This window comes from Zingiber officinale, chromosome 7B, assembly GCF_018446385.1.
Source record: "Zingiber officinale cultivar Zhangliang chromosome 7B, Zo_v1.1, whole genome shotgun sequence".
NCBI classification, from domain to species: Eukaryota; Viridiplantae; Streptophyta; class Magnoliopsida; order Zingiberales; family Zingiberaceae; genus Zingiber; species Zingiber officinale.
Window position 1 is genome coordinate 18083189 of NC_055999.1, and position 144179 is coordinate 18227367.

General features: G+C 37.0%; 5 protein-coding genes across 6 annotated transcripts; 3 read left to right on the top strand and 2 right to left on the bottom strand.

The window, feature by feature from the left end:
* Positions 1–9989: 9989 nt before the first annotated feature.
* Positions 9990–12952, top strand: LOC122005454 (probable sugar phosphate/phosphate translocator At3g11320). The gene is made up of 4 exons (XM_042560487.1): positions 9990–10671; positions 11208–11311; positions 11394–11622; positions 12526–12952. The coding sequence occupies exons 1-4, from the start codon at positions 10198–10200 to the stop codon at positions 12676–12678; spliced, it is 960 nt and encodes a 319-aa protein (XP_042416421.1). The 5' UTR covers positions 9990–10197; the 3' UTR covers positions 12679–12952.
* A 466-nt stretch (positions 12953–13418) lies between these two features.
* On the bottom strand, positions 13419–15824 carry LOC122005452 (DNA topoisomerase 6 subunit A-like). The gene is made up of 2 exons (XM_042560486.1): positions 14404–15824; positions 13419–13619 (listed from the first exon to the last, which is right to left on the bottom strand). The coding sequence occupies exon 1, from the start codon at positions 15725–15727 to the stop codon at positions 14417–14419; it is 1311 nt and encodes a 436-aa protein (XP_042416420.1). The 5' UTR covers positions 15728–15824; the 3' UTR covers positions 13419–13619; positions 14404–14416.
* Positions 15825–17207: 1383 nt separating this feature from the next.
* On the bottom strand, positions 17208–42369 carry LOC122005451 (TBC1 domain family member 8B-like). Its single transcript, XM_042560485.1, has 18 exons — positions 42120–42369; positions 41480–41549; positions 40832–41386; positions 40558–40746; positions 40349–40462; positions 39732–39790; positions 39577–39643; positions 39398–39449; positions 39231–39323; positions 38757–38840; positions 38248–38642; positions 37769–37830; positions 36737–36806; positions 19920–20000; positions 19742–19843; positions 18181–18314; positions 17876–17933; positions 17208–17530 (listed from the first exon to the last, which is right to left on the bottom strand). Exons 1-18 carry the CDS (start codon positions 42164–42166, stop codon positions 17423–17425), a joined length of 2340 nt encoding a protein of 779 aa, XP_042416419.1. The 5' UTR covers positions 42167–42369; the 3' UTR covers positions 17208–17422.
* Positions 42370–47272: 4903 nt separating this feature from the next.
* LOC122005455 (pentatricopeptide repeat-containing protein At2g37310-like) lies at positions 47273–49343 on the top strand. The gene has a single exon (XM_042560488.1). The coding sequence runs from the start codon at positions 47317–47319 to the stop codon at positions 49252–49254; it is 1938 nt and encodes a 645-aa protein (XP_042416422.1). The 5' UTR covers positions 47273–47316; the 3' UTR covers positions 49255–49343.
* Positions 49344–49539: 196 nt separating this feature from the next.
* On the top strand, positions 49540–72802 carry LOC122005456 (UDP-galactose/UDP-glucose transporter 5B-like). Of its 2 annotated transcripts, XM_042560489.1 has the most exons (11): positions 49540–50206; positions 67187–67300; positions 67375–67467; positions 67575–67640; positions 68653–68751; positions 69616–69695; positions 70893–71005; positions 71984–72072; positions 72209–72295; positions 72370–72438; positions 72516–72796. In XM_042560489.1, exons 1-11 carry the CDS (start codon positions 50099–50101, stop codon positions 72606–72608), a joined length of 1011 nt encoding a protein of 336 aa, XP_042416423.1. In that variant the 5' UTR covers positions 49540–50098; the 3' UTR covers positions 72609–72796. The 2 variants fall into 2 exon arrangements, with proteins under 2 accessions (XP_042416423.1, XP_042416424.1); XM_042560490.1 differs by lacking the exon at positions 68653–68751 and having other exon boundaries at positions 72516–72802.
* Positions 72803–144179: the final 71377 nt, after the last annotated feature.

Genomic DNA, 144179 nt, shown 5'->3' on the forward strand with positions numbered 1-144179 from the left:
GGGCATTGGTAAGATATTCTACCTTTTCCCTTAATTTCCTATTTTCCTCTTCTAAACATGAATCATATGAACTTGTAGAAGAAGCATGCATATCATTGTCCTTAGAACACATGGATTCTAATTTTTCATGAAGCATGCAAATATTATTTTTCAAAGACTTATTTTTTCTTTTAGCCTTAAACAAATCATCATTTGTGCAAATCATCATTTCAAAGACTTATTTTTTCTTTCAAATATCTGAAGTTTGATCTCCCCCTTCACTTGAGCTCCCTTCTTCATCTTCACTTGAGCTCCTTCCTTCTTCTCTTTCGAATGAGGTGGAGGCAATGTCATCAACTCCCATTTATACAAAATGGGATACATGGTGCTCTTCTTCCTCCGATGATGATGGATCATCTCATGTTCCTTTTAAGTTTTTGACTTTCTTCCCTTTTTCTTTTGACTTCTTCTCTTCCTTCTTCTTTTCTTCTTTCTTCTTCAAGAGAGGACAATCGTCTCTTATGTGTCCTTCTCCTTGACAATTATAGTAAATGATCTTCCTTGTCCTACTTTTGCTTCTTGAGCTTTTCCTAGCACGAGATTTGTTAGAAGAAAAAGATTTAAATGTTTTTCTCATCTTCCTTACCATATACGCCTCTTGATCGCTATCCATTGAGATGCTTGATTCTTCGGAGTCGGAGGATGGTGGGGATGAAGACTTCTTTTTCTTACCCTTTCCCTTGTTTGCCACAAGGGCTACTCCTCTTGATCTATGGGCTTCTCCATCTAACCCTTCAACTCTAGTTTCGTGGAGCTCCATTGTTGAGAAGAACTCGTCTAGAGAGAATTTCTCTAGATCCTTTGAAATGTAGAACGAGTCTACAATTGAGCTCCATGTTGAGTTTCTTGGGAAAGCATTGATGGCTTTCATTATGATATCTCGGTTTGTAAGTGTTTCTCCTACATTTGTTAGTCCATTTAAAATTTTCTTAATTCTAGAATGGAAAATTGATACATTTTCTCCTTTTTCAAGCTTGATATTGGTGAATTGAGTTCGAAGGAGATCTCTTCTTGCTAATTTTGCTTCCGATGTTCCTTTATGAAGCTCAACTAGCTTTTCCCACAAGTCTTTGGCGCTTGGGTAGTTTCCAATCCTAGTTACCTCTTGTTGGGGAAGAACACTTAGGAGGTGATGCATTGCTCTTGAGTTTGTTACATGCTCTTCCTTTTGATTCTTGCTCCACCTTACTTTCTCAATTAACTTATTGTCTTGGTCCCTAGGCATCTCAAAATCATTTTCTATAATTAACATTATATCAAAATCGATTTCGAAGAATACCTCCATCTTCTTCTTCCACCAAGAGAAGTCTCCTTCGAATTTGGGTGGATGGATGCTTGAGCCGGTCATTTTATGATGTTGCTCTTCTTGGTGATTAGTCTGATCAAGAGCGTCCTTGCTCTGATACCACTTGTAAGTGATCGGTGGTCGGCTAGAAGGGGGTTTGGATAGCTAGGTCACCCCCAAATCAATTTCTTCTTTACAAGGTTAGTGCACAAGCGGAATATACTAAAACTAAAACAATAAAAGCAAAGCAAGAATACAAACGCTAACACAATTCCTTTACGTGGTTCGGAGATTGCTTGCTCCTACTCCACGGTATGTCCTTGAGGTGGATGAACCCTTGATCTTTCGGTGGATCAATCCCCGACAATCTCCGGCTAGAGCTTACTCCTTCTCGATGGAGTACAACCTCTCACAAATCACTCTTCTTCTTTTACAAGATGGAGATTAAGAATAGGAAGAAGAGTGTGGCTTGGAAGCTTTGGGCAATGACTTAGGAGTTATTCAACAAGTATGAGTGACCTCCTTCACGCCCCAAAGCTTCTTATAAATAAGAAGAGAGAGTTGATCATCATATCAACTCATCTCGGCACCAGTCGACTAGCAAAACCATCAGTCGACTGGTGCTACCGTTGGAGGTAGCCAATGGCTACTTCGCAGCACCAAAGTTTGCCAACAGTCATATACCAATCGATTGGTTGCTGCTGGCTGAGCGAACAGAATGTTCTGTTCATTGCCAGTCGACTGCACCTGGTTACATACTCACACTCTTCCTTTCCGGAGTCGCCCTTGAAGTTCTCTTCCTCGGCCTTCCTCCCTCAGATGCACCCGAGCCTGTGGCTCCTCTCCGTGCCATCCTTCACATTGCCTTGAAGTCCGCTTCCCTCGGCTCCACTCCGTTGCTCCTCATCCAGTGGTCCCTTGGATGTCTTCCACACCATCATTCACCGACTCAAGGATCCGAGCCCTAGGATGTGCTTCCCATGCTTAGCTGCACCAAGCTCCTCATGTGTGTTTCACCAAGTTCTGTAAGACTCAAACACACATATCAAACACATATGAAAGCTTAACTTAAACTCTTTGACACACACATCAAAATCATGATCATACCGATCAAACCTAGGTTGATTGCATCAACAAACCTATCTAGGCTTCCTGTTAGTTATCAAGTACTCCAGACCTAACTAGACTTCAGCCTTGTATTAGGTCTCATTAAGTCTTTTAGTTCTGCATACTTGATAAATAAATTAGAACACATAACATCTAACTTTAACTTTTGTCATTCATCAAAAACTAAGTTTGATTATTAATGCTAAGTACACCAAAAAAACAAGCAGAATTTCATAATCGACATCACTGGGAGTCAAGAAGGGTGTTTTGTAGATTTTAGAATCGCTACTAAAACATCAAACAAGCAAGAAACAACTCAGTAGAAGAAACAAGCAAGAAATCAGAAAAAAGAAGAATTTTACAATTGACATCAGTAGCAATCAAGAAGGGTGTTTCGCAAATTTCAAAATTGCTACTAAAACATCAAACAAGCAAGAAACAACTCACCGGATCAAGGGATGCAATCTTGGTTGGAGAAGTAAACTATGGCTCCCGGGGGGAGATGGAGGCACCGGGAGAGCGAGCAAGGGAGGGAGGTTGCGCCTACACGGCGTCAGAGACAAGGCCAAGGAAATAACTAGGGCTCCCAGTGGACGAATCGACCAGCTTCCTCTCGGAGGATCTTATCACCCGATCAGCCCTCCTTTAGTGCCACTTGGTTAGCTCTAAATAGGAATGCCATGACAGAGGGAAACAGAGAGATGGGAAGACAGAAGAGAAGAAGTGCATGTAAGATTGAGACGAACGAGAGAGGAGGGGTGAATATTGTTTTTTTTTTTTACTTCTCTTTTTCGATTTTAAAAAACACTTCAGAAACTTGAGTACACAGCGAAAAAACTAAGTCAGAATGACACGGCGGAAATTAAAAGACTCATTTGTTTTTTACTTGATTCGTAGTCCAATGATTACTACTTCAAGGCCCACGATTATTTGAATCGTGTCGATTGGGCAATCTACTAAAATCTCTTCCAGAAAATTTTTAGATAGAGATCTCGAATACACAAATGAAGAAAGTGTAACAATCTACACTTTATTTATGTAGTAATAAGTAAAACACAACATTTAAATTTTTTTACTAACATTTGTAGTAGTTGACGATCATAGCTCGAGGTTGGTGTCATAGATTTGTAGCACACAGAATCAACTTGGAAACTTGTAAAGAAGTGATATTGAAAGTGTTGGATCGAGTGGACCGGCTAGAGAGGGAGAATAGATGACCTACAATTAAAATTACAATTTCTCTTGCTTCTATCTTAGCAAAGACACATTAATTAATTGATTAAAAATAACATAAAAGAAATAAGAGGTCAGGAATTACTTGGTTACAACCTGGTGATTGTTAATCTAATATAGTAGAAAGCTCACTAAAAAGAACTTCTTCAATCAAGATTGGAGGTGGAGTAGCCCCTTACATCAGTTGAACATACAAGAAATGAATATAGAAGTTTAAGAACATGTGTGTTTTTTACAACTAACTTTAGGGTTCTATTTGTAGCTCAACGGTTAAAGTGACCATTTTGATAATGTGGCAGTTCAGAGCACCTCGAATAGTTGGAGCACTACAAAAAAAACACCCATATAGGGGCGGTTTTTTTTTTTACTTTTAAGAATGGCTTTCAACCACTCTTACACTTTTACCAACGATTTGAAAACCGCTCCTCTTGTCGCCGTCCCTATATCCTATCGAAGCGGTTTTCATAACCGTTGGTAAAAATTAAAAACCCGCTCCTATTATACTTTATAAATACGGTTTGAAACCGATCTTACATGTTATACATATAACAACGATTTCAAACCACTTCTATAGCTATATATTTAAGAGCGGTTCAAACCACTCTAAAACTCTTTAAGTGTTAGAATGGTTTTAAACTGCTCTTATACACCATGGATATAGGAGCGACTTCAAAATGCCTAAATGTTATAATTATAGGAGCACTAATCCTACAAGTAGACTCGTCGACCTCGGGCTCTTAACTAAGTCAATGGGTCAAGTGTCCGTTGACCCTATTTTTATTTTTATTTTCTTTTAAAGTTGGAAAAGAAATTAATTGTTACTGGGATTCAAACCTAGGTCTCCTAAATTAGAACCTAATCTTCTAACCAACTAGACTACAACTATTAATATTTTTATGTGTAGTTAATTATTTAATAACTAGTCAATAGTTTCTTTTGTTATATTGTTATTCTTACTAATTAGGAGAAGATTAAGAGACATATTTATTCATTTATTTATTAATTTATAATCACTTAGTTAATTATTAAATAATTAATTAATAATTTTATTTTACTATATATTTATTCTTAATAAGTCCAACAATGTCGGGTTTAGTAAACGATTTTGATTACCTATGGGAATATGAGACTAAGATGATATATGGAAAGGACTTTGGTTCTAGTTGATGCTGAAAAGTGGAAAGGAAAAATTTTAGATTAGCTTTACTTGCTATTAGAGGCTAATAAAAGTAAAAATTTAAGAGAAAAAATTAATGGTTCTAGATAAATAATAATAATATTTAATATCATAAATAATCTAATACTATTTTTTAATTTTAAAATAAATAATTTTTAATAAATGTCATTATAAAATATTTATAAAAAAATATCAAATTTATATTCTAGTAATGCGAATTGGAGGATGGATAGAATCGAATAAAGAAAGAGAAAAGTTTTTCAGAGTGAGATTTAGAATTTTGGAGTTGAATAGAGGAAGAAGAAAAGTTTTTGGCGTGTGATTTAGGTTCGGAGTTGAATAGAAAAAGAGGAAAGATTTTTGACATGAGATTTATAATTTCAGAGATAGATAGAGGAAGATGAAGGTGTGGAGGTTGCGTGCGATGCCGGGAATGAAAGTTATGTGTTTAGGGTAAAAATATTAAGGAAAAAAATTTAAGGAAAATACATATAAGAAAAGAAAGGAAATTTGTATATATAAAATTAAGAATTTTCTTTTAACAAAAATAAAAACAAGAAAAGAATGAAAATCGATATCAATAAAATGAAGATTTTATAAATTATTTAAAGAATAATTTGTTTGACTAATAAATATTTATATTAAATAAATAAATTTAAATTTGAGATATACAAAATAAAATTACATTAAGTAAATTGTACACTTTAATTGTTAATTTTTTTTTAAAAAAAATATTGATCAATTTTAACTTTGAAAAGAGTGGTTTACAGAATGGTTGCTAAAAGTGTACTATTTGTTAACTGTTATTAGAGATTAGAACAATAGAAATAGTTAGTAGCAACGTTTAACATAGAACCACTGCTAAATGTACCCAATATCAGTAGTTTCAAGATTGTTTTTAATAGTTGAATCATTAAGAGTGGTTTCAACAGTGATTTATTCAAATCGGTGTTAGAACTATTCAACAAGAGCGGTTGCAAAACCATTCTAAAAAGGTAAGGCATTAGAAACAATTTAGTTCAAACTGTTTCTATTGTTCGATTTTCAAGAGCGGTGTTAAAATCACTCCTAATAAACCGCTCCTATATGGGTATTTTTTTGTAGTGGAGGTATCTCCAAGTGGATAAAATTTTATCTATGTAATGTTTATATATTTGATCTGGCAGCATCGGAGGCATCTCGGTTCACTGAAGGCACCTCAATTGTTCCTTACGTGGATTCTCACTTCTTATCTGTGTTGCAACGATTTTGAGCATCAGAGGCTCCTCCAGTTGATCTAAGATGCTTCAGCTACTATTCATCGGAGGCGCCTCCAATCAACTAAGGCACCTTAGGTCACTTCCACAACAACTGCTTTGTTGGGCATCCGAGGCGCCTTGGGTCTTCAGATCTTCATGGTCAACTTTTGAGTTGACCATCTTCTGACTCTGCTCGATTGGGTGATGCTTTGATCTTCTAAAGTTGAGATAACCCAAACCCAACTCTGATATTCTCCTTGAACAAGCTTCCTTCCTAGTTTCTCATCCCTTGAAACGCTCCGTGCATGTCCTTCTCGCTCCACCGGTGTACTCTTTCATAGCTCCTCCTCCCTCAGATGCACTGAGCCCATCGACTCCCTGTCTATGTCATCATTCTTGCCCATCACATTTTCCACTTAACTTTTTTTCTTCCTAAGTTTCTGCATACTTAGACACTAGGCATCAAATACACACATGACTTGGCTTAACTTAACTCAATTGATCACATCAAAATTAACCTGATGTAATTAAAAAAAGAGGTGGACGAATGGTTCTTTTATACTGTATTGGGGGCACCTCCAATGAACCAGGGTGCCTCCAATGGTGTTGATCCATTTGGAAACTTTGCTGTTTATCCACTTGAGGGTGTCTTTAATCATCTAAGGGTACCTCCAGTCCTATCTGAGATGCCTCTAATCAACCCAAGGTGCCTCTAATGACTGAAACTTCATCTACGCAAAAGCGCCTCCATCCATCCGACGCTTCCAATCAGTCGAGGCGCCTCAAACACTGTTCATCCAAGTTTCATCATTTGTTTGCTCCAAGTTCCTGTAAAACGTGTTAGTCCAAAAATAACAAAGATATCTATAAAATAGAGTTAGCATATATAATTAAATTATGAATTAGATCATGTCTAACACAACCAGGATCTAGTCTTGGTTTCAACTTAGATTTCCAAAATGAATCTAAGTTAGGCCAACACCTACAGTCTCATTAGGACTCGTTTTTACTGGATCTCTTTCCTCTAGTTATTTACTTGACCTTACCTGCCAAATATCTGATCCTCCAAACCTATTTAAAATTTCTCTGGTCCTGCTTAGTGTCTGATTAACCTAATTAATTAAGATTTTTCTGCAACATCAAGTTAGCACAATAGATATAAAATATCAAAGTAAAGCAATGTTAGCAGTATTCAAAATTTGCTAGTGTAGTCGACTGCACGGTCGCACATGCTTAGAGTTGACTCAACCAAGACTTCTCATTACCCAGGGTTACTTCCCTTAAGGGTTTTTCATTGTCTAACTTCATTCACTAGGACTTTCCACTGTCTAATTTCACTCATTAGGACTTTTACTACCCAACTTTACTCACTAGGGCTTAGCTTCACTCACTAGAATTTTTATCGCTTAACTTCACTCGCCATGACTTTTACCATATAGTTTCACTCACTAGGGCCTAGTTTCACTCACTAATACTTTCACCGTTTGACTTATTTACCAGAACTTTCAGCACCTACCTTCACTTACTAAGACCTAGCTTCACTCACTAGGACTTTCACCGCCTAGCTTCACTCATCAGGATTTTCACCACCTGACTTCACTCACTAGAATCTAGCTTCACTCATTAGGACTTTCATCGCCTGACTTCACTTACCAGGACTTTCATCATCTATCTTCACTCATTAAGGATTAACTTTTTTCACTAAGATTTTTCATTGTTAGTCATCCGATCAACCTTTAACTTAAGTAAACTTCTCTCTTGCTAGTCATCTGGTCATCCTGTGACCTGACTAGACTTTTCTTTGGTTGTGTCAACATTGACCAAACTCCATTAAATATATTGACAAATAAATATCAAAACACCAGAGGTCGATTGTACCAACAATGCAAAGCAACGATCGATGAGCATGAGGAAGAGAGGAGAAATCGCATGAAAAAGAGAGAAGTTGCAATTTAGGAAAAAAGAAGAGCCGCGTGAGAGAGAACTACGTGAGGAGAGAATTAAGATTTCTAATACTCTTGATAGTTTTATTCGGTTCGACAGAAAAAGATTAGTTTATCCGATTTAATTTAATTTTTATTTTTAAAATTGAAACTAAATTGATTAAACTGACATAATCGATATTTAAAAAAAAACTAAATTTTCAAATAAACAGAATCAAAATTTTAGATTCCATTCGTTTGATCGATTAAGTTGGTTTAACTAAAATTTTACTCGTCCATGGCAGCAAGCGTGGCGTTGCGTTGCGTTGCGTTGCATGTAGAAGGCCCAAGGTGGGAGAGGGGTTGGTAGCAGAGGGAGGAAGAAGAGTCGAAGCTGTAATTTCAATGTCACTTGAGCCAATTACATGACTACTTCACTGTTCGATCTATTTTATTTTTTTGATATATCAATTCTAATTTTTAATTTTTAATTAATCGGACTCATTCAATAGGAAGTGCGATTTCTTAACGGTTACCGTGGAAACGTAACATGTGCAATAATATTAAAATTATAACAGTTACGATTTTCTAACTGGTATAAGATAGACTTGTTCACTTAATATTTATATGGTAATAATATGGAATCATAGTTACTATAATATAGATTTATCATATTAAACAATATTTATATTGTAACCATAATTATCACAACACAGATTTACGATGTTCACGTAATTATCAACTAGTGAAATTGACCTGCTAAAAAAAAATCAAAATCGATAGAACAATACGTACATTTGAGGATAGCTGTGTATTTGTATAAGGGAGTTGAAGGGATAAAATGTTTTTTCGATTAGTATTGTCAAATAGATCTATTCATGGTAAGACAGACCAACTTATTAAAGACCTTTCATATGGTGGGAAGGGATGGATTGGCCTGCAATTCTGACGAGCTGAGAAATTTTCAATCTAATTTAATGTAGGTTAGACAGGACATCCCATGAGTCTGTAAAAAAAAAATAAAAAAATATATTAAATATAAAAAAATAAAATTTTAAGTTCCAATTATGAATTAGGCAAATCAAGCCCACATATGTATTGAATTTTTTATTTTAATTTTAAATTAAAAAAAAATCTCAATCCATACGTCAATCCAAATATGGCATGGGTCAATCTATCTAAAAAAAAATATTAATAAATTTAGTTAATCTCATTGATTATTTCTGGATGATCAATCTGGTCCCACAGAAACTTTCTACCAGCCATCTGGATAAATCAAGAAACACGCACGACGGTTAACCCAAAATCCTAGTATCCTTTAGTTAGGTTCCTCATTTGAAGAAATTTTTTTTACAAATATATTATAATTAAAGATTAAATTGTAAATATCTAAATGACAATTTAGATATCTTATGATGATACCAAAATCCTTTTGGATTGATAAAATTAAAATTCAATCGGTTTAAATAATTATTGGAGGGGTCAATCCGGATCCAAGACGGTTCTAACTTTCATTAAAAAAAAAAGTAAAATGATTATGAAATCTCTTTTATTTTTTCCCCGAAGATAAAAGAGTATTTATGATATCAAATTATATTATATTTTAATAATTTTAAAATGTTTTTTTAATGAAACGGATAATGAGAGGTTTCTACCGTTATAAAATCACTCAGGCGCGTTAGGTAGGCAGTCAGTGAGTCGTCGGTGTGCATAAAGTCCACCATCCAACAGACTTCTTCCTAATTCGCCTCCGAATTTGTCACTTATAATTTAGTCCTCATAAAAAATAATTTTGCATTTTCCAAATCATAAATGGTCCTGATTGTTATCTACAAATTGAGTTGGTAATTAAAATTACAGATTATAATTTATAAATTTCATCTCGATTATTTCTTCAGGTTAAAGGTTTAGAATGTAAAATTGGTGCAAAGGCGTCCTTTTGCCTTTTGGCCCTTCTCCCTCTCCAATAAAATAGCGAGCTGCAAGCTTTCAGCCTTCCCCTCCTCTCTAACATCCGTTTTATCTTCTCCCGTCCCAGATCCGATCGAATCGCCGGATTTTCTCGCTCCGAGGACCGATCTCGATCACCGGGATAGGGCGAAGAGCGCTCCGATCCGAGAACTTCGGAGCCTGCTCCCTCCATCGATCCGCGCATCCCCTCGTAGATCCGGAGGCGGCGAAGAGGATCCGGAGGCGATGAGCGGGAAGGCGGCGGCAGCGATGTCGCCGGCGCAGTCGAATGGGCAGTTATTCACCATCGGGCTTGTCACCGCGTGGTACTCCTCCAACATCGGGGTGCTCCTCCTCAACAAGTACCTGCTCAGCAACTACGGGTTTAAGTACCCGATCTTCCTCACCATGTGTCACATGACGGCCTGCTCCCTCTTTAGCTACGTCGCCATCGCCTGGCTCAAGATCGTGCCGATGCAGTTCATCCGGTCGCGCGTCCAGTTCATGAAGATCGCTGCCCTCAGCCTCGTCTTCTGCGGTTCGGTGGTTAGCGGGAACGTGTCGCTCCGGTACCTACCCGTTTCGTTCAACCAGGCGGTCGGGGCTACCACGCCCTTCTTCACCGCCGTCTTCGCGTACCTTATGACTCTCCGGCAGGAATCGTGGGTCACCTACATTACCCTCATTCCCGTCGTCACCGGTGTCATTATAGCTAGTGGGGTGAGTACTTTGCATATGCCCATTGATATATGTGATTCATCAGATAGATACCCACAGTTCTCAGGAATGTTTGATTCATGTGTATTTTAGATAACTTGTTTGTTTGCAGATCATCTCCTCTGTCAGAGTCATTTAGTTTCAATTTCGAATGGCCAATAGGTACTAGATGAGCTTATGGTTCATGGTTTATCGTTTCTTTGCCTCCTAGTTCATATTCTCGTCTTTTAGGTCCCTTGACTTGGCTTCCTATGTTAAATAGTTGTTACAATGATGTCAATTGACTATTTCTTATATGGTTGACTAGTAGGCTTGTGGATTGGTAGAATAGTTTGTTCTGCCTGCTATTTTGTAGTTACACGACCATGTTTTATTTGGTTGCCTACATTTGGATGTTCAACGTTGATTGTCTGATTGAAAGGTGCTTTGTTATGCCATGCTTCATTCTAGGTTGTAATAGTGCTTGTGTTGTAGAGCAAAAGTTTCTTAAACATTCGACTAGACCTCAATGCTGACACTATGATGGTTAACCTTTGTAGGGGGAGCCAAGCTTTCATTTGTTTGGTTTCATTATGTGTATTGGTGCTACTGCTGCTAGGGCACTTAAGTCAGTGTTGCAGGGAATTTTGATGTCCTCTGAAGGGTGAGCTATCAATTCCCTTGAAAATTCAAAAATTCAAAAAAAAAAAAGACAGATTTTCTTAACCACTTCTTTTCTTGTACAGGGAAAAGTTGAACTCTATGAATCTCCTTCTATATATGGCTCCAATCGCAGTTGTTTTTTTACTTCCTGCAACAATTATAATGGAGGAAAATGTGGTTGGTACCACAATAGCACTTGCTAGACAAGATTTCAAGATTATATGGTATCTCCTGTTCAACTCTTCTTTGGCCTACTTTGTGAACTTGACCAATTTCCTGGTCACCAAACATACGAGCCCTTTGACCCTTCAGGTACACCTTGTTCAATGTTTTGTTCATGAATATTAAATTATGAACTCATTTTCAGAAATTCCATTCCTGGAACTGAATAGATATTATAGTTTAGAAGAATTAGATTGATTAGAGTCGAATGTGTAAGGGTTTAAGAATGGAGGGAAGTCAAAGAAAATTATTTTTTGTTAATGTAATTATAATTTACTTTTTTTGAATGTCGCTATTGACATTATCATGCATAAGTTAGAGAAAGGATCCATGAAACAGACTCAGAACAGTTGGGAGAAACATGAACATATATATAAACCACCAAAAATATTGAAACTGACAACTGTTATCAATCTTTTCTATCATATCTCTAGTGCTTCTTAATTAGGGAGTTTTTTCTGTTATTGTTTACAAAATTACGTTAGAATAATGCCAATATAAGTAATCAAAGTAAATTAACTCAATACACCTACCAATTGGATCAGTCAAAAGGAGTTAGTCTCACAATTTTGTATTGGGTTACCAATTGAAGCAAGTAATCTTAATGGCTAAGTTGTTCGAAATCTAAATTGATCATTTTGTCAGTAGTAGTTCTAGCATTTGGAGACAAGGAGCCAAACCTGCAAACCGATGAATTGATTAATCATCTAAAATCTTGAAACACAGCTGAGAGAGGAGACAAGAAGATTTGAGGTGGTACATGATCCCTTAATATTCTTCATCAAGCCTTAAAGTCACAAAACCCAAAGTATTTCAGGCAATCAGAGTGACTATATTGTGTTTGCTTGTTTACTACATTTAATTCTATTACAACCAACACAATATATTAAATAACTGTATTACTCTAATTAAGCTGAAAAGTTTTGATCACAATATGATTCTAACAGGTAACTGAGTTGCATACTAATCTTGTTTTTTTTTCTTTCCATAAAGGTTCTCGGAAATGCAAAAGGAGCTGTGGCTGTGGTCATCTCAATCTTAATATTCAGGAACCCAGTCTCCGTTACAGGAATGGCTGGTTACACACTGACCATTATTGGTGTAATTCTCTACAGTGAGTCAAAGAAGCGTAACAAGGGAAGTTAATCCTAGCAGCTATTAGCCCAGTCCTCACCGGTACTTGTGACCCCATAACATATTGGATCACAAGGAATGAATTGAAGTCTCTTTTGTACCATTTATAAGCCAAATAGTGTGCTCAGAGGAAGATAATTTGTTTGTTAGATGCGTTGTTTACATCAAGTTGGTAAGCATTCTGGGCCTTCATCATCTTGTTATACACACAATTATACATTCTAAATTTTTTGTAAGAGTATTGTTCTATCTATAAATTTCGCCGCAATCATATTATTGATCTAAACTACAATTTGTTCTCGGTTGATCATATTATATTCCTGATGTGTGAGGTACCCAATTGTAGCCAATGATTTTTTTTTTGCATCCTGACGGCTTAAGTATCCGCTAAGATCCGACCCAGATTTTGCTCTTAATTTAACCTATATGTTGATTCATATCATTCACGTGTATGTTGATTCATTTCATTGTGTTTTTATATTCTAGTTACATGTATATCTCATCCTTTACATAGAGGATTTCTTTATAGGATCAAATGTAACCAGTACAGTCAGCTCTTACAATATAGTTGCAAGTGACTTGAAGATTTATTCGGTAGATATCATTTCATTAATAAGGAAAAACAAATAAAGCCAATCAATCATTCAGCAATTCAGGAGAAACTACTGTATGGCAATCCAAGAGAATGCTTCTGCTAATCCTTCAACTTACTACTATCATTCTATTTTAAACATTGCAATCCAAGAAATTCGTAACTTAGAAACCAATCGACGATCTTGTTATTGTTGCTTAAACCATGATAATGTTAGTTACAACACAATGTTTTTGGTTTACAATGGAATTCAATCTCATCGCAACCACTACCACTTCCATCAATTGAACTCATACCATCACATAGGTTGTGTGGGCAATTCGGACTAGGCTAAGAGGATTGATCTTCCAGATGTCTCAGCCTGTGACCCAAAAGCATTGCACAAGAAAGAGATTACCGGAAAGGGCTAGAGAAGTTAGTGTAGCTTAATAACAGTTTTGAGACAATCCACATGGAAAAGTTAACTTCGTTATCTATGAATTACATTGCATTCATGAATTAGCGAATTGAAACCATACATTGGGCAAGATATTAAACACTGATCTATTTGTTAGAGACAATATCCCAGCTGACTATTTCCTTATAATCTAAGTTATTGCAATCATGGATAAGAGAATTAACATCCTAAAATTGACAGGTTATTATACGGTGTTTTGTTAGATTGAGGCGTTATCATTCAGCTTACAACTATCGGGCAATTTAGAATAACCATACTAATAGAGTTTGCAATACAAAGTTCGAGTAAAAGTAAAGACACCTAAAGGGAGAGAATAGAAGAACCTGTCAATAAAAATAGTGGGAAGAATGGTGCAGCTAGATCAGATTCAAAAACCAGAACCTAGGCATTGTTTGTTTCAAAAACATGGAAACAAGATATGGTCAGTCAAAAAAGTGAAAATGAGACTAAAACTATAACCGTTGCTCGTATTACTCCTAGAAGTACTGATAATAACCAAAGCTAGAATCACTTAATGCAAGCGATAACTACTTATCCTTATGTTGCTACTGCAACTAAATCAGTTTGTAGCATTAACAACTCAAAAATCTCATTGAAAAGCAATCTGATTGTCAACAAAAAAGGGCAGAAGCAGCATTGCAAATGAAGAAGCTATATAGAACCATGCACTGAAAGATAGAGTCTTTACCAGAGAAACGACTTCACAGCCAATCCCTCTGCTGCAATTTCAGAGGTAAATACACCTCAGAGAGATACTGGAATCCAAATGAACTTAGTGCTTGTATCTCAGCCTTTTGCCTTGTCTTGACCATCATCTCGAGCTCCTTGACCCACCCTTCATTCTTCTTAACGAAGTCCTCCTCCAACAAGTCTTTCCCAGCCTTCACGTCTTGATCTGTCATGGGGAGCCGACATTGCTCCGGCACCTTGTATTTATCCAGATCGCTGGGCCGAACCCCCAGCCATTTGATATCAGGAGTCGTCAAGTTCGAGCTGTCGTAAGACATATTCTTTGACCCACACATGTACACTGAGAGGATCTTGAGGCCGTAGGGATCACTGTCGACGAGTGCCAGAACCGGGAGCTTCAGTTCAGTCTTCATCCGCTTGAGGAAGAGCCTGGTAGCAACATCCGGCTGGCCTTTGGCGGTGACGATAATGCAGGGGAACCTGTTGTAGAAACGATCCTCCGCGAGCCTCATAAATGCGGCGTCTTTCTCTACGAGAAGAATGAACAGGGCGTCGCTTTCGAGGTTGCCGACCCGGTCAATGTTTGGGGGAATGGCCTTGCCGCCGATGCCCATCTTAGTGCAGTCAATTCGGTCACCGTCGTCAGTGAAGACGAGGCGACCAACGACGACACCCTTCTCGGAGGCAACGACGTGGAGGGAGGATCGGGTGCATCCGAGCATGCAAGAGACGTCATCAAGGACGGCATCGGAGTGGGACTGGTCCTGGAAGAGCTTCACGTCGGTGTAGAAGAGGTCGCGCTTAGTGATGTGGATGTCTCGGCGAAGGACGGCGTAGACGAGGGAAAGCACGCGGGCTGTAATGGTGGCCTTGCGGACGGTGGAGAGACTAGCGAATGGGCGTGAGGATGATTTGTCGCGGAGCACGATGCGGTCGATCTCGGGGACGTAAAGCTGGTTGGAGGCAGCGCGGGAGGGCACGTCGAAGGAGAAGCCGCTCCCAGCAAGGATGGATCGGGCCACCGCGAGGACGGTGCGCTCGATGGCGACCTGCACGGAGGCAACGTCGCGATCGGAGACCTCGCGGCAGGCGGAAGAGAGGTTGAGGTCGGAAAGGGAGACGGCCTTGGAGGAGGAGGCTTCAGATCGGGAAGCTTCGTACATCTCGCGAATGGAGGCGAGGATTTCGGCGTCGGACTTGAGATGCTTCCGCAGCCCTTGGGCGTGGGAGTCCTGCCTCCGGGGTTTCTTCAAGGTGGAACCGCCCGAAATAGAGGCCACCGGTGCGGCCGCCTCAGAGCGGCGCCGCTTCCTCTCAGACATCGAGCAGTTCGGCGGTGCCCTGGAGGAAGACAAGATGGACAGTCCAGTGTTTACCAACTTCTAGGGCTTCTCTCTTTTTTTTCCCCCAATTAAAAAGGCCTTTGCTAAATTTAGTAAATTAACTAATTAAATCTGAATTTTAAATTTATTTTTTAAAATGATAATAGTAATATTAATACTAAGAGGCTATTTTAAAAAAATAAAAATAAAATAAAATATAGAGTAAAATAAATTTTCTCTAAATAGTTATAGATGCGTCCTCAAATTGAAGCTTGCAACAAGCTGTTGCATTTGCTCCAAATGTTTGTTATCGAGAATCGAGATCCCTTCCATATTGGCTTCTCCTATTTCCCTTCTTCCTCCACCGCTTCCCTTCTCTCCCTTGCTCCATCGCCGGAAAGAGCAGGAGCAGGGTTCCGAGGACTCCATCTCTGGTCACCGCCATCACCATGGCTACTGTGTGATAATACTCGTATCTCCACCAGAGTGATGGGTACACATGGGAACTGTGCACCAGAATACGCTAAGACTAGACAGGTAACACTAAAATCAGATGTGTACAGCTTTTGAATAGTTGTTTAGAACTTATCTCCGGAAGAAGAGCTATCGACAATTCAAGAAGTGCAGGCGAGCACAATCTAGTTTCGTGGGTGAGTTTGCATTTGTTTGTCTCGTTAAATACTTTGGTAGTCATCTCGTTTCTATTTCATTCTAAGTATGCTGTTAGTTAATATTTGAGATATGGTTTGATCTTTACTACAAAGGAAGAGCTTCTTCATGCTCGTTAGGAAATGAAACCTTTCCAAAAAGTCATTGATTCATCGATATCATTAATCATGCTTTATTTGGTTGCAGGCGCTGCCAGTGTTCGAAGACAGGAAGAATTTCTCTCAAATGGGATCCAATGCTTAAGGGTCAGTGTCCAATCCGGAATTTATACCAGACAATTGCCATTTCTTCAAGATGCGTGCAGGAGAAGCCCAGCATGAGGACTTGGAATGCCGATGTCGTATCAGCTCTTAGTTGCCTTTTCACAAACACAATCCTAAGAGGCTAAGACCCAAGCAGTGACACCGAAAGAATATCAATCTGAGAGGGTTCGATTAGGGCCCTTTGATTATCATTATTATTTTTCTATAAAATGTTTTGCAGACAAGAAGGGCAGCTATTTCAGTCCTCAGGTAGTATGGTTTATGTATTTAAACACAGAGTAGTGGCATGGTTGGTATTGTTTTAAGATTGTATTGGAGCACAAGAAGCAACTGTTTGGATTTGTTCTAATAAGCAAAATTCGAGTGCATTGCCTGACTGTTGTGCGCCCTCCATTACAGTTAAGCCTCAACAACAGCGTTGGCATTTTGAATTTTGATGATTAAAATGAAGGAGAAAAAAACTAGATTAAAAAAAAAGGAAAATATTGAAATTGAAAGGCATTTTTTTTTTAAAAAAAAAGCATTAACATTGCAGGGACAGAATGAAATTATGAAAACATTGACGATTAATGGAGAGAAAAAAAAATGACCTCTTCATAGACTGTCGATGACAACGTACAACCGCATTCATCTTGATTTGATTACAATAATGGTAACCACCCAGAGTTTTCTGTGCAGAGAACGTCCGTATGATTACCAAGTAAAGGGTATGCAAAGTAGTGAACGAGAAGCAGAGAAGTCGTACAAATTAATCCAACGTCTGCTATTCATCTGATGGCTGAAGACCACCGGTATCACCCTGAGATGTGGGGCTCTGCTGCTGTACGACGTCTGAAGGGCTTTTACCTTCATTGGCGTCTTCTGGTTTGCCCTTGAGCATAAAAATAAAGGATATTAAGCAACAAAAAATTCGTTACTGGGTGATATAGTGTAAACAAAATCCATGAATTCAATAAAAAAAAATTGAGCTAGATACGGCGTGATGATGATACAGAAGCAACAATGATTTTGTCTGTGTTGTTTCTAACCACCTAATGTATTAAATTTGCAAATGTTTCGAGTATGATTTTGTTGATGGGAAAGAGGACTTTAATAAAATTCATTGGGGACAGGCTAATGACTCAAAAAGCAAAGGTGGAGAAAGAAATCACTATTGTCATGAATAATTCTTCTAAGAGAAATTTCGACTTGGAAATTATAAGTTACCAAATCCTACCTTTTTCTTGTCAAGCCAGCCAAGTCCAAATGGTCTAGAGAGCAAGCCTGCTTTCCTGCTAGGCATATTATAATTTATAAGGCATAAATTGATTGATCAAACATGAAGAATATTAATTTAAACAGATGCAACCATAAAAGCTAAAGCTGCATCGAAAAAGAACTACAAGTAGAAAGGGGTCCCAACCAAACAATAAACAGGAAGGATCAAAGTTGAAGATGGAAAAGAGAGGATAGGCTGAATAAGTTATGACCAGATAGTAAAATATAAGAAAACAACAGGATTGCAAGGTTGTATTAAGGTACCTTGGCGAAGGCAAGGGTTCTTGAGATTTAGCATGGCCTGACTGATATTGTATCGTTGCCTCCAACATTGACTCTGCCATCACAGCCCTTTTTTCCATATTTGCAAGTGCAACCATAATCTCTTCATGCTTTTCCTGTGTGTAAACAAAAGAAGCAAGTAGCCGATATGAAAAAAGACAATACTGATAAAACAGAGTTTCATTTGCAGAAAAAAGTCAATTACTGAGATTTCAAATGAAGTCCAAACCCAAACTAGTATTCTAGTGCAGTTTGTAGAAGTTTGACAGGTAAAATGCAAAAGGACGCTTTTCTTTGAAACAAATATATAGCCAAATGAAAAATTCTTGATCGAAATAATTTGATAAGATTTTCACTACATGATTTTTCATGAACCAGATAAGTCCATTCACAGCAACTTAATCATTAAAGTGTTTCTAAACAAAAAAATTAATGACAACTTATATGAAGTTGTCCATCATCCATCAGCTTGGCTTTATTTGTTCCATTCACAAGATTTTAATTCCTTAGTATTTGATTGTTGTCTATGACACCCGTTTGAGGATTTCCATGATTACAAGATTGATTTATCTTGATTGAAGCTCAAACCTGCATATTACATATCACTTCAAGTATCAATGTCTACATAGATAAGGATGTTAAAGAAAATTGATTAAGCACAAATAGCTAAACAACCTAAAAATTTGAGGTCGATTCCTCAGTTGTATTTAATTTTAAATGGTTGGTCTTGATATGACTATTTTCATCAAAAAGGCATCAAGACGAGAAACACATGAACTCTTATTCTTTGAGGCAGGGGTAGCACAGTTAAAAACTCTTCAAACCAAACTGAAATCCTTGGAATCTAGTTTTTAAGTTTGAAAACTATCAAGATCCAAACAAACCAAAATTTTAAATTTGATTTGGCATAAGGCCAATCTACTGATGATTCTATAATTTTCTATTCCTATTCTCTATTTCATATATGTTAAAAAAAAGCATGTTCCCATCTATGGCTTTGATGAATATCTGACTACAAGGCATTGCTACAACTACAATAGCAATCAGAGCTATATTTGTCTTGACTAACATGTTACGGTACCTATAAAACGTATTCTTAGGACTATTTTGTGTGTATCCAGTTTGAGTTAAAGTTGATTAGAGTCAGTAAAATAAAATCAAACTGAAACGTTTTCGTTTTCAGATCAAGAAATCAATATTTCAGTTGATTGATTTGGTTTGTATGATTTTTTTATTTTAGTTAAGAATGCGCACCCTTACTCTAAGGCATGCATATTAAGAGAGTCAGGTAATTGTATAGAAAATGACACTTCATAGTTAAATTTAGAGAGAACAAAAACGTGTTTCATCAACAAAGTTCAGCTGCAAAGATTTTTCACCCACAGTATGATTGGCAAATAAAATCAATATTTTATGGTGAAATTATGCTAGAAGGGAAAAAATGAGCAAACTTTCAAATTCCATGAACGAGGGGAAAAGAAATAAACAGAAACAAAATCTACAATCCATTTGAGTGCAACTGAAAACTCAGGAATATTAGAACCTGAAGCATGTGTGCTGTATATTTCTGAGAAGCAGCATCCTGCTCAGCTAACATGCGAGCATCTTCTGTCACTTTTTGTTCCTGCTCCAGCCTCATTAATACCTTTGGAAGTGTCACAATTCTTAAAATAAGAATAACATTATGATATTGTCTATACATAAAGGGAAAACAATTATACCTGAAGCATGGCATTTTCTCCTTCTTGTTTCTCCACCAGAGCTTGCTGCAATGTCAACAATTCCTGTTCCAGCTGCTCAACCTAAAAAAGGAATATCCCTTTCCTGGTTTAGCACAAAGGATATATAAGCAGGACAACTAATCATCTAGTTATATTCCCAATTATTAAGCTAATGAGTTTGCACAAAGCCACATCATTGGTAATACACAAGTTATTCATATCATTTTTAATTTATCAATTGGAGTGTCTCTGGTCTCTCATTATCCTCACCTTTTCCAAGGAAACTATTGTGACTATGAATGTGTTCCTACTATCTGGATTTTCTCAAATCTTATCACCTATCGGGTTCCAAATTCAAATCTACATCTAGCTATTCATGACTAGTATTATAGTAACATTCCAAAAATTCATCAGAATTAGTGACAGACTCTACTAGGCAATTTCCTATATCTATTTTCTCTCAATTTGATCCATAAAGCATGAGAAGTTGCCCTTCAGTCTTTTTTTTGTGTGTCTGTCCCCTGGGTTTCAAAAATAGGGTGGGATATTTTTTTTTGAAGTATGCTATATTTTTAATCCTAGTGTAAGAGCAGCTCACACCATTGGGACTTTTCTCAGCCATTGGATCAGCATGTCCACCAGGAAAACTGCACAAGGTGATCTAATATAATGCATTCTTGGTCGTTCAGTTTCACACTTGCAGTCCACTCCTGATTATTTTCCATCATTAGAAATGCCTTGTCCTGGAGCAGATGAACTGACAGTGGTAGCACCAATCCTGCCGTCATGCGGTGGCTTGGATCTGATGAACTGACAGTGGTATTGCCAATCCTTCAGTCATGCAGTAGCCTGGAGCTGATGAACTGACAGTGTACTGCTAATCCTTCAATCATGCAGACCTGGTATACAATATTATCCATGACATGTAGCTAGCTTCTAATCCTTCAATCATGAAGACCTGGTACACAATATTATCCATGACATGTTGCTAGCTTCTAATCCTTCAAGTATGCAGACCAAGTTACTATAAGAGTAAGTTATTTATTACCAAGTTTGTCATTTTAGGAATAGGTTATTGTTATTAAGTTTTTTAGTGAAAAGATCATGGTTAGGGCTTATGAAAGATGCTCCAATTTTTTTTTAGTTTAATAGTGTACTGATATCCTCGATCAATCTTATCTCTAAATAATTAGATCCAAGATGTCAAAACTCGTGAAAAACTGAATACAACTTAACTATTCCTGCACCCTTTTCTTTTCATATTGTTGAAGTCACATTTTCTTGAATCCAATCTTAGTTCCATTTATATTTAAAAATATTTAGATTTTCAGAAGTTCTGGGGATATATAATCAGTAGAACATTAAGAAATCAGAACGAGATATGATTTTGAAATAGAATCTTTTGTAAATCAGAACAATTAAAAATAATAGCAATTTGTTAAAAACAAATCTATTCCTTAATTCAGAATGAAAAAAATTGCAATAAGATTATCAAAACCTATGCCCAGGAATTGGTATTGGTTTAGAACAAGAACTTCAAAGGTGTGATTAGTCACTGGTGATGCATCATTCTGAATTGTTCCAGAATAGTGAATAGTTTGGAAAAGAGAGAACTTGCATTGATATATTGAACAAAACCAACAAAAAGATATGAAATCTAAACAACGGCACTTTCACCATTTAAAACAATGCTAACAGCCTATGATCCATTTCTATGGAAAGCCCCCAGGATAATTGGCATGTAGAAGTGGACAGGTTCATCAAAATTGCTACTCATCCTATGGTGAGTACCGAGTTTGATTGTCAAACTTTAATCAGTACAAAGTTTGTTACAAACATACACTTTCGTTTTTACAATAACTGTGACACTTTCAGTCCACCCCTGTCGTTATCCAAACTCTGGATAAAACCTTAACAACATATGATATTCACTTAATTCTTGGACTCAACATTCTTGTCCAACCTGACCGTGCCCTTCTTCTAACCAAGGATTATGCCCTTTTTCTTTCCACTCCTATTGTATCCCCTATTGTCTCCGACTATTCGGCGTTGGTACAAAAGTATGGCGTTGCCCCTCAAAACATTCCTGCTCCATCAATACTATCTCCCTCTAAAGTAGTACCGCCCAAGGAGTATCCCTCTAATGCAAGAAGCAAACTGGCATTGTAAAGACCAAACTATTTGTAGAAGCTCTTACCTAATATACAGACAACTCATTTCCAATGACTTAGCTTTTCAAGAACTTCAGGAAAATAGCCGTTTTGATGACTTAATGGACAAATTACATGACAGAGATATCTTTAGATCTCTAGAACTACCAAAGGATTTTTTAGCACCAACAACATTACTCCAACTTATCTCAACGCAAATAAATTTAGACGATATAGTTCTAAACTAGAAAAGCTAAAAATTATATGAGACAACCCCACCAAATATTGGGGTAGAGATAAGAGACACGGTCACTTATCAATAATAAACCCAGACTTACCCATAAAAGCACAAGACTTGCAATAGACAAACTAGGAGACATAAGAATGTAAAACTCACATTCAACAACTCCTAAAGTTATTCAACGCTCTACCTCCAGACATAAGAGTCCAACTTTCATAGTAAACGAGGGAGCTAAACAAAAGAGAGAGCAATCCCGAATGATATTCAATTATAAGAGAATGAAAATTATCACAAAGATGGATATAAAATTTCAAACAAAGATCAGTTATTGAATAAAATACAAGACTCAAAGTGATTCCAAGTTCGACATGAAATCTGGATTCTGGCAAGTCAAAATGCATCCAAACTATGTAGAAGTAGAATGGACTACTTTCTCTTGTCTCGAAGGATATTTTGAATGACTAGTAATGTCGTTTGGTTTAAAAGTAGCACCACAAATCTTCTAAAGAAAAATAGATAATATATTTAAAAATGTAGCCAGCTGTACATGCGTATATATAGATGATGTATTAGTATTCTCTAAACTAGAAGAAGAACATTATGCGCATCTGCATCTTATCTTTAACTTATTTGAAACCCACGGATTAATTATCTCCCGAAGCAAAATGAAACTGGTTGTAGAGCATATAGAATTCCTAGGAGTAGAAATCGGACAAGGGAAAATATCTTTACAACCACATATTACTATCGAAATACTAAATTTTCCTGATAAGAAGGAGGATACGAAAATCCTTAGATCTTTTCTAAGTCTTTTAAATTATGCTAGACATTATCTAAAGGATAAGGAAAAATCAAGGGACCTTTGTATAATAAAACATCACAAAGAGGACAAAAATATTGTAACCAACAAGATTTAGATCTAGTCAGACAAATAAAAGACATGGTAAGAAAACTACCTGAATTAACACTACCACTTGATTCAGATTATATGATTATCAAACAGATGGCTATGAAACAAGATGGGAAGGAGTCCTTTACAAAATCCAATACATATGATCCTAAAAATATAAAAACACTATGCAGATATACTTTAGGCCAATAGAAAGGAAAAAGTCCGCTATCTTCTTTGGACTATGAAATTTTAGTTGTAATTTACTATCTTGATGCTTTCAGGCTCTTTATTTGTAGCAAACAAGAGATCACAGAACAGATTGTGAAAGTATAGTAAAATATAGCCAACAAACAAAAATGATTAAAATTTACAAATGTCATTATTAACAAAGGTTTAACCATCCAATGAGAACACATTAAGGGAAGTAACAATTCCTTAGCAGATACATTATCTCAATTATTATCATAAACTTTGAGATACTTCTTGCAGACATGCATAAACAAAAGAAAGTCAACACTTTTACAATGAACACCATGCGATTCAGAAATCAAAAACTTCAACAATTTACTCGTTATGAAGAACAAGTTTATTTTACAGAGAAAAATTAGATTACATACAAACATGTCTTCTTGACAACATCTGGAACATTCCAACAATTCCTAGAGGTACTAAATACAAGATAGTCATTTATTTATGGCTAATTACTTCCGGACAATAATACTAAAATCAGCCGGAAAGAAGTTCTCATGTTATGTAGTTTACTCTGGTTTTCAAGTAGGAGTATACTATAACGGGGAAGAAGTTACCATAGCTATTCTGGTTGTGCAAATCCTTCATTCTGAGGCTTCTCTTCATTGGAAGATGCTTTTGCTTCAGCCAAATCAGTTATTGGGCATAATTTCTTTATTAGTAACCCTACTAAAAACGGGAGGAAAAATACCTATGGAAACAGAACAACCAGAGAAGGCCCAAGAAACAGCTAAAAAGACATGCATAGGCTATTACAACTTCTCCAAACAATACTGAACCTCGGGTATATAGGCCCAAATATTTAACGTTGGGACAATTAAGAACCAACGCTGCAGCCACATCCACACAAAAGCAATTTTGTTGGGCCCTCCCAACATTATACCAGATGATATTTCTATATATATGAGACGCCTGCAGAAGACTCTACTTTTCAAAACTTTATTGACTTATGCGAAGCTTTAAAGATTTTACACCAACAGAAAGTCTCGAAAGGGATGACAATCATTTATGAAAGAGAAAGTAGCCCTAAGCTTAAATGCCACAAACGCAACAAAACTTGTAAAACTTCAAAAAAATATGAGTGTCAATACAGCCTCTTATACGCCTTAAGAAAAGTACATATAAACATGGACGCATATAAACCACCAATAATTAAAGGAAGAGCAATTGCTCCATTCCTCTTAATGGACTATGGCTTGCTCTACAAACAATGGGTACATGATCCCTCTAAGATTTTCCAAAGAAACTTGGACAAATCATCTCTTTAGCTCTCGAAGAAGAAGATACATTTGTCATCTGTACTTTAGAAAGTTCACCTCCAAAATGAGTCGGCTTAAAAATAGAGTCTGCTAGGCACCTCATTAAAATTGACATTGACGAACTCAACGGTCGACAACTGGAGTTTGATGACTATACTTCTGATTTTGACATAGAAGCTTTCCCCTCTTTATCAGATCAAGTAAATCATTGGAGAGTTTCAGTTCAAGGAGCTAAGTGGTCATGGGATAAACTAGAAGACCTAAATGAGTACCTCTTAGCTTGAGAAACATACACAGAGAAAATATACTGGCCTAAAGACATAGGTACCAGATTCTTTCCTTTCTCTTTTACAACTCAACATTCAACCTTACTATAGCACTACCAAGGGAAGGCTGACAGATGGGCTACTAAACGACTAGCAAGTTCTGTTCCATCCTCTATAGAATATCGAGCATCCTTAGTCAGGTCGGAACAACATACAACCCCGGAATAATATGCAACTCAAGATACATCTACGGCTATACATGATGCCCAAAGTTCAGCATAAAGATCTTTAGCGCAATTCCAGCACGCCCAAGGAACGAATTCTACTCCATCATTGGATTTTGTCAGCGAGCAAAACCTAGCCAACATGATGGAATTATAGGGACCCACTCTTTGTCCTTTTCCACTACCTTTACAGCTCCACTACTCTAGTGGAATCGTCCTTCTCATCCTCAAAGAATCTTTTCCTCCTTTACCTAGGCCACGCTATGCACTCATGGGAGGAATCTGTTCCTTCTCCACTAAGGAACCTCTCCCTCTTCTATAAAAACACTCTCCAATCCTTGCCCAACAACCCTTTAGTTTTTCAATCCAATCTGTAAGTTTGTTTGTATTGTATTTGTCGATAGTTTCTATGTTTATATTGTCTATGTATGTTTATGAATATCGTTGCTATAAACTTTTTTTTAAAAAAAAGAGTGGCATAGCATATTTCTTCCGTTCCATTATTTTTCCTTCCTCAATCCTTATCTAAGTACCCTAGTGTGAACAATAACTATATGAGAATTTTTGCGTAAAACCTGCGCAGACTATCTAAGGTCATAGGGTCAGTCCCTCACACACCAACAGAGAAGTCAGCGTTGCAAGTATATTTTTCTTTACAAGTGAGGCTCTATTCAGTTCACAATTACTGTTTAATTCACTGTCCATAATCAGTCTTTAATTTACTGTTCATAATTACTGTTTAATTTACTATTCATAATTAGTATTCACAATTTTAATTACTATTCACAAATACTATTCATAATTTTACTCACTTGTAGAGAAAAATATACATGCAATCCCGACTTCTCTGTTAGTGTGTGAGGGACTAACCTAGATAGTCTGCACAGATTTTATGCAAGAATTCTCATACAATTACGATTCGCGCTAAGGTTAGATAAGGACTGAGAAAGGAAAAATAATGGAACGGAAGAAATATGCATATGCCACTCTTTTTTTGTAATGCTCATAGCAACGATATTTACAAACATACACAAACAATATAAACATAGAAACTACCAAAAAACCAAAGACGAACAAGACTGACAGAAATAGACAAAATTGCTTACATGCATGAACGAGAGGAAAGAGTACTTATGTTTTTTTTTTTTTTTTGTGGGGGGGGGGCTGCTGAGCAAGGGTTGGAGAGGGTTATAAGAAGACGAGGATGTTCCTTAGTGGAGAAGGAACAAATTCCTCCCGTGAGTGCAGAGCGTGGCCTGGGTAAAGGAGGAAAAGGTTCTTTGAGGATGAGAAGGAATAGCGGTAAAGTAGAGAAGGACGATTCCACTAAGAGTAGTGGAGTTGTAAAGGTAGTGGAAAAGGACAAAGAGTGGGTCCCTATAATTCCATCATGTTGGCTGGGTTTTGCTTGCTGACAAAAACCAATGATAGAGTAAAATTCGTTCCTTGGGCGGGTCCTGGAACTGGGCTGAACTTTGAGCTTCATGTCTGTATCTTGAGCTACATATGGTTCTTGGGTTGTATGTTGTTGCGACCTGACTAAGGATGCTCGATATGCTCTAGAGGATAGAGCAGAACTTGCCAGTCGTTTAGTGACCCATCTGTAAGCCTTCCCTTGGTAGTGTTGTAGTAAGGTTAAATGTCATGTTGTAAAAGAGAAAGGAAAGAATCTAGTACCCATGCCAGTATATTTTCTCTGTGTACGTTTCTCCGGCTAGGAGGTACTCATTTGGATCTTCTAGTTTATCCCATGACCACTTAGCTCCTTGAACCGAAGCTCTCAAATGTTTTAGTTGATCTGATAAAGACGAGAAAGCTTCTCATTCTATGTCAAAATCAGAAGCATAGTCATCAAACTCCGGTTATCAGCTATTGAGTTTGTCAATGTCAATTTTAATGAGGTGCCAAGCAAGCTCTATTTTTAAGCCGACCCATTCTGGAGGTGAACTTTCTAAAGTACAGATGACAAATGTCTCTTCTTCGTCTAGAGCTAAAGAGATGATTTGTCCAAATTTCTTTGGAAAGTCTTGGGGGAAGTCTGGATCATGTACCCATAGTTTGTAGAGCAAGTCATAGTCCATTAAGAGGAACTAAATAATTACTCTTCCTTTAATTATTGGTGGTTCATGTGTCCATGTTCACATGTACTTTTTTTAAAGCGTATAAGAGGTTGCATTGACACCCATATGTTTCTAAAGTTTCACAAGTTTTGTTGCGTTTGTGGCATTTAAGCTTAGGGTTGCTTTCTTCTTCATAAATGATTGTCATCCCTTTTGGGATCTTTTGTTGGTGTAAAATCTTTAAAGCTTCACATAATTCAACAAAGTTTTGAAAATTAAAGACTTCTGTTAGGCGTCTCATATATATAGAAATATCATCTAGAATAGTGTTGGGAAGGCCCAACAAAATTGCTTCGCCTTTGTGTGGATGTGGCTGCAGCGTTGGTTCTTAATTGCCCCAACGTTAAATAATTCATTTTCCAATCAGTAGAAGCCTGAAATGAAAGATTTGCACAACCTTGAATAGCTATAGTAACTTCTTCCCAGTCATAGTATACTCCTACTTGAGAATCAAAGTAAACTACATAACAGGAGAACTTCTTTCCAGCTGATTTTAGTATTGTTGTCTAAAAGTAATTAGCCATAGCATTTATTATGACTATCTTGTATTTAGTACCTCTAAAAATTATTGGAATGTTTCAGATGTTGTCAAGAAGGCATGACTGTATGTGATCTAATTTTTCTCTTGCTGTAAAATGAAATTCTTCTTCATAACGAGTAAATTGTTGAAGTTCTTGATTTTCGAATTGCATGGTGTTCATTGTAAAAGTGTTAACTTTCTTTTGTTTATCCATGTCTACAAGAAGTATCTCAAAGTTTATTATAATAATCGAGATAATGTATCTGCTAAGGAATTGTTACTTCCCTTAATGTGTTCCCATTGGATGGTTAAACCTTTATTAATAATGGTATCTGCAAATTCTAATCATCTTTTTGTACTAAGACCTTTTGTTTGTTGGCTATATTTTACTATAGATTCACAATCTGTTTTGTGATCTCTTCTTTGCTGCAAATAAAGAGTTTGAAAGTATCAAAACAGTAAATTACAGTTAAAATTTCATAGTCCAAAGAAGTTAGGCGACCTTTTTCTTTGTATTGGCCTGAAGTATACCTGCACAGTACTTCTATATTTTTAGGATCATATTTATTAGATTTTCTGTAGAGGACTCCTTCCCATCCTGTTTTACAATCATCTGTTTCAATAATCAGATAATCTAAATCAAGAGGTAGTGTTAATTCAGGTAGTTTTCTTACCATTTCTTTTATTTATCTGACCATATCTAAATCTTGTTAGTTACAATATTTTTATCCTATTTGTGATGTTTTATTATACAAAAGTCCAATAATTTTTCCTATATCCTTTAGATATAGTCTAGCATAATTTAAAAGATCTAAGAATTTTCGTATCCTCCATCTTATCATGAAAGTTTAGTATTTAGGTAGTAATATGTGGTTGTAAAGACATTTTCCTTTGTCTGTTTCTGCTCCTAGGAATTCTATACGCTTTACAGCCAGTTTCATTTTGCTTCGGGAAATAATTAATTCGTGGGTTTCAAATAAGTTAAAGATAAGATGCAGATGCGCATAATGTTCTTTTGTTTTGGAGAATACTATACATCATCTATATATATGCATGTACAGCGGGCTACATTTTTAAATATTTTATCCATTTTTCTTTAGAAGATTTGTGGTGCTACTTTTAAACCAAACAACATTACTAGCCATTCAAAATATCCTTCGAGACAAGAGAAAGTAGTCCATTCTACAGAGTCTGATGCATTTTGATTTGCCAGAATCCAAATTTCATGTCGAACTTGGAATCACTTTGAGTCTTGTATTTTATTCAATAACTGATCTTTGTTTGAAATTTTATATTCATCTTCTTGATAATTCATTAAGTCTCTTATAATTGAATATCATTCCGGATTACCCTCTCTTTTGTTTAGCTCCCTTGTTTACTATGAAAGCTGGACTCCTATGTTTGGAGGTAGAGCATTGAATAGCTCTATGTTTTAGGAGTTGTTGAATGTGAGTTTTACATTCTTCTGTTTCCCAGTTTGTCTATTGCAAGTCTTGTCCTTTTATGGGTAAGTCTGGATTTATTATTGATAAGTGACAGTATATCTTATCTCTACCCCAATATTTGGTGGGGTTGTTTCATAGAATTTCTAGTTTTTCTAGTTTAGAAACTATATCGTCTAAATTTATTTACGTTGAGATAAGCTGGAGTAATGTTGTCGGTGCTAAAAAAATCCTTTGGTAGTTCTAGAGAACTAAAGAGATCTTTGTTATGTAATTCATCCATTAAGTCATCAAAAAGGCTATTTTCCTAAAGTTCTTGAAAATCTAAGTCATTGTCTGTATATTAGGCAAGAGCCTCTACAAATAGTTTGGTCTTTATAATGACAGTTTGCTTCCTGGGTTAAAGGGGGACTATGTACCTTAGGCGGTACTACTTTAGATGGAGGTAGTACTAATAGAGCCAGAATATTTTGAGGGACAACGTCATGCTTTTGTACCAACGCCGAATAGTCGGATACAATAGGAGTAGAAAGAAAAAGGGTATAATCCTTGGTGAGAAGAAGGGCACGGTCAGGTTGGACAAGAATGTTGAGTCCAAGAATTAAGTGGATATTGGAGTGTTGTAAAGGTTTTATCTAAAGTTTGGATAACGACAAGGGTGGACTGAAAGTGTCACAATTATTGTAAAAATGAAGGTGTATGTTTGTAACAAACACTGTATTGGTTAAAGTTTGACCATCAAACTGGATACTCACCATAGGATGAGTAATAGTTTTGATGAATGCAAGAAGTAAGATTGCTAAAAGGGTCTTCTCATCTATTGTGGAGTTAGTAGCTCCACTATCCAAAAAGACATGGAGAGTAAATTCATGTCCATGGATATTGGCAAGGCATCAGACATGAATGTCCATGGTACAACCAGTATTACAAACACTAGGTGTTTTAATAAAAATCATGCCTAAGTCCTGTTGAGGTTCAGAGATGACTATCTCTTTTCCTTTATCAGCAGGCCTAAGTGTTTGGGCCATTAGTCTAAGTAATTTTATTTCATCCTCTAAGTTGTTGAGTTTCTAAAACTACAAGTCTTTTTTCAAGAAATAAGTTTCTTGAGGTCCTGGGGTTATAGGCATTGATATGGAAATACCGTATCCAGACAAAGTGTGCAACATTGTTGTCTGCACACGGTACACCTTCCTCGTTTGTCGATAGAAGGATAGTAACCACAGATAAAACAAGGAACATTAGTAGTTCATGATTTTAAGGTCCATTGGTGTGGACATTCGGAGTATGTATCCATGGTATGTGATAATACCTGTCGGACTATTATGTCAACTGGTTGATAGATATCTTCTCATTGTTCCTCTAAGTCATTTAACTAGTCTTGTAATATATATGTAGGGAAACCATATTTGTCAATTTGTATTGGAGGTGGTAGAAAAGAATTGATTAGTGTATAATCTGAGGAAGAAGAGACTGCTTCCAGATCGCGGATACTATTGAGTATATTGAGGATGTGTCTGAGACATCTAATTCGATTTCAACTAAATCCAAGTTTGTGCAATTTATTAGCTGGGGTTCTAAAGGTTTTTCTTTGTAAGACAAGTCGAAGAAAAATGTCCTAGCTCGTGATAGGTGAAATATGTAATAAATATGTAATAGTATTTGCATACGTTTTAAGTTTATATTTCCTTACATGTTTATCTTTATTTAATTTAGGCTTCTGTTCCTTACTTTTTCGAATAAAATATGTTTTCTTTGATTTTTCCTGATGTCGTGGCTATATAATAGGTCTAGGAGGTGGTCGTCCTCTTCTTTTGTATTGTTTATGTTAATAGGCTCCATATTGTTGTGGAGTATAAATCTGACTACAAAAATCGTAGTGTTGGTTTTTAAGTTGTTTTTGTATTTGTATGTACATTTTTTTAGTACTATTATAATGTGTTGTATTCTTATCCCTATGTTGTCATATTATGGGAGGACTTTCATATCTGCCCATGCTTTATGGATTTCTTTGCCTAAGTCACCTGGTAATTGACTAAATAATCTTTCCCCTAATTCAAGGTTGCAATAATTTCCAAACATTGTTGGCTAAAAAGTCATTACAAAACGACTTGATCCAATTCCAACTAAAGAGTTGTAATTGTTCTAAGTTTCGCATTACCTCTCGTTGTCTTATGTCTAAGCATGTGTTAGCATCTTTGGCCGTTAATTGGAGTGTACAGTATAACAAAAATTTACGATATTATTTCCTTGGGTTGCTATTCTAGCAATGTCGGAAACTTTGTTTATATGATTCTCATACTACTCTAGCTACACCCCCCAAGTAATTTTCTCCTATACACATCATAGCTTCGCCAGATTCAATGTCAAGTTCATGTTTGGCTTAGTAGTCCCTTTGGACTAAAACAATCCATTATTCTAAATATGTCATGCATTTGGGGATCATCACATTCTGCTATATTTAAGAGTACAGAGTTTTTTCCAAAATAAGTAATTTTTTGTGGCTGTCTTTTTCCTATTGTTCTAAGTAATGGATTGTTATTGGTGTATGGAGCAATTCCTGTTCTAGGGGATGTCCTTGGGCATAGTATCTTGTTCATATAGAACTTTTAGGATAATGTGTGGTTATTAGAGGTACGTTTAAGGATATATTTCCGGATGGTCTAGATATTCCTGTTGATTCTGCTAGGTTCATAAGATTTACTTGTGGGAATTGTTTCCTAGCAATGATGTTTTGATCATCATCAAAATAGAGTTCCCAGTCCTGTTCTAGTCTGTGTAATTGTTTTTTATTTTGTTCAAATTTCAACGGTTCTATATTTGTATAGGATGCTATTTCTACTGGGCTATACATATATTCGTCTAAGTCATCATAAAAGCCTGGGAATTCTTGGTCCTGGTTTTCTTCAGGTAGGCCTTCAATGTTCATTAAGTTAAAGTCTTCTTCCTCTTCTTCTTTTTCATTCTGAGAAGTAGAGGGTTGATAGTCATTAATTCTGACTATCATTTTCCCATGTCTATTTTTGTACATAATCGATTCTTTTGGTCTTAATATTTGTTGTTGTGTGTTGAGGTCTAAATTTAAACTCCAATCTAGTCCTGCTAGGGTTTGAGAAGAAAAATCCTTTAGTTCCAAAAAGGATATACCTTTTGATGTTAACGTTTTAATGACCAAGTTTATTTGGACTTTATAACTATTATTAATTTATGTTATTGTTTTTCCCCAAAAGAGTATATCAGTCAAGATGTTATCTTTTAGAAAAATTCCATAACATTTGGCTTGGACATTTATTTTAATATGTTTAATAAAATCTTCAATAGTTATATTAAAATTTGGATAAAAGTATGTAATTCCAAGGTTATTATTCATGTCTACTTTTAGAAGTCCAATGATTGCTTGCTCTATTTCTGAGAAACGAGAATCGTAGAGGACTAGGAACACTTTAGCTCCTATTCTTTTTCTTGTTAGTCCTCTAAGTTCTATTACTAGTAGTCCTAGGTGGATATAGTTATGTTGTCTTTGTGAGAGTGCTCTTGCAGATTTGACTGTCATGAGGGCTAAGTATTCTTCTCTTCCATCTAGTAAGTGTAGTGGTTGTGTTCTATGATGCCTATAAAGTGCTGTTGAAAAGTTTAGTAATCGTTGATTATAAATGTATCTTGAATTTAATGTTGTTAATTGTCTGTCTGAGAAAGTAACCATATTACTTTCGACATATATTAAGTCTTCTAGTTGATATGTATTTGTTGAAGTACTATTTCTTCCATGTGTTATGATAGTATCTAACCAGAAAGTAGTATTTGTTTCAGTTTGTCCTCTTATTGTTTGTGGGAGGCCTAAAAAAGGTTCAGTTCTGGTTCTTGTTTGACTCATTATATGTTAAAAATTTATTTTTTTTTTGGTTGCTTTCTAGGGATTATAGCTCCCGTAGAGAGTTTACTTAAATCTTTTGATATAGTATTAATACTTTAGTATAAATCTGTAGTCTTAGGTGTGTTTTTTATTTGAGCTTCTAGTTGTAGTAGTTTGTTATCTATTATTGTAAGTCTATAATGGAGAGATGTGAGTAAGGCTAATATGGTGTTATTTTGTTGGATGAGAACTTGATCTCCTGTTCCTACAACTTCAAGTTTACAGTAGCCTATTTCTGTTGGTTTAGCAAATTGTTTGGAAAAGTCTAAAGCTTTTTCATAGTAATTATTTTCAAAGTGTAATTTGTTCATTTATATTTAATTTCCTCAAAGGTTTGTTGTCAATTATCGAGTCCATATATGAAAAAAAGTAACTCTTTAAGTTGTACTAGTGTGTCTCTTGGTTCCAAACGATTCAGTTAAGTGTGCCTTAAATGTTTTTTTAAGTAAGGAGTCTTGAGATTCTTTTAAAAAATCTAAATTTTGTCTAGTACTGTTTATCTATTGATTTTGTTATTTTACTTGTTCAGTTATTATTTCAAGGTGTAACTATTGTTGTCTTAGTTGCTCTTGAAGTTTTAAGAGAAAATTTTTAATAATGTCAAATTAAAGATAAAAATTGTCTACTAGAGGATATTTTTGTATGAGTTGGAGTCTGTTAGACATAAAAAGTCCTTACAAATCTTTTAGAATCTGATACCAAAATTGTGAATAGTAATTATCAACTGTAATTAAAATCGTGAAAAGTAATTGTGAAATTAAACGGTAAACATAGGCGACTGAGTGCACGGGGCGCTCGGAAGTGATCACGCATGGGGCCTCGCTCAAGATATCAAAATCGTATTTTATATATATATATATATATATCGCATTACTACAATAACATGAAGCAATATTAAAATTATTCATACACAAAGAAAACAAAGAAACAGCAGTGATAACAATGACAGGAGTTCGCCATCATCCTCATTTAAGGTGGACTGACAACAATGACAAAAGTTAACCATCATCTTCAGTATCATCAAATCATCCCAACTATTTGGGAGCGAATGAGGAGATTTTAATTAAAATTTAAGTTTGTTTATCTCTATATGTTTTATTTTTAAAAAAGATATTTTTATATTTTTTTTAATTTTTAAAATATTTATATTAAATTTTTTTTTAGTTAATATATTTTATATTTAAAAAATATCAAAACCATATCAGCACGGTACGATATAATACCGAAATTGTATTGTTTTGGTCATAGACCGAAACTCCGATACGACTCGTGATTTTAAACCATGATCATTTTCAATAACTCACATCTATCTTAACATTCTCACTGTAAAATGAACTTCGTGCAAAAGATTTTTCCTAAGAGCCTAATACTCTGATGCATATAAAGAATGCCAGATCATAACAATCTTTAAAATTATCCTTCTTTTAGCTTAAGAGGATCACAAGAATCTTTCAAGAATCAAGGACCTCCTCTATATTTCAACCATAGTTTATAAAATCATGATTCTACGCAGGATTAATTTGGAGTCAGGATCAGATCGAATCGGTCAGAATCGGATCGTAGAATCGTACGATCCTACCAAAAATCTTTGAAATTTTATGGTACATGATTAATATTTAGAAAAAAAATTTAAAAAGGTCATTTACATATAAATAGATTAATAATTTTGCATATACATACAAGTGTTGACACTCAACATCACATTTAACATTATTACATATATAAATCTAAATTAATTAATAATTTAACTATCATTCTAGTATAGTAACACGCAATAATATTTATGTTTTTCATATCACAAAATTAAGAGTATAAAATTTCTATTAACAGACAAACAATAATCGCATTAACCTCAATAATATTCCCTTAGTTCACAAGATAACTTGGTTTTATCTTGGTTTAATGTCAACAAAGTAGCTGACATAGTGGAAATTGTTGAAACATTTGTTTCGAACACGAACGTCGGAAACAATCTTTTAAAGACTTGTTGATTCTGTAAAATACTAAATAATAGACACCCAAAAACTCATCGTTTTAGAGAAAAGAAATGACGAAATATTGTTAATTAAAAACTAACTCAAAAACAACTAAATAGATATTTAAATAGTCTCAAAACACTAATCCTAACTCTATGAAAGATGAAAAGGACAGCCCGGTGCACAAAGCTCTCGTCATGCGGGGTCCCGAGGAAGAATCCATTGTACGTAGTCTTACCCTATTTTTTGCAAAAGGCTCTACGAAAGATGAAAATAACCTAAATTATAAAATGGTACAAAAGATAATAAAAATAAAATAAAAATCTTCTAAGCCTCCGAAAAGACTTTAAACGAAGTTTTTTGAGTTTAAAACTAAGAAGTTAGGGGTTTTACTCGATAATCAATTGTAGATCTCTAAACATGTTTCAATTTGATATATTATAAGTTCCGTGGTTTAACCTGAATCAAAAGTTATAATCTCTCAAAACTTCTACCGATCCTACTCCAATCCTATTCTGATCCTGATCCAATCCTATTGATCCTTCTACGATCCTGCTGTGATTACACTACAAAAAATGATTCTACACGATCCGGGATTGATTCGGTGTTTTGGATTGTAGGATCTAGGATCGCGATTTTGCAAACCATGATTTCAACCACCCTTTTTTTTTTATTATATTAATTATATTACCATCAATATCCCTGTATTATTCTGTAATACATCTAAGATAACTAAAACTCTTCAAGGAAATTCCTGTCCATTTATTTTAACTATTTCATCAATTCTTTTCTAGTTACCAAAACTAAAATTTCAAAAGTTGAAAAAGGAAATTTGACCTAGAAGTTAAGAGCATTCTCTAATAATAATAAAAATTCTTAGAAAAACGGCATACTTCAGTGAATGTCAAGCTTTTCAATTTTTGTGCTATATTCAGTCAAGAATGTCTGGATCAAGATTCTACCAAGAAATGATGAAGGAACATCAGGCATCAGTTTGTTTTCTGAGTTTCCAACAAAATTTTTAGTCTACTTCAGATCTAGTTTTTATGCTAATTGAGATCTGGATCATCTGGACCAAATCAAGCCCTATAATCATAAATCTCAAGATACATATACAAATGTTAATAATGATGGTAGTATTCTAGAACAAGCAACTATAGAAACTAAAGAATCCAAACCTGATCAAAACTAACAGATTATCTATGCGCGCATCATGATTCAAAGGCTGATAGAGTATATTTCAATTTTTCAACAACCTGTATTTCGTGCTTTCATTTGGTCCCTAGTACATTTTGTTTTATGTTAAGACAATAAATCAAATTGTATGTAACTTATTTTCAACTCAAAAAAGGTGGCTATAAATTTGTATTTAAAGATTGCAAGTATCTTTGGAGTAACTATGCCAAAGTACATTCATTTTTTAATTCCAATATCTTCAAAAGGTTTGTGTTACTAAATGCTATACTAGAAGGTTATCAGCAAAGGGATAAACCAGGAATTAAATGGCAGACATAAACCATTAACATACCTAGGCAACTGAACTTATCAAATATCCTTTAAATTACCTGGGCGCTTAAAAGACGTCTATTGTCCTGTTTGACCATCTCCATCAATGCTGTCTCCAACTCCTCAGCTCTAACAAAATAGATCAGAAAAAATACAAAAAAGTCAGAGTTACTAATGAAAACTTATTCAACTTTTCCTCAGCCACAAGAGACACATTAGCATACATAAATAGGAGAACGTTAGTAGAAATTTCAATCTTGAAAATCTACAAAGGAAAAGAGACAACTTATCAGTCCAGAATTCCGTAAACGTGTTACAAAGCTAGTCATGTTAAAGTGTTAGTGGCAACAAATAGTCGTCGTCATTAAGTTGTGCTTGTCCCAACTATTTTGAGTCAACTTTATAGATATTCTACTCCCATTAAGCCCTATACAATGTTATATCATCAATAATCAGTTAAAATGATTGTTATTCCATTCCCTGGAGTTTCCTTGAAGGGGAACCTTGGCGCAGCTATGTGATTTGGTGGTCACGGCTTTGAGTCATGGAAAAAACTCTTGCAATAAAGAGTAAAGCTAAGTACAATAGATCTAATATAGTCGGACCCTTCCCTGGACCCCACATGGGCGGAAGCTTCGTGTACTGAGCTACTCTTTTTTTAACTAGAATTCCGTTGGTCTCCTACCCCTTACACCTTCCATTATAATATCTGCTAGACTAATTTTTCGTTATGCGTTGCTTCCTAACATCTAAATACTCTGATCCAAGAATATTGTTGGCAATACAATGGTCATTTCCTTTATTGCATCTCTTGTTAATATTTTGCTTTGATCCAAAAGAGGTTAACAAAGCTGAATAACTAAAACAAAGCATGAATTAAATAATTTGCAGCACCCTTGCCCTCTCTCCTGACAACAAAGACAAGTGCATGCAACAAATGAATTTTAAGGAATGGTACACAAACAAAGCCACACAATCATGTGATTCTAATGGATGTAAACAGATAGAAGAAATGCAAATGTGCACTAACACAAAGATGAATCAAGAGGTAACTTGCAAACTGGAGAGCAGGGTGAAGTATGTACACACACCTAAGAGCAGCTGATCTTTTCTCAACCAGCAATCTGCATAACTCAACCTTCAACCATTTCACCTATACAAGAGATTCTTCTCGTATTAATACTACAATAAAACTAAGAAATATAACAAATATAAGAAAGACAATAGTTGTTCCTATATGATCAGAGTTACAACTGTGCAATCAACTTGGTACTTATTTTATGACTTCATCTCCAGTGAACTAGCCTTGGATAGGAGTCATCATTTAGGATGGGTGGATGCCTTTGTCCTTTGTCAATTGTTCGTTGGAACTCTATGTTCTCTAGCTCCTCATAAATGATTGTCAAAATAATTATTTAACATTCTTTTAGAAATAATAAAAAATTCCTGCATTACTTTTTTACTGGAGCATTTAAATATTCTGTGGTGCCAGAATTGGCTGGTTAAATAGAGTAAGCGCTTGAACGCTAAGCAAAAGATTAAACATAGGTTGGTTAGGCAGAAAGATTACCTGTTCTTTGAGATCAGGCACAGAATCTGACTCGCCATCAACTGCTAAGCTACTTTTGTATCCCTCACTTGACTCATTGATTTGAAGTTCACCTGATCCAACCTTGGAGTCAGTTTCTGCATGTAATGACTCTGGACCACGCTTAAAACTATACAATTTAGATGCAAGGCCCTGAGAGTTCTTCCAAACACGAAGGCCTCTGGATCTTTCCTCCATGACAGCTAAGACTTCAGGTCTATGTTTTTTCCTCAAGTCTTCCAATTTCATCTCACTGACAGCTTGGAAACCCATGCAAGCTGTCAAGACAAGTTGGCTGCTGTCAAAGGTAGAACCAGCAAGGGATTGCAACAAAGTAACTGCATCTCCAGCATCTCTTGTCATGACCAGTGCAGGACCTAGACATCATTGCGTGGGGGGCATCTTAAGAGACTCAAGCATTGCACAAGCATAACTTGATTGAGATAAATAGATTATTAAAGAACACAAACCAAATGTCATTTACCCAGTACCATATAACTCCATCAATGCAAGAGCTGAGTGGAATAGCATAACGCGATTTCCATAAAAAAGAAGCACGTCCCAAATACGCAGCACTGAGACGGACAAAAACAAAGAATAAAGAGACGACATTTGCATCTTTTACGGATATGATTAATCAGAAATTGGCAAGTGTAAACCAATGAACAGGAATTGTGGTGATTTATGACAAAATTTTGAGATAGAGCTGAGGTACAAGGAAAGATACGAGTATATGACTAAATATTATCGGATGTGCAATAGATGAGGAGATGCCAAAATATCTATCTTAGAGTCCATGTAAGAATACGAGAATCTAGCACCTCAATAAGGAGGTTCTATAAATAATAAAGAAAAGTAAAAAACAAACAGTATGATTGTACGAACAAGATGAAGTTTCAAGAAAAATAAACTAAAATTGAGTGGCAATTATCTTTAATCGAATGTAGTGAATCTAAAGAACTAACCAGTTTCCCAAGGAAGCATATTTACAAAAATTGAAAGGAACCAAGGTCCAGTAACCCATGCAATCTGAACGCCCAGGTAGTCCAGGTGATTTACTGCCAACAGGAATGTATTATATCCGGTAAGTCATCAGATAACGCAATAGAATATCTGCACAGAAGAAACAGACCCAATTTTGGAAACCTTTCCCGAACCAGATCCTCAAGAACTAGTTGATCCACCTGATGGAGATTAACAAATCAAAAAGTTAACATGTGTGCTGGTCATCACCAACTATTCTTTAGAAACATCCATCAGTGAATGAAATGAAGATGATACTGAAAGTGGTGATTGAACATGGATCAAAACCTGAGATTCAATCATTTCCTCAGAATAGTAACCATCAAAGTAGTCATCAATAATACCAACCAAAGTCCTACAAAATACCAATAATTTACATGACTAAATAAAATGCAGTAATTCGAGAATTTTGGTAAAGCAATTATAATTCTTGTTCAACCTACCAAAATGCATTCTCTTCAGGCATCAGCAGTAGCAACAAGCCTGCAAAGAAGTTCATGGCCTGGAGGCATGAAATCCCAGAGGTAAGAAGCAAAATTTGATTAAATATTGATCCTTGGTTCATAATCAGAGAACAATGCCTACAATTTCAAAGCAGAATAGAAGTTCTACAAATAGATACAGGAACACCCACACCAAAGTATTCAACAAAACATATGTTCCACCCCAAATAATTTTTATTTCTGTGTGGATGTTTCTAGTTATTGAATTCACTTTACTGAGGCATGAAAACCTTAGTTTAAATCATAAATCACCAATTATAGACATGGATATTAGTAATTAAACTCACAAACTTGGCCCCGGTATTCACTGTTTAGACAGTACATTTTCAGAAATTTCTGTGACATTCTACAGAGTTTTTTTTAAAAAAAATACATATCATAAGCATGTGCTGTGCACTAGTGAAACATCTCTTAATATCCATAAATATTGTGGAAAATTTAGCAAATTTATAAATATACTACTAGTTTAATATATAGAAGAAAACCTTCAAAGTGACAATAATAAACCAGAAAATCTAAGATGTGCATGAATTTGCTAGTAAAAAGTGCATTGCTACCTGGCAATATCCAACTGATGGATTATGTCGCGCGTAAGCTGTTAGTAGGCGTCTCAAAGCATTCCTCCCATCTTCATCTAAAGCAGGGTGCCCAGGAAATGTTCGTGGCAAATCCTACCAATAAAACAAAAGTGAAGAAAATTCCTACAATAACAAAACTCATTTGATGGTGTGGGAATTTGAATTTAAGGTCTCATTCGCATAACAACCTTCTCAATCTGTCCCTTCCACTTCTCAGGGATGCATCGTCGAGTTGCTTTTGACAACTCAGAGTCATTTGAGTTGGAGGATTCATGATCACTTGCATTTCCATTCTCTGTGTCTGCTTCTGTAGATAGTAAGCCATCATAATATCCTGAGACCCTACGGGCTCGCACACCCACAAAGGCTTGCCACAACTGCAACCAAAACACATACAGAGGGAAAACATTGTCAATTTTAATATGACAAAGCATTCATTACTTAATATAATCTTGAATGCACCTCCCCTCTTAGAGCCATTGGCAAACCCCCACGAACCAAGCTTTGCAACTCTTCTTTCCAAGGGAAGGAAGGAGCATCGTCGGTAGGCAAATCAGCACCCCCTGATGCTTCTTGAACTAATTCTGGTCTGTCAACATCATAAAATTCTTCCTCAGATTCTTCTTCAGATGCACCTCTAGCTGACCTGGGCACACCTTTGTTCTGCTCATTCAAAGCCGGAAAGGTTCCATTGCTTCCGGTAACTTCTCCATCACTATAAGGTCTTCTTCTTTTCTTCACTCGATAGCTCATCGTCTCTTCAATAGCACTTAATGATGGCCTTATCTGACTCCATATTTGGATTTTGTGAGCCCTCGCTTCGCTGGTATTCTTAGAAGCTACCTCTTCCAACGCTTCGTGGTTACCAGTTCCATTCTGATTGCCCTCTGCGCCTGCAACATTATTTGCTCCTCCAAGACTCTCATCTACTGAAGAATCTTTAGTTACCCCCTCTTTTGATTCACAGATTCTGTCCAAGAAATCCTTCCACCGATTGGATCTCTCTTCTTCCTCCTCCTGAAATGGAAATGGCAGCATCTGATCAGTAACAAAAACTTCTAATAATAAGCAGGCAAGGATGCAAAAGGTAGGATAAATTCAACGTATTGCCTTGTAGATCTTTGCATACTCGTGATATCTCTGTAAGTGTTGGGGCCTCACCGTAAATCCATAGGCATCCCTGCTCGCATTTTTGCATCAGCAATTCAAAATACACTAAAAACAACACGAGATAAACTGAACGTTTCATGATTCAGGGAATAATAAACCAAATCATTTCTTCAGAGTTCAGAGTAAAACATCTATTGTCGAAAAAAGAGGATCTCTGTTTTACCTAGAATCTACATCCATATGGATAGTAGAAGTGATCAGTAGGTAGAAACTGCGAAACCGATACGACTGTCCATGGAACTAATTGTGGACAACTGTCGGGGTTAAAACCCTAGAAATCCGGTGGGATCGGAATCCCTACCTACTACGGAATGAAGAAAAACTCGATCCTAATGCATCCGAGGAGGAATTCCAGCACACAGACTCCCAAATGGCCGATGTAAAAGACACGCAAGAAAGCAGCTACATTGGCCAAATCAAATCTGCGTGGACGAGGAAAAACGAAATCTAGCGTAGATGATAAGGAGAAGAAGGTCAAAACTCAAAATCAGTTTCTTCCGAGGAAATGAGAGAGGATTGAAAAGGCGAGCAACGCGGAGGTTTCGAAACGCGTGGTGACATCGACGCGGGGAGGGCTGACCTTTTGAGCTCAACGGTCGGGATGCGCGGCCGGCCCCTGCTCTTCATCTCCGCTTTACGCCGCTGCCGCGTCCGCCACTAGCGCCGCCCTTCTCGCGAAGGATGTGGACGGATTCCAGTTGAGTGCGCAGGAAGCGGAGGCGTGGTGGTGGATCTCGCTGCTGTAACGGCACGGCTGCGAGTGCTACATTACATGTCTCCTCTTATAAAGCTTTTTCCCATCTGCATAAATGATTCTATGTCATTAATGTGTCTACGAAAGAGATGTAAAAACAAAAAAGGAAAAACTATAAACCTTAAAAAAACAATAAAACAAAATATTATTTTAATATTTTAAAGATAAAATATTTTTTTATAATAGCCATAAAAGAGATGAAAATCATCCAAAAAATATTCTTATTGTACCGATTGCAATCATAATTATTAAATTGAGTTAATTCTTTTAGTTCAATTTAGTGAAAATTACTCACATAAAATACTTTGTTACATAAAAAATATCCATTGACAGCTTAATCAAAATATTTTCACTTTGATTAAAAATGCTTAAATCTAATTAAAATCTCTTGAACTTATCAAAAATAATATAACATAATTGTAATTACGCCAGAGTTGCATACCACTATAATTATAATGAAATTTTTATGGTTTATCAACAAGACATGCTATTTTATTATTTATCAAATGATGCACGTCTTTTTACATATTTTCCCATTCTACTTTTCTAATTTTTTTTATGTCATTTATCTCTCTCTTTTTTCCTCCTATAAGGAATAATTTTGACTATTATTCCTTATTATATTTTAACATTTATGAGAATCCGAAATAAATAATTGATAGCATATTTGAACTACTTGTAATTTCAAAAATCTACAGGAACTGAAATGAGTGCAATCGAAACTCTCGAGATTCATCAATGGATTTTGACCTGGGCCTGATATGATTCGATATCAGATCCAACGTTGAGAATTTTGACGATTTTTTCTTATTACATTTTAATACTTTTGAGAAGTTGAAATAAACAATGGATAACATATTTGAACTCCTTAGAACCCAGAAACTCATAAAAACTTAAAATTGATGTAATTGAAGCTCTCTAAATCCATCAGTGAGTTCGACCGAAATTCATTGATGGACTTAGAGAGCTCTGATTGCACCATTTCAGTTCCTATAGATTTCTAGGACTGTAAGAAGTTTAAATATGATATCTATTGTTTATTTTGATTTCTCAGAGTTATTAAAATATTTTTAGAAGAATCGTGCAAAGAAGAGGAAAGAAAAGAGGAGAACATTGCATGCATAGGAGAAAAAATAAGAGAAAGAAACTACATAGAAAATAAAAAGAAAACTAATCAAGAGAGTAGAATGAGAAAAATACTATAAAACGATGTATCCTTTGATGAATAACAAAATAACATGTATCTTTTGGTAAATTCAAAAATCGGGATATTTTGGTAAATTATCATAAAATGTATATTATATTAAAATATTTTTTTTTGTCAACTTATTAACATTATTCAAAATTAATTAAAATCACTTTAACACTTTGATAGATTGATAGATTGAAACAATTAAGGCTAACTTTAAATGATTCTAATAAAAAATTAAATAATAATAAAAGTAAGATAAAAAATTGGTAGAATGAAAAAAACAAAGTATTATTTTAATATTTAAAAAAATAGTTTTTTACCAAAATGATATAAAAGACATTCTTTTGTTTTTCTTTTTTTTTTTGGCAAAAATTAAAATGACGCACAAGGTAAATAAGACTAATTTTTAATTAAAGTCAAATGTATGTACGCTGCATTTAAAATAAACTATCTGAAATATTTTTAAACTGGATTTTAAGATTTAGATTATAGTAATTATTACAACAAATAGCAGGTGATTGATAATTTCTGTAATAATATCATTATCTTCAGTCTTTTTGCACAAATAAAAATCATCATTTTGATTGTTGTCAATATATAAATAAGTTGAATAAAAGCCACAACTTTTTTTTGTTTTTTATTACCATATATACGAAAATATATGATAAGGACTTACCCTGCACGCACACCTAATTTTTCTATTTGAAAACTTTTATCAATTAGTAATTCTAACTAATTATAAAAAAAATCATAAATATAAGTAGGGATAATAATTTCATCCGAATTCGATGAATAATAAAAAAGAATATGAAAAGAATTTTTATATCCGATTATAATAAATGAATATTCGAATATGAGTATAAAGGGTAATATAATACAATTCTACCCATACCCTACCTGATACCCCATATGTATATATACATTTTTTATTGAAAAATAAATTTTAACTCACTTTCCGTCTTAGAAAAAAAACTTAGGGGGCGTTTGGTTTACGGGAATAGGAGTGGGGAATGAGAATGAGAATCATTGATTGCCATTGTTAGGGGGCGTTTGGTTTAAGGAAATAGGAGTGGAAAATGGGAATGAGAATCATTGATTGCCATTGTTAATGTTTGGATTATAGGAATAGGAATAGGAATAAGTGAATGAATCTTTGAAATTGGGTAATAACTCATTCCCATGTACCTCCCTTTCAATGAGTCATTACCCTATTTTCATCAATCAAAATATTCTCTTATTCCAAAAATACCCTTGACCTAAAACTAAAATTTTCTCCCTTAATATCAAATATCAAAATTTATTTATTTATTTATTTTTTCTTCATATCACTTATCTCTATTTGTTCTCTCTCATCATATTTTTTCTCTCATCATTTTATCACACACTTTCTCTCTCCTAACACACTCTCTTTCCTCTTTTTTCTCATTACACTTTCTCTCTCATCATACTTTCTCTCTCCTTAATCTCTTCCATCACACTCTCTTCCTTCTTTTTTTCATCATACTTTATCTCTCATCATATTTTATCTCTCCTCTATCTCTTCCATCACACTCTCTTTAATCTTTTTTTCTCATCACACTTTCTCTCTCCTCAATTTCTCTTGTCACACCCCCTCCTTTTTTTTCCTCAACACACATTCTCTCTCATCATACTTTCTCTCTCATCATCTCTCCCATCACACTCACTGTTCTCTTTTTTCTCATCACACTTTCTCTCTCTCATCATACTTTCTCTCTCCTCAATCTCTCTCATCACACACTCTCTCTCCCCTAATTTGTTCTCATTACATTTTCTATCTCTTCATCCTCTCCCATCATAATTTATCTGACATCATATTTTATCTCTCATCATGTTCTCTTCTATCACACTCTCTTTTCTCATTTTCTCTCATCACACTTTCTCTCTCTTCATTCTTTCTCATCACCTTTTCTCTCTCATCATACTTTCTCTCTCATCATTCTCTTTCATCATATTTTTCTCTCACATTCATCTTTCTCTCACATCTACTTTTTTTCTCTTATTTTTCTTTAAGGGTAAAAAAGGAAATATTAATTTATTCCGATAGAAAGTATGCAACTAACTCATTCCCATGTAAAAAAGGAAATATTAATTTGTCCCTATATTAATTTAAGCATTGCTTTTAAGAGTGATATCCATGCTCATACCCATTCTCATTCCACAATACAATGATTCTCATACTCATACCAAACGCCCCCTTAATGTTTGGATTATAGGAATAAGAATAGGAATAAAGGAATGAATCCTTGAAATTGGGTAATAACTCATTCCCATGTACCTCCCCTTCAATGAGTCATTATCCTATTTTCATCAATCAAAATATTCTCTTATTTCAAAAATACCCTTGACCTAAACTAAAATTTTCTCCCTTAATATCAAATATCAAAATTTATTTATTTATTTTTTCTTTATGTCACTTCTTTCTCCTTGTTGTCTCTCATCATTTTATCACACACTTCCTCTCTCCTACCACACTATCTTTCCTCGTTTTTCTCATTACACTTTCTCTCTCATCGTACCTTCTCTCTCCTCAATCTCTTCCATCACACTTTCTTCCTTTTTTTCATCATGCTTTCTCTCTCATCATGCTTTCTCTCTCCTCAATCTCTCCCATCACACTCTCTTTTCTTTTTTTTTTCCCATCACACTTTCTCTCTCCTCAATTTCTCTTGTCACACTCCCTTTTTTTTCCTCAACACACTTTCTATCTCATCATCTCTCCCATCACACTCACTATTCTCTTTTTTATCATCACACATTCTCTTTCATCATACTTTCTCTCTCCTCAATCTCTCTCATCACACACTCTCTCTCCCCTCATTTTTTCTCATTACATTTTCTATCTCTTCATCCTCTCCCATCATAATTTCTCTCACATCATATTTTATCTCTCATCATGTTCTCTTCTATCACACTCTCTTTTCTCATTTTCTCTCATCACACTTTCTCTCTCTCCATTCTTTCTCATCACATTTTCTCTCTCATCATTTTCTTTAATTATATTTTTCTCTCACATTCATCTTTCTCACATTTAATTTTTTTCTCTTATTTTCCTTTAAGGGTAAAAAAGGAAATATTGATTTATTCCGATAGAAAATATGCAACTAACAAACATTACTTTTAAGAGTGATATCCATGCTCATACTCATTTCTATTCCACAATATAATGATTCCCATTCGATTTCCATTCCGATTCCTATTTCCATGCTCATATCAAACGCCCCCCTTAATTTATATATTGAAATATTTTTTTAAAAAATAAAAATGATAAAGAGTAATAGGATGATAGATAGGATATAAATATCTGAAACTCCGACTTTATAGAGATGAGTATGAAAATTAAATACCTAATAAGTATGAGGATAAATATGAGTATAAATATAATAAATGATGATGAATACGAACCTAAATCTTATTCATTACCCTCCCTATATATAGGTTATTATTTTTTTTTTAAAATACTAATACATGACGAAATCCGCGGCGTAATGTCTGCAGAAGAGTAAAATTCATTATATATATATCTGCTCGTGACTCTTGAATGGCATGCGGAAGGGGCAAGACTGGCTTCCATTCATCATGTCGTTCATTTTGTCATTGTTTTTAATTATTAATTACGAGGCAGATCCATGATTAAAGCTCATGGTTTTGGAACCATTCTTTAATCCGTTTCGGTCTTTTGCGGATTTCACTCGTGTTAGTCATGACCCGTCTCCTAGTCTCGAATTGCCACAATGCGAACAACCTGCTTAGCTTGGCCAAGTTCGATCCGATAAGTCCTTCAAAGCCCTAACGGATCAGATCGTGCAATGGATGAGGTCGGCAATTACAACCCACCGCGTTGTCGCCTTGGCGGCGGCGCCGGACCTCCGCGCGTTTGGCCTCCTCCTCCAGCGCTGGGCCGACGGCGGCTGCCTCCGCGAGGGCCAGAAGCTTCACGCTCGCCTCGTCGCCCTCGCCGTCGTTCCGTCCAACTTCCTGGCCTCCAAGCTCATCTCCCTCTATTCCCGCTGCTGCCGCCTCCAGGACGCCCGGCGCCTGTTCGACGATATCCCTCACCGAAATATCTTCTCCTGGAACGCTATGCTCCTTGCCTATGCTCTCCATGACCACGCCTCTCTGGCGGTGTGCCTCTGCTCCTCCCTCCCCGCTTCCATCCCTCCAAACGCATTCACCCTTTCCGCTCTCCTCAAATCTCTCACCTCCCTCCCGGCCTCCTCCCATCACAGGTCCATACACGCGCTCGGCCTCCGGCGAGACCTTGCCAGCGACATCTTCGTGTCCAACGGACTCATCACCTCTTACGCGCACGCGGATGATTTAGTCTCCGCTCGAAGGCTGTTCGACGAAATGCTCGTGAGGGACATCGTTTCCTGGAACGCGATGCTCTCTGGCTACTCGCAAAGCGGCCACTACGAGGAATGCTTGCAATTGTATCGGGAGATGGAAGCAGGGCCCGACGGCGTCCTTCCTAACGCCGTCACCGTGCTGAGCGTGTTGCAGGCTTGCTCTCGGCTCGAGAACCTAGCATTCGGCTTGGAAGTTCATCGCTTTGCTGTGGAGCATGATGTCAAGATGGACCGCGCCGGCTGGAATTCGATCATCGGTTTCTATGCTAAGTGTGGGTGCTTGGATTATGCCCGCCAAGTGTTCGATGGAATGAGCGACAGAGATGGTGTCACTTACAGCACGTTGATCACTGGGTACATGAGCTACGGGCTCGTCGCTCCGGCTATTGATCTCTTCCAGAAAGCGGATTCTCCAGTCCTCAGTACGTGGAACGCTATGATCGCTGGTCTAGCGCAGAATGACAGCCATGGCCAAGTTCTGGACTTTCTGCGTCGGATGCAAGCCTCTGGTTTCCGTCCCAATGCAGTAACCCTTTCTTCTGTTTTCCTAACACTTGCATTCTATTCGAACTTGCTCGGAGCTAAACAAGTCCATGGTTTCGCAATCAGAAGTGACTACGAGCAGAACATCTACATAACGACTGCTCTCATCGACACCTATGCTAAAGCTGGCTCATTGGAAGCTGCTCGGCGAGTGTTCGATGCAACGACAAGTAGAAGTCTCATCATTTGGACTGCAATCATATCAGCTTACGCTGCTCACGGTGACGTAGAAGCTGCCCTTCAGTTGTTCAATGAAATGCTCGAAGCAGGAATCAAGCCCGACCACGTGACCTTCACGGCGGTGCTGTCTGCCTGTGCTCATGCCGGGGCACTAGATGAAGCTCGCAGGATCTTTGACGCCATGCCTCCCGCCTTTGGCGTTCCACCGAAGATGGAGCACTATGCATGCATGGTCGGAGTCCTTAGCCGCGGTGGAATGATTAGAGAGGCTGCTCAGTTCATCGAAAAGATGCCATTTGAGCCAAACTGCAAGGTGTGGGGTGCGCTGCTCAATGGAGCAACGGTTTATGGCGATGTTGCACTTGGGCAGCTTGCCTTTGAACATCTGCTGGAGATTGAGCCTGAGTGCACAGGGAACTACATTCTCATGGCGAATTTGTACTCCAAGGCTGGGAGATGGGAAGAAGCAAAGATGGTGAGGGGGCGGATGAAGGAGATAGGATTGGAACACGTTCCAGGTTGCAGTTGGATTGAGACCTGCGATGGTCCGCAGTCATTTGTAGCTGGCAATACTTCGAACACGAGATCTGCAGAAATATGTGCAATATTACAAGGATTGCTGGGATTGATGAGGGAGGAAGGTTATTCTTCCTTTGAAGAGTTAGAGGAGGATTACTAGTACATTATATATTTATATTGGTTCCAATATTGTTTTGAGGATAAATCCATGTGATAATCAATTAATTTATTGATCAGTTTTGGCCTTTAGGAATTATTATTATCAGTTTATTTTTTTTTTCAAAATTTTTATTTCGACATTCAAATCTTTATTTTCCAGGTTAGTGGAACATCTTTTCTAATCCTACCTGGATACTATAATCTATTAATTTTAATGTGATGTCTGATGGGCCGGCCCGGTTGCAGGCCACAGCCGAGCCCAAGATGAGCCTCGCTCGAGCACGGTCGAGATGCACATGACTCGGTCCGGTGACGAGGGAACAACCAAACGCAAAACCCCAACGGCCTCCTCGATCGCCGCGGCGCCGTGCTCGCTCCTCCGGTTGAGTCGTCGCCTTCTTTTTCTTCTCTCTCTTGATCTCCCTTCTGTCATTCCACGCCGCCTCAAAGCTGCCACTGCCCTCAGGCATCTCAAATCGTCGCTGCCACCAGCCGTCGTCCTCAGCCAATAGCTAAGATCGGGACCTCTCCTTCGCGTTTATCACCGATCGCCGCGGCTACCTCCAATCGTTACCCGAGGCAGCATCCGCTTCCTGTGCCAACCTAAGTAGCGGCTCTCCGAGCTACGCGTATCGCGATACCGGATTCCGTCGAACCTTACCTGCGGCATTGCACCACCCACCCGACTTCTCAGCATCCTTCTTCTCGAACCGAACCAAATCCACTTAGTTCAAAATAGGGAAAACTATAGCCTCCGACGGGAATTTAGACCTTTCCTCCACGGTCGCTGAACCGGAGCGCATCGCTGCCCTTGGAGCCGATCCTTCACTTGTGAACATCACACAATGTCGGAACTTGTTGGCGCTGGACAGATGAAGGACAAGAGAGCATTCAAGTGCGCCATCGCGGTTGTTGGGATCATGAGCACCCTACTTATCTATGGGATTCTGCAGGTACATCAAGTAGTGATACTCTTTATGCACTTACGCGATCTTTTATTTATTTATTTATTTATTGGTAATTTTGGTTCTGTTGACGGAACGATGATCATTTGTCCTGTTATTCTTTAAAAATAATGAGCGATCGTGTGACATGTCCCCATAAACTTCACATCATATGTTGGACCATTTCTTTCTGTTGGTCTGTAATTCTTCTACACAAGAGATGGTGTGACAGGTCCCCATAAACAATTTACCAAAGGGCGTTGCTTGGATATTATATTTATCAAAAGACGCATCGTAGGTTGGTATTTACCAAAGGGCGCAGTTTAACAAATTCAATTCCCAAATTACCCTTGTGGCTACCTGGCAACCACGTTTTTCAATCATCATTTTCCAAGCATCCAAGGCACAAATCAAATTGAAAAATAATTTGTGGTTCGGATGCACGTCATCTCACTGTGCGTGGTGTTATAAACACGAAAGAATATGAACCCTGCGCTTGCCATTACTGCTCGTGCTGGTTGGCGGGATTGCAATAGACTAGTTAGGTTTTCGTGATATTGGCGTAAGAGTTTCAAGAGGAGACCAAAGGACAACTGCAGTTAAAAACGTCAGTCGAGAAGGACAAACTTCTTGCAAGAGGAAAATTAGTAGAAGAATACATTTAAAGATTTAGATATGTATGTATAGATTTATTACTGTAAATTAGGGTAGTGATGGTAAATAAAAATTACAGTATTGTAGCAAAGGGTGGTGGAAAAAAATGGTTGTTATGGTTTATTTTGGTTGTGTGGGGAATAAATACTCAACAACACCTGCAATATGATGTAATAGAATACTTAATCGATTTAAGTCTTGTTAGTTTCTGCGGTTGATAGTTAAGTTTGGCTAACCATTTTTTATTTAGGGTTTAGGGTTTAGTCAGTGGTGGTCCTAGTTTACAAAAAGTGTCTACTTCAATAGGGACCTGATATCATCGATATCAGGCCCAACGTGATCTTTGGTTAAAAGTTGGATTTTACATCATATAAATCTTTTCCTCGCTCAACCCTTCCTAGTGGTTTCAATTAAGCAAAATTACAAATTAACGACATCACTTGATTATGTAGTTGCAAATTTACTAAATTAGTTTGGAATTTATTTATCAGGGACGATCATATAACTGAAGAACTTCTCTCTAAGATATGGAATACACTTGATACAAATTCTAGCATTGGACATGGAGCTAATGTAGGAGAAGTATCCAGAACAAATATTCCATTATCTTCGCAGTATAGTTGTGTGCCTAACACAAATAGAAATAGAAGCAGTAATTTAACATTTGATCTAAATGAAAAAGCTAGTATTCAAGAAGATGAACTTCTGAATCCTTGTACAACACTTGATGTTTACTTTGAGCCTACTTGGAGGGAGGAGGAAGGGTATTATAACCGAATTGGAGAGGAATTGCAATGTAATACAGATGCACAAGAATTCTTAGCTGATGATATACAGATTGAACAATATGAAATATCTCCGGAGCAGTACAGTGACTTAGAGGAGGAGTTCCCAATAGCTGATGATCCATATATTCTAAATTCTCGATTGCTCCAAAAGCCAGTGGAAGAGGCAACAGATGAGCATGAATTTTTTGTTGGACAGATTTTTCCGTCTCGACAAGAGTTCAAGAATGCACTTGTGAAACATGCCATGGTTAAACATATGAGATATAACCCAGTCAACACTCGGAAAAATAAAGTAAAAGTCGTCTGCTTCAATCAACCGTGTAAATGGAGAGTAGTTGCCCGGGGGATGTAGAGTTCATTGTTACGAAATATATAAAGGAATACCAATGTGGCACCATTAGGGAAAGTGCTGATCATCAAACATGCTCTTCATCCTTTGTAGCTTCTTTTGTTGAAGAGCAATTTCTTGCTAATGAACAATACAAGCCAAGTATGATTATAGCAGATATAAAAGCTAGGTTTGGAATGACCATATCATACAGAAAAGCATACATAGCTCGAGAGAAAGCGATGAAGAAAGTTGTTGGAGATTATGACCAAGCATATAGAGATCTTCCACTATATCTGCGTGAGTTAAGAGTCAGAGATCCTGAAACCTATGTGGCACTACACAGGAATGAGGATAATCAGTTCCAACGCTGTTTTTGGGGTTTTGGAGCTTGTAGAAGAGTATTCAGGTCTTATCTTCGCAAATTGATTGGAATTGATGCCACACACCTAAGAGGCAAATATCCGGGTGTGTTGTTGATTGCTACATCAATTGATGCTAATGACAATGTCCTCCCAGTAGCCTTTGAAATCGCTGAAGTTGAATGTGGGTCTGCATGGGAGTGATTTTTGGATCATACGAAGAGATTCTTTGATGTTGATCCAGAGTCAATGACTATAGTATCAGATAGACATCGCGACACTATAGTTAGGAAAGTCTATCCTACCGCCCATCATGCTTTTTGTTGCCACCACATGTCTTGCAATATGGTAACAAATATGATCTCATAATGCAGTCCATGCTTGAAAAACATCCAGATGCTCATAAGTGGCTTCAGAACATTGACCCTAAAAGATGGGCTAATGCACACTTTAGTGGCAGAAGGTACATAATGCTAACAACCAATTGTGTAGAGAGTTTAAATGCTTTGTTCAAGGAGACACGTGAACTTCCCATAAATAAGTTAATTGATAATACCAGAAGAAAGGTTGCTCAATGGTTCTTTAACCGTAGGGAGGAAGTGTCGAAATGGTATGTTGCGTTGACACCTCATGCTACCAAAGAAATGGAATCAAGGAGGGAGAAAGCTAGACGATATAAAGTCCACCCCTACTCTCAATCTGAAATGGAAGTAGAGACATGGGGCGCTTCATACATTGTTGATTTGGAGAGAAAATATTGTAACTGCGGGGAGTTTCAAATTTCAGGATTGCCTTGCTCACATGCAATTACCGTCATCATTCACCGGAACATGGATACACTCCCATATTGTGAACATTATTTTCATTCACAGAATTGGAATGCGATATACATGGATCGTATTTACCCCTGTCGAAGTAAGGAATTTTGGCCTAGGGGAGTAAACAACATTATAGTTCTATGTCCCCGTAACCTTGTGCAGCCGGGTAGGCGAAAGAAGACAAGGATCGAGTCGAAACATAATAGGAAGGTAAAAGTCAAACGCAGCAGGTGCAAACAACTGGCCATAATCGGAGGACCTGTAGAATGCCGCCAACCCTTGGTTCTTGAAATAATTGTAAATTGGAGGAGTTGATCTATATGTTTTGTATGCAGTACATACATAGAATTGTAAGAAAAACAGTTTTGGAAAGTTATGTTTCTGTTATATCGTTTTATGTAGTATTTATTTTATGATACAGTGGTATTGTAGGGATGAGAAGTGTCAACCATCACTTGCAAGGCATAATTAATACTTCACACCATATAGGTTTAGTATATCTTTGCATTTCAATTCAACAGGAAGGGGTTTGAAATTTCAAAGTAATGTAAATATGTTTTGAAATATAAATGAGTTTAAACTCAGACAAAGGGATTGTAGTCATCCTTGAAAAATGAGATTGGAGTCATTGAAAAAGAAAACAGGTCACTGTTCCGTGCCAACTGGCACGGAGCAATAACTTCTAATCTAGGGAGTATAAATAAGTTTTGACACCATTTATACCATCTCCCCACTCAGACCATCACAGGGAACGTGATTTCAGGTAAATCCAAGTAGGGGAGGGCCATCAGTGGATTTTTGGTCAAAATCCACTGATGGACCTAGACACCTCTGATTTGACCCATTTCAGTTCGAGTGGGATTATGTAATTGCAAGTACTCCAACGGTGCTAGCAAATCATGGTTTAAAGGTATATATGTGTGGTAGCAAGTGTTGAAAATAAAAAAAAAAAATTCAGCCACCGTTGGGCCTGATATGAGAGCATATCAGACCCAACGTGGGCCTGATAAGAGAGCATATCAGGCCCAACGTGGGTCTGTTATGATATCGTTTCTTAAAACTTGATTCTATCTCCCCCTTGTATAAACTCAACACGTGCTACCATGCTCCTTATAAAAAAAATAAATAAAATAAAATTAGAAGGTGCTACCATAGGATTTAAGGCTACAGCATCGCCATCAGTGAGTTTTGTGCCAACTGACACGGAGCCATAACTTAGTTTCCAGGGTGTAAAATTCGTTTTGACACCATATATACCATCTCCCCACCCAGACCTTCACAGGGAACTTTATTCCAGGTAAATCCAAGTAGGGGAGGGCCATCAGTGGGTTTTGGTCAAAACCCACTGATGGACTTAGACACCTCTGATTTGACCCATTTCAGTTCAAGTGGGATTATGGAATTGCAAGGACTCCACCGGTGCTAGCAAATCATGGTTTAAAGCTATATATGTGTGGTAGCAAGTGTTGAAAAAAAAAAAATTCAGCCACCGTTGGGCCTGATATGAGAGCATATCAGGCCCACCGCCTGATATGAGCGCATAACAGCCCAACGCGGGTATGGTAATATATCGTTTCTTAAAACTTGATTCTATCTCCCCCTTCTATAAACTCAACACGTGCTACCATGCCCCTTATAAAAAAATAAAATAAAATAAAATTAGAAGGTGCTACCATAGGGTTTAAGTCTACAGCATGGCCATCAGTGGGTTCTGTGCCAACTGGCACGGAGCCATAACTTAGTTTCCAGGGTGTATAAATTCGTTTTGACACCATATATACCATCTTCCCACCCAGACCTTCACAGGAACTTGATTTCAGGTAAATCCAAGTAGGGGAGGGCCATCAGTGGGTTTTGGTCAAAATCCATTGATGGACTTAGACACCTCTGATTTTACCCATTTCAATTCGAGTGGGATTCTGGAATTACAAGGGCTCCAACGGTGCTAGCAAATCATGGTTTAATGCTATATATGTGTGGTAGCAAGTGTTGAAAAAAAAAAATTTAGCCACCGTTGGGCCTGATATGAGAGCATATCAGACTCACCGTGGGCCTGATATGATAGCATATCAGGCCCAACGTGGGCCTGATATAAGCGCATATCAGGCCTAACGTGAGCCTGGTAATATATCGTTTCTTAAAACTTGATTTTATCTTCCCCTTCTATAAACTAAACACGTGCTACCATGCCCCTTATAAAAAAATAAAATAAAATAAAATTAGAAGATGCTACCATAGGGTTTAAGTCTACAGCATGACCATCAGTGGTTTCTGTGCCAACTGGCACGGAGCCATAACTTAGTTTCCAGGGTGTATAAATTCGTTTTGACACCATATATACCATCTCCCCACCCATACTTTCACAGGGAACTTGATTTTAGGTAAATCCAAGTAGGGGAGGACCATCAGTGGGTTTTGGTCAAAACCCATTATGGACCTAGACACCTCTGATTTGACCCATTTCATTCGAGTGAGATTCTGGAATTACAAGGACTCCAACGGTGCTAGCAAATCATGGTTTAAAGCTATATATGTGTGGTAGCAAGTGTTGAAAAAAAAAAAAATTCAGCCACCGTTCGGCCTGATATGAGAGCATATCAGGCCCAACGTGAGCCTGGTAATATATCGTTTCTTAAAACTTGATTCTATCTCCCCCTTCTATAAACTAAACACGTGCTACCATGCCCCTTATAAAAAAATAAAATAAAATAAAATTAGAAGGTTCTACCATAGGGTTTAAGTCTACAGCATGACCATCAGTGGGTTCTGTGCCAACTAGCACGGAGCCATAACTTAGTTTTCAGGGTGTATAAATTCGTTTTGACACCATATATACCATCTCCCACCTAACCTTCACAGGAAACTTGATTTCAGGTAAATCCAAGTAGGGGAGGGCCATCGGGTTTTGGTCAAAACCCACTGATGGACCTAGACACCTCTGATTTGACCCATTTCAGTTCGAGTGGGATTCTGGAATTGCAAGGACTCCAATGGTGCTAGCAAATCATGGTTTAAAGCTCCATATGTGTGGTGGAAAGTGTTGAAAAAAAATTAAATCAACCACAATCAGTAAAATCAAATATGTGAGAGCATATCAGGCCCAACGTGGGTCTGGTATGGTTTCGTATCTCGTATCAAAAAACTTGATTCTATCTCCCCTTTATCAAAAAATAAAATAAAATAAAATAAGTTGATTCACCATAATTTTAATTTACACAATCAGTAAATCATTACAAGAATAGTCTATTACAATTTTTAAGTATCTACAGTTTAAAGTTTTTGTCAGACATGATTTTATGTCTAAGTCTAAATCTATAAGTTCTCATATCAGCTTGTATAAAGTGTGCAGATCTCTGAAACATCAAACTCTCTGCATAGCGCATCATAAAAAAAGCACAATCCAACCTACAAAACAAAAGCACAATCCATCATAAAATAAGCACAATCCAACCTACAAAACAAAAGCACAATCCATCATAAAATAAGCACAATCCAAATATGATGGAACAGACACAAATACTTATGATTTGCTTTGTATGGGGCCATTAACTTGAATCGTTTTATACTCTCTCCCGGAGAAAGGTGCTAATCCTTTATGCCATATGTGATAATATGACCAGTTTAACTCCTTAATAAACAACTCCTACAAATAACAAACAATAGTAATTAATACATAACCAATGATTATTGGATATAAGAAATTTGATACTTACAGTTTGATCAAAAACAGCAGTGTAATTTTCTGTGGTGCCAAGAGAGTTATAATGAATTATTTGACCTTCCTCCAGGTCCATCACCATTAGATGCCAATGATCATCTTGGTTATTTAGAGGACAGAAAATATATCTAATGGCCTTGTCCTCATCAGTTTTTGCACTCTGTTTCAATGCATCCACGTGCATCATTCCAAACAAGTCCTATGCAAACAAGATAGCTAATGAGTTGACTGCATCCAATATATATTATAAACAATTTACAATGAAATAAGGAACATACTCGAAATCCAACCCCACAAAATATGGATGGGTGGTACGATGAGTTAGAGTTTTTGGCTTCATTAGCAATAATAGTCCAATAAACATTTATGCAATCCCTATTGGTGTATTGCGTCCAATCAAATATTGTCATAAAAGATTGCATATCTAAAGAGAAAGTATCATTCCTCCATATTGGATGCACCGTCACCCTACACACAAGGATACAGACAATGGAATTAACCAAATAAATTAAAAGTATAATAAATATTATTAAACTCCAATAATAATCCTTTGTTGACATGTGATTTAAGTATTTATGCGGCCAAATACGTTACCTTAACTGACTGAGCTTCAATAATGCATCGGCTATCACACCATCTGTATTATTCTTAAAAAATGTCTTCGTTTGCTGAGAGAATTAAAATACTACTATGTCATTAAGGATTATAAAATAACGACTTACCTACTCTCGATCGTACCTTCAATATTTTGGTCCTGACCTTGTTAAGTTCATCACAATTTTTTTCTATTTGTGATGAACTTGTATCTTCTGTCTTTGATGGTGCAGGAACATCTGGTTCGACAGCCTGAACAATCTGTTTGCCTTTTTTTTTTTGTACATTCGGATATCAAACTTCTCTGAGTTCTCTTTCTTTTGGGGCCTACACAAAAATTAGTTGGTAGTGTAGGCAGATTAGGGTCTATGCCTTCTGATGCTCTTGTCTCCCTGATGCCTTGCTTTGTATAATTTCTTAGAGCTCTTTAATCTTATTTTCGGCATTGGCGATGATTTTGTCTTTTACATTTAAAATTCTGTTATTCACGTCAGCATTGATAGTCTCAGTCTTGGTGACACTCGTATCCCGTTCCTTACGCAATTTACTTATTTGTAGATCCTTTTCTTTAAGCATAGAATCCATCTCAGCAATCATAATATCCTTTGCTGTTAAGAGACTATCCTTTTCTTCTATGACCGCTGTTAGGTTTTTATTAGCTTTCTCCAAACTTTTAGTAGCTTTATGTAATGCTTGCTTTAAACTTTCAATTTTTTCTCCCTTTTCCTTGCACTGACTACAATCTACCGTATCGTCACACTGCAGTAGACCTTCTTCGGGTTGCTGTAAAGATCCTTGGTCAACCAACTCAAGAGGCTCAGTTGGTTGAGCCCAGTTTGGTAGTAAATCCAACTCTGATTCTGCCGGAATTAAATCTACTAAAATTTTATCTGCAGTTACACGGTCTATTATTTTTTTGACTGTGTCAACATGATAGTTAGGCCACCTCCACCGTAGTATTCTAGGCAATTTTTCAGGATGGTCTGGATCAATAATGCTGATGTGCTCACACACTCATACCTTTATAAAAATAATTCATATTCATTACAAATATCGTGATATATATATAATCGGACTTACAACCAAAATATTTGGAAATCCCTTGAGCAAGGGGGCCTTGGGCGTTGCATCAGTAACATGTGGTTTTGGTCTTAATGTAAGCTCCAAGCCAATGGCGTCTAATTGAGGAGCCATGAAACTGTATATTACATTGCACCAGTTAAACCTAGCTAAGTTGCCAAAATCATCTACATAGTCAATTAGGGAGAGCACAGGTATTCTGAGAACACTGCTACTACCACAAAACAGAACAGTTGCAAAAAAATATAGGATATACAGCTGATAGTAGAGCTTGTCATTTGATCTCGACTTCCTAATCAGTTTCTCCAAATGTTTGGCAGAACAATCGGAATCTTGGAAAAACTCCTTGTACAGTGCGCTGGAAGCCTCATTTAAATCGAGACGAACTATCTCTCTCCATTGTCGGGAAGGCCAAGAATCAGTCCCACGTCTACCTTTGTAAATTTGAGTATCTTCCAATGGAAGATAAAGTTTTTTTCCTCCTGATCCCAATTATCAAACATATTTTGGACCTGAGCTCTTACAAAAGAACTATTAGGGAGATCGAGGATCCACGAAAAAGGTTTGCCTCGAATCTTCTGTTCTTGTTCTACAGTCGGTTGAACAGAAGAAATAAATTTTCTGAAGTGACAAATGGTACTCTTCCAGTTCATTCTTTTAGTTCTTCCTCTGTTGACATAACTTGGATAACTTGGTCGATAAGCACTCACACTGGTCAACGCCTCTTTTGTAGCCATTGTGAACCTAGCTACCGTATAACCACATCCAGAAAAACAACTCTTAGATTCCGTAATAACAAATATGCTCTTATTCTACCATGCCCCACTAAGTGAGCAACGGAGCTACGTACGAAACCGATTCTAGAACGCCGATGATGGTAGAGTCACGACTCGACCGGAGCTACGTAGAATGCCTTCGAGAAGAAGATGACGACCGAAGCAGGAGAGTGTGCGCTTTTGCAGATTGAAACTTGGGCCTGATATCCCATTATTTTATTTAAGTATTTATTCGACTCGGTTTATTTTTATGATTAATTATTATTATTTTCTAATAATACTCTTTAATATCAGGCCCCACGTTGGGCCTGATATGCTCTCATATCAGGCCCACGTTGGGCCTGATACGCTCTCATATCAGGCCTAACGGTGGATGATTTTATTTTTTTTTCAACACTTTCTACCACACCTTTGGAGCTTTAAACCATGATTTCCTAGCACCGTTAGAGTCCTTGCAATTCTAGAATCCCACTCGAACTAAAATGAGTCAAATCAGAGGTGTCTAGGTCCATCAGTGGGTTTTGACCAAAACCTACTGATGACCCTCCCCTACTTGGATTTACCTAAAATCAAGTTCCCTATGAAGATCTAGGTGGGGAGATGGTATATATGGTGTCAAAACGAATTTATACACCCTAGAAACTATGTTATGGCTCCGTGCCAGTTGGCACAGAACCCACTGATGGCGATGCTGTAGCCTTAAACCCTATGGTAGCACCTTCTAATTTTATTTTATTTTATTTTTTTTATAAGGAGCATGGTAGCACGTGTTGAGTTTATAGAAGAGGGAGATAGAATCAAGTTTTAAGAAACGATACCATACTAGACCCATGTTGGGCCTGATATGCTCTCATATCAGGTCCACGTTGGGTCTGATATGCTCTCATATCAGGCCAACGGTGGTTGAATTTTTTTTTCTCAACACTTGCTACCACACATATATAGCTTTAAACCATGATTTGCTGGCACCGTTGGAGTCCTTGCAATTCTAGAATCCCACTCGAACTGAAATGGGTCAAATCAGAGGTGTCTAGGTCCATCAGTGGATTTTGACCAAAACCCACTGATGACCCTCCCCTACTTGGATTTACCTGAAATCAAGTTCCCTGTGAAGGTCTGGGTGGGGAGATGATATAGTTGGCACAGAACCCACTGATGGCCATGCTGTAGACTTAAACCCTATGGTAGCACCTTCTAATTTTATTTCATTTTATTTTATTTTTATATGGGGCATGGTAACACGTGTTTAGTTTATAGAAGGGGGAGATAGAATCAAGTTTTAAGAAACGATATATTACCAGGCCCACATTGGGCCTGATATGCGCTCATATCAGGCTCACGTTGGGCCGGATATGCTCTCATATCAGGCTCACAGTGGGCCTGATATGCTCTCATATCAGGACCAACGGTGGCTGATTTTTTTTTTTTCAACACTTACTTCCACACATATATAGCTTTAAACCATGATTTGCTAGCACCGTTGGAGTCTGGAAACTAAGTTATGGCTTTGTGCCAGTTGGCACAGAACCCACTGATGGCCATGTTGTAGCCTTAAACCCTATGGTAGCACCTTTTAATTTTATTTTTTTTATAAGGGGCATGGTAGCACGTGTTGAATTTATAGAAGGGGGAGATAGAATCAAGTTTTAAGAAACGATACCATACCAGGCCTACGTTGGGCCTGATATGCGCTCATATCAGGCCCACGGTGGGCTTGATATGCTCTCATATTAGGCCCAACGGTGGCTGAATTTTTTTTTTTCAACACTTGGTACCACACATATATAACTTTAAACCATGATTTGCTAGCAACGGTGGAGTCCTTGCAATTCCATAATCCCACTCAAACTGAAATGAGTCAAATTAGAGGTGTCTAGGTCCATCAGTGGGTTTTGACCAAAATCCACTGATTCTGGGTGGGGAGATGGTATATATAGTGTCAAAATGAATTTATACACCCTAGAAATTAAGTTATGGCTCCGTGCCAGTTGGCACAGAACCCACTGATGGCCATGCTGTAGCCTTAAACCCTATGGTAGCACCTTCTAATTTTATTTTATTTTATTTTTTTTATAAGGAGCATGGTAGCACGTGTTGAGTTTATAGAAGGGGGAGATAGAATCAAGTTTTAAGAAACGATACCATACCAGACCCACGTTAGGCTTGATATGCTCTCATATCAGGACCAACGGTGGCTGATTTTTTTTTTTCAACACTTGGTTCCACACATATATAGCTTTAAACCATGATTTGCTAGCACCGTTGGAGTCCTTGTAATTTCAGAATCCTACTCGAACTGAAATGGGTCAAATCAGAGGTATCTAGGTCCATCTGTAGGTTTTGACCAAAACCCACTGATGACCCTCCCTTACTTGGATTTACCTGAAATAAAGTTCCCTGTGAAGGTCTGGGTGGGGAGATGGTATATATGGTGTCAAAACGAATTTATACACCCTGGAAACTAAGTTACGGCTTCGTGCCAGTTGACACAGAACCCACTGATGGCCATGCTGTAGACTTAAACCCTATGGTAGCACCTTCTAATTTTATTTTTTTTTATTTTTTTTATAATGAGCATGGTAGCACGTGTTGAGTTTATAGAAGGGGGAGATAGAATTAAGTTTTAAGAAACGATACCATACCAGACCCACGTTGGGCCTGATACGCTCTCATATTAGGCCCAACGGTGGCTGAATTTTTTTTTTCAACACTTGCTACCACATATATATAGCTTTAAATCATGATTTGCTAGCACCGTTGGAGTCCTTGCAATTCCAGAATCCCACTAGAACTGAAATGAGTCAAATCATCAGTGGGTTTTGGCTAAAACCCACTGATGACCCTCCTTTACTTGGATTTACCTGAAATAAAGTTCCCTGTGAAGGTCTGGGTGGGGAGATGGTATATATGGTGTCAAAACGGATTTATACACCCTGAAAACTAGGTTATGGCTCCGTGCTAGTTGGCACAAAACTCGCCATGCTGTAGACTTAAACCCACTGATATGCGCTCATAGTAGACTATCCTTTTTTTTAGCTAGCATTACAACAAACAATCCTTTTGACTATGTTTTAGGTAATTTTTAGTTTGAAAAAAATAGCAGACTTTGAAATCCATGACAAAAGAGAGATGCTCAATTAAAATGCAAAGTTACACACGTTGGGTCTGATATTGTACCATATCATGCCCAACGGCCTGATATGGTATCATATCGGGCCCAATGGGAGGCTGGATTTTTTCTCCACGTGCTATCACCCATAGAGTGCTTTGTGTATTGGATAACACCGTTGGAGTCCTTGCAATACCCTAATCACACGAGACTTGAACTGGGTCGAATCACAGGTATCTAGGTCCATCAGCGGGTTTTCGCCAAAACCCATTGATAGACCTACCCTACTTGGATTTACTTGGTCTCACCAACCCTATGAAGGTTTGAGAGAGGGGGAAGGTATATATGGTCTCAAAACATAGTTATAAACCCTAGGTAAGAAGTTCTTTGTCCGTGCCATTTGGAACACAACATGTGTTTCTTGCAGTTTCAGGAATAAGAACCAATTTTTTTTCCTCGTAACTTAGTTACTTTGGTGTTCCATAATTACATGCCTAATTCAAATTTCAAAGCCTACCTTGTGCTCTTGAAACCGAGTGTTGGTCTCAGCCTATTTGATTTTCTAAACAATCCCAACCGTTACCAATTTTTTAGTTTTGAGAAGATAGAAATGATGTGCAGTATAACTTATATACATTATCTCTATTTTCACTGATAAGCACTAGCATCGCAATTTGGATTTCACTGATAAGCACCAGCATCGCAATTTGGATATTGTGACTAATCAGTATGCAATATTATTAATATTCCAGTGACAGTTTATACTCTTCTTATATAATACATACCACTGTATTAAACAACAAAGACTACATACAAAGATATAAAACTACCTACACTACGTAAGTTTATTTACATTCTCTACAAATTTTTGCCTTACAAGACTATGGATATTTAATTCAATGTTTTAAAAAACTTATCCCTCAAAATTGATACCATTACATCAATTCTAATCTTTTTCATGTCTCCTTGTTTGAAGTCCATCTTCATATCGTATAGGAGACATCGAATGTATTGCATCATAAAGAAGCCACAGTCAACGTTGTAAATAACAACACCATTTTAATGGTCAATATTTTTTATCAATATGTTCTATTCACACTCTGTGCTCGAATTACCTGACTTGTTGTTGTGGACATTCTATTGTGCGAGAGACCCATTTATCGAACGGATAATGCCTTTCAAATTTTGGATCAATAGCAGCAACGCGCTCACGACTATAGAGTTTAAAATCTGATACCTATAAGATTGAAAAGGAAATTTATCAACTATCATTTATATTAGAATACAAACATACACATGAATATTGGATGCTCACCGCTGCTTCAAATTTATATTGGTATTTACTTCCACTTGCTAGAGAATTGTACTGATTGAACGTCATTGATTTGGTGTCCACCATCAGCAAGTGGAAGTGTGCATTATCACTGCACAAAGTTATAAAAATATACTTAACCTCTTCATCTCCTCTATCTGTCTTTATCAGGTGTTGGAAGCCAAACTTACTTGACGATTTCATTAATGACTACAAATATGCAAAGTCATACATACATAACTAAATAATAAAATGAATTCTAATTTGTACTATTCTCAAATAAATTACTTACTGTGAATAATGTTGAGCAATATATAGACTTGTTGTATGCCCTTCTAGACGAAAATGCCCCCCTAAATAGAATTTTACAATACGTGTCGATTACGTCCCCTCTTGTCAACAACTCTCCATTCACACCAGATAACAGAGAATACACATCTAAATAAAAGGATGGTTCCTCCCAAACTAAATCATTTGTAAACCTACAAAGTAAACAAATCAATGATTATTTTTACAAATTTAAATATGAGAACCATAGATCAACTATGTAATTAGAGAAGCATATAATTGTCTTGACTGATCAACTATGTATTTCACATACTTTAGTTTCTCCAACGCTTTTAACAAGTACGCCACCTCTTCGTCTTATTTTTTTTCTTGGAAGTCTTAAATTGCTTCTTCACATACTATGCGCATAAACATAAAAGGCATTTAGATAATCTATTAAATCAAACAAATTACAATGAAATTTGCAGATATCGTCTTACAGCAATGACTTGTTTCCTCATTTTGTCATATTTGCCAAACATATCTGCATCCTTCTCTGCCTCTTCATCAGATTTGTCTTCCATCAATTCTACAATATCTCTTTCTTCTTCCATTTCATCCACAACAAATTTTCCTTTCCCCTTCCCAACAACATCAGGTTCTTTTTCAACTTTTTTTCCATCTCCTGGACTTGAAACTTTCTCCGCATGCTCACTTATATGTATATTTCTACGTTGCCTCTTAGGTAAAGTTTTGAGCCACAATGGACTATCAATTGGAGTATCCCTGTAATCATAGCGACTTCTGTCACGTCCTCTCCTACTACAGGCTCGCTATATTGAGATTCCAGGCCTTTATTTTCAACTATTTTAAGTAATTCTTTCACCGTCTCCTTCAATTGCATGTTCTCCATTGCTAGCTATTTAATTCTATTTGCTTGAATAATGCAATTACAACACTCGTTAATTTGGCTTCCTCCTTCAGTGACTTCAATTTGTGATGTCTCCATTGCATGTGGACTGTCATCAAAGCCAACAAGGTTCTCAAACAATGAATTAGGTCAATCAAAACCTGTAACAATATTAAAACACATGTTAAAATAAGAATTTTTAACCCAACTATAGTCGAAGTATTCAAAATTTACCTCTTCAGAGGAGACTTGATCAAACAATTCCCTCACCTTACTAATATGTGAAGGAATATTCCTCCACTTATTTATTCTTGCTCCTTTTATTTTGTATGGTTTTTGGATTGGAACATGCTCCAAAAACCATGCCTGATTCACCATCACAAGGGTTACCTATTCATAAATGTCCGCAAAATATTAATAAATTTCACATAAATTATAAACTTACTACCAAAAGACCAGCAAATCCCTTTAGGTAAGGGAGGTTGGTGTTAGATTGTTTTGTCCCAGTTGATGAAAATATGTCCCCAATCTTAGGTAATTGTGGAGCCATAAATTCAGGATGGCTTCAACCCAGTTGAATCTAGCAAGATTCTCAAAATCATCTACTATATCTATAAGACATAAAGGGACCTTATATGTACTAGAAGAAAATAAGACACAAACAAATATATACAAAATATATAATTTGCAAAATAATAAAACATCATCTTCTCCTTCAAAACGATTGCCATAAAATTTAAGCAACTCCTCAATTCTTGATCTAGTAGCTTCTTTTTTGTTTGAGAAGTATGTTAGAAAGAGGTCACCGGATGCTTTAGTTGAATTCATCGGAATTGAAGCTCCTCGGTATGCAATACCAAGCAGCAATGAAACATCTCTTCTTGTGAAGCCAACCGGAACACCTGACCAAGTTAAATGATTATTAGACTTCTACCAACAAATATAAAAGTATCAGGCCCAACGTGGGCTTGATACGCTGCTATATGAAGCACACGTTGGGCTTGATATAGCATCATATCAGACCCACGTTGGGCTTGATATGACATCATATCAGGCCCACTATGGCCCAGATGTGATATCGTATCAGACCCACGTTTAGCCAAAGATTTAATTTTACCATACAACTACTTTGTGATTAAAATACGAAATTATATATTGTACCTGAGAATCTAAAGGTTTGACTACTTGAATCCCAATTTATATTGACCAAAATCCCACGGATATGCTGCATATCTTGTATGTCCAAAAAAATACTAAAGGGTGACTGTTTGATCAACGCTATGTCTCGGTCATGTAAAATAACAGACCCTTGATGCGTTCCTTTCTTCGTGGATGCTTCAAAAAAACTTTTAAAGTAACCTAGGACACTTTTCCAATGCAGTTTCTGTCCAACATCAACTGAGTCATACATTTTTATAAAAATTAAAAACATTTTAATCATACTAGTTAAGCTTCTCAAAATCACAGAGTTTGTAAAATGATACCTTTACAGTTAATTGATGTTGAGAGGATGATGATACACCCGATCGACTTCTTTAGGTCATTATGAGACGAGATGATTGACGTAAACCCTAGAACCCTTCACTAGCGTCTCGCGATCAGTCCTGGTTTTTGGCACCGAAATGCTTGATGCCGCTTGAGAAACACTCGAGGTTACTAAACTAGGGTTTCACAAGAGGGAAGATTTCTTCACAGAATTGGATCTGCACTCGCATGTTACGAAGGAGGGAGGTAGACAAATGATGGAAGTTATTTTTTTAAAATCAAAGTTATTCAAAAAGTTGTTCGGATGCCTCGGTACTTGACTACTGAATATAGGAGATTGGCGGGAGGGTTATATTGGGTATTACACATGACTTACCTGCGCCTTTTGGTATATACAAAATGGTGATGCGCCTTTTGATAAATACATTATACCACGTACGCCTTTTGGTAAATTGCCGATCTTATTGTGCAATGGGTAGTGCATAGAATCAGATGAATTCAAAATTCCACTTTTCATCTTTTTAATGATTCAATTGATTGAGTTTACTTTGCAATCTGCCATTAGTTTGCTAGTTTTTACATTCTGACTATCTTTGTTTTACTTCATGGCCAAATGATAAGTTATCTACTCAATTCAATTGAAACAACAGAGAGATATTCACTATGTAATCTTAATTCTCATTAATAGATCTGCACGGTTTATCCCATCGAAGCAATATTCTGTGGTGCCTTGGAGAATCTTGAATTTCTTCTTCGTAGTTTGCTCACCAGATTTGTTTTACTTTCAGGAGAAGATAATGAGAGTTCCATATGGGGTCAACAAAGAATATTTTAGATATTCGCTGTTTCTCGTCTTCTGCAATCGCATTATGACATCTGCAGTATCTGCAGGAGTTTTGTTGGTGAGTTTTAGAGGTCTCTAGTTCATATGTATGTGCCCTTAGTTATTTACAATTCCGTGCATGTTGTTCAATAGGCAAGTAAAAAGTCACTGGATCCTGTGGCACCCATGTACAAATACTGTGCTATATCAATATCTAACATACTAACCACAACGTGCCAATATGAGGTAAATGACATTTATTCAGTGACTATGATTTTTTTTTTTTTACTTAATAAGAAACCCTTTTGGCAACCTCTCTCTGTCTTTAGTAAAATTGGTCTTGGTTGTTTCAGGCACTGAAATATGTTAGTTTTCCAGTTCAGACCCTTGCAAAATGCGCAAAAATGATACCTGTCATGGTAAATCTCCATCAAGATGTGATTTAATTATGTTTTTATTCTGCTTCATCTTAAAGCATACCTTGCTTCCTGCCCAGGGTTTGACCTAGTTTGAGTATTTTTTAAAACCATTCACCTTTTCCGTCTGTTTCATTCTTTGTTGGCTTTTGGATTGTTTCAGCTGTCAGCACAAAAGTGATGTGTGTTGACCAATCTAGAGGATTTAGGATATTTAACATAAATTTGTATTTTGTTTTCATTGACATGAAAACATTGTTCCATTTATCTTGGTTAGTTCACCAGTAATTGCACAATGTTTCTTATTTTTCCAATTTGATTGCTTAAAGTATTTGTCAATGCTGTTTAAATATTTGGGTTCATATTCTGAGATTCATTTACTTAGTTTGAGCAGGGATCTTTATCTTTTTCTCCTTTTGATGGAAAGTTTCTTATTATGTCCATGGAACAGTCCTGATGGCAAATGTTTCTATAAATTTAACTTGGAAATGATGGCCTCTTTCTTTACACACAGATATGGAAGGTTTTATTTGATGGGCCATCCGTTAGAAGGAAATATTTGTTAATTGACACTTTTTTGACTTAATGATGTTCTATCATATGTCATTGTCGTTATATAGTCTCTGCATTAATCTTCTATGGTTCATGTACTGGACAAAGGAATTTCCTTGGATAAGCCCTAAGGAATTTATCACATAGTTATGAAATATGAAAAAAGTTAATCAAGGGGAAGTGCTTGCAGACATTGGAATAGTCTTAATTCTCTACTCTCTTACTGCCTTTTGTGATCAAATGAAGCTTAAATTGCCCCAATTTGTTGAGTTCAAGTACTTGACAGTGTCCAGATATCCTGACTAGTGTCATAATGCTTTGTAATCATGATTGAGTTCCATATCTGCCCTTAAATTTTAATTCAGTAATATTTTAAGGTAAGTGTTATCACACAATGCTATATTATCTTAGGCAGTTCTTTTTTTGTCTTTAAACCTATGGTCCTTTATTTCTTGTCCATCAGGTTTGGGGGACACTAATAATGCAGAAGAAATATAATGGGAATGATTATCTATTTGCACTGTTTGTGACAATTGGATGTGCTGTGTTTATTCTGTATCCAGTAAGCATAAATCTGGCATTTTCAAGCTTTTCTTGGCTTTGATGGATAGATGTGGTCATCTCTTTGATAGTTGTTTCTTAGATGTCTTCTCTTGCTGTTAATTTTTATCTACATATTTGTTAAATAGCTTCCAAAATTCTTTGTAGTTGATCAGACAGATATGCCAAAGCAAAGTCAAGTAGTGGTAATTATTTTGAGATTCTATAGCATCTTGTTTGCATAACCAATAACCAGTTCAGAAATTTCTTATGGTGTTCCATGATTATTGGAAATTTTATCCTATGCTATTGCTTTATCTTTTCTGTTTTGTATGTTGTAGCAAGCATCATTAGTTTTATAGTGGTTCACCTAAGGCCAACTTGAGCATGCGCAGCATGTTGAGCTCCTCTCACTTGATTATGATTTATCAGTGGTTCAGTGGACTGAAGCAGGCTTATCTTCTCCTAAAATATATTTAAGCCAAAAAATGTCTGCATGAATTCAACCAACTAATTTTTTTTTTCCCGTCTGGAGTACTTTTCATATTCTTTTGCTTTGGGATTATATCATATGCAGTGTTAAAAGTCCTCTAATTCTGTGCTAGCTTGCTACCTATGCAATCCTGTCATGTATATTTCCATCTTGTTCTTATGAATATGCTAATGTGCATCTTGGAATGCCACTGCATAAATAGTTCAGATTTGTGTTTAAATATGTGGCCAATATCATTTTCATTTGTAGATGCAAGGCGCAGATGCCTGGAGTTGATGCATGTTAAATAAGGAAATAGGCTCTTTGTAAACAATCATATTTTTACTGGAGAGATTTGCTCTTGTTTGATGATTATGACCTCCAAATAACTGTGACGTTGCTTCTCCATTGTAGGCATCAGCTGATATTACCCCATATAATACAGGAAGAGAAAGCACCATATGGGGAATCAGTTTAATGCTTGGTTATCTTGGGTACAACCCTACTAATTGCTAGTTTTATCATATTGGAACTTATAATACAATGAGTTTGATTTGTTTGCGTTCTGGTTGTAAATTTGGGGGGAAATTTGCATTATTTATTGCATGATATAATACCATTACATGGTATATATATGACTCAGTCATAGATCCTACTGTGAAACAACTTATGTGTCACTGTAAGCCCATATGATTTGTGATACCTAATACTCTTTAACATTGGTTTTGATATGTCAAGAATCAGCAAAACTGAATGGATATTTTTAATCTCTGAAAACTTTTAACAATTCATTGGTACCTCCTTGCAACACTGTTTGTAGGGTTCATATATCTCCTGATCATGGTGCATTGTGTATATGTTTGTTTGTTGACCCCACAGGTCATCCGAGTTGGTATGTGGTGGGATGCTTGCCACATGAGGTCGCGGGGTCGAAACTCAGGGTAGTCGGGGCGTAAATTCCCGGTCCCTGTGCAACTCACCCCACCTGCCACATGCTCTCTCAGGATGCTGTGATTTACCTCCCTCGTGATGGCCTTGGGTCGGGTGCGGCGGGGGCGCTGGGGGCGAGCGATTTCGCTTTTTGCCACATTGTGTATATGTTTGTTTAATTTAAATACTCTGATTAAGTTATTTATTGTGAGGAAATTACTATAAATAAAATTAGTGATGTTTGTCTATTCTCCCTCCAGTTCTCTTTAGTGATCTTTGTTTGAGTGCATCATGTTTCGTTTTCCTTTCCTTGTTGTTAGGAAGTCTATGATTTGAGTGCTCAAAGATAGTGATAGACTAGTTTCTGATAATCCTAGAGATTCAGGACAGTTTGCTTTTATCTGAAAATTAGTTACTTGTCCAAGCTCTTAAAACTCTTAGCTGCATCTCCTCCATTTCTACATGTTCTCTTCATTTAACTCTCTTTAAGTATTTGATAAGTTGGATACTTGTATTATAGTATGACGGGTATCTCATTTGGAATTTAATAAACTATTATACGCATTCACTTAAGATCAATTTGTGGGATTGTCTCCGACTGATGGTTTTTTTAATCTAACAAATGTACTATATTATGAAATACTATATTGATAAATACTTGTAGTTCATACAGATACATGGCCGGTTTGTTTGGCAGTATTTTGTGATTATAGGTAGTATTGTCACATTGAAATTTCTCAATATTTATTTGTGCTTTCTAGGTTTGATGGCTTCACTAGTACATTTCAAGACAAACTTTTTAGAGGCTATGACATGGAAATACATAATCAGATATTCTATACCACAGTTTGTTCATGTCTCCTCAGTTTAAGTGGTAAGATTTTATTTTTGCAATTGATTGGATCTTGATTTGAATTGCTTAATTTGTAATCAAAACACAGGTGAACTGTCTTATCCTACTCGACTATATTTTTTTTTTAATATGAAAGCTGTAATTTATTTATCATTTTTGTTCATGCAAATCATTCTTGTGTTCTTCAATAAGTGCAACCTTTGGAGAATGAGTATCCTTTTGATTTTTCTTATGATAAGATCCTTCTCAGAAGCAAAAGCAGAGTTTTAGAATCTCAATTTCTAAATTGTATTAATATCATAGAAACATCTAAAGCATGTGATTTGTATATAGCTCTGGAACTTCTTTTCCATTTTATTATTAAATGGATTCAATTTCAATCTTGTTGCTGTGGGACTCAACACACATGGTAAGTTTAGCATTTGGTTAGCCGAATAGTACTTTCCTAAAAGGCTGAAACTAGCATTCCCATCTTTTTTTGTTACTTCCATTTATATTTGTAGCTTGTCCTGGATAGGACTCATTATAGTTAGCTAATCACTTATTCCAAAAGTTTAAGCTTAGATAAACAAATCTATGTTTACGCTATCTATACAGGACTTATTTTGGGTTAACCTCAGCCACCATGGTGAACTAGATCAAATTTCTAGGCTTATTAATGGCATATCTTGAAACACTAGTGATAGTGAAGTACTGAGCTGAAAGGGGCCTTCCGTGAGCTTCGTTTACAGCCTAGAGTAACCTTGTCTTAGAATCTAGTGTAACTTCCTTTGGGATCACCTCCAACTGACTCGATTTCGTTTCTGGCTGTTTATGTAACCTCTGTGCCTTTTGTATGAACTGATTGCTATATGTTAATCTGTCTATATGGCTATTAGGTGTAATCTGTAACATCATGTAGCTAGCATCACCTTGCCTGCTGTTGAACATTCTCCTTGATGTTAATAAACACAAGATAATGCTTTTGCCTTTCTCATCTGGTTCTGCTTTTCTTTATAGGACTCATTCTACAGGGTCATCTTCTTTCGGCAGTAGATTTCATGTTCCAGCATCAAGATTGCTTCTATGACGTAGCACTTCTTTCCACAGTAAGCATATTTTACCCAAGTTCTTTTACCTCGCTTGCATTACTGCTCTCATGGCAGACCTGTAGATGTTTGCATAAGTTAGCTCATAGACTTGCATCTTTATAGATACTCCTTTGTGCATTCCAAATGTTCTCAGGTTGCGACGGTTAGTCAGTTCTTTATTTCGTACACAATCCGTAATTTCGGGGCTCTTACATTTGCCACCATTATGACTACCAGACAGGTGAGTTTGTTCATGAGTTTCTCTGTGATCTCGTGCTACTTCTGCACTAATCAAATGCCTGAGCTTCTCTGTAGTTGGTCAGCATATTGCTTTCTTGCATATGGTTCGCGCATCCACTTAGTTGGGAGCAAATGATTGGAGCTGTAAACACTTTTTTTTCATGATCTCACTGATTTTGATCTCTTCTGTTAGTAGTTTGACAACACATGCATTCGTTCAGGGAATTGTTTTTGGCTCCATCTACACCAATAGCTTCATGAGGAGCCAGACACAGAAGCCACAGCCTACAAATTCATCGATTAACAATGTCTGATAAACAGTTTCAGACACTAATGAAAGAAAGGCAAAGGCCTTTGGTTTGTTGGGATGAAGAAGGCAAGCTTTTAGGTTTTTGCTTGATTCATGTCCTTTGATAATTAGTGGACGGTGTTTTAATCTAACTAGTTAATGTAATCCCCGCACAAAGCGTGGATAATTTTTTTATTTAATAATATAGAATAATTAATACAAAAAATAGAGCTAAATTAAAATGACATATAGTTTAGATAATTATTTTATAGAAGTCTACGTGGATAAGTGCACTTTGTTTTAAAAAATAATGCATCAATTTTTTTTATGGAAGTCATAATTTAAAATATATTTATTCCTATTCGTACGATTGATATATTGTGGATGTTTCTTAGACTAAAATTTTTTGCTTTTATTTGCATAAAAATAGAATCATAGAATTATTTGCATAAATTTTTTTGCTTTTATTTGCATAATTATTTAAACTACAAATTATTTGTCTCCCATAAAATTAGATGTTTAATATTCTTTTAAAGAATAAAAATATATAAACTTTAGTATAGATAATAAAATCTTACATTAATATATATATATATATATATATATATATATAGTTATTATCCTACACTCTCTTATATGGGTGACAGTTAATGTGGTGAGTTGACGTTGATAAAAATCCAGTATTTTCTCCTTTTCAAAATGTGTGGGCATATTTTGACTCTTTCTTTTCCCTTCCTTCATTTCCCGTAATTGGTTTTCAAAACCAAAGTCCTAAATTCTCTTCCCCTCTCATCCCACTCCTCCCTTCCCCCGCATCAGACCCTAGACCCAAGCCATCTTCTTTAGTCCAACTCGCGTGGAGTGAGTTAGAGTTTTTATCCAATCTGTACTGCTCATCTCTCTCTTTTATTTGTACTCATGTTTCTTAATGACACATTCCATGGAAGTTTATCAAGAGATGGAAGAATTACCATCACCACCCGTGTGCTGGTTATCTTCAAAATGGTGGTGTTGAAAGTAACGTCGATCAACGATGTGTTGGTTTTCTTTTAAAATTAGCACCAACGTGATGATTTTATGCTGAGTTTCTTTCAAAATTGAGCAACAATACGTTAGTGCTGGTACTGAAAGATTATGAGCACGTTGGTGGTAGTTTTTGAAAGAAAATAAGCTAAGTGCTGCTGTTTTTTAAATACCAGCACCAATGTGGCGTTATTCTTTTAATATCAGTACTAACGTGGTGTTGTTCTTTCAATACCACCACCAACGTGTTGCTGTTGTTTCAATACCACCACCAAGTTGCTGCTATTATTTCAATATTAGCAGTAACGTGCTGTTATTCTTTCAATACCAGCACCAATGTGTTGTTGTTCTTTCAATACTAGCACCAACGTATTGCTGCTCTTAAAAATCCAGCACCAATGTGCTATTGTTCTTTGAAAATCAACACCAACATTGGTGTTGGTTTTCAAAGACTAGCAGCATGTTGCTATTGGGTTTTTAAATTTTTTTAAAAATAACCAAATACAATTATTTTGACTAATACATCCAAAGCAAGAAAATCATTGCTTAAGAAACTTCCAAATAGCATTTAAGATCGAATTATATCTATCCAATAACTGATATACTATTTATGCTCCCGTTTATACTATTGCTCGATTATCTGAATCAGACATTCTACATTAATTGAAGAAAATCATTACTTAGCTATACACTCCCTAAGAAAATCATTAATGGAAGAAAATCATTCTACAGTAATTGATATACTATTTAAAGCATACAAATTTTTTCTAGGATACTTCATTAGTTTTCTTATTTTTCTACTATTGTTTATTCGTGTACTAAATCCGACTTCTCGTGCACATTGATTATAGAATGAAAATTCCTCTTCTAGTGATGAAAATTTCATCCCAGTTTGGGTTTTTGAAAATCATTACTTTAAAGGACATATAGATGGTCAATGGAATATGCAAATACAAAGTGATAAAATCAAAAAGACAAGAGCACTTGGCGAAGTTATAACTGAATGTAAGTCAAAGATATCATTGGTGAAGGAACAAACTGAACCTAATTGGGTTATCACTAACTTCATTGAAAGTCATAATTATCCACTCTCGTCTCCTATAAAGGTGCATTTGCTATGCTCATATCATAGTGTTTCGACAGCAAATAAATCATCGACTCAACAATTTTCAGAGGCTAATGTGCCAACTTTTCAACAAGTACGATTATTAGATATAGAGTATGGAGACCTTGAGCATGTTGGTTGCATAGAAAGAGATATTATAAACTTCGAGAAATAGCTAAGGGATGAATAAAAGGGTATTGATGCTTAAATAATGATTAAGTTATTTACCTCTGGCAAAGAGAAGAATTCAAGTTTTTTCTTTAATTATGATACTGATTCATATAACAAATTTTGCAGGTATTTTTGGATAGATCATGTATCAAAAAGGGCATATAATGTATTTGGTGATATAGTTGTATTTGATATGACATATACCACCAATAAATATGGGTTGATTTTTACACCATTTGTAGGGTGAATAATCATTATCAGACAATTATTTTTGGTTACGAGTTTCTAAGTGATGAGAAAATAGAGTCTTTTATTTGGTTTTTTAACAAGTTAATAGAAATCATGCCTAAAGATGCATCAAACATGATCATCACTGACCAGGATGCTGCTATGACAAAAGTCATTGCCCATGTTTTCTCTTAGACAATGCATAAATTTTGTTTGTGGTACATATTGAATAAATTTCTAGATAAATTAAACTTTTTAACTTTTTGAAGCCACTATCAAAAGATAAAGAATGTCATTTCAAATTCTATAACACCTGATGAATTTGAGAAGTCATGGTAAGAGGTTATCAAATCTGCTAACTTGAAGAAAAATTATTGGTTGCTATTGATATATGAATTACAATAGAGGTGGGCGCCAATTTATTTTAGGCATATATTTTGTAATGGAATGTCAAGTAGTTAGAGATCTGAGAGCTCATATTCTTTTTTCAAGAGGTATGTCTCAAATAAGAACTCATTGATGGATCTTATCACCCATTTCAATAGTGCTAAGACACCAAAGATACAATGAGTTAGTCGTAGACCATATTGAGATAAATGAGCATCCCAAGTAGGGATGGCAATGGGTCCGAGTTGGGGCGGGTTTGGCTAAACCCGGAACCCGCCCTGCCTCCCTTTGGACCCGCCCCACCTCACACCATGAACCTGGCGGGGGCAAGTCTGGGTTAGACCCGCTAGACCAGCCATATTTAAAATATTTATTTCAATATTAAAATATTATAAAATAAAATTTTAATTAAAATATTAATTATTAAATATAAGAAAAATTATAATTATATTAATAAACTATATATTTATTTATATATATATGGGTCTGAGGCGGGTCCAGGGTGAGTCCGGTTAAACCCAGGACCCGCTCCGAATCGGCCTTAAACCCGATTAGGCGGGTCTAAACCCGCCCCGCCGGGGCGGGTTTATTACAGGGCTGGGTTTGAACCTACCCCATTGCCATCCCTAATCCCAAGATTAAGACAAACTGGCCAATAGAAAATCAAATGATTAAGCCGTACACAAAAAAGATATGGCTAGAGTTTCAAAGTGAAATGAGTGATAGTCATGGTTATTATGTGTACCAAACATCTGCATTATGTAACTCAGTGGTTTATCATGTGCTAAATTTTCAAAGTTGTTCTTCCTCTAAACAAAGGGTGCTCAGACATCACCAACAGAGGGACTAATTATCCTGTAGCTGTATGAAATTTGAGTTCGAGGGCATTCCATACAGGTATATGTTAGCTTATTTTAGTATCAACCAAGTGTTTCATTTATCTGATACGTATATACTCAATGATGAACACGAGATGCAAAAGTTGGTTCTGATTTTTCTATAGTGAAGGAAAATATAACCGATGATCCAGAAAGATTTTTAATGACAAAACACTCAAGGTTATCCTTTAAAGCTTCAGTAATAATTGATGATGCATCTTTGACCGATGAGGGCACAAATTTCGTGGATCAACAATTAGATTCTATCTATAGGGAAATTCAAAAGATGAATATTAGTAAAACATGTGGTAATGAAAGTCAAAGAAATAAATCCACTGATGGGGCCTTTGGTATTCTTGATCCATCTTTAGTAAGAATAAAGAGATGTGAGAAAAGATTGAAATCATCAAAGGAGAAATCAACCTCAAAAGTCCAAGCTATTTCATGGATGCAGGCTTTGAGGTATGTCACATGACAAATGCAACTGTCTAAATTTGCAACAAGAGTATGCGTCGATTAATTCTACATTTATTTTATAATTTTAATTCCTGACCATCAAATAGTTTTATTAAATTTTATAAATATGATGTGTTGATTTTCATATCAATAATTGATAATCAAAATGTGACAAGCGATGACGACACATATGAAGAAACTTTTCCATTTGTAGCTAGTACTATCAAAGTTTCTATTTATTAAATTATAGTGGATGATTAAGAAATTTAAGTTAGTAATTGTCATTATTGTTGCAGGTTCTAACAACATGGAGTATGATGAATGAAGGTTTATCATCTTTCTTCTATCTCTATTCTTCATTTTGATATTGCAACATCATCTTTGTTATTTTTATTCTTCAACATTATTACATACCTTTCGAATGGTTTCATTAACTAAAGTAATTGTAAGTGCTTTGAATTTTTCTCTAGATGAATTCAGGTTAATATCTTGTAAGATTAGGATTTGCTTGTTGTTATATCTTGGCCACCAGCCACAGTTTTAGATTTTAAATATATACTTAAACTAGATTACATTCCATTTTATAGTTACAAGTTATTGGTAGTTATATATCACAAAATGAAATATTTTATGATTTTCCTATATGCTATCTGTTCTGAATCAGGGTTGTTTCCATTAGATAGGATTGCTAACTGATTTTGTTCATGTAAAAATAGAACATTCTCATGTTTTATGATTACACATGGAAAACTAAGTCATTTACAAGTTACGAAGTAGATTGGTTTAAGCCTTTTATGATTCTATTTTAGTGTATCTAAATGCAAATATTGCCAGGCTCACAAAGGATACAGACTTTGGAAATTGATTCTTATATAAAAAATGAATTTGGACATTCATTCTGTATAAACCATTCATTATTTTATGGTTATTGGAATTTGCTTACTTTAATTTGCATCACACACATGTTTATATACGAGAACTAGACATGCCCTATAGGGATGGCAATTTCCCCGTGGATTCGGGGCCCCACGGGGAAAACCCAAAATGGGGGCGGGGATCCTCGATTTATTCGGGGATGGGGATGGATTCGGGGATGGGGCGGATTTGGCGGGTATGGGGATATTGTCCCCATCCCCGAACCCACCCAATAATAATAATAATAATAATAATAATAATAATAATAATAATAATAATAATAATAATAATAATTTTAAAAATATTAATAATAATATTGGTAATAATATTAATATTAAAAAAGTTTAAAATATTAATAATAAAATTATTATTAATACTTATATTAATATTAATATTAATAGTAAAATAATAATAATATAAAATTAATTTGGAGATGAAAGCGGGGACGAGGGCGGGGATGGGGATTTGATCCCCCATGGTTCAGGTTCAGGAATTCTCTGAATTCGAAAAAGTGGGGATGGGGGCGGGGATGGGGATGAGGATGAAATTCGGGGGCGGGGATGGGGATGACAAACCCATCCCCGCCCCGCCCCATTGTCATCCCTAATGCCCCATACTCGAGACATCATATTTGGCTTGTTTAGCCTACGTGTAGAGAATTTTCCTTTTGTGAACTGGAATTTGTAAAATTATCATTTTTAAGTCTTGGATGATATTTTATGTCTATCATATAGATTTACCAGAAGTTTACCATTTGTTATGAAACTCAGCTTTTTTATAAATTCTACCAATCTTGATAGTGAAATGATACCATTAGATAGAAGTCATTGATATTGTTATTCATAAAATGCTCACTAGCAGGATATTGAGTTTGAAAAGGGCAAGAGTCAATGTTACTACTGGTTTTGCAATACCAAAATCAACGTTGGTGCTAGTATTGCAAGATCAGGACCAATATCCGTACCACTTGGTATGCGACCATAATTTCCTGTGGGAGTGCCAAAACCATGTTTGGAGGGCATAAATGTTGGTGCAATTGACCTATGTTTGATCGGTACGATCATGGTTTTGATGTGTGTGTCAAAGAGTTTAAGTTAGGTTCACCCTTATATTTGATATGTGTATTTGAGTTGTGCAGGTTTGCAGGATATACATCTGACTCAGGTTGATGACTTCGGGTCTGGTAAAGGATGAAGCATCTGAGGGACCGTAGATAAGGCAGCGAGGACAAGGGCCGAGGGAAGCGACTTCGAGGCATACGCGAAGGATGACATTGGAGATGAGCCGCGGGCTTGAATGCATCCGAGGGACGAGAGCCAAAGGAAGTAGGCTTGAAGGCAAGAGGTAAAGCTGCAAAGGAAGTGTCAAATGAGTCGTAAGGGTGAGGGTACAAGTGCATGAGAAATTGTACTCGGAGTAAAATATTAATTTTAGGGTTTTATTGTAGTATCACTGTAGCAGTCGACTGCATGTTTTAGCAGTCGACTGGTGTAGTCGACCGCGTAATCGACTGGGCGCGAACAGAATGGTTCTGTTCGTTCGGTCAGTATGGATCAGTCGACTGCATGTTTTAGCAGTCGATTGGTAATTGACCGTTGGCCAACCGTTGGTGCTGCAAAGTAGCCGTTGGCTACCTCTAATGGTAACACCAGTCGACTGATGGTTTTGTCAGTCGACTGGTGCCGAGATGAGTTGATATGATGATCAACTCTCTCCTCTTATTTATAGGAGGCTTTGGGGCTTGAAAGAGGTTACTGATTATTGTTGAATCACTCATTGTCATTGCCCAAAGCTTCCAAGCCTACTCTCTTCCTCCTAAACCTAAGTTCATCTTGTAAGAGGAAGAGAACCTTGTGAGAGGTTGTACTCCACCGAGAAGAAGTAAGAGCTAGCCAGAGATTACCGGGGATTGATCCACTGAAGGATCAAGGGCTCGTCCACCTCAAGGACACGCCGTGGAGTAGGAGCAAGCAATCTCCGAACCACGTAAAGGATTTGTGTTAGCGTTTGTGCTTTCTTACTTGTTCATTTTCATTGCTTTAGATTCCGTATTCCGCTTGTGTAACTAACCTTGTAGAGAAGAATCGAAATTGGGGGTGACCTAGTTATCCAACCCCCCTTCTAGCCGCCCACCGGTCCCTTACAATAAATACATTCTAGACACTTACCTCTTTCATCCCAAACCATAATTTCAAAAATCCAATGCCTTTAGGATAATCAATGAATTTCGATCAAAATCCATTGATGGACATAGAGGGGTTGGATCAGACTTATTCCAAGTTGTAAGGGTTCATATGGATCGCAGTAATTAGAATACATCCTCAATTACTGTTTAGATATCTTCCCAATGATAGTCCAAATGGGTTGAAGCACTGTTAACATAGTAGTGTTGGTTTTACGAGTATTGTGTCCCGACAGAGTTGGTTTTTCAAAGACCAACATCACGCCATAGCTGATTTTGGAAAAACAATGGCAAGATCCATGCCACTTGGCACGTGACCATAAATTCATGTAGGAGACTCAGAACCATATTTGGAGGCTATAAATAGATTCTACACACTCACCCCTTCCTATCAATACCAGGATTTCATAAATCCAAGGTCTCTAGGTCAATTAATATGTTTCGGTCAAAATCCATGTGGCCCTAGAGGGGTTGAATCGAACCCATTCTAAATTATATGGGTTTATCCGGCTCACACAAGTCAAAATATGCCCTCAAGTACAATTTAATGCAAGTACCTCGGGTTAGTTTTGATGTGATCAATCGAGTCAAGTTAAGTCCTGTCATATTTTGATCCTTGTGTCTAAATATGCAGGAACTTAGGAATGTAAGAAGTCGAGCGGAAGACGCAGCGAACGAGAAGGATGGCACGGGAAGCGAGTTGACTGACTTGGTGCGTCTGAGGGATAAGAAGTTACGTAAAAGTACACCGGCAAATGAGAAGGACGCGCACGATGTATCTGAGGGACGAGAAGTGGGGGGGGGGGGGGAGGGAGTATGTTTGAGGAGAAGGTTGAAGTTGAGTTCGGGTGAGTTCAACTCCGATTGACCAGAGTATCACCCACGTGAAGAAGATCAACTTGGAGGCTGATATGTCTGTTGGAAGGCGCCTCCAATAGGCTTGGAGGCGCCCTCTGTTGGGATCTAGCGCGCTAAACATGCGAAAGCGCAGCGGAAAAATACTAGATCCTCTTATCCAGTAGATCCATGCAAAGGGAAGAAACAATTTTCATGACATAATCTATGCTAAGCTACATGATAGGATTATACCTTTGTTGCATGCCCTTCGCAATCCCGACAGCAACCTTTTCTTTGGATCCAGATCTCAGCGCGTTCAAGCGTCCGCGCCTCTATGGTATCCACACGAACATATCCTTCGTTCGTTGTACGAACGAAGCCTTCGGAGAAGAACCATTTTCTTGTGCTAGTAAGAAGAATGATGCGGCCAAACATCAAGAATCGGCCATGGAAGGAGGAGGAAGAAGATGGAATCTCAAGAGTCACTTTTTCTCATCTAATTCATCTAATGAAAAATAAATGACAAAAACCTATTTATATTCATCCCATGAATACCAATGGTCTTTTATCTCTTTGTATTCCTCTTAATGGGTTGGATTTATTATATTGGATTAACCATTAATCCAATAACCTAATAAGTCTAACCCATTGAGTCTAACTCATTAATCCAATATGTCTAATTCGGATTGAACTCAATCCAATGAGTGAGTTTATTTGAGTCTAACTCAATTAGTAACCAAAAGACCTAATCATCTCATGATTGGCTCTTAGGGCTAATTACTAACAATCTCCCACTAGCACTAGTACCAATCACCACTAAGATGACACCAACACTTTGGATTTACCCATTATTATTAATATCCTTAGTATTTTAGTCAAACTAAAATACCCATCTCCAAACCAATATGTTCTTTGTGTGTGACCCTAATGTTGGCAATGTATCCAAATCAACATTTGCGATACATAAATAATGAGTGGCATTTAGCAATGCATCATTGCTACCCAAGTGATGAGAAAGTCAAGATCTGACCTAACCTGTCCGTAACTATTATCTTGTATGACTCAGTCTCTCTATCCTTGATATCTAGATTAATCAATGAGGCATAGATCGTGTCATCCTCTTATTAATCTTTGTGTTTCTTGATCTCTATGTAGACACACTAAGTAAATAAGCTCAATATCTCATATTGACTCATCTGAGTATGACCATACATTCCTGTGCCCTACTAATCAAGGGGCCCACAGATATCGCTTCTATTATATGGAAGGAATATATCTCATCTACATCACTCATATCCCTCCGCATAATTTATTGCATACCCAGTGATCGACTTTATAGTCCACCCTGTTACGGGTGATGTTTGACGATACCAAAGTACACAACTTCTTATGTAGGGAACCGTAGTGACTTCAGGTCTAAGGACTATTCATACCAATAGTCACATGAGAATATTTATGACACTCATATAACGATCCATGAAACATCTCATGGCGGGTCAATTTAGCACATATTCTTCAATATATACCCATGTGTCAACCTGATATCTCATATCCATGACTTGTGAGATTAAGTCATCCGTTGACCTACATGCTAGTCTTAACGCATTAATATTGTCCTTGTATATTAATGCTTGACTAGGAATAATTAAGAGTAGTGTTCTCTACAATATCTCACTATCAATTCAACTAATTGATATACTATAGATAAGAATCTATCACCCAAGGATATTATTATATTTATTCATTTGGCACTGAACTGAAGTAAATATAATAACCATAACCTTTGCCTTCTTATGAAATAATGAAATATAATACAAAATGTCCTAAGTCAATCAACTCTTGATTGCCTCTTAGGGCTTACACTAACAATCTCCTTATGTCACTAGTGTCAATCACTAAAATATCTAATATCCATTGACCTAGTGTGACTATCATACTTTCTTGGTGCCAAAGCCTTGGTCAAAGGATCCGTAATGTTAGCATTGTTTGGTTATCTGCATATTCTCATATCTCATATATCGAGGATCCCTCGAATGAGATGAAATTGTTGTAGTATCCAATACCCAAGACCACCATTTATGTAAAATACATGCCCTAACTGTGATCTAGAATCATTCTTGTCAATTTGGAAGTTTGTACCACTGTAACCCTTTATAGCAACAGTTGTAACCCTTTACAGCAAGCTCTTCATCACCTCTAAAGATCAAGAAATAATCTTGAGTTCTTCTCAAGTACTTAAGAATATTCTTGACTGCTATCTAGTGACCTTCATCTGGATCTGACTGGTATATTCTCTTCATGCTTAACGCATATGAGACATCTAGATGAGTACAAAACATGGTGTACATGATAGACCCTATAACAGATGCATAAGGAATATGATCCATGCAGTCCCTTTCTATCTTAGAAGAGGGGCATTGAGTCTTCGAAAGACTCACACCACGTGACATAGGCAGGAATTCCTTCTTAGAATTCTGCATGGCAAAACTTGTAAGCACCTTGCCAATATATGTACTTTGGCTTAGAACAAGCCATCTCCTGGATCTATCTCTATAGATCTTGATGCCCAAAATATAAGCTGCTTCACCTAAGTCCTTCATTGAGAAACAAATCCCAAGCCAAGTCTTCACTGACTGAAGAGTGTGTTGGTTGGTCCTAGGAAGATCGTACCGGCTCCACTGTACAAAAATTTTGTACGAGTGTCGAACCTTTCCTAAACAACCTATTGTGTTCTTTAGAAATTAAATTAGGAATCGCAAACGGAACTTAACATTATTGACTCCAAATTTAACTTATTTGTTCTTAATGGTTTAGATTTGGATCGCAAGCAGAACTTAACACTATTGATCCAAATCAACCTATGTTACAAATTCAATTAAATATCTATTTTGGAAATCGGTTCCCAGGACAAACATGGCGAGACGCATGACCTTCTTGGGTATGGGAGCATCCACCACCGCCTCGATTAAACCTCTTAACGAAATTAAATATTTAATTTCCTAAAATAACATTAGGTTTAACCAAAAGGAACAATCAAATCACAAATTTGAAAAACAAACAAAAAACACAACTTCGAAACAAATCCGAAACTCTAGAATCATATGCCTCTTGTGTTTGGAATTCTAACAAAGAAGAACTAGTATGATGCAGAAAATAATTACTAGTTATACCTCTTTTTTGTATGCTAATAACCTCGAGATCTTCTACCGTATTCCTCGCCTCCTCTAGGACGTCGTGTGGGCGACGATCCTCTAAGATGAACACCACCCAAAGCTCCTCCTCCTTCTCTAGTATTCGTGCACCACCACCACCAAGGAACAAAAGAGAGCAAAGGGAAAAGAAAGAAGAGAGGGGCCAGCCACAATGAAGAGCTCCAACAAGAGAATAAGAATTCATGATCCATGAGGTCTTCCCTCCCCTTCTTTTATATTACTTGCCCAAGGCAAATAAGGAAAAGATTTTTACAAAAATTAAAATCTTCCTCTTGTTTTTCTTTTTCCCCTTTTATTTTTCCTTTTTTTTCCTCTTGATTGATTCAATCATCAATCATTGATTCAATTGATTGGTCGGCCCCTTGCTTGGGCACCAAGCAAGGGTGGCCGACTATAAGAGGAAAGAAATAATATCTTTTGTAAAAATTTTATAAGCAAAGTAGAAAAGCTCTTATAAAATTTTACAAACTCTTTTTTAATTTCCTAACATGGATGTTAAAAAAGGAAAGTTTTAAAAATTAAAACCAAGTTTTAAAATTTAAAATTTCTCTTCTAAAATTTCCTTTTTTAACATGGTTACAAAAATAGAAAGTTTCAAATTTAAAACTTCTCTTCCTTTTTTCTAAAACCATGAGGATGGTTAAAAAAGGAAAGTTTTAAAACTTTTGAACTTTCTTTTAAACCATGTGACCTAATTCAAATAAGGAAAGTTTTATATTTAAAAATATCTCTTTTAAGACTTGTAGATATCTACAAAGAGAAGATTTTAAAAATTTAAAACAACCCTCCTAGTTTGAATTTTATTGGCCGACCCTTTTGAGAAGTAAGTGGCCCGCCCCTATGGCTTGGTCACCAAGCCATGGGTCGGCCCCCTCTTGAACACCAAGATGAGCTTTTCATGAGTGGATTTAAGGCTTCATTGAGGCTACGACAGGGACCTAGAGGAGAAATTAGTTTTGGCCTTCTGACGAGCTTGAGTATCCCGTGTTCGCCCCAAACACACAACTCAAGTTCATCAATAATAACTCATTCCACTAGAGAGAAATGATTGCACTACCGCACCAATACCAAATTACATTATAGGCTCCTTCTTATCATGAGTGTGTTAGTCTCCCTGTGTTTAAGATATCGAATGCCCATTAATTTAATTGAGTTACTGACAACTCACTTTAATTAATGTCTTAGTCCAATAGTAGTACCACTCAACCTTATCGTCATGTCGGACTAAGTCCACCTGCAGGGTTGAACATGACAATCCTTATGATCTCCTCATGGGGACATTCTTAACCTAGATAACTAGGACACCGTTTCCCTCTATAATCAACAACACACACTATAAGTAATATCATTTCCCAACTTATCGGGTATTTTGATTTATCGAGCTAAATCTCACCCTTTGATAAGTTAAAGAAATAAATACTAAATATATGTGCTTATTATTATATTAGGATTAGGAGCACACACTTCCATAATAACTAAAGTCTTGTTCTTTTATTAAATCAGTATAAAAAGAACTTACCTAAAATGGTCCCGCTCAATACATTCAGAGTGTACTAGTGTAATTTATTAGTCAAGATAAACTGATACCTAATTACACTACAACTATTCCAATGGTTTGTTCCTTTTCATCTTAGTCGTGAGCAACTGTTTATAATTTATCAAGAACTAATAACATGATCTTCTGTGTGTGACACCACACACCATGTTATCTACAATATAAATTAATTGAACAACTACACTTAATAAATAAATGTAGACATTTGACCAATGTGATTCTTTTATTTCAAAAATAAATGTTTACAAAAGCTAGGCTTTTAGTATACACTCTAACAATCTCCCACTTATATTAAAAGACTAAGCTGCCATATCTGCTGCCATACATCTGATTCCCATCCCCTCCACATACCGATCAAAGCTTTCGCCGGAAGGGCCTTAGTGAAAGGATCTGCTAGGTTATCTGTTGATGTAATCTTGGCGACGACAACTTCTCCTCGCTTGATGATGTCTTGTATCAGGTGGTACTTGCGCTCTATATGTTTACTTGCCTTATGGGCTCATGGTTCCTTTGAGTTTGCAACTGCACCGCTATTATCACAATAAATTGTGATGATTTTGGGCAAACCAGGAATCACATCTAAGTCCATTAGGAAGTTCCTGAGCCATACAGCTTCTTTGGCTACCTTAGAGGCTGCCACATACTCAGCTTCCATGGTTGAGTCTGAAACGCATTTTTGCTTGACACTCCTCCATGCAATGGCTCCACCTCCTAAAGTAAACACATAGCTTAATGTAGACTTACTATTGTCCCTATCTGATTGGAAATTTGAATCCGTGTAACCCACAGAGAGCAAATCATCTGCTTGGTAAACTAACATATAATCTCTAGTCCTTCTCAGGTACTTTAATATATGCTTTACAGTAGTCCAATGTCCTTGTCCAGGGTTACTCTAATATCTGCTAACCATGCCCCCGGCTATCCGGTCTCATACACAGCATTGCATACATTAAGCTTCCCACAACTGAAGCATAAGGAACTGCCTTCATGTCCTCTATCTCCTTTGATGTCTTCAGAGACATCTCTTTAGATAAAGCTACTCCATGCCTAAAAGGTAAGAAACCTTTCTTAGAGTTTTGCATGCTAAAACTAGCAAGGATTGTATTTATATATGAAGCTTGATATAAACACAACATCCTTTTCTTGCGATCCCTTATGACTTTGATCCCAAGAATGCGTGCACATTCTCCTAAGTCCTTCATATCAAATTGTTTGGATAACCATACCCTTACGTTTGATAACACTTTAACATTGTTGCCAATTAACAAAATATCATCTATGTATAGTATAAGAAATACCACCACGTTTCCGTTACACTTCTTGTATACACAAGACTCATCTGGACACTGAATAAATCCATATGACTAGATTACTTTGTTAAACCGGATGTTCCAAGATCTTGAAGTTTGCTTCAGTCCATAAATGGACCGATTCAGCTTGCACACTAGATGCTCTTTGCCTTTTTCAATGAATCCCTTTGGTTGCTTCATATGGATGTTTTCTTCAAGACTTCCGTTAAGGAAAGCTGTCTTGACATCCATTTGCCAAATCTCATAATCCATATGAGCGGCAATGGATAAGAGTATCCGGATAGACTTAAGCATAGTTACCGGTGAAAAGGTCTCCTCATAATCAATTCTCTCTTTCTGAGTATACCTTTTCGCAACAAGCCTTGCTTTGAAGGTTTCTACCTTCCCGTCTGTCCCTCTTTCCCTTTTGTAGATCCACTTGCATCCAACGGCTTTTACATCATCTGGTGGTTCTACAAGCTCCCAGACCTTATTAGAATACATAGACTCTATTTCAGAATTCATTATCTTTTGCCAAGATACTACATCTATATCTTGGAGTGCTTTGTCATATGTCCGGGGATCAGGTTCATGTTTACCCGGAATCAAGTCCGAAGACTCTCCCAAAAACATGAATCTCTCTGGTTGCCTCACAACCCTCCCACTATGACGAGGCACTGTCTGCGGTTGTGTATCATGTGTGACACATGTTGTAGTCTCTTGTGGTACTTCATCTTGTACTGTTGGTACTAAAGTAGATGTGTTCTCTCTTATTTCTTCTAGAACAATTTTACTTTTGGGCTTGTAGTCCATTATATAGTCTTCTTCTAAAAACTGGGCATTGGTGCTAACAATGACCTTTTCGTCTTTAGGACTATAAAATAAACCACCTTTCGTTCCTCTAGGATAACCCATAAACACGCGAACTTCTGTACGAGGTTCTAACTTATCAGCATTTGCTTTCAGCACATGTGCTGGACTACCCCAAATCCGAATATATCTTAGACTGGCTTTCGCCCATTCCACAATTCTGTGGGAGTAGAGGGTACTGATTTAGAAGGTACTAAATTCAGAATGTGCGTTGCTATTTCCAGAGCGTATCCCCAAAATGAATTAGGTAATTCTGAATAACTCATCATCGATCTAACCATCTCCATAAGAGTCCTATTCCTTTGTTATGCCATACCATTCTGTTGGGGTGTACCAGGTGCGGACAACTGGGATTGAATCCCGATCTTTGATAAGTAATTCCTAAACTCTCCTAAGAGGTATTCGTCACCACGATCAGACCATAGTGTCTTGATACTTTTACCAAGATATTTTTCCACATCAGCCTTGTACTTTTTGAACTTATCAAAGCATTCAGACTTACGGCGCATCAAGTAAATGTATCCGTATCTCGAATAATCGTTTATAAAAGAGATAAAGTATTCAAAATCACCTCTTGCCTGGATAGACATAGGACCACACAAATCAGAATGAACCAGTTCTAACACATCTTTGGCTCTATACCCCTTGGCCTTAAAAGGTCTCTTGGTCATTTTACCTTCCAAGTAAGATTCACAAGTTAGAAAGTTTTCCAACTCTAATGAACCCAAGAGTCCATCAACTATAAGTCTTTGAATCCTACTCAAGTTAATATGACCAAACCTTACATGCCAAAGATATGTTTGGTTCATCTCCGAAGGTTCCTTTCTCTTATTGGAATTAGAAGATATGTTATTAATTTCCATTTGTTGCTTTGTGGAAGAAATTGGATTTAAAGTATATAAATTACCAACCAATGCACTAGAACAGATAATAACCCTATTTCTCATTATAACCACATTGCTATTAAAAGAAATAGAATATCCATCCAAATACAGTTTAGAAATTGAAATTAAATTCTTTCTAAAACGGGATACATAAAGACAATTTCTTAAAACCAAACTTCTATTCCTATCAAAAGATAAGTAGACGTCTCCCACTGCAACAGCCGCCACCTTAGTAGCATTGCCCATATAGACGGTTATCTCTCCTTCAAATAGTCGTCGGGTTTCCTGAAACCCCTGCAAAGAATTGCAGACATGATCAGTGGCTCCCGTATCTACACACCAGGTGCTGGTAGATAACACCGCTAAACATGTTTCAACTACTAGAGAATGAGATATACCTTTATTGTTCTCTTTCCTACGAGGACAGTCCGCCTTCCAATGTCCAGACTGCTTGCAGATGAAGCACTTGCCCTTCGGCTTCTTCATTCCAACTTTTGGTCCTGTTGCCAGAGGTTTATTCATCTTCTTTACTGAAACAACCTGTTTCTTCTTCTTCTTCTTGTCTTTCAACTTAGAAGTAGAACCATTTTCAGCATAGTGAATATGAGAACTGTGACGAAATATACCTTCTGCTGCCTGTAGTTCTGTCAGAAGTTCCGCCAACGTATACTCCCTTTTGTTCATGTTATAGTTCAGGCAGAACTGCTCAAAACTTCTGGGTAGCGTTTGGAGAATAATATCGACCTGGGTTTCCCCATCGATTTCACCTCCAAGGACTTGTATTTCGTTCAGATAAGTCATCATTTTGAGGATATGATCCCTTACGGGTGTCCCCTCTGACATGGTGGCTATCATTAACTTTCTCATTGCCTCTTGCCTAGCAGTCCGACTCTGGTGTCCAAAGAGTTCTTTGAGATTTTTCATTATATCATAAGTCGTTGGTAAGTCCTGATGTTGATGTTGCAATACATTTGACATTGACGCCAAAATGTAACATCACGCCATCTCATCTGCCTTTACCCATTTCTTATGATATTCAATCTCCTCTGGGGTAGAATCACTGTTAGGTGTATCTGGGCATATCTCTGACAGTACAAACTTATAGCTTTCAGCAGTTAAGACAATATCCAGATTTCTTTTCCAATCTATATAATATGGACCAATAAGTCTGTTCTCTTTCAGAATAATGACTAATGGGTTGAAATTCATCCTAAGAATCACAAAATAAACTTTGGTCAAGACTCTAAATTTAGAATAATATTGATTTCTCAAACAATAGTATTTAAATTAACCAACACCTCAAATCACTGTGAATTTTGCATGCCACGATAGTGTGGACGTATACAAAATCGAACATTTGTAAGAGGATGTTTTACCCATTAATTTTATTCTTGTCATCCTAACTTTATGACAAATAAAATTAATAGTTGATTTTCCTTCGGTCACATAAATAATAGCAGTGACTCCATGGGGAGGATACTATTAAGTTTGCCTAAGTGTACACCATTACTTGATACTTAGTCCATTAAATAAGATTTTGCCCCTTACGGTGGGGAAGATCACATGTTCCTAATTAATTTCCTATAATCATTCAAAATGGAAGTTTGATCTAGTGATCCGCAAACAAACTCATCCGATATGGAGGAAGGCACTCAGAGCCAACGCGCAAGTTTGCTTGCATCACTTATAAACCAGTAATGGAGACCATGGAATTTATTTAAAAATCTCTCTCCTACTTAGTTATTTAAGGTGAGGAATTTTAAACTATGCGAGCATACACCACAGCAAATAAAGCAACAAATATGGAAAAATATTTTTCCAACTATTATGGCATTGTCTATCACCGTCCTCCGTGTGCTGCCAACCCTAGTTGCTGCCATCTTTAGCCACCGCAATCGGGTCCAGTCGTCGCATCCATCTTGCTTCCTTTTTCGCTGCGTCTCAGGTGCTCCAATAGTACCACGCCTCGAAAGGATGTGATTCACGACAAAAGTAGAATTTTACATTCATCAATCCTATATTCTACAAGGGAATGTACATGTAATCTAGATCACAACAAAAATGTAAAATCCTAATAACTAAAACAGCTCATGTTGTATTTAATATTACAATCATGCACACACAATAAAATTCCCTTGACATGTCCAAGGGTCCAATCACACACAACAACCATAAGCCATAATAGTTGGAGCCTGCAACCACAAAGTTATCACATCCTACTATTATCCTGCCTAAATTATGTATGACATGTGCATAATTAACTGAAAACCAAAACACACAGAGGCAAACCCTAGCTCTGATACCAATTGTTGATTGGTCCTAGGAAGATCATACCGGTTCCACTGTACAAAAATTTTGTACGAGTGTCGAACCTTTCCTAACCAACCTATTGTGTTCTTTAGAAATTAAATTAGGAATCACAAACGGAACTTAACATTATTGATTCCAAATTTAACTTATCTGCTCTTAATGGTTTAGATTTGGATCGCAAGCAGAACTTAACACTATTGATCCAAATCAACCTATGTTACAAATTCAATTAAATATCTATTTCGGAAATCGGTTCCCAAGACAAATATGGCAAGGCACATGGCCTTCTTGGGTATGGGAGCATCCACCACTGCCTCGATAAAACCTCTTAATGAAATTAAATATTTAATTTCCTAAAATAACATTAGGTTTAACCAAAAGGAACAATCGAATCACAAATTCGAAAAACAAACAAAAAACACAACTTCGAAACAAATCCGAAACTCTAGAATCATATGCCTCTTGTATTTGGAATTCTAACAAAGAAGAACTAGTATGATGCGGAAAATAATTACTAGTTATATCTCTTCTTTGTATGCTAATAACCTTGAGATCTTCTACTGTATTCCTCACCTCCTCTTGGACGTTGTGTGGGTGACGGTCCTCCAAGATGAACACCACCCAAAGCACCTCCTCCTTCTCTAGTATTCGACCACCACCATCACCAAGGAACAAAAGAGAGTAAAGGGAAAAGAAAGAAGAGAGGGGCCGACCACAATGAAGAGCTCCAACAAGAGAATAAGAATTCATGATCCATGAGGCCTCCCCTCCCCTTCTTTTATGTTACTTGCCCAAGGCAAATAAGGAAAAGATTTTTATAAAAATTAAAATCTTCCTTTTGTTTTTCCTTTTCCCCTTTTATTTTCCCTTTTCTTTCCGCTTGATTGATTCAATCATCAATCATTGATTCAATTGATTGGCCGATCCCTTGCTTGGGCACCAGGCAAGGGTGGCCACCCTAAGAGGAAAGAAATAAAATCTTTTGTAAACATTTTATAAGCAAAGTAGAAAAGCTCTTATAAAATTTTACAAACTCTCTTTTAATTTCCTAACATGGATGTCAAAATTGGAAAGTTTTAAAAATTAAAACCAAGTTTTAAATTTTAAAACTTCTCTTCTAAAATTTCCTTTTTTAACATGGCTACAAAAATAGAAAGTTTCAAATTTAAAACTTCTCTTCCTTTTTTCTAAAATCACGAGGATGGTTAAAAAAGGAAAGTTTTAAAACTTTTAAACTTTCTTTTAAACCATGTGGCCTAATTCAAATAAGGAAAATTTTATATTTTAAAATTTCTCTTTTAAAACTTGTATATATCTACAAAGAGAAAATTTTAAAAATTTAAAACACCCCTCCTAATTTGAATTTTATTGGCCGACCCCTTCTTGCTTGGGCACCTAGCAAAGAGCTGGCCCCTTTGAGAAGTAAGTGGCCGACCCCTATGGCTTGGTCACCAAGCCATGGGTCGACCCCCTCTTGAACACCAAGATGGACTTTGGATTTAAGGCTTCATTGAGGCTACGACAGGGACCTAGAGGAGAAATTGGTTTTGGCCTTCTGACGAGCTTGAGTATCCCGTGTTCGCCCCGAACACACAACTCAAGTTCATCAATAATAACTCATTCCACTAGAGAGTTATTATTGTACTACCGCACCAATCCCAAATTACATTATGGGCTCCTGCTTATCATGAGTGTGTTAGTCTCCCTGTGTTTAAGATATCGAATGCCCATTAATTTAATTGAGTTACTGACAACTCACTTTAATTAATGTCTTAGTCCAAGAGTAGTACCACTCAACCTTGTCGTCATGTCGGACTAAGTCCACCTGCAGGGTTTAACATGACAATCCTTATGAGCTCCTCTTGGGGACATTCTGAACCTAGATAACTAGGACATAGTTTCCCTCTATAATTAACAACACACACTATAAGTAATATCATTTCCCAACTTATCGGTCTTTTGATTTATCGAGCTAAATCTCACCCTTTGATAAATTAAAGAAATAAATACTAAATATATGTGCTTATTATTATATTAGGATTAAGAGCACATACTTCTATAATAACTAAGGTCTAGTTCTTTTATTAAATCAGTATAAAAAGAACTTACCTAAAATGATCCTACTTAATACATTCAGAGTGTACTAGTGTAATTTATTAGTCAAGATAAACTAATACCTAATTACACTACAACTATTCCAATGGTTTGTTCCTTTCCATCTTAGTCGTGAGCAACTGTTTATAATTTATAAAGAACTAATAACATGATCTTCTATGTGTGACACCACACACCATGTTATCTACAATATAAATTAATTAAACAACTACACTTAACAAATAAATGTAGACATTTGACCAAATGTGATTCTTTTATTTCAAAAATAAATATTTACAAAAGCTAGGCTTTTAATATACACTCTAACAGAGTGAGGATGTCATTTCCAATGAGAAGTATGTCGTCTACATACAATATGAGAAAAATGACTGTACTCCCACTAACCTTCTTGTAGACACAAGGTCCATCTTCATTCTTAATGAAACCAAACGTTTTGATTGCATCATCGAATCGAAGATTCCAGTTTCTAGAAGCTTGCTTCAATCCATAAATGGATCTCTGCAACTTACAAACCTTTCCAGCATGCTCTGGATCTACAAAATCCTTAGGTTGTGTCATGTACACATCCTCGAGTAGATTTCCGTTAAGAAATATGATTTTGACATCCATCTGCCAGATCTCATAATCATAGTAAGCAGCAATAGCAAGCATGATCTGAATGGACTTGAACATCGCAATTGGTGAAAAGGTTTCATCATAGTCTATACCATGAATCTGCTTGAATCCTTTAGCCACCAATTTACCTTTATAGGTATGCATACGACCATCCATGTTAATCTTCACCTTGAAGACCCACTTACACCCAATGGGTTTGATCCCTTCAGGTGGATCAACCAAAGTCCATACTTGGTTAGTGTACATGGATTCCATTTCGGATCTCATGGCCTCTAGCCATTTCTCAGAATCTGGGCCCTGTACAACTTCTTGATAAGATGTAGGCTCATTGAGACCAACTAGCACTACATCACCATTGTCAGACAAGAGAAATGAATATCTCTCAGGTTGACAATGGGTCCTATCAGATCTCCGTAGAGCATGTGCTACTTGAACAGGTTGCTGCTCCACAACTTCTTATGGTGTAACAAAATCCTGATCCACAACATCTTGTGGTACCTGTTCAATTTTCATCACGGCTTCGGTGCTAGTTTGTGTATCTTGAACTTCTTCAAGATCGACTTCACTCCCACTAATTTTTCTAGAAATAAACTCCATTTCTAGAAAGACATCATTTTTGGCAACAAACACTTTGCCTTGTGTGGGATTATAGGAGTAATATTCCTGTATTTCCTTGGGATATTCTATAAAATAGCACTTGTCCGATTTGGGTCTTGGTTTATTTGAGACTAGACATCGAACGTAAGCCTCACAACCCCAAATCTCATGAAAGACATATTGGGGCTCTTCCCTGTCCATATCGTATATGATGTCTTTATGACGACCTTGAATGAAACTCGGTTAAGTGTGAAAGCGGCTGTCTCTAGAGCATGTCTCCAGAACGAAGTAGGAAGATCTGTATGACTCATCATCAATCGTACCACATCTAATATGGTACGATTCCTCTTTTCTGATACACCATTCCATTGTGGTGTTCTAGGTGGAGTGAGTTGAGATATGATCCCACACTTAACGAGATGGTCATAAAACTCTTGACTAAGGTATTCCCCACCTTGATCTAATCGAAGCATTTTAATACTCTTACCAAGTTGGTTTTGTACTTCATTCTTGAATTCTTTGAACTTTTCAAAGGATTCTGACTTGTGTCTCATCAGATACACATAGTCGTATCTACTGAAATCATCAGTGAAAGAAATGAAGTAATAATAGCCTCCTCTAGCTACTATTCTGAAAGGGACACATACATCAGTATGTATGAGTTCTAACAGATCATTAGCCCTCTCGCCGTGTCCACTAAATGGAGTCTTTGTCATCTTGCCTCGAAGACAAGATTCGCATGTCTCATATGATTCAAAATCAAATGAGTCCAAAAGCCCATCCTTATGGAGTTGGGATATCGACTCTCATTTATGTGACCCAAGTAAGAATGCCAGAGATATGTTTGATTCAAGTCATTAGACTTGAACCATTTGGTATTTATGTTATAGATTGGATTGTCATAGTCTAGAACATAGAGGCCATTCACAAGATGTGCACTACAATAGAACATTTCATTGAAATAAACAGAATAACATTTGTCCTTTATTACAAATGAAAAACCTTTCTTGTCCAAACAAGAAACAGAGATAATGTTCTTGGTCAAGGTAGACACATAACAACACTCTTTAAATTCTAAAACAAGCTCAGTGGGAAAAAAATAAGGAATATGTTCCTACAGCGACAACAACAACTCTTGCACCATTGCCTACTCGTAGGCCCATTTTGCCCTTTGTCAATGTTCTACTATTTCTCTACCATTACACATTAGTACAAATGTGAGACGCACATCCGATATCTAATACCCATGAAGAAGAAATAGATAGGTTGACTTCTATAACATATATACCTGAGGCAGAAGTCTCACTTCTCTTCCGTTTCAGTTCTTCTAGGTACCCTTTGTAGTTCCTCTTCCAGTGTCCAGTCTCACCGCAGTGGAAGCAGGTCCCTTCCTTAGCAATCCCACTTTTGGGTTTTAGTGCATGAGTCTTGCCCTTGCCTTTGGCTTGGGTCTTACCCTTACCTTTAGGCTTCCACCTGCCTTTTCCCTTAGACGCCATCAAAATGGAACCAGGCTTTGCCTTCTTAAGGTTGAGTTCAGCAGTTCTCAACATGCTCAACATCTCAGGTAGTGGTTTGTCAATTTCATTCATGTTGTAGTTCACGACAAATTGACTATAACTATCAGGCAACGACTACAAGATAAGATCAATGACCAATTCTTGGCCTAGTGGAAATCCCAACCTTTGTAGATTCTCCACATCCCTGATCATTTTGAGCATATATGGCCCTACGGGACTTCCTTCTTGTATTCTGCATTAAAACAGTGCTTTAGAGATCTCAAATCTCTCATGCCTTGCTTGTCCTTCATATAGCTTTCTAAGGTGTTCAACCATATCATAAGCATCCATGTTCTCATGTTGCTTCTGAAGCTCAGAGTTCATGGTGGCGAGCATAAGACATGATACATCTAATGCATCATCTTGATGCTTCTTGTAAGCATCCCTATCTGCTCTAGTGGTAGTAGCAGAGGGTACTTCAGGAATAGGCTGCTCTAGGATGTATAGTTTTTTTTTTCTCTCTTGAGAACTATTCTTATGTTTCTATATCAGTCTAGGAAATTAGCTCCATTGAGCTTGTCCTTATCAAGGACAGATCACAAAGATAGTGTCTTCTACGTACTAGACGATATGGTGGTCTACAACAATAAAATGCAGAGAAGTACCATACTCAGATCATTTAATTAGGCCTTTAATTAAATGATTCTCCCACTGAATTCTAAAGCTTGATAGGAGCAAGTCACTACTAGCTCTAAACCCAAAAGTAAAGACATTCAAGTGGGACAAGATCCACATTATATCTCATCTTGAGTTAGCTTTGGCTAATCACCCAAGACTTGTATAAATTAGGTATGCAACGTGTACCAATAGGACAAGATCCACATTATACCTTATCTTGAGTTAGCTTTGGCTAATCGCCCAAGACTTAGTACAACTTAGGTAGACAATGTTTATCAATTACATCCTATGTAACTCTTGTATCTTTAGGTGAACAACACTATTTGTTCATTTTCCCATATTATGAAATTCATATTATAATTCATCTTGAGTTAGTTTTGGCTAATCACCCAAGACTAGTATAATATGATTTACATCTTATGGGATATGCCTTTAAATTCTCAATCCAATTGAGGTAACTTAATTAAGTCATACCCAAAGTTCAATAGTCGAACATCACAATTGTCCAGTCGTACTCTACCAAGATAAAACGAGTCACTTTGCTTTGGCAAACCTGACTACAGATGATCGAGGTAGTAGTGAGTACCAAACTTTGGTAGGCATATGTAAATGACCTAATTATGATAGCTACACATGCATCACATACATTCGTGACATATCATGGCATATATCAACATATACACAAGTTTAAACATGACATGGTTATGACCCCTACAAACTACGATCTTCTCAAGCCAATGAGAAGAGCGATAAGTCAACCTAGGTCTAAGCCGCTTCTCCAAGTGCTTCCTTAGTTGTCATGTGTTATTGTCCTTCCTTCCTTTTCACCCGTCTTCCAGAAGACTAACTCTTTCTAATTTTGTACATTACAAAATCTAAAGAAATTTGAGTTACATTCGAGTGTAATCTAATTACAACAAGAATAAAAGGGATGAAGGCACGACACGCAGGCCGTATTATGAATTACAACATTACACACATCCAATCACATTGGGATTAAAGGGCCATAACCATGCACCATATTATATATATTCATAATATTCTTATGATATAAATTTACTATGATTTCAACAAATAAATTATGAGCCGCAACGCCAGGGTGGTCCCGCTGGCCAAGTTTGTTTTGTTCTAAACAAAACACCTCTGGCCGAGACCTTGTTGATCACACACCAACTATGTTTTTGTTCCCAACAAAACACCCCTGGCCGAGACCTTGCTGGTCACACACCAACTATGCTTTGTTCCCAACAAAACACCCATTTCGGTTAAGGCTTAGGATTTGGCCGAGACACAAAATCTAGCCAAGACTCATAGTCTGGCCGAGATTCACTCTCTTGGCTGAAACCTTGTTTGGCCGAGACTGATAAGTTTTCCAAATCACAGTAAACCCTATCAAGTAATTTCTATATCATATATAAAAATTCTAAATCAGCATAGCCCTTCGCAAGTGGCTCTGATACCACTGTTGGGATCTAGCGCGCTAAACACGCGAAAGCACAACGAAAAAAATACTAGATCCTCTTATCCAGCGGATCCATGCAAAGGGAAGAAACAATTTTCATGATATAATCTATGCTAAGCTACATGATAGGATTATACCTTTGTTGCGTGCCCTTCGCAATCCCGACAACAACCTTTTCTTTGGATTCAGATCTCAGCGCGTTCAAGCGTTCGCGCCTCTATGGTATCCACACAAACATATCCTTCGTTCATCGTACGAACGAAGCCTTCGGAGAAGAACCATTTTCTTGTGCTAGCAAGAAGAATGATTCGGCCAAACATCAAGAATCAACCATGGAAGGAGGAGGAAGAAGATGGAATCTCAAGAGTCACCTTTTCTCATCTAATTCATCTAATGAAAAATAAATGATAAAAACCTATTTATATTCATCCCATGAATACCAAGGGTCTTTTGTCTCTTTGTATTCCTCTTAATGGGTTGGATTTATTATATTGGATTAACCATTAATCCAATTACCCAATAAGCCTAACCCATTGAGTTTAACCCATTAATCTAATGTGTCTAATTCGGATTGAACTCAATCCAATGAGTGGGTTCATTTGAGTCTAACTCAATTAGTAACCAAAAGACCTAATCATCTCATGATTGGCTCTTAGGGCTAATTACTAACACCCTCATACCTTAAGAAGAAGGCATCCTTGTGCCTGGATGGAGACACCTCCAATGAAGCTGGAGGTGCCCTAGCGTCTCCATTGGAGGCACCTCCGGTGAATCTAGAGGCGCCCTGGCACCTCCAATGGAAAGAATGATCGTTGCTGTGATTGTTATGAATGGATAAGGTTTTATCCACTTATAGATGCCCTAGACCCTCTTGGAGGCGCCTCCAACCAATGGTAACATTTTTCCAGGGGCTATAAAAAGTCCATTGGAGCTAGAATTATACACAACTTGAACAACAACTTTTATAATTCATTTCTAGTCCTTTTTTGAGCTTTTAAAGAGTGTAAGAGGCTTCTCTATCTTTAAAGGAAAAGATCTTTTAGAGCTTTTCATCTATCTTAGATTAACACCAAACTAGATTATGACCAAGTAATTCTTTAGTCTATTTCCTTTTATGTTGTTGTTTATTTTAATTATTTGTGCTTAATTAATTATGCATCCTTGCTAAAGCAAAAGTAAGAGATATTTTTATTAACTCTAATTGCAAGCTATTCAACCCCCCCTCTAATTAGCTTAACACGGATATACAATTGGTATTAGAACCCAAACCATCTCAGAAGGACTAACTGTCAACTAAAGCAACGAGACAATGACCAGACCAAGTATCTACTTACCAAAGTTTGAGGGGGAGTTTGTGATGTAAAAAAAAGAGAATGGAGGTATTTTTCAAAACTTATTTTAAAATTTTGTTAATAATCAAATATGATTTTGTAATTCCCAAAGATCAATAAGGAGAAGAAAAAGAAGAATATCTGTGAACCAAGAAGGAATAAGCTGACTTCGTAGCAAATAGACGAGCGGAATTTCACCTCCTAAGTGTGCTACCACTGCAGGAAGTCAACATAATCGATGCCTACAGATCAGTAAAAGAACTCTAGGAGAAATTCTTGAAACCGCACGAAGGGACTTCCGAAGCTAAGCTCGCAAAATACGACATGCTCTAAAATCAACTGATGAACCTTCAACTAAAAGAAGGAGAGTCGGTTGCTCAATTGCATGCTAAACTAGAAGAGCTGATCGCCAGACTTACGAATCTCAAAGAAATGGTAACAAATCAATATTCACTAAAGTATGCACTAAACGCTTTCCCATGAACACCCGAGTGTACGTCTATAATCGACTCCTATTATATCTCTAAGGATCTAGAGGTAAGTTTGTTAGAAAATTTATTTTCTACTTTAGAACTTCACAAATCTAAATGTGTAGAACTAAAAAGGAGCCGAATCAGAATATTTCTCTAAAGGTAAAAATAGACGAACCATATTCCAAAGCTTCTATCGATGAAGAGGAAGTAGCCCTCATGGTAAGAAACTTTAGTAAATTTCTTAAATCTTACAAATTTCACAAGTCGTAGGCAAAGAAATACCTTTAAGCAAAAGGAAGGTTCAATGCTACAATAGCAAGGAAGAATGACACATCAAGGACGACTGCCCTAAACTAAAGAAGAAGGAAAAAGAAAAAAGGTCAAGACGAACGAAGCAGAGAAACTTAAAAGCTACCTGGGAGGAATTGTAGTCTTCTGAGTCCAGATTGAGGCCTATGCCGGACTAGCGCTAATGGCGAACTATTAGAGGGACAAAGAAAGTACCTCAGAAATGAACATCGACGAAGGGAGAGCGTCAGATCACGAGATAAGTGAGGTATGTTCCCTACTTCCTGAACAATCATATAAATTTATTAAAATACTTTCTAGAAATATATGCAAATTAGAAAAAGAAAATACAAAGTTAAAATTGACTTTAGCAAATGCATGCTGGCTAAAAGATTTTGATAAATTGAAATTTGAAAACGAAAAATTGAAAGAACAAATATAATCTTTGAAAATAGACTATTCATGCTTATAATCAAATATTTTACAAAAGTTAAATTTTAATAATTATGACGAACTCAATTGGTATATCAGGAACCATAGGGGACAAATTAGAAAATTCCCTATAAATTATATTCTACAAAAATTCCTAATAAATCTAGTATGTAGGAACCTATATTGGGTTCCAAAATCATGTTTAGATTCAATTTTTCATTTAATTGATTTACTAGAATATAAATTGCTTTACTTAGAAAAAGATCTTTCATACAAGCTTCTCTTTAGAATTTTGTATTCAAAATTTTTATAATGATAGAATAGTAGATTATCTGTTAGATTATTTTTTTTCAAAATTTTACTGATTAATAATAAATTTTCTATGAATTAGTTACCAAAAAATAATTTTTAATATTAAAAATATTCAAAAACTGAATTTTAAAACTTTTAATTGTTCTACATATGTTTATTCGCTTTTACAGAATTAGAAAAATTAGTAAGATTTTTCTAAATTCAAAATCTATTTTTAATATTTTTTTCTTCTAAAAATAGGGTTCTACAATTAAATGATTTATTTCTATTAAAATAAAAAATATTTTTTCATGATTTTTTTTATTGATCTAACTACTTCTATTTAACTTTGATAAAAAATTTTTTAGGATTTTTTTGAAATAGAAAAATTATTTTTGTAAAAATAGAGAATTAATTAGTAAAATTAGAATATTTTTAAAAATTATGTTTGAAAAATATTAGATTACTGTTAATTTTATTCATGATCCCCTAGAAAACTTTTCAACATTATTTTCTATCTTTTCTTATTTTTTCTAATTTTTTTTATGTGATCAAAGAGAGAGATAATATTAAGTTAAGGGGGAGGTTGGATAATTACAAATTTATCAGTGTACTTACTTGCAAGTTATCTATTATAATTGTAATTTTCATTTTATTATGTTTATGATTTTATGTTGGTTTAACCATAACTTAACTTGGGTTGATGTATATCAAAAAGGAAAAGATTATAAGTATCCGAGTTAGTTTTGATGTAGTCAACTGAGTCAAGTTAAGTTCTATCGTGTTTTAATTCTTGTGTCTAAGTGTGCAAGAACTTAGTAACACAAGAAGTAGAATGAAAGATACAACAGATGAAAAGGGTGTCACGGGAAGTGAGTCAACGGGATCGATGCGTCTGAGGGACGAAAAACTGGTGAAGAGTACACCGGCAGACGAGAAGAACGTGTGCTACATATCCAAGGGACGAGAAGCCGGGAAGAAAGTTTGTTCGAGGAGAACGTCAAAGTTGAGTTTGGGTGAGCTCAACTTCGGTTGACCAGAGTATCACCCATATGAAGAAGATCACATTGGAGGTTGATATGCTTGTTGGAAGACGCCTCCAAGAGGCTTGGAGGTGCCCTTGCTCCTCACGGAGAAGGCATCCTTGTGCCTCAATTAGAGGCACCTCCAATGAAGCTACAGGCGCCCTCGCGCCTCCAACAGAAAGAATAACCGTTGCGAAGGGATAAAGTTTTATTCACTTGGAGGCATCCTAGACCCTCTAGGAAGCACCTCCAACCAATGGTAATATTTTTCTAGAGGCTATAAAAAGTTCCCCTAAAGCTAGAAATTATTCACAACTTAAACAACAACTTTTGTAATTCATTCCTAGTCTTTTTCTGAGCTTTCAAAGAGTGTAAGAAGTTTTTCCGCCATCAAATAAGGAGATCTTTTAGAGCTTTTTATCTGGTTTAAATTAACAACTAACTATGTTGTAACCATGTAAATTTTGTAGCCTCTTTCCTTTTATGTTGTTGTTTATTTTAATTATTTGTGCTTAATTAATTGTGTATTCTTGCTAAAAAAAAGCAAGGGATATTTTTATTAACCTTAATTGTAGGTTATTCACCCTCCTTCTAGCTTGCCTAACACAGACTTACATTTAACTATCTTTTTAATATTGGTCCAAATGGGTTGAAGCTTTGTTAACATAGTGGTGCTGGTTTTACAAGTACAACATCACGAGGGAGCTGGTTTTCCAAGACCGACGCCATTTTGTAGCTAGTTTTGGAATAACAACACCTTAGAAACATGACCATAAATTCAGGTTGGAGACTCAGAACCAAGTTTAGAGGACATAAATAGATTCTACACACTCACCCCTTCCTATCAATACTAAGATTTCATAAATCCAAGACCTCTAGGTCAATCAATGGGTTTCGATCAAACATTGATGGCCCTAGAGGAATTGGATTGGACCTATTCCAAATTATATGGGTTCATATGACTCACACAAGTTAGAATATGCACTCAATTACTATTTAGATATCTTTCTAATGTCGGTCTAAATGGGTTAAAGCTTTGTTAGCATAGTGGTGCTAGTTTTACAAGTACAACACCATGAGGGAGCTGTTTATCTAAAACTAGTGCCACGTCGTAGCTGATTTTGGGGAAAAAGAGCCATGGTCGCATGCCACTTGGCACACGACCATAAATTTATGTTGGAGTCTCAGAACTAGGTTTGGAGGACATAAATAGATTCTACATACTTACCCCTTCCTATCAATACCAGAATTTCAGAAATCCAAGGACTCTAGGTTAATCAATGGGATTCAGTCAAAATCGATTGATAGACCTAGAGGGGTCGGATTAGATCCATTCCAAATTATATGGGTTCATAACAAAATTATCATGACAAATTTATCATTTTCACATTGTTAGTCATGAAAAAATTGTCATCAATTCAACATACTCCAAAGGGGGAGCTCCTAATGATTATTGTGATTTGAACCATCATTTTTACTGTTATCCAAATGAGAAGATACATCTTTTCCTTGATGTAACTGGTCATAAATACCCAACACATATTTTTCCTTTGTAGGGATGCATTCCCAACCCTATTTCCTCATTCTAACACTCCGATTATTCTTTCTTCTCTTCATCTACTTACTCGTTGGGTTGGTGGAATGACCCAGAATCATCTGAGAGAGTGAATGTGAGCTCCTAATGCTACACAACTCAGAGGTGGCCGTAAGATAAGGCCCTCAATGGGAGGTGTCAAAGTTCCTATGCCCTTAGAGGGATGCTATGGGAATTTCAACCATGCTGTCACCTCTCCCTTGGATTCTACCGACCTGGAGGATTATTCTGCTTCTTTGTGCCATTACTAGTATGTTTTCCTTTTTCGCCTAGGATACCTTGTTTCTTTTATGGTCCACATGTATGGTCCTTGAATCCCTTTACTCGATTTATTTGTGCTATCTGGAATAGGGTTCTTGGTGAGAATTTTAAACCAAAGGTAGAGTCTCCCCGTATGAGGATCTTACTACAGCAAAGAGATCAAGCATGGAGCAAACTAAACGCTGCTCTATGTAGAGAGAGAGTACTCAAAGGCCAACTTGATTTATTGGCCAACATCTACGTGAGGTCGATACGATACTTGAAGATGCTATTAACTGTAGGATAAAACGTACACACCAATAGAAAAATTATCTTTGAGTAACTTATAATGGTGTTACTCATTAACAATGTTTCAAACTTTGCCTATCTAAAGTGTAATCAGTGAAAGATTGGCTATTCATTAGATAAAAAAAATTCACTCTTTGATACCCACGAGCGAGATAAATGTTTTTTCCAGTAATCTGGAGGTGTTTATTCATATTTGTTTTCATCATAATCACTGTTTGCCCAAGTAATAACAATAATCTGCGGATGATGAAAACACTTAAGAGACAGTCAGCCCAATAATCACATTGACTATATTACCCTTAAAAACCAAGTATGTGACCTACTAGTGCCCGGATGAGTTACGAGAAGTTATACTTACTAATTGACTTAGGGCTTGCTCAACCATTTTGCCGACTTTGGTCCTCCGGATAATAGCATATTCTGTAGGATCATTACACGCTAGAGGGGGGGGGGGGGCGGAATAGCGCTCGTGACTTTCATGTTCATTTTAAAAAAATCAAGAAGATAAAGGCAATGGAATAAAGACAAAAAGAAAACAAGAAAATGCTAACACTTTGATTTACTTGGTTCGCAATCTGTGACGATTCCTACTTCAAGGCCCACAAGTGAGAGTGCTTTTGATGGGCAAATACTATCAATTCAAATAAGTTACAAATGCAAATAAGTAATTAAGTACAAGTAACTTGAGAATTAAATAATACCAACGACTTTAGAAACAGATCTTGTATGTAGTCATTGTCAGAGCAGCTTTTACGTATCAAAGAGGCATTTTCTGAGCAGCACACAAAAGTGGAAGTTGTTCAGAATATTATTTTTGAGGTGATGGTCGAATGCTGCTTTTATAGGTTGTTCTGGACGCCTGGATCCCCTTCGAGCACCTAGATTATGACATAAGTGTTGGTTGCTACTCGGAAATCCTAATGGTTCCACTGTACAAAAATTTTGTACAAAAGTCTGAACCTTTTCCTAGCTACCATGTGTTCTTTTAAATTAAACTTGGATCGCCTGTGGAACTTAACACATTTGATCCAAAGTTTAATCTATTTGTTCTTTTAGGTTTAGACTTGGATCTCCAGCGGAACTTAACACGTTCGATCCAAATCACCTAGGTTATTAATTCCATTAAATATTAATTTCCAAAATTGACTTCCAGGACTGCATGGTGAGGCACATGGCCTTCTTGGATATGGGAACAACCACCACCGCCTAGACAAAGCCTTTTAAGGAAAGCTAATATTTAATTTCCTTAAATAACTTTAGGTCAACCGAAAAGAACAATCAAATCACAAGGAAAAGAAAAAAAACAAAGAACACAACATTGAAAATAAATTCGAAATACTAGAATCGCATGCCTCTTGTATTTGGTATTTTTTACATGAAGATGAAACTAGTATGATGCGGAAATAAAATACTAGTATACCTTTTCTTTTGCAAGCAAAAACCTCTAGGTCTTCTACCGTATTCCTCTTCTAACCTCGGACGTTATGTGGGCAACGATCTTCCGAGATGAGAAATCACCAAAGCACCTTCTTCTCCTCCTTGCAAGGTTCGACCACAATCAAGAGCACCTCCAAGGATGAAGAGAAAACACCAACCAAACTCCAAGGGATGAAAGCTTTCTCTCCTTCTTCTCCAAGCTAGAAACCGGCCACAAATTATTCTCCAAGGAAGAAGAGAAGTTCGGCCACAAGATGGAGAAAAGAGAAAAGAAGATGGCCGGCCACACCAAGGAAGAAAAGAGGGAGAAGAATAATAGAAGTTGTGTGTCATGAAGGCACCCCAACCCCCTCTTTTATAATCCTTAGCTTTGGTAAATTAGGAAATTTAATTACAATAAAATTTCCTTAACTTTCCTTGACAAGAATTAATTAAGAAAAATAAAATAAAATAAAATTTCCCAATTAGACATATCATGGCCGGCCACATCAATAAGAGCAAACAAGGCAATTTCAATCAACAATTAAAATTCCTTATTTGTCTTCGGAAATTTTAAAAAATATAATTTCCCTTTAAAATCCCTTCATGGTTGATAAAAAGAAATTTCTATAATTTTAATTTTTCAACATGTGAATAATTTACAAAGAAGAAAAATAAAATATCTTTCCAATCTACAAATAAGGAAAGAGATCTAATCTCTTTCTTTAATCTTTTGTAGATCCTTTTAAGAGATATTTTAATTTTTAATCTCTCCAATAAATTATATCTTTCACATAAGAAAAATTTAAAATTAAAATCCTTTTTAATTTAATGGGGGCCAACCACCTAAGCTTGGGTTCAAGCTAGGGCCGGCCACCCATGAACCAAGGCTTGGCTGACCCTAGCTTGATCCACAAGCTAGCTTGGCCGGCCCCTATATCATGGGTATGAAGGTGGGTATAGGTGGGTATAGTACTCTATAAATAAGAGGCTACGATAGAGACCGAGAGGAGGAATTGGTTTTGGTCTCCCGATAAAATTAAGCATCCCGTGTTCGCCCCGAACACACAACTTAATTTTATCAATAATAATTCATTCCACTAGAGAACTATTTTTGAACTACCGCACCAATCCCAAATTACATTTTTGAGCTCCTTCTTATTATGAGTGTGTTAGTCTCCCTGTGTTTAAGATGTCGAATGTCCACTAATTAAGTGAGTTACTGACAACTCATTTAATTAATATCTTAATCCAAGAATAGTACCACTCAACCTCATCGTCATGTTGGACTAAGTCCACCTGCAGGGTTTAACATGACAATCCTTATGAGCTCATCTTGGGGACATTATCAACCTAGATCACTAGGACACAGTTTCCTTCTATAATCAACAACACACACTATAAGTGATATCATTTCCCAACTTATCGGGCTTATTGATTTATCGAACTAAATCTCACCCATTGATAAATTAAAGAAATAAATATCAAATATATGTGCTTGTTATTATATTAGGATTAAGAGCACACACTTCCATAATAACTGAGGTGTTTGTTCCTTTATAAAGTCAGTATAAAAGAAACGACCTCTAATGGTCCTACTCAATACACTCTAAGTGTACTAGTGTAATTATATAGTTAAGATAAACTAATTCCTAATTACACTACGACTTTGCAATGGTTTGTTCCTTTCTATTTTGGTTGTGAGCTACTGTTTATAATTTATAAGGTACTGATAACATCATCTTCTGTATGTGGCACCACATACTATGTTATCTACAATATAAATTAATTGAACAACTACAACTAAATGTAGAAAATTTGACCAAATGTGATTCTTTATTCAAAATAAATGTTTACAAAAGCTTAGGCTTTTAGTATACACTCTAACAATCTCCCACTTATACTAATGACTAAGCTGCCATATCTTCTGCCATACATCTGATTCTCATTCCCTCCACATGCCGATCGAAAGCTTTTGCTGGAAGGGCCTTAGTGAAAGGATCTGCCAGGTTATCTGCTGATGCAATCTTGGCGATGACAACTTCTCCTCGCTTCACAATATCTCGTATCAGGTGGTACTTGCGCTCTATATGTTTACTTGCCTTATGGGCTCGTGGTTTCTTCGAGTTTGCAACTGCACCGCTATTATCACAATAAATTGTGATGATTTTGGGCAAACCAGGAATCACATCTAAGTCCATTAGAAAGTTCCTGAGCCATACTGCTTCTTTAGCCGCCTCAGAGGCTGCTACATACTCAGCTTCCATGGTTGAGTCTGAAACGCATTTCTGCTTAACACTCCTCCATGCAATGGCTCCACCTCCCAAAGTAAACACATAGCCTGATGTAGACTTACTGTTGTCCCTATCTGATTGGAAATCTGAATCCGTGTAACCCACAGGGAGCAAATCATCTGCTTGGTAAACTAGCATATAATCTCTAGTCCTTCTCAGGTACTTTAATATATGCTTTACCGCAGTCCAATGTCCTTGTCAAGGGTTACTCTGATATCGGCTAACCATGCCCACGGCAAAACAGATATCAGGTCTCGTACATAGCATTGCATATATTAGGCTTCCTACAGCCGAAACATAAGGAACTGCTTTCATGTCCTCTATCTCTTTTGATGTCTTCGGAGACATCTCTTTAGATAGAGCTACTCCATGCCTAAAAGGTAAGAAACCTTTCTTGGAATCCTGCATGCTAAAACGAGCAAGGATTGTATCTATATATGAAGCTTGGGACAGACACAACATTCTTTTCTTGCGATCCCTTATAACTTTGATCCCAAGAATGTGTGCACAATCTCCTAAGTCCTTCATATCAAATTGTTTGGACAACCATACCCTTACATCCGATAATACCTTGACATTGTTGCCAATTAACAAAATATCATCTACGTATAGTACAAGAAATACCACCACGTTTCCGTTACACTTCTTGTATACACAAGACTCATCCGGACACTGAATAAATCCATATGACTGGATTACTTCATTAAACCGGATGTTCCAAGACCTTGAAGCTTACTTCAGTCCATAAATGGACCGATTAAGCTTGCACACTAGATGCTCTTTGCCTTTTCCAATGAACCCTTATGGTTGCTTCATATGGATGTTCTCTTCAAGATTTCCATTAAGGAAAGCTTTCTTGACATCCATTTGCCAAATCTCATAATCCATATGAGCAGCAATGGATAAGAGTATCCGGATAGACTTAAGCATGACTACCGGTGAAAAGGTCTCCTCATAGTCGATTCTCTCTTTCTGAGTGTACCCTTTCGCAACAAGCCTAGCTTTGAAGGTTTCTACTTTCCCGTCTGTCCCTCTTTTCCTTTTGTAGATCCACTTGCATCCAACGGCTTTTACACCATCTGGTGGTTCTACGGGCTCCCAGACCTTATTAGAGTATATAGACTCTATTTCAGAATTCATTGCCTTTTGCCAAGATGCTGCATCTATATCTTGGAGTGCTTCGTCATATGTTCGGGGATCAGGTTCATGTTTACCCGGGATCAAGTCCGAAGACTCTCCCAAAAACATGAATCTATCAGGTTGCCTAACAACCCTCCCACTACGACGAGGCACAGTCTGTGGTTGTGTATTATGTGTGACATGTGTTGCAGTCTCTTGTGGTACTTCATCTTGTACTGTTGGTACTAAGGTGGACATGTCCTCTCTTAGTTCTTCTAAAACAACTTTGCTACTGGGCTTGTGATCCATTATATAGTCTTCTTCTAAAAACTGGGCATTGGTGCTAACAATGACCTTTTGGTCTTTAGGACTATAAAATAAACCACCTTTCGTTCCTCTGGGATACCCCACAAACACGCGAACTTCTGTACGAGATTCTAACTTATCAGCATCTGGTTTCAGCACATGTGCTGAACTACCCCAAATCCGAATATGTCTTAGACTGGACTTTCACCCATTCGACAATTCTGTGGGAGTAGAAGAAACTGATTTAGAAGGTACTAAGTTCAGAATGTACACTGCCGTTTCCAGAGCGTATCCCCAAAACGAATTTGGTAATTCTGAATAACTCATCATCGATCTAACCATTTCCATAAGAGTCCTATTCCTTCGTTCTGCCACACCATTCTGTTGGGGTGTACCAGGTGCGGATAGTTGGGATTGAATCCCGGCCTCTGATAAGTAATTCCTAAACTCTCCTAAGAGGTATTCGCCACCACGATCAGACCGTAGTGTCTTGATACTTTTACCTAGTCATTTCTCCACATCAGCCTTGTACTCTTTGAACTTATCAAAGCACTCGGACTTGCAGCGCATTAGGTAAATGTATCCGTATCTTGAATAATCGTCTATAAAAGAGACAAAATATTCAAAACCTCCTCTTGCCTGGACAGACATACGACCACACAAATCAGAATGAACCAATTCTAACACTTCTTTGGCTCTATACCCCTTGGCCTTAAAAGGCCTCTTGGTCATTTTACATTCCAAGCAAGATTCACAAGTTGGAAAATTTTCCAACTCTAATGAACCCAAAAGTCCATCGGCTATAAGGCTCTGAGTCCTACTTAAGTTAATATGACCAAGCTTTAGATGCCAAAGATATGCTTGGTTCATTTCCGAAGGTTCTTTTCTCTTATTAGAGTTAGAAGATGAGTTATAAATTTCCATGTTTTGCTTTGTGGGAGAAATTGGATTTAAAGTATACAAATTACCAACTAATGCACCAGAACAGATAATCACTTTATTTCTCTTAATAATTACATCATTACTAAAAGAAACTGAATATCCATCCAAAAACAGTTTAGAAACTGAAATTAAATTCTTTCTAAAACTGGGTACATAAAGACAATTTTTTAAAACCAAATTTCTATTCCTATTAAAAGATAAGTAGACTTCTCCCACTGCAACAGCCGCCACCTTAGTAGCATTGCCCATGTAGACGGTAATCTCTCCTTCAGTTAGTCGTCGGGTTTCTTGGAACCCTTGCAAGGAATTGTAGACATGATCAGTGGCTCCCGTATCTACACACCAGGTACTGGTAGATAACACCGCTAAACATGTTTCATCAACTAGAGCATGAGATGTACCTTTGTTGTTCTGATTCCTACGAGGACAGTCCGCCTTCCAATGCCCTGACTGCTTGCAGATGAAGCACTTGCCCTTCGACTTCTTCATTCCATCTTTAGGTCCTGTACTCTGAGATTTATTCACTTTCTTTGCTGAACCAAGTTGTTTCTTCTTTTTCTTTCCTTTCGGTTTAGAAGTAGAACCATTTTCATCATAGTGAATATGAGAATTGTGACGAAACAAACCTTCTGCTGCCTGAAGTTTTGTCAGTAGTTCCGCCAATGAATATACCCTTTTGTTCATGTTGTAATTCAGGTGAAATTTCTCAAAACTTCTAGGTAGTGTTTGGAAGATCATATCGATCTAGGTTTCCCCATCAATTTCTCCTCCAAGGATCTGTATTTCGTTCAGATAAGCCATCATCTTTAGGATATGATCCTTCACAGTTGCATGGTGGCTGTCATTATCTTTCTCATGGCTTCTTGTCTAGAAGCCCGATCCTGATGACCAAAGAGTTCCTTGAGATTGTTCATAATATCATAAGCTGTTGGTAAATCTTGATGCTGATGTTGCAATACATTTGACATTGAAGCCAAAATGTAGCACCGCGCCATCTCATCTGCCTTTACCCATTTCTTATGATATTCAATCTCCTCTTGGGTAAATTCACCAGTGGGTGCATCAGGACAAGGCTCAGTCAATACAAACTTATAGCTTTCAGCAGTAAGAACAATGTCCAGGTTCCTTTTCCAATCTATGTAGTTAGGACCAGTAAGTCTATTCTGTTATAGTATGATGGACAGTGGGTTGAAAGTCATCCTAAGAATTACAAATAACTTTTGGTCAGAACTCTAAATTTAGAATAATATTGATTCCTCAAACAATACTATTTTAAATTAACTAACACCTCAAAACATGGTGAATTTTGTATGCCACAATAGTGTGGACGTATACAAATTCAACATTTGTAAAAGGAGGGTTTTAACCCATTAATTTTATTATCTTGTCAACCTAACTTTTTGACAAATAAAATTAATAGTTGGTGTCCTTTGGTCACACAAATAATAGCAGTGACTCCGATGGGGAGGATACTATTAGATGTGCCTAAGTGTATACCATTACTTGACACTAAGTCCATTAATAAGATTGTGCCCCTTCCGATGGGGAAGATCACACGCTCTTAATTAACTTCCTATAGTCATCCCAAATGGAAGCTTGTTCTAGTGATCCATAAACAAGCTCATCCGATATGGAGGAAGGCACTCAGAGCCAATGCGCAAGCTTGTTTGCATAACTTACAAACCAGTAATGGAGACCGTGGAATTTATTTAAAATCCCTCTCCCACTTAGTTATTTAAAAATGAGGAATTTTGACTATGCTAGCCTACTTAACATGCATACTAACAAGCACACACAGTCACAGCATAAAAAGCAATAAATAGAAAAACTAATTTTTAACTATTATGACTTTTATCTATTGCTGTCCTCCGTGTATCGCCAACCCTAGCTGCTGCCATCTTTGGCCACCGCCACCGGGTCTAGATGTCGCATCCATCTTGCTCCTTGTTCCGCTGCGTCTCTGGTCCTCAAAAAGTTCCACGCCTTGCAAGATTCGATCCGCGACATAAATAGAATTTTACATTTTTCGATCCTATATTCCTCGAAGGAATGTACATGTGAACTAGATCGAACATAAAATAAAAATTTACATTTATCGATCCTATATTCCATAAAAGGAATGTACATGTAACTAGATCAAAAATAAAATCCTAATAAAACTAAATACAGCTCCTGCTGTATTTTATAATACAATCATGCACACACATAAATGCCCTTGACATATCCAAGGGTCCAATCACACACATAAAAAACTATAAGCCATAATAGTTGGATCCTGCATCCACAAAGTTAGCACATCCTACTATTAACCTGCCTAAATTATGTATGACATGTGCATAATTAAACTAATACCAAATACACAGAGGTAAAACCCTAGCTCTGATACCAATTGTTGGTTGCTACTCGAAAATCCTAATGGTTCCACTGTACAAAAATTTTGTACAAAGGTCTGAACCTTTTCCTAGCTACCATGTGTTCTTTTAAATTAAACTTGGATCGCCTGCGGAACTTAACACGTTTGATCCAAAGTTTAATCTAGTTCTTTTAGGTTTAGACTTGGATCTCCTGCGGAACTTAACACGTTCGATCCAAATCACCTAGGTTATTAATTCCATTAAACATTAATTTCTAAAATTGGCTTCCAGGACTGCATGGCGAGGCACATGGCCTTCTTGGATATGGGAACAACCACCACCACCTAGACAAAGCCTTTTAAGGAAAGCTAATATTTAATTTCCTTAAATAACTTTAGGTCAACCGAAAAGAACAATCAAATCACAAGGAAAAGAAAAAAAACAAAGAACACAACATCGAAAATAAATTCGAAATACTAGAATCACATGCCACTTGTATTTGGTATTTTTTACATGAAGATGAAACTAGTATGATGCGGAAATAAAATACTAGTATACCTTTTCTTTTGCAAGCAAAAACCTCTAGGTCTTCTACCGTATTCCTCTTCTAACCTCGGAAGTTGTGTGGGCAACGATCTTCCGAGATGAGAAATCACCAAAGCACCTTCTTCTCCTCCTTGCAAGGTTCGGCCACAATCAAGAGCACCTCCAAGGATGAAGAGAAAACACCAACCAAACTCCAAGGGATGAAAGCTTTCTCTCCTTCTTCTCCAAGCTAGAAACCGACCACAAATTATTCTCCAAGGAAGAAGAGAAGTTCGGCCACAAGATGGAGAAAAAAGAAAAGAAGATGGCCGGCCACACCAAGGAAGAAAAGAGGGAGAAGAATAATAGAAGTTGTGTGTCATGAAGGCACCCCAACCCCCTCTTTTATAATCCTTAGCTTTGGTAAATTAGGAAATTTAATTACAATAAAATTTCCTTAACTTTCCTTGACATGAATTAATTAATAAAAATAAAATAAAATTTCCCAATTAGACATATCATGGCCGGCCACATCAATAAGAGCAAACAAGGCAATTTCAATCAACAATTAAAATTCCTTATTTGTCTTCGAAATTTTAAAAATAAAATTTCCCTTTAAAATCCCTTCATGGTTGATAAAAAGAAATTTCTATAATTTTAATTTTTCAACATGTGAATAATTTACAAAGAAGAAAAATAAAATATCTTTCCAATCTACAAATAAGGAAAGAGGTCTAATCTCTTTCTTTAATCTTTTGTAGATCCTTTTAAAAGATATTTTAATTTTTAATCTCTTCAATAAATTATATCTTTCACATAAGAAAATTTTAAAATTAAAATCCTTTTTAATTTAATGAGGGCCGACCACCTAAGCTTGGGTTCAAGCTAGGGCCGACCACCCATGAACCAAGGCTTGGCCGGCCCTAGCTTGATCCACAAGCTAGCTTGGCCGACACCTATATCATGGGTATGAAGGTGGGTATAGTGCTCTATAAATAAGAGGCTATGATAGGGACCGAGAGGAGGAATTGGTTTTGGTCTCCCGATAAAATTAAGCATCCCGTGTTCGCCCCGAACACACAACTTAATTTTATCAATAATAATTCATTCCACTAGAGAACTATTATTGAACTACCGCACCAATCCCAAATTACATTTTTGGGCTCCTTCTTATTATGAATGTGTTAGTCTCCCTGTGTTTAAGATGTCGAATGTCCACTAATTAAGTGAGTTACTGACAACTCATTTAATTAATATCTTAATCCAAGAATAGTACCACTCAACCTCATCGTCATGTCGGACTAAGTCCACCTGCAGGGTTTAACATGACAATCCTTATGAGCTCATCTTGGGGATATTATCAACCTAGATCATTAGGACACAATTTCCTTCTATAATCAACAACACACACTATAAGTGATATCATTTCCCAACTTATCGGGCTTATTGATTTATCGAACTAAATCTCACCCATTGATAAATTAGAGAAATAAATATCAAATATATGTGCTTGTTATTATATTAGGATTAAGAGCACACACTTCCATAATAACTGAGGTCTTTGTTCCTTTATAAAGTCAGTATAAAAGAAATGACCTCTAATGGTCCTACTCAATACACTCTAAGTGTACTAGTGTAATTATATAGTTAAGATAAACTAATTCCTAATTACACTACGACTTTCCAATGGTTTGTTCCTTTCCATTTTGGTCGTGAGCTACTGTTTATAATTTATAAGGTACTGATAACATCATCTTCTGTATGTGGCACCACATACTATGTTATCTATAATATAAATTAATTGAACAACTACAACTAAATGTAGACAATTTGACCAAATGTGATTCTTTATTCAAAATAAATGTTTATAAAAGCTTAGGCTTTCAGTATACACTCTAACAATAGGCCCGTCCAATCAGTGTGCTCCAACTTGGCGAACAGATGAACTTTGGCGGTCCTGGCGCTTGGAGCAACTCCGGGCACCCAGACCGTGAGGGCGTCTAGCCAGGTGAGGTTCGCTGCTTGGTGAAGACAGTCTGGGTGCCCATACCCCCTATTTTTGCTAATTTATTTTCCTACAAAACAAAGTTAGTCCGACAATAATATATAATGAAATATAAGTTTTGACAGTCTTCGGACTGTCTAGTCCTGACTTTGAGTTTCGCTGAAACTCTAGGTTGGACCGATGCCTACTATTCCCTCTTTGAGGAATGCATCCTCACCTACTCATCTCAGGAGAAATTACCTTTTGCCAGATCAGTCCTCCAGACTATCTGGACTTTTGCTTATCATCCGAGGCTTTAGGACTTTTTCACTGGACGCCCGATCTCCAACCTATCCAGTCTTCCACCTAGTGTCTGCAGCCCCCAAGACTTCCATCTAGAATCCTCGATCCTAGGATTTCGTTTGATGTCATTGACTTGTTAAGAATTCGCCCAGTCTCTTGGACCAGGACTTTTGTTGTCTAATCATAGTTAGGACTTTCCACAACTTAGGGTTACATCCCCCTAAGGTTTTCCACCTGCTTAGAATCCACTAGGAATTTTTGCCTAAGAACACTTAGGACTTTCCTGCAAGCTCATTCACACTTGTTAGAAAACAAGTAACCTTAACTTTGAACCCTTTGCTATTATCAAAATACTGGTTAGATCGTCTGGTGCTCCGTACACCAACATATTCTAGTGCCATCTACTTGGATCAATTTGGCTCAGAAAATCAAATTTTGCTTTGAGTACTGTCTCCATACCAAGGGTAGTATTCAATTCCCTTCATGTCTAGTCTCTTTGCAGCATTATGAACATGATATTCACCTCTTGTTCAGGCTTTTGGTCAGAGATCCTTTTTCAGTTAACATATATAGATTGAGCATAAGATTCAGAAACTAAATGTATGCACCGGGAACAAAATAGTTTGGTTAGATGGTAAAGAAAATAATAGTAAGATGTCAATTGGAATCCGAAGATAATTCCTCCAAAGGCAAGGGCATTTTAATGCCCACCTCACAAGGTCTTGTCTGTCGACTATGTTGTGTCATCCACATAAACAACACAAAACATTCAGAAGTTGAAGTGGAAGAATGTGTGGGACCCTTGGCGTCCGGCTAGAGGGGGGGTGAATAGCCCTGTAAAGCAAAATAACCTTCCTTGAACTTTATATCTTAATAATTATCAACACTTGCATAAAATAATTAAAAGACTAAAAAAGAGGAGGCACAAAGAAATTACTTGGTTACAACCGGGGAGGTTGTTAATCCAAGGAAGATATAAAGCTCACTAAAATTCTCCTCTGAGTAGAGAAGCCTCTTACAGTAGTTACATCTTACAACTAGAAAGTTAAATTGAAACTTAATCAATTATAAGTGTTGTTTCTCTCTTTTTCTTATTGTATTTAACTTCTGGCAGTAGGGTTATTTTTATAGCCTTGCTCGGGGCGCCTGGAAGGGTCTAGAAAGGGATAAAAGTTTATCTCCAAAGCAACGGGACATGCCACATCACGAATGGCTAGAACTTCTATTCTGGAAGCCCGGAAGGGTTCTGAGCGCTCAGACCATTTAAGCACTTGGACTCAGTCCAAGCGCCCAGAACAAGTCAACTCACCAGTTGACTTTTTGGTCCAGGCCTTCCGCTCTGGCTTCACTCGCTTGGGTGATTTTGGCCATCCGGAATAGGGCTCACCCAAACCCAGCTTCTGATCTTCAAGCAATCTTCGCCTCCGGATTCTCGTCCCTTGAAAACGCCGCTTGCCTCCTTCTTACCTGCCCGCGTACTCTTCCACAGAACCTCGTCCCTTGGACGCACTGAGTCCATCGGCTCTCTCTCGTGTCATCCTTCTCGCTAGTTGCGTCTTTTACTTGACTTCCTGTGTTCCTAAGTTCCTGCATACTTAGACACAGGGTTAAAAACCAACATGACCTAACCTGACTTGGCCGATCACATCAAAACTACATTGGGGTACTAACAATCTCTCCCTTTTTAATGTGATCAAACTCAAGTGAGAGAAAACCATAAACAAATAGCAGTTATAATTTTTGCAAAAAATTTACAAGCAAAAAAATTAAGTACAAAAATTAAAATTGTACTACCTTCCCCCTAGACTTAATCTTTACTACTCCCCCTTTTTATCACATTAAAAGTGGGGTACATTAAACATATTACTTGGAAGGTCTAAAAGAAAACTAAGGGAAAAACAAAAAATATGAAAAGTCAAGTTTAAAAAATTTTGATTTTAATAATAAAAACTTTAGCAAGAGTTGAATAGAAATTTTTTTTTACATAAAGTTAAATTTTTGGCAAAATTTAAAAAATTTGCATTTTGATCACTAGTTCATAAAAATTTCAAAAGCTTGTTTAGATTAAATTTTAACAAAAAAAACTTAAACAAATTTTAATAATAATTTTTTAACAAAAATTTGAAGCATTAGTTGACTTCAATTAAACATTCAATTCAGTAATTAACTTCCAAGCTGTGGTGAGGCACTAGGTTCTCTTGGTTATTGGAGCATCAACCACTTCCAGATAATTCCCTTTAAAGAATTTAAACATTTAATCTTCTTTCTGAAAAGCCCTAGGAAGATATTTAATCTAAATATAATTTTGGAACCCAAAATAGATTGCTTCCTACAAGATTAATCAGAAATTTCTTAGGAATGTATTTTTATGAGATTTTCCTAATTTGGCCCTTATGGTATTTAAAGTACTAGTTTAAATTATTATATCTCTTAATATTTTGATTATTTGAGCATGCATGATTTTTTAAATATTCTATTTCTATTTTCAATTTGTCATTTTTTATTTTTAAATTATCAAACAAATCTAAGGGGCATGCATTGGCTAATTATCTTTTCAAGTCTATATTTCTTTTTCTAATTTTACTAAATCCTTAAAAATAATCTTAATAAATTAAAATGACTTTTCAGGAAATAAGGCACGTACCTGACTTACCTCATATTCTGATGCTTCCCCTTCATAGTAGCTTTCCTTTGATGATCCTCCCCCTTCATCGATGCTTATCTCTAAGCTGCTTTCGTCCTGTTTTTGATGGTCTGCCATTAGGGCTAGTCTAACATAGGCTTTGATTTCAGATTCGGATGATGTGTCATCCCACGTTGCCTTTAGATTATACTTGGGTCGGGTTGGCTTCTTGTTCTTCTCCTTGTCCTTGTTCTTCAATTTTGGGCAATCATCCTTGATGTGCCCTTCTTTATTGCAGTTATAACATCGAACCTTCTTTTTGTTTCGACAATGCTTTCTCATCTACGATTTAAATTTATTAAATTTAATAAATTTAATAAATTTATTAAATTTTCTTACTAATAGCGCCGCTTTATCTTCATCGATTGACACTTCTGAGTCTGGATTGCCCATTCTTGCCTTCAGGGCAATGATTTGCCTAGGCTCCCTTTTCATCTCTACACATCTACATTCATGAAGTTCAAAGGTGGAAAAAAGATTTTCTAATGAACTAACTTCTAGGTCTTTAGATATATAAAATGAGTCGACTATAGAGGTCCACTCAGGTGTCCTATGGAATGCATTTAAAGTGTACCTTAATGAATCTTGGTTCGTTATCTTTTCTCCGAGATTTGTGAGTTTAGTGATGAGTTCTTTGTGTTGGATCGAAAGCGCTAGAGGGGGGGGGGGGTGAATAGCGCTCGTGGCTTTCACGTCATTTTAAAACTATCGAGTAATACGTAGCAGAAATAAAAGAAACAATGCAAACACTAAGATTTACTTAGTTCGGAACTTGTGGCGACTCTTACTCTAACGCCCACGACGTTTATCGCTTTCGGTGGGCAATCACTATAAGTTCAGAAATTCTTTACAATTTTAAGTACAATATTAAAATAGTAATAAAAATTATGCTGACAATGGAAAACAGTAAACTTGAAGCTTCTGGTCGTCAAAGTCTTGTTACAACTTTGTCAGATCATTCTTTGAGCAGCTCACGGAAAAAGGATCATAATTTGGAGTGTTGTTCTTGCTGCTGGTCGAACCAGGTTTATATAGCTTGTTGAGGGCTCCCTCAACCGCACGGAGGGCGCCTCTAACCCCGCCAAAGTTGCAGTGTCGATAAGCTCCGCTTCCCTCACTACTTATCTGCCTGAGGGCGCCTCCAAGCTCCATGGAGGGCGCCCTCTGCCCAGTGTCCAGGGCACCTCCAAGCTCTATGGAGGGCGCCCTCTGCCCTGTTGCACGGAGGTCTTTGACTAGTGCACCCAAGGCGCCTCCAAGCTCCATGGAGGCTGCCTCGTGTATTGTTCATCCGAGACTTTACATATTTTTCACTCCCTGCAAGATATGTTAGTTCAAAATATAAAACATATATTACAAAATAGAGTTAAGCACAATAAAATAAGATTAAGATAAATATTTGACAGTCACCGGACTATTCAGTTCTGACTTGGATTCCATCCGAAAACCCTAGGTCGAACCAACGCCTACTATTCCCTCACCGGGGAACACGTCCTCACCTACTCCACTTAGGAGAGTTTACCTGTTGTCAGACTGATCCTCCAAACTGATTGGACTTTTGCTTAGTGCCCGAGGCTCCAGGACTTTCTGCTAGATGTTCACCCCACGACCCGTCCAGTCTTTTCACCTAGTCCTCGACCACTAGGACTTTCCACCTAGAGTCCCCGACCTTAGGGTTTTTGCTCGAAGCCTTTGACCCGCCAAGACTTTCCACTTAGGGTTACCACCCCCTAGGACCTAGGGTTATCACCCCCTAGGGTTTTCCACCTGCCTAACCGTAGCTAGGACTTTTCTTCACCTAGGGTTACCACCCCCTAGGATTTTCCACCTACCTAGAATCCACTAGGACTTTTGCCTAAGACAACTTTGGACTTTCCTGCGAACTCAATCAAACTTGTTAGATCATAAGACAACTTCACTTTGGACCTTTTAACATAATTAAAACTCAGGTTCGATTGTCTGGTGCTCCCTGCACCAACACTTTGATCCTCAAATACAGATGTGTGACTGCTTCACTTTCTTCCTTCCGAAGGTTCGTTAGTTGGCTCCAGAGCAGATGCCGTCTCTGAGCTTTGCTTCGAAAGTTCCTTCATGTAGTTCTAGGAACTTCTCCCAAAGTTCCTTTGCTAATTCGTAATTTTCGATCTGATTTACTTCTTGGGGTGGAAGTACGCTGAGTAGGTGAAACTCGGCTCGTTCGTTCTCTACGAAGTCTGCTTGCTCCTTCTTTCTCTATTGGTATTCTTCCTTTTCATTTCCTTGTTGGTATTTGGGAGCTACAAAACCATATTTAATTATCAAAAGAATTTAAAAATTAGTTTTAAAAAATACCTCTATACATTTTTTCCATAACCCAAATTCTCCCTCGAACTTTGACGAGCAGATGCTCGGTTCGGCCATCGTCTCGGTGCTTCAGTCAGTAGTTAGTTCTTCTGAGGTATTCTGGCTCTGATACTACTTGTGGGACCCTTGACGGTCGACTGGAGGGGGGGGGGTGAATAGCCCTACAAAGAAAAACAACATTCCTCAAACTTTATAGCTTAATAATTATCAACACTTGCATAAAACAATTAAAAGACTAAAAAAGACAAGGCACAAAGAAATTACTTGGTTTCAATCGGGGAGATTGTTAATATAAAGAAGATGTAAAGTTCACTAAAATTCTCCTCTGGGTGGAGAAGCCTCTTATAGCAGTTAAATCTCACAACTAGAAAGCTAAACTGAAATTGAATCATTTACAAGTGTTGTTTCTCTCTTTTTCTTGTTGTATTTAGCTTCTGGGAGCAGAGTTGCTTTTATAGCCCTGCTCGGAGCACCTCGAAGGGTTCCAGGTGCTTGAAAAGGGATAAAAGTTTATCCCCGATCCAACAGGATGCGCCATGTCATGAATGGCTAGAACTTCTATTCCGAGTGCCCAGACCGTCTGGGCGCCTGGACTGAGTCCAAGCGCCCAGACCAAGTCAACTCGCCAGTTGAATTTTTAATCAAGGCCTTCCGCTCTGACTCTGTTCGCTTGGATGATCTCGACCATCCGGAATAGGGCTCACCTGAACCCAGCTTCCGGCCTTCGAGCAATCTTTCGCTCCGACTTATCGTCCCTCAGAAACGCCGCGTGCCTCATTCTCATCTGCTCACGTACTCTTCCACAGCACCTCATCCCTCGGATGTACCGAGCCTGTCGGCACTCTTCCATGCCATTCTTCTCGCTAGCTATGACTTTTACTTGACTTCTTATGCTCCTAAGTTCCTGTACACTTAGACACAGGGTTAATAACTAACAGGACCTAACCTGACTTGATTGATCACATCAAAACTATCTCGGGGTACTAACAAAATAGTCTTAGATATACATTTATAAAGAAACTCTGGATGTCTTGTCTATTCGAGATGGGAAGTTACTATAAGGAAAAGCTACCTTACCCCCTCAAAAATGTAAGCAAAATAGTGGAATGCTTTACAATGCTTTGAATAATGACAAAACTCTTTGACAGATGATGTGAATTATAAAATTTATAGTGTTATGTTCTTTTCCTTTCTTCTCTCTCACTATATTATATTTATTGCATATATTTATTATTAATTGACATTTTTTATAAAATACTATAGAAAATGAAAAATATTTGAATGATTTACTATAACTGTTCTGTAAATTTTATCATCTGTATAATAATACTCTCTCACTGTCCTTTAAAATTTCACTAATCAAATTAATAATGTTATTGCTATGGGGCCTAATTGATCAATGATCTTGAATTTTCAATTGTGAAAATATTATTTGAGCACGTGCAAATTTATCCTTTTTAATTTGTATTAATAAAATTATTTATTGATTGATTCTGTTTGAAATTGGTGGAGATAGCGCATTGGGCAGGTGGCTCTGAATTTGACTGGGAGAAGACTTTTACACTTGATTCCATCTGCAAGCTAAGTCGGATGGGGGGCTGGTGATGAGGGTAAAAACATTGATGGGGAGAGGACCTGGGCCTGGGATCGATGGAGAAAAAAGGGGGACGATCGCTATTATAGACCTCCACGTCATCTCAATTATTAACCTTATGTTATCCTAGGGGTCACCCTTTATATGTCATATCATAAGCCTCCCATTCAAGTCTAATCGAAGGAGCCTCATGTCCGACTGACTAGACCTTAGTTTATGATAGCGTGCCCCTTCACCATTTGTTGTTGCTATAAATATCACTCCTTTCTAATACCGTAATTCCTCTGTCCTAGCAATTCACCTACCCTTTGATCCCATGGTCCTGGGAGGTGGCTCTTCTCCCAAAAAGATTGTATGGTTTATGTCTCTTGATTTCCCTTAAAAAAGGGCCTCCCCCTAACTCCTAACACCCGCCTCTCCTTTATCCTCGATGTGCCTCTTGTCTTTCTTCGACGAATCCCTCAGGGTAATGGAGTCAAAATCTCATCCCTGGACCCTGATTCAAGAGATCCAATAGCTATAGTTAGAGGCGAAACACCAAACTCATCTACTTGCAGAGAAGGAAGAATCCTTAGTAGAGGCGTTGCAAGCCATGAATCTCCACCACTTGAACCAAAAGGAACTCGAGGTGCATCTGTTTGCTGCCCAGTCCAAAGTCTGAGCTGAGCTTGCCATGAAGGAAAAAGTTGTAGGACCGTTGCGGTCGGCTAAAAGGGGGTTGTTGAGTAGTCCTACAAAGTCAAAAATGAAACAACCCTTCTCGAACTCTTTAAGCTAACACTTGCATAAATAAAGCAAAGCAGTAAATTAAAAACATAAAGAACGAGACACAAGATATTTACTTGGTTACAACCGGGGAGGTTGTTAATCCAAGGAAGATTAAGCGCACTAAAAACTCCTTCAGGCGGAGAAGCCTCTTACAACGTTGAAGCACAGAAACAGAAGCTTAACTCTAAAGCACACAAGCGTTGGAAATGAATTACTCGAGTTCATTGTAGAGCTTCTGGACAAAGGCTATATTTATAGCCTTGGTTGGGGCACCTGAAAGGGTTCCAGGCGCCTTGGGGGGGGGGGGGGGGTAAAACTTTATCCCCCAACGTTTAGATTGAGATTGACTCGATCTGGTCAAACTTTATGGTCCGGGCACCAGGAAGGGTTCCGGGTGCCCCGGGCTGGTCCGGGCGCCTCGGACTGTTCCGGGTGCCCTGGACCCCCAGGTCAACAGATGTTGACTTTTATCCGTCGGGACCTTTGCTCCGGTTCGGTCCGCCTCGGTCCGGGTCTTCTACTCCATATCCGCTCACTTGGGTGATTTCTTCCATCCGGAAAAGGGCTCACCCGAACCTAACTTCCGGTCTTCTCGAGCAGGCCTCCCTCCGACTTCTCGTCCCTCGGAATCATTGCGTGTTTCCTTCTCGTCCACCAGCGTACTCATCTGCAGTCTTCATCCCTCGGTCGCACCCCGTGCCGACCTTCTCGCTAGTTGCGCCTCTTGCTCCCCGAGCAATCTTCCGCTCCGGCTTTCGTCCCACGGAACCACCGCACGCTTCCTTGTGCAGATTTTAATTAAGCCTATAGTGCAGATTTTAATTGAGCTTATAGTGCAGATTTTTAATTAAGCTTATAGTGCAGATTTTTATTTAAGCTTATAGTGCAGATTTTAATTAAGCCTATAGTGCAGATTTTAATTAAGCTTATAGTGCAGATTTTTATGTAAGCTTATAGTGCAGATTTTAATTAAGCTTGTAGTGTAGATTTCTTAGAGCTTAAAAATGCATATTTCTTTAGAGCAGATTTCTTTAGAGCTTGTAGTGCAGATTTCTTAAGAGCTTATGATGCAGATTTCTTTAAAGTTTATAGTGCAGGTTTTTGGTGGAACTTGTAGTACAGATTTTTGGTGGAATCTATAGTGCAGATTTTTGGTGGAACTTATAGTACAGTTTTTAAAGAAAAAGATTATAGTGCAGTTTGGTTAAGTATTATAGTGCAAAATTTATGTTTGCATAGTATGCAGAAATAGTGTAGCATAGAATGCAGAATCTTGATTAGTATAGTATGCAGAATTTTGATTAGCATAGTATGCAGATTTTTGTTTATGCATTTCAAAGTTAGAATTTGTTTAAACATTTCAGTTTTTAAAGAAGCATTCTTTTATTAGAGGTATTAACAAGTATAAGAAAGATAAAGAAAAGAAAGAAAAAGGCCAAGGCCTTAAGTAGATCCCAAAGTCAAGACTTTAGGGATTTTGGCACACAAGGTGCTTATTAAAATGTCAAGACATTTAAAGAAGAAGTAATTAAGATATTTTACTTTGAAGAGGCTAGTACCCGACTTCCGAGGTTGTCGTTAAACAAATCCAGGTGTCCAATTCCGAGGTCTTGGCCCTGGTAGACCGAGGTCTGCTCTTTTAGGATTGGTGACTCGCTACCCCAACCTATTAGGGAACGCGCATAAGATGGTACTACGCCTGGGCCCAAGAGAAGTTGATTATTATTTTGAAGTATTAAAGTATACGTTTTTTTAAACAAAAGAAACAAGCTTCACATAGGTTTAGAATTCAGCAAATTTAGTTTTCCTATATGCTGACATGTTGTTTAGATTTGCTTACATGTTTAGTATTTCAGTATGCTATATTTCTTTTATTAGTAGATGAGCATGAGTAGTCTTCAGTAAGTAATCAGTTAGATCATGTTATAGATATATATACATGCATATCGAGATTTTATGAGTTAGATAGCGCTTACTAAGCATTTTGCTTATAGTTTGCATTTCCTCTTACTGCAGATACAGGAAAAGAAAAGTGTTAGCAAAGGAAGGCGACAAGGAGGTGCGGATGGATGTGTGATGTCAGGACTATGGAGAGACCTGGGAAGTTTTGAGTTTTCATGTTTAGTGGATAGAAATAGTTGAGTTGTACCTTATGGTTTATGTCTTTTTAGATTGTATTTTCATTCCGCATTGCTAGTTTAGTTTTATTCATTTGTTATTGCTAGAATAGTTTATTTTATTTAGTTGTTGTGTCTTATAAACTGCGTGGTTGTTTGATAAATGTTTCAGTCGCCTGTGACTGTGTATATTATGTTATGTATCAATGATTATGGTCACCGGTACAGGGGAGACTCTGCCGAAATTTTTCGGTAGGGATTTCTTGTGGTTTTTAATTATACTGGTTAAGTAGAGTTAGTAGTTAAGTAACGGTCACTCTTAGAGAGTAGTAGAGTATAAAGAAGGGTGGTCGTTACAAAACCTAAATTAAGAACATGAATAAGAACATCAACCATAAGAAAATGAACTAACTAGAACCATAAGAGTTAGCTCAAACCACCCATTTGAACAAATAATCCAGACCTAAGGGTTCAAACTAGAAAAACTTTTAGAAACCTAAGCCAAATAGCTTTAATCTCTAACATCGAATCCAAAATAATAGAAGAATCCCTAAGTGACCCAGATTGGATCTTAATCATGCAAGAACAGCTGGCCCAATTTGAAAGAAATATAGTTTGGGATCTAGTTCCATTACTGGAACATAAAAAATTAATAGAAACGAAATAGGTCTTTAGAAACAAACTAAATGAAAAGGAAGAAGTCATTAGAAATAAGGCTAGATTAGTAGCCCAAAGGATTTAGTCAGGTTGAGGGACTTGACTATGATGAGACTTATGCTCCTGTAGCCAAACTTGAGTTAATTAGAATGTTATTGAGCTATGCGGCTCATAAGGGTTTCAAATTATATCAAATGGGCATAAAGTCGGCCTTCCTCAATAGATTAATTAAAGAAGAGGTATATGTAGGTCAACCCTTAGGGTTTAAGAGCTTAGAATACCCTAATCATGTGCTTAAATTAAAGAAAACCTTTTATGGTTTAAAATAGGCTCCTAGAGCTTAGTATGGAAGGTTGACCATATACTTAATCTTGAAAAGCTCCAAACAAGGTCAAGTAGACCCAACCCTCTTCATTAAAATAATTAATTAATATTTCTTTATATATCAAGTCTATGTAAATGATATAATATTTGGGTCAACTAATTTAAAACTTCTACAACAATTTATAACTATGATTGAATAAGAATTTGAAATGAGTCTAGTAAGATAACAAACATTCTTCCTAGGTCTATAAATTAAACAAACAAATGAAGAAAATTATATTTATTAACAAAAATATACACTTGAATTACTCAAGAAATTTTAAATGAAAAGCTCCAAGGAATTAAAACCCTAATAGCCACTAATGTAACCCTAGACAGTGATCCAAATGGAAAGCCTATATACCTCAAATATTATAGAAGTGTCATGGGAAACCTATTATATCTAACTGCCAGTCAACTTGATATTTTATTTGTTGTTAGTATTTGTGCTAAGTACCAAATGTATGGCAAGGAGTCACACTTGGCTAATGTTAAAAGAATCTTTAGATACTTAAAAGGCACGTCCAACGTAGGAATATGATACCCGAGAATAGTCAATTTTGAACTGGTAGGATTCTCTAACTCAGATTATGTCGGCTGTAAACTAAATAAAAAAAGTACAAGTGGTGGTTACCAATTACTTGGATCATCACTTGTCAGCTGGTTTATTAGAAAACAATACTGTGTCACTTATCTACTACTGAAGCAGAATATATATCAATAGGAGAATATGCAGCATAACTATTATGGATGATGCACACCCTAAAAGAATTTAATCTAAACTTTAAAAATACAAAAATATTAATTGATAATATTAGCTTAATCAACTTAACAAAAAAAATTAATGCATCATTCAAGAACCAAACACATTGAAGTTAAGTACCACTTTATCAGAGATCATGTAGCTAAAGTAGATATTGAACTCAACTACATTAAATCTAAGTCAAACTTAGTTGACATATTTACCAAACTTCTTCCTGAAAGTAAATTTAGTAATCTACGTCGATAGTTAGGAATATGCTTAATAGACTAGGACGTGCATTAATTATGTTTATTCAAATTCTAGGCTAAATTATTTAAGATTAAGTTTTCTTAAAATCCCAATTTTCCTAGTATTTGAACTTTGGACTTAGCGTAGGCTCTACGCCTAGATATTATGAACCTATACATTTAGGTAGCAAACATCTCACAAGAACACTAGGTCTACCTTACTTGTGTATTCCAAACAGAGAACGATGTGAGATGCTTAGGACTTTGCCTGAATTTTAGATATTTATATCAGTGCATCAACATATGTTTGGGCAAAAAATACCAAAATAATAGTGATCAAGTTAAGTAATCCATTTATAATCAAATACTAACTGGACACATTTACTTAACTTAACTGATCAAGCGAATACTACTATCTTCTGGTAGTCAATCATTAACTAAAAAGGTTAGACACTTAGAACATTTTTAAAATTTTAAATTTTTTTTTATATATATCAGATTTAGAGTGAGGATTTATTTTCGAGGATCTTGAAAAGTAAAATTTTTTGAAAACTTAATTTTTTTTACTTATAATTTGCCACTTACAATGTTTCTTTAAATTTGTTTTAAATAAAATATTTACTTAGAAAATTTTTCAAATCTTTACTTAATTTATTTACTTAAGAAACACAGTTATCTCAAATCATTGAAAAATACACACTTGTCCAACATTTTGAACATAATCTACTTAGTAACTCTTTGAAAAATCAAAGGTTGAAAATTACTTTCCAACTTTTTTTTGGAAAATTATGTTTTGGGTTTATTTTTGGTACTTAAATTATTTTTGAAAGAAAACTCTATACTTAAAAGTCTTTTGAAATCTTCACTTAAAATCATTTTACTTAAAAAATACTTTGAAAATACTATTATTTCAGAGAATCACTTACAAATCCATATTTGGAAATTTTTTTTTGCAAAATTATTGTTCATCAAACTATTTTTTTTGCAAATGAGTTTAACATTCTTACAATCTCTTTTTAACTCAAGAAAATTCTGACTCTCCCTAACTCTGATTCATATGATTTATTGTTTCCTTGCATGTTTGTTTGATGAATGTCAAAGGGGGAGAGTAGGGTTAAGTTAAAACAAATTATGTAGAAGATTAAGTTGATAAAAAATAAGGTTAAGTTGGAACAAATTATGTAGAAGATTAAGTCGATAAACTCAAACCTAACTTTACTCAAAATGATCAAGAAATAAATACGAATTCAAAATCTAAAATTCTTAGATCATTCTTGCATTCACTTCTTTTATTTTATTTTTTCCTAACTTTAACCAGGTTGTCATTGCATTAAAAAGAGAGAGATTGTTGGTGCAATATGCACTAATGGTCTAACTCAGATTTTGATTAATGACAAGCAAGTTAAGTTAGGTATTTTTATGATCTGATGCATTTATTAAGCGTGCAAGGATTGACAAGTCTAGGAATCTAACACCAGGGTGAAACCCAACTAGGTATGAGGACCCAATAGTTGGTACGAAGCCCAGATGGTCAAAGGGCTAACTTGATATTTGGCGGGAAGTCTGGCTAGGTCCGCGAGGCCTGACAGCTGGCCAAAATCCAGTTGAGTTTGTGAACCTGACAACTGGCGAGAAGACCTAGTGGGTCAAGAGGCTAGTCAATAAATTACAAGTTGGCAAATGAAGGTAAGTCACTGGAGGAGAGAGTTCCGATGAGGACAAGTCTAAGTTTGGACTTTAGGAACTGATCTAGTTTAGGTCTATTTGAGACACCTAAATTGAGACCCTGACTTATTTTTGGCCTTAGAAAGATAAAAACTAATTAATACTCTTATTTTATGTTTGGGCTAATCTCATTTTACAGGGTATACTTTATTTCTGGACTAACACATTTTACAGGAGAGAAAAATATAAAAAAACCTTGGATGAACAGTGCTCGACGTGCTTCCTGATGATTAGAGGCACCCTAGAGCAAAAGGCGCTAAGGCACCTCCTGGCAGTTAGAGGAGCCCTAGATCGAGGGTTGGAGGTGCCTCAGAGGTGTTGGAGGCACCCTCGCGCAGGATAAGAGCATCGCAGAGAGTGGGACAAGCTTAGCACTTAGAGGCGCCTCGAAGGTAGTTAGAGGCGCCTTCCAGAGGATAGAATTCACAAAAAGCGGATTTTATCGACTCCGAAGATAAGAGAATGAGTCTTGATGTTGGAGGCACCCTCAACAGTCAATAAAAGAAGTCTTGGAACAGCTCTTCAAACATAATCATATTCAAGTGTTCTACAACTCCTCTGTTGCTTCAAAGAAGTCTTTCTGTCATTGAGCTACTTTTCAGAGTCATCTGATTATCTCCGGTAGATAGTTAGCAACACAGGAGCGTGCCTGAAATTGTTGGTAACTTTTAATTGTGTTGCAATTTTTATACTACTGCTTTAAAAGGGAAGTGCAGGCTATTACATTGCCCCTATCTTTGTATTCTATTACCTCTTCTGCGGTTCTGGAAGAGGCATTTATTGGATTATCCCTCAATAGATCCACGGGACCTAGGTCTTGGAGTAGGAGTCGCCGAAGACTCTAAATTAAGTAAAATCGACTAAGATTTTCCTTGTATTTTTTTCAATTTAAAATTTTCATTGTGATTTTATTTTAAAATAACTCTATTTTAAAAAACATGTGATTCACACCCCCCCCCTCTCACGTGCTCATGATCCAAAAGTGTGGACATTAAGTTTTTTTTTTATGTTGATGCTTTTGCTTCGGTTTATGATATTGTTATTGGGACACTTCAGAGCAAGAGGGGGGGGGGGGGTGAATAGCTCGTCACGATCATTCGCTTGCTTCATAGATGATGGTGTGCAGCGGAACAAAACCGAAACCAAGCTCTCCAATACTAACAACAGGAATTACTTGATATCCACCTCAAGATGAGGTGACTAATCCAAGGATACACGCCGAGCACTCACACTCTACTATAAAATGCTCCTTCTCAGTCACAACCAGAACTGGAGAAACCTCATACAAGTTCTCTTAATACAATTTAAAGAAATGAAAAGCTAGACAAAAAAAATCTTACAAGATTTACAACATGAAACCCTAGTTTGCTTCTTATTCTTGTGTGGAACACCTCTTGACCTTGGAAGTGCATCAACACTTTGCTCCAAGAAGCTTCAAGAACTGGCGAGATCACCTGAGAGAATCGTAAGAAGAGTGGAGGAAGAGATACCAAAGGCTATCCATGCGAACGCCTTATAACAAGCTAATAACGGCTAGATTTTCAACCTTAAGCAATTACTCTAATCGTTTAACGGTTCTTAATCGATTAGCTAAGTCAATTAAGAATATTTCTATTCACGCGAGAACAGGCCGTAAGCGATTAAGCTTCCTTGCTTAATCGCTTACCAAATTCTCTGTGCATTCGTGAAATCCAGGCTTAATTGATTGTCGTAATCGATTAAGCATTCATAATCGATTGACCTAATTGATTACAAACCTCTCTGTGGACTTCGTAAAAACTGCTTAATCGATTACTGTGATCGATTAAGCTAAGGTAATCGATTAACCTAGTTAATTACCAAATCCTAACTTCCCTAACCGAAGTCTAGGGTTCTTTACCCAACATTCGGTCAACCTTAACCTGTTGGGACTCCTCATTGCCTGGCTTTTGATCAACCTTGACATGTTAGAACTTTTTCACTAAGTGTCCGGTCAATCCTTTGACCCACTTGGATTTTTCTCCTTATACCAAATATCCCGTCAACCCTTTGACCTACTTGGACTTTCAATCACCAGGTTTTCGGTCAATCTTGACCCCTGGATTCTCACTCCCTGGATTCACTCACCAGGATTTTTCATCTGCCTAGCTTCACTCACTAGGTCTTTCACCTGCCTTCACTCATCAAAATTTTTCACTTGCCTAGCTTCACTCACTAGGTCTTTCACCTGGTTTCACTCACGAGGATTTTCCTTCTGCCTGACTTCACTCACCAGGACATTCCACACCAAGTGTCCGGTCAATAGTAATCCACTTGGATTTTCTTATTCTGCCAACCTTCCTCTTGGACTTGCTCTTGCCTAACCTCCAGTTAGGACTTTCTAGTCAAGTATCCGGTCAACCTTGACCTACTTGACTTTTCTTCATATGAAACTCGTCAAACCTTGACCAATAGAAAATTTCACCAACAATCTCCCCATACAGACAATTGCACCTGTAATTTCTATATATTGTCAAACATCAAAACTCAAATATCAAGATTCAAGCTTGAGCCAACTCAAGCTTAGTCAAACTGGTCAACTTTGACCCAAGGGATATTACACCAACAATTGTCACTTTCTACATTGCACTAATAGATAAAATTTTGAGGCTAGAAAGCAATTGTAGTTATCTAGAATGTATATATGCATGTAAGGTTAGATTGATAGAGGCTAACTTTAAATTCTCTAAGTGGTGAATCTAACGCGAAAGAATGATGGATGATTATCTCTTTTAGGTTGGAGTGACTCTGGAGTCCTTGGAGAACACTCTCATTCCTTTTAATCTTCTTTGATGGGTCTTCAAGAGTTAATCAAGATTCATGGCGAAACAAATACTCAGCCGGAGCAAGGAATTATAGCAGTATATAGGTTGAAATTGCAACACCAATACTATTCAATAGTGTTTAACGATATAAACTGACAAACCAAGTTTATGTCCAGAATTATAAACATTTAGCTAATTACATTACAACACCAACATTACTTAACACTAACTAACCAGATGAACTAACAATCATATCAGGATTATCTCATGATGAATCAAGTCCACTATCACTAATATCCAAATAAATTTCGGTACTTTGATTATTCCTGAAGTATGTCCATGAGAAGAATTGTGTTCACTATCAATTTTGCAGGATGAACTAGTATCGGTAGCCACCCATTTTTGCCATCCATGTTGCCCATGTCTATAATACTGTTAGAGTGTATATTAAAATTCTAGCTTTTTTGTATAAATAATCATTTTGAAATAAGAATCACATTGGTCAAATGTCTACATTTATGCTAAGTGTAGTTGTCCATTTAATTTATATTGTAGATAACATGGTGTGAGGAGACACACAGAAGATCATGTTATCAGTTCCTTATAAATTATAAATAGTTACTCACAACCAAGATGGAATGGGACAAACCATTGAAATGGTTGTAGTGTAATTTAGTATGAGTTTATCTTGACTATAAATTACACTAGTACACTCTGAGTGTATTGAGCAGGACCATTTGAGGTTGTTCTTTTTATACTGACTATTAAAGAGAATAAGACCTCTGTTCTTATGGAAGTGTGTACTCTTAAACATGATATAATAACAAGCACGTATACTTAGTCTTTATTTCTTTAATTTATCAAAGGGTGTGATTTAGTTCATTAAATCAATAGACCTGATAAGTTGGGAAATGATATTATTTATATGGTGTGTTATTGATTATAGAATGAAACTATGTCCTACTAATCTAGGTTGATGATGTCCCCTTGAGGAGCTTATAAGGATTGTCATGTAAACCATGCAGGTGGATTTAGTCCGACGTGACAATAAGGTTGAATGGTACTACTCTTGGAGCTAGATATTAATTAAGTGAGTTGTTAGTAACTCATTTAATTAGTGGGCATTCGATATCTTAAACACAGGGAGACGAACACACTCATGATAAGAAGGAGCCCATATTGTAAATGGAATTGGTGCGGTAGTGCAATAATAACTCTTTAGTAGAATGAGATATTATTGATGAACTTGAGTTGGGTGTTCGGGGTGAACACGGGAAGCTCAAGTTCATCGGAAGACCAAAACCAATTCCTCCTCTCGGTCCCTATTGTAGACTCTTATTTATAAAGCCTTATATCCACTTAGAGCCAAGCTTCTTACACATCTTGGTGGTCGGCCAAGCCTAGCTTGGAGCCTAAGCTAGGGCTGGCCAAACCAAACCAAGATGGGAGCCAAGTTGTGGCCGACCCTAGCTTGGAGCCCAAGCAAGGTGGCCGGCTACACCAAATTAAAAGTGTGTTTTAAAATTTTAAAATCTTTCCTTTTGTGGAAGCCATGGTTTTAAAAGAGAGTTTTAAAAATTTTAAATCTTTCCTTTTATAGCTTTCTACTAAGGATTAAGAGAAAGGTTTGATATCTTTCATTATTTGTAGTTGAAAGAAAGATTTTAATTTTTGATAAAACTTTCATTTTTGGTAACCATCCATATGTTTTAAAAGAGAGATTTTAATTTATAAAATTTTTCTTTTATAAACTAACAAAGGGATTTAAAAAGAGAAATTTTTTAATTAAAATTTCTTATCGGAAACAAATAAGGAAGTTTTAATTTTATGTTTAAAACTTTCCTTGTTTGGAGCACAAGGAGGTGGCCGGCCATGACAAGAATAAAAGGAAGTTTTAATTTTTTGTTTTAAAACTTTCCTTTTTAGTCATTGGCAAGGAATATAAGGAAGTTTTAATTATGTTTAAAACTTTCCTTTTTTTCCAAGACCAAGGATTATAAAAGAGAAAGAGAGGGTGCCTCACCTAACAACACATCTTCTATTCTTCTCTTCTAATTCCTTGGTGGTCGACCCTATTCTTTCTCTTCTCTCTCCTTTTGTTTTCTCTCTTGGAGGCCAGCGACATCAATTGTGGGAGATCTCTTGGTGGCCGGTTGATTGAAGGAGAAGAAGAAGAGAAGGAAGCTCTCTTATCTAGCATTCCTTGGAGGTTAGTTGGTGGCCGGATCTTGGAATCCTTGGAAGAAGCTTGGGTCGATTTCATCTTGGAAGACCGTCGCCCACACGACGTCCAAGAGAAGGAGAGGAATACAATAGAAGATCAAGAGGTCTATAAGCTATAAAAGGTATAACTAGCTATTAGTTTCCACATCATGACTAGTTCATCTCTTTGTATAGATCTTGAAAAACCAAACACAAGAGGTTGACGATTTTAAGTTATCATTTTTGTTATCGATTTTATTGTTTCAATATTGTGTTTCTATTGAGGTCTCTATAGTTAAACCTAGTTTACTGTAAGAAGTTATATATCCGATTTCTTTATAAGGATTTGTCTAGCAAGTGGTGGATGATCCCATACCCAAGAAGGCCTAGTGCCTCGCCATGTTTAACCTAGAAGCCAATCTTTGAAATAGATATTTGATAACTTCTGTAATATGGTTTAACTTAGGAAGATCACATCGGTTAAACTTGGAGTAAAAATGTTAAGTATCGTTTCCAATCCAAGTTTAACTTCTGAAGGATAATTTGGATTAATAATGTTAAGCATCGTTTGCAATCCAAATTTAACTTCAGTAGAGCACGTGAGTAGCTAGGATAGTTCTATGTTTGTACAAATTTTTTGTACAAGGGATCTAGGATGGTATTCTGAGCAGCAACCAACAATTGGTATCAGAGCTAGGTTAAACCTCTGTGTGTTTGATTTTTAGTTTAATTATGCACATGTCATACATATTTTAGGCAGGATAATAGTAGGATGTGCAACTAGATTAACTCTGTGGTTGCAAGCTCCAACTATTATGGCATATTGTGATTATGTGTGATTGGACCCTCGGACATGTCGAGGGCATTTTATGTGTATGCATGATTGTATGTATTAAATACAACAGGAGCTGTATTAGTTTTAGGATTTTGCATTTTGTTCGATCTAGACTTTATGTACATTCCTTTGTGGAATATAGGATTGATATATGTAAAATTTTATTTTTGTCGTGGATCGTATCCTTACAAGGCATGGTGCTATTTGTGGACCAGAGGCACAGCGAAAAAAGAAGCAAGATAGATGCGACAATTAGACCCGATTGCGGTGGCTAAAGATGGCAATAATTAGGGTTGGCAGCACACGGAGGACAGTGATGGAAAAGACCATAATAGTTGGAAAATTGTTTTTCCAAATTTCTTGCTTTTATTTGCTGTGATGTGTGTCTGCATGTTTAAAATCCTCATCTTAAATAACTAAGTGGGAGAGAGATTAGTAAATAAATTCCACGGTCTCCATTACTGGTTTGTAAGTGATGCAAACAAACTTACGCATTGGCTCTGAGTGCCTTCCTCCACATCGGATGAGTTTGTTTGCGGATCACTAAATCAAACTTCCTAAATGGATGGTTATAGGAAATTATTTAGGAGCGTGTGATCTTCTCCATCTGAAGGGGCACAATCCTATTTAATGGACTAAGTATCAAGTAATGGTATACACTTAGGCGCATTTAATAGTATCCTCCCCATCGGAGTCACTGCTATTATTTGTGTGACCAAAGGAATACCAACTATTAATTTTATTTGTCATAAAGTTAGGTTGACAAGAATAAAATTAATGGGTAAAACCTCCTCTTACAAATGTTTGAATTTGTATACGTCCACACTATCGTGACATACAAAATTCACGGTGTTTTGAGGTGTTGGTGAATTTAAATAATATTGTTTGAGGACTTAATATTATTCTAAATTCTAAAGTTTTGACCAAAACTTATTTTGTGATTCTTAGGATGACTTTCAACCCACTGGCTAGTATTCTGAAAGAGAACAAACTTACTGGTCTCAATTACATAGATTGGAAAAGAAACCTGGACATTATCCTAACTGCTGAAGGCTATAAGTTTGTACTGATGGAGGTCTGCCCTAATGTACCTAATAGCGATTCTAGTGAAGAGGAGATTGAGCATCATAGGAAATGGGTCAAGGCTGATGAGATGGCGCGGTGTTACATTTTGGCTTCAATGTCAAATGTGCTGCAACATCAGCATCGGGATATGCCAACTGCCTATGACATGATGAGCAATCTCAAGGATCTCTTCGGACACTAGAATCGGGCTGCTAGGTAATTGGTTATGAGAAACTTAATGACAACCACCATGTCAGAGGGGACACTCGTAAGGGATCATATCCTCAAAATGATGGCTTACTTGAACGAGATACAAATCCTTGGAGCTGAAATCGATGGGGAAACCCAGGTCGATATTATTCTCCAATCGCTACCCAAAAGTTTTGAGTAGTTCCTCCTGAACTACAATATGAATAAAAGGATTTATTCATTGGCGGAACTACTGACAGAACTTCAAGCAGCAGAAGGGATATTTCATCATAGTTCTCAAATCTACTTTGCTGAAAATGTTTCTACTTCTAAGTCGAAAGGCAAGAAGAAGAAGAAACAAGCTGGATCAGCAAAGAAAGTGAATCAATCTCTAAGTACTGGACTAAAAGCAGGAGTAAAGAAGCTGAAGGGCAAGTGCTTTATTTGCAAGCAGTCTGGACATTGGAAGGCGGATTTCCCTCGTAGGAAAGAAAATAATAAAGGTATATCTTATTCTCTAGTAGTTGAAACATGTTTAGCAGTGTTATCTACTAGTACCGATGTGTAGATACAGGAGCCACTGATCATGTCTGTAATTCATTGCAGGGGTTCCAGGAAACTCGTGACTATATGAAGGAGAGATAACCGTCTACATGGGCAATGCTACGAAAGTGGCGGCTGTTGCAGTGGGAGATGTCTACTTATCATTTGATAGGAATAGAACTTTGATTTTGAGAAATTGTCTTTATGTACCAAGTTTTAGAAAGAATTTAATTTCAGTTTCTAAACTATTTTTGGATGGATATGCTGTTTCTTTTGATGATAAAGTGGTTATCAAGAAAAATAGGGTCATTATCTATTCTGGTACATTAGTTGGTAATTTGTATACTCTAAATCCAATAACTCCCGCAAAGCAACAAATGGAAATTAATAACATATCTTCTAATTCTAATAAGATAAAGGAACCTTCGAAGATGAACCAAACGTATCTTTGGCATCTAAGACTTGGTCATATTAACTTAAGTAGGATTCAAAGGCTAATAGTTGATGGACTCTTGGGTTCATTAGTGTTGGAAAACTTTCCAACCTGTGAATCTTGCATAGAAGGAAAAATAACTAAGAGACCTTTTAAGGCCAAGGGGTATAGAGCAAAAGATGTGTTGGAATTGGTTCATTCTGATTTGTGTGGACCTATGACTATCCAGGCGAGAGGTAGTTTCGAATATTTTGTCTCTTTTATAGATGACTATTCGAGATATGGATATATTTACTTGATGCATCGTAAGTCTGAGTACTTTGATAAGTTCAAAGAGTATAAGGCTGATGTGGAGAAACGTCATGGTAAAAGTATCAAGACACTACGGTCTGATCGTGGTGGCGAGTAACTCTCAGGAGAGCTTAGGAATTACTTATCAGAGGTGGGGATTCAATCCCAATTGTCTGCACCGGGTACACCCCAACAGAATGGTGTGGCAGAACAAAGGAATATGACTCTTATGGAAATGGTTAGATCGATGATGAGTTATTCAGAATTACCAAATTCGTTCTGGGGATATGCTTTAGAAACGACAGTGTACATTCTGAACTTGGTACTTTCTAAATCAGTACCTTCTACTCCCACAGAATTATGGAACGAGCGTAAGCCTAGTCCGAGTCATGTTCGGATTTGGGGTAGTCCAACACATGTGCTGAAGGGAGATGCTGATAAGTTAGAATCTCATACAGAAGTTCGCTTGTTTATAGGTTATCCTAAAGGAACAAAAGGTAGTTTGTTTTATAGTCCTAAAGATCAGAAGGTTATTGTTAGCACGAATGCCCAATTTTTAGAAGAGGACTATGTAATAAACCACAAACCTATGAGTGAAATTGTTCTAGAAGAAATGAGAGAGGACACATCTACTTTAGTACCAAGAGTGCAAGATGAAATATCACAAGAAATTGCAACATGTATCACAAATGATACACAACAACAAACAATGCCTCGTCATAGTGGGAGGGTTGTGAGGCAACCTGAAAGATTCATGTTTTTGGGAGAGTCTTCAGACTTAATCCCAGGAAAACATGAACCTGATCCCCGAACATATGACGAAGCACTCCAAGATAAAGATGCGACATCTTGACAAAGAGCAATGAATTCAGAAATAGAATCTATGTATTCTAACAAAGTCTGGGAGCTAGTAGAATCATCAAATAGTGTAAAAGCTATTGGATGTAAATGGATCTACAAAAGAAAAAGAGGGACAGATGGGAAGGTGGAAACCTTCAAAGCAAGGCTTGTTGCGAAGGGGTATACTCAGAAAGAGGGAATCGATTATGAGGAAACATTTTCACCACTAGCTATGCTTAGGTCTATTCAGATACTCTTATTTATTGCTGCTCATATGGATTATGAGGTTTGACAAATGGATGTCAAGACAGCTTTCTTTAACGGAAGTCTTGAAGAAAACATCCATATGAAGCAACCAGAGGGGTTTATTGCAAAGGGCAAAGAGCATCTTGTATGTAAGCTCAATCGGTCTATTTATGGACTGAAGCAAGCTTCAAGATCTTGGAACATCCTGTTTAATGAAGTAATCCAGTCTTATGGATTTATTCAGAGTCTAGATGAGTCTTGTATATACAAGAAGTGTGATGGAAACGTGGTGGTATTTCTTATACTATACATAGATGACATTTTGTTAGTTGGAAACTATAACGACCCGACCCCTTGGCCCCTTGGGCGGCCCAACTGGCGGTCCCTTGGGCGACCCAACTGGCGACCCCTTATGTCGTTGATCGACGACCCTCAGCCGTGCCGTTACTCACTAGGTCTTCCCACCCCTGGCCAGTGGATTTTTGCCTTCCCCAGGATTCGAACTCTAGACCTCCAGGATAAGTACTAGAGTTTATGAATCCTGGTAGCCAAGTGAGCGCCACTCGGCTACCAGGATTCATAAAGCGCTTTTTATTGTAACGACCCGACCCCTCGACCCCTTGGGCGACCCAACTGGCGGCCCATTTGGCGGCCGCTTGGCGGTCCCTTGGGCGGCCCAACTGGTGACCCCTTATGTCATCGACCGACGACCATCGGTCGTGCCGTTACTCACTAGGACTTCCCACCCCTGGCCAGTGGATTTTTGCCTTCCCTAGGATTCGAACTCTAGACCTCCAGGCTAAGTACTAGAGTTCATAAAAAGATGCCTTTTATTGTAACGACCCGGCCCCTCGACCCCTTAGGCGGCCCAACTGGTGGTCCCTTGGGCGGCCCAACCGGTGGCCCAACTGGCGACCCCTTATGTCATCGACCGACGACCCTCGGCCGTGCCGATACTCACTAGGTCTTCCCACCCCTGGTCAGTGGATTTTTTCCTTTCCCAGAATTCGAACTCTAGACCTCCATGCTAAGTACTAGAGTTTATGAATCCTGGTAGGCAAGTGAGCGCTGCTCACTTGGCTACCAGGATTCATAAACTCTAGTACTTAGCCTGGAGGTCTAGAGTTTGAATCCTGGGGAAGGAAAAAATCCACTAGCCAGGGGTGGGAAGACATAAGGGGTCGCCAGTTGGGCCGCCCAAGGGACCGCCAAGGGGCCGCTAGTTGGGCCGCCCAAGGGGCCAGGTCATTACAGAAACAATATCAAAGTGTTGTCGGAAGTAAGGGTATAGTTGTCCAAGCAATTCAATATGAAGGACTTGGGAGAATGTGCACATATTCTCGGGATCAAAGTAACAAGGGATCGCAAGAAAAGAATGTTGTGTTTATCCCAAGCTTCATATATCGATACAATCCTAGCTCATTTTAGCATGAAAGACTCCAAGAAAGGTTTTATACCTTTTCGGCATGGAGTATCTTTGTCTAAAGAGATGTCTCCGAAGACATCAAAAGAGATAGAAGAAATGAAGGCAGTTCCTTATGCTTCAGCTGTAGAAAGCCTAATGTATGCTATGTTATGTACGAGACCGGATATATATTTTGCCGCTGGCATGGTTAGCATATATCAAAGTAATCTAGGACAGGGACATTGAACTGCCGTAAAGCATATATTAAAGTACCTGAGAAAGACTAGAGATTATATGATGGTTTACCAAGCAGATGATTTGCTCCTTGTGGGTTACACGGATTCTGACTTCCAATCAGAGAGGGATAATAGTAAGTCTACATCAGGCTATGTGTTCACTTTAGGAGGTGGAGCCATAGCATGGAGGAGTGTTAAGCAGAAATGCGTTTCAGACTCAACCATGGAAGCTGAGTATGTGGCAGCCTCTGAGGCGGCCAAAGAAGTTGTATGACTCAGGAACTTTTTGATGGACTTAGATGTGATTCCTGGTTTGCCCAAAATTATCACAATTTATTATGATAATAGCGGTGCAGTAGCAAACTCAAAGGAACCACGAGCCCATAAGGCGAGTAAACACATTGAGCGCAACTACCACCTAATATGAGACATCGTAATGCGAGGAGAAGTTGTTATCGCCAAGATTGCATCAGCAGATAACCTGACAGATCCTTTCACTAAGGCCCTTCCAGCGAAAGCTTTCGATCGTCATGTTGAGGGGATGGGAATAAGATGTATGGTAGCGTTTATGGCAGCATAGTCTTTTAGTATAAGTGGGAGATTGTTAGAGTGTATACTAAAAGTCTAGTTTTTTGTATAAACAATCATTTTGAAATAAGAATCACATTGGTCAAATGTCTACATTTATGCTAAGTGTAGTTGTCCATTTAATTTATATTGTAGATAACATGATGTGAGGAGACACACAGAAGATCATGCTGTCAGTTCCTTATAAATTATAAATAGTTTCTCACAACCAAGATGGAATCGGGCAAACCATTGGAATGGTTGTAGTGTAATTTAGTATGAGTTTATCTTGACTATAAATTACACTAGTACACTCTGAGTGTATTGAGTAGGACCATTTGAGGTTGTTCTTTTTATACTGACTATTAAAGAGAACAAGACCTCTGTTATTATGGAAGTGTGTACTCTTAATCATGATATAATAACAAACACGTATACTTAATCTTTATTTCTTTAATTTATCAAAGGGTGTGATTTAGTTCGTTAAATCAATAGAACCGATAAGTTGGGAAATGATATTATTTATATGGTGTGTTATTGATTATAGAATGAAACTATGTCCTAGTAATCTAGGTTGAGGATGTCCCCTTGAGGAGCTTATAAGGATTGTCATGTAAACCCTGCAGGTGGATTTAGTCCGACATGACAATAAGGTTGAGTGGTACTACTCTTGGAGTTAGATATTAATTAAGTGAGTTGTCAGTAACTCATTTAATTAGTAAGCATTTGATATCTTAAACACAGGGAGACTAACACACTCATGATAAGAAGGAGCCCATATTGTAATATGGAATTGGTGCGGTAGTGCAATAATAACTCTTTAGTGGAATGAGATATTATTGATGAACTTGAGTTGGGTGTTCCGGGCGAACACGGGAAGCTCAAGCTTATCGGAAGACCAAAACCAATTCCTCCTCTCGGTCCCTATTATAGTCTCTTATTTATAAAGCCTTATATCCACTTAGAGTCAAACTTCCTACACATCTTGGTGGTCGGCCAAGCCTAGCTTGGAGCCCAAGCTAGGGCCAGCCAAATCAAACCAAGATGGGAGCCAAGTTGTGGCCGACCCTTGCTTGGAGCCCAAGCAAGGTGGCCAGCCACACCAAATTAAAAGGGTGTTTTAAATTTGTAAAATCTTTCCTTTTGTAGAAGCCATGGTTTTAAAAGAGAGTTTTAAAAATTTTAAATCTTTCCTTTTATAGCTTTCTACAAAGGATTAAGAGAAAGGTTTGATATCTTTCTTTATTTGTAGTTGAAAGAAACATTTTAATTTTTGATAAAACTTTCATTTTTGGTAACCATCCACATGTTTTAAAAGAGAGATTTTAATTTATAAAATTTTCCTTTTATAACTAACAAAGGGATTTAAAAAGAGAAATTTTTTAATTAAATTTTTTTAGCGGAAATAAATAAGGAAGTTTTAATTTTGTGTTTAAAACTTTCCTTGTTTAGAGCACAAGGAGGTGGTCAGTCATGACAAGAAGAAAAGGAAGTTTTAATTTTTTGTTTTAAAACTTTCCTTTTTAGTCATTGGCAAGGAATATAAGGAAGTTTTAATTATGTTTAAAACTTTCCTTTTTTGCCAAGACCAAGGATTATAAAAGAGAAGGAGGGGGTGTCTCACCTAACAACACATCTTCTATTCTTCTCTTCTAATTCCTTGGTGGCTGACCCTATTCTTTCTCTTCTCTCCTTTTGTTTTCTCTCTTGGAGGCCGACGACATCAATTGTGGGAGATCTCTTGGTGGCCGGTTGATTGAAGGAGAAGAAGAAGAGAAGGAAGCTCTCTTGTCTAGCATTCCTTGGAGGTTAGTTGGTGGCCGGATCTTGGAAGCCTTGGAAGAAGCTTGGGTGGATTTCATCTTGGAAGTCCGTCGCCCACACGACATCCAAGAGGAGGAGAGAAATACAATAGAAGATCAAGAGGTCTATAAGCTACAAAAGATATAACTAGTTATTAGTTTCCACATCATGACTAGTTCATCCTTTTGTATAGATCTTGGAAAACCAAACACAAGAGGTTAACGTTTTTAAGTTATCATTTTTGTTATCGATTTTATTGTTTCGATTTCATGTTTCGATATTATGTTTCTATTGAGGTCTCTATAGTTAAACTTAGTTTACTGTAAGAAGTTAAATATCTGATTTCTTTGTGAGGTTTTGTCTAGGAAGTGGTGGATGATCCCTTACCCAAGAAGGCCTAGTGCCTTGCCATGTTTAACCTGGAAGCCGATCTTTCAAATAGATATTTGATAACTTCTGTAATATGATTTAACTTAGGAAGATCACATCGGTTAAACTTGGAGTAAAAATGTTAAGTATCGTTTCTAATCCAAGTTTAACTTTTGAAGGACAATTTGGATTAATAATGTTAAGCATCGTTTGCAATCCAAATTTAACTTCAGTAGAGCACATGGGTAGCTAGGATAGTTCTATGCTTGTACAAATTTTTTGTACAGGGGAACTAGGACAGTATTCCGAGTAGCAACCAACAAATGCTGCCTTCCCAAATTCTTGGTTGATTTAGAAATACACATAAATTTTCTTTGTCCACAGTCCCTGCATGTTACAGGTTGAAATCTCGTATTGTCGATACTGCTATAACTTGATGATGCCATGAAATAGCAACCTAATAATCAAATTTTCATTACTTAGATTAAGTTTTTTTTTAACAACATTCATAGATTAAAATTTTCAATATTCAAATGAAGAAAGGAAGTTATGTTCATGTTCAATCTCTCTTAACTATCACATTCATTACTGGTTGAGCATGCGTTTTCAAGTCTAATCAATTTTAAATGCAAGGATAGAATCAAGTGAGACATCTAAACTTGCAGTGTTAAAATTAATTTTAGAACTTCAACATTTATAGGGCTTCAAAGTACTATATCCTTAGTTAGACATATTATCTCTCAATAGCTAACATTCTGAAAAGAAAGAGCATTCTAGAGTAGAGGAGCATAATAGCCACAAAACTTTGAAACCGTGCATCACAACCATTCAAATCAATGCTCCAAGTTTCCATACACCAATGACACATCCATCAAAAAACATATTCATCAAATAATAGCAATATTAGAAGAAGCTAAGTTTCATGAAGAGTTATAAAAAATTAAATTTGCAAGGGAGAATCCCCAAGCTCAACCCCTCAGCTCAATCCCTCAACTCAATTAAATGTTTGGATCGCATGTTTGATAAGGCACCAAATGAACTTCTTGCACACCTATTAATTGCTTTCTTAGTGATAACCAATAAAATTACCTACTACTGAATATGAATAGGTACTATCATTTAGATTGTTCTATCAAACCAAATTGATAGCGTGCTCTATGCAATTCAATTCCTTTAGAGCATCCTTTTCTTATTCAACTTAAGAAACACACTACTACCAACTTGAATCACAAAGATCACATTTTAGTTTCCATCCAAAGAACAGATATTCAAACAATAAAGAATTCACATTTTACAACTAAGGAGACAATAAGTTATAATGAAAACTAGTAAAAGTATTATTATTAAAATCTTAATTTGAAAATAGAATTGCTATAAAAAACTACAATAAACTACAATAAACACAAATCATAAAAACACAGGAATGAAGTTAACAAAATGCTTCAAGTGTTAGACCCCGTGGTTGTTTTGATGTGATCAACCAAGTTAGGTTAGGTCCTGCCTGTTATTTGAACCCTGTGTCTAAGTGTGCAGGAGCTTAGGAACGCAGGAAGTCGAGTGGAAGATGTAGCTAGCGAGAAGGACGGCACGGGAAGGGAGCCGACGGGCTCAGTGCGTCCGAAGGATGAGAGAGTTGTGGAAGAGTACACCGTGGAAGAGAAGAACGTGCACGACGTTCGAGGGATGAGAAGCCGGGACGGAAGCCTGCTCAAGGAGAAGGCTGAAAATTAGGTTCGGGTGAACCCTATTTCGGTTGGCCACAATCACCCGATCAATCGGATCTTTGGAAGGACAAAGGAAGTCAAAAGGAGCTAAAGAAGCTAGCCGGAGGCACCTTCAACGAGTGCTGAAGGTGCCTGCGCTGATTGTAGTGCTGGAGGTGCCTTCATTACGTTGAAGGCGTCCTCAACTTGTCCGAGACACCTTCAAAAGCATTTGATACGCCTCAGACATAGTCTATGTGACCTTTTGCAACCGGATAGAACTCTATCCGATTTTCACATTGGAGGCGCCTCGGATGATCTTTGGAGGCACCCTCAACCTTAGAGATAGAGT

Bases quoted from the DNA above. Each gene is read 5' to 3' on its own strand.
- LOC122005452 (XM_042560486.1), bottom strand. From the start codon at position 15,727: ATGTCTGAGAGGAAGCGGCGCCGCTCTGAGGCGGCCGCACCGGTGGCC.
- LOC122005451 (XM_042560485.1), bottom strand. From the start codon at position 42,166: ATGAAGAGCAGGGGCCGGCCGCGCATCCCGACCGTTGAGCTCAAAAG. The intron at 39,450-39,576 runs GTTTTGATCCAT...AATCTCCATCAG, and splicing joins AGGAAATGATTGAATCTCAG to GTGGATCAACTAGTTCTTGA. The intron at 38,643-38,756 runs GTACTGGGTAAA...AATGATGTCTAG, and splicing joins TGCATTGATGGAGTTATATG to GTCCTGCACTGGTCATGACA.
- LOC122005456 (XM_042560489.1), top strand. From the start codon at position 50,099: ATGTCGGAACTTGTTGGCGCTGGACAGATGAAGGACAAGAGAGCATTC. The intron at 67,301-67,374 runs GTGAGTTTTAGA...GTTGTTCAATAG, and splicing joins TATCTGCAGGAGTTTTGTTG to GCAAGTAAAAAGTCACTGGA. The intron at 72,073-72,208 runs GTAAGCATATTT...AAATGTTCTCAG, and splicing joins ACGTAGCACTTCTTTCCACA to GTTGCGACGGTTAGTCAGTT.
- LOC122005455 (XM_042560488.1), top strand. From the start codon at position 47,317: ATGAGGTCGGCAATTACAACCCACCGCGTTGTCGCCTTGGCGGCGGCG.
- LOC122005454 (XM_042560487.1), top strand. From the start codon at position 10,198: ATGAGCGGGAAGGCGGCGGCAGCGATGTCGCCGGCGCAGTCGAATGGG. The intron at 10,672-11,207 runs GTGAGTACTTTG...TAACCTTTGTAG, and splicing joins GTGTCATTATAGCTAGTGGG to GGGGAGCCAAGCTTTCATTT. The intron at 11,312-11,393 runs GTGAGCTATCAA...TTTCTTGTACAG, and splicing joins ATTTTGATGTCCTCTGAAGG to GGAAAAGTTGAACTCTATGA.